The following is a 144,179-nucleotide window of genomic DNA, read 5'->3' as shown; positions in this document are numbered from 1 at the left end:
TTCTAGTCCGCTGGGCTCAATTTGCAGAAGAGTAAAACCTTAGAAAGCCTGGCGGTTTCCACTGGACTTCAGGCCCAGGACTCTCAGGCTCAGCAGCAGTGAAACAGGCCCATCCCTATCCCCGAGGTTCCAATCAGTTCCCGTGTGAGCCAGGGTCCTTGTCTTGTTTATTTGTGAGTCATAAACTCCTTTTGTCCTCTTCCCTAACTAACTTCTCCTTCAAAGCACTAGGTCAAAGGGGAACCGCCCACCCCCACCCGCAAGGGATATTGTGGATCAGCAGAGCACTGGTTCTTGGAGGATCCAAGGACTCCTGGTTGTTGTAAAGGAAAAAGAAAAGTTCCTGCTTGACTCTCATCTGCCCCACCATGAGCCTGGAATTCCTAAAATGCTGTATATGCTTGGAAGAAAGGAATATTTATGATTCTGCCTAGAACTTTCCACAGAAGCTTGGGCAATGCCTCGCTTTCTTCTTTATTGAGATTTGAAAACAAAACAAAACAATAGAATCTGTTGCTTCCAGGGGAAAAGTCAGAATGGACACAGGTCACCCAAATGGGAACAGATCAGTGTGGAGAGAGGTCACCTGTTGATCCAATGCCTGGGATAGATCTTTCCTTTTGACTTCCTTTCAATGGTCTGTGAACAAGTGGTATCTTGGATATTAGCTTTCCCAGATTAGAGAACTTCTCAGAAATTCTCTAATCCCATCCAGAACCTTGAGGCACACAAGGGTAAGGTAGACAGGGTACCTCAAAGCAGGCTAGTCTCACAGCCCTGTGCTGTCCCATGGGTTGGACCCTCAGGTTATTGAGAACATAACCCCTCCCCCCATTCCTGATGGTATCCTGAAAACTGGGGCTTCGGGGTTCTCACCTCACACTGAAGGCATGGAAGGAACACCTCCTAGCTGGCGAAAGAGCTCTGGGGTCCACCTGACACTGGGTGGCCCCTTTTTCTTCTCTATCAACATGAAACCACAGTCATTCTTTGCTTGAGCCACTGCCACGACCCCTAAGTGGGCTCCCTGCTCTTGCCTGGCCCTTTGCTTACAGCTTTGCCAGCCTAGTGTCTACATTCAGCCCACAGTGGCTTAAAGTAGCCCGTCCACGCATTGAAGTCCTCAGGGTAGCACGGCCAGTCAGGCCCAGTGTGGCGCATTGCCTCTTCTCATCCCTCACCTCTGCCCACCTCTTACTATCCAGCCACGCCACTTTCCTAGCAGGTCCCAAAGGGCGCTGCCTTGTCCTGAGGCTCCTGCAGAGTTTTATGTGCCCAACATGTGTCTTGGTGACATGGATTCAAAGTGCTTTCCCTGAATCTTATTGTTACAGACAAATATTAGGGTTCAGTCAACACTTAGTGAGACCTTCCAGGTTCTTGTGCCCCAAAACAAGTAAACAAAAACAGAAAAGGCTTTGTGCTAAGAACTCAAGAAGAAAATAATAAATAAATAAATAAATAAATAAATAAATAAATAAATAAGTAGACTTCTGAGGTTGAAGTCAGACGCTCAATGGCGCTATTCACCCCTCCCCACACATACATCCAGATCTTTGCTTGTGCATCCTCTGTTGCTTGTCCAGTCTTTCTGCCACTGATTTCTTTAGTATGCTAATTTTGACCTGATTCTCCACCCCTCCTCTCCTGCCTCACTCCCTGGCCTAACACTGACTCTGGTGACAAATAAGCGACTTCCTGCCTTGAGAACTTACAAGGAAGTAAGAAGATATGCAAGCAAATATGTTCAGAGGTGGACAAAAGAAAACGTACACATATGAAAGGATGGCCAGGCTTGAGTCAAGAGAAGCCTCACCGCATGGGAGAGATTAGCGGCAGTAATAAATCAGGTTGAGCAGTTTCTTGGCGCCATGCTGTGGTGCTGGCTGTCTTTTGGTTTTCATTTTTGTTTTTAAGGTAGAATAACACTATATAATCTTGACTGTCCTGCAATTCACACTATAGATCATGCTACCCAAAATTAGCACTTGCAGAATCTTGCCTCCCAAGTGCTAGCATTACAGAAATGTGCCAGCCATACCTACCCTTCAAATCCTTAAGCCTATGACATAGGGCAGCGATTCTCATCCTGTGGCTCAAGACCTCTTTGGAATTGAATATCAAATATCACATCTATCAGATATTTACATGTCGTTCATAACAGTAGAAAAACAGTAGTTGTTATGAAGGAGCAATGGAAGTAACCATATGGTTGGGATCACCACAACATGAGGAACTGTACCAAAGGGTCTCAGCGTGAGGAAGGCAGAGAACCAGAGGCCAGGAGAAGGGAAGGCAGTGTGGAACCCCGTGAGCTCCCTTCTAGCTCTGTCACTTCTGCTCACATGCTTCCCAGTCTTGAGCAGGTAGTTTAGCTCTAGAGGCAGACCCATCTTCTTCAAAGATGAGATTTTAAAAAGTATATTTCTAAATCAACATTTCTTTCTCTTGTGCTGTTTTGTGTTGAAAGAGAGTCTCTCCTGTATCCCATGCGGGCCTTGAAACTTGCTAGGGAGCTGAGAATGTCTTTCATCTCCAGATCCTCCGGCCTCTGCCCGCTGAGTGCTAGGATGGCTGGCATTTGCCTCCATGTCCAGCCTTAAAGCTCAGTGCTCATTAGGCTTTCTTTCTTTCTTAAAAAGGAAAATTATTATAAATACCTAGAATAGTGCCTATTGCTTAGGAAGCACCTATTACAAAATGGCCAAGTTTGTGAGTTCATTACAGTGAAGTGGTTTTTTAAAAACTGGCCACTACTAGTTTTCTTACTGGCTTACAGAAAGGTAGGTAATTTCACCAAGACCATATAGCTGGGAAACGCAAGAGCCTAAATTCAAACTCATGACCGTCCCACCTGAGAACCCAGGCTCTAAGTCAGGGTGCTCCTCCTGAGCCTGAACAATGAAGGAGACTTTGTGACAAGCTTTTGAAAGTATTTCTCAAAGTAGGAGTCAGAAATCAAAGACAGGGTCATGTGGCCACAGTGTAAGCGGAGAGCAGATAGATGGAACTGAAATCTGAGTACATCCTGCCCAGAGAAGAAAGTGTTGACACAGGTGGGCTGGTGGTCCTCACCTGGTGGGAAGCATCAGCAATGGACACTGTGGCCAGGGCTGACTGGAGGCAGCCAGTGCATCTCTAGGATGAGGGAGCTGCCTATCTTCCTTCCGTCTCCGGTCTGGCCCAGGCTGCTGCTGTGGAGACCCTCCATCTTGAATGCAAACCAGCTTGCTCCCTCCAAGGCAGCCTGGGCCTCCACCCTGCTCTTCTGGCCTCTAATAGAAGACAGAGTGCCACAGCGAAGTAAGAAGAGAACTGGGGATCCATCCTGCAAACATGAGTTGCTCCTAAGGAGCATAAAGGGTCTTAATTATCTGCTAGCCCAATAAAACAAGTTTCAAAGGACTTACAAAGACCTACTTACCAAGTGTGTAATCTGTAATTATATGTTATCTCTTGGGCAATTGATAGTTGTTTTAAAACCATAAGGTGAAAGTCTATGTGCTTCTAGGAGAGATTATTTTTTCTGAATTCTTTCATGTTTTTAAACGGAAACATCTGTGTTTGTTTGTGTGCATATATGTTGGTATATATATGTATATATATATATATATATAGTTGTGTGTGTTGTGTGTGTCATGTGCGTGTGTGTGCGCGCACGCACGCTATGAGCTTCTAGTTGTTGCAAAACTTACATTCAGGTGAAATACATAAACTATGTGAGTTGATTGACGTGGACCATGACATTGAGACACTGGTACCCAGGCTGTACCAAAGACAGTGGATTTGGCCCTTAAAACCCAAACTTGAGTCTGTTTATAAGCTGCTGCTCCTAATTCACTGATGGCCAGCTTCCCATGTATTCCTTGTAGGAAGGTGGAAAAGGCCATCTAGAAGAATGGGTTTCATGCACAGATCCATTGCTTAGCGAGGTAATATTTGACCTGTCATCCGACACAGGGAAGACGCTCTGATAAGCAGGAAGGACTGTAGTGCGCAGGCCTGCTCCTGTGGAGGTGAGCAAGATATCAGTAGGCTTATTCTTCCAGAGAGAGGGGGTCACTACTGAGAACTAAAAGCAGTAACAGCTACCACTAAACAGTGACTTTAGTCCAAATAATGCCTTTGGAGAGCCACTCATTTGGACAAATGGTCACAGAAGACTTCTCTGAGAATGTGATTTTTTTTTTTAAGTTGAAGCTGCACTTTCTCAGAAAGATCCCAGGAAGAAGGATTCTTTTCCCATTGGCAATGGCTTTACCAGGTTTGACAAACAGATGGGAGGGCAGCATGACGGAGCATGAGGAGGTACAAGATGATCAGAGAGAAGTGCATGGGACTGACTCACTTAGGGACTTTTAATATGTGAAGCATCCATGTTTCCTTTTAAGGGCAGCAGGAAATTTTTACAAGAATTTCAAGGAGATGAGAGACCCGACAAAGGACAAAGTGTAGACCTAAGGATGCGAGGGGGGAATTGTAGTCATTGAGATGGAAAAGACGTCATCACACCAATGGAGAGCGTCAGACGTGGTTGAATTTACAATCTGCCGTGTCCTCTGAGGCAACCAGCCTTCCTTCCTAGAGAAATGAGGGTGAGTGATACATGAGTGATGGCTCCTGGCATTTGAGCTGGGCAGGTCATTGGGGGACACTAGATGAAGTGGAGGTCGATGAGGAAGAGGAGGAGGTAACAACCGAGAACTCAGGTTGGCACGTTAGTTTACTGTGCCTGCTGAATATGAATGAATAAACATGATGCCGAAGGGAAGTCAGTTTCAGCATGGGGGAAATTTCCACCCCCTTGAAGAAAGTTCAAATTTAGAAATGTGAAGGGCTTTGCTGAAGTTCATACAGCCTACATGGAAGCCCTTAAGGCTCCCATCATATGATCTCTTTGTCCTCCCAGTCTCGTCCATCGCTCCTAGGCCTGCATTGGTCACCTTGCAATCATGCCCACCTTCTACTTCTCAGAGATTCAGAGTCTGCCTTATACGCAGTGTAGCCTCCACCCAGACGGTATCGTGGTTTTCCATATTTGATCTTTATGACATCTCTTGAAAGCTTATGCTAAACACCTGAGGTAGAATGTGTGTTAGCTGGTTTTCCATTGCTGCAACAAAATGCCTGAGATACTCATCCTAAAGTGAGATTTTTCTTCTGACTCTCAGTTGTGAAGACATTCCTTTTGACTACCACAGCTGGCCCATTGCCTTGGGAGCTGTGGCGAGGCGGCACTTCACATTGGCAGAAGATACCTTTTCAGTTCATGTTGGCCAGGAAGCAGAAAGGGAAGAAGGAACTGGGATTCCAATACCCCCTTCAAGGATGGGTCCTCAATAACTTCAGTAACTCCAACCAGGCCCACTCAGTCCAGTAAAATTCCACTAGCTCCCAACAGCTCCACGATCTTGCAGCTATAACTGCCACACACTGGTGGAGTCAGAGCTGCATGTGCCTCTGAAGCCTGTGTTCACAGTTCCCTCCTGTGTTACGTGTCACCATCAAGTTTGAAGCTATATGATGCATTGGTTCCTGCTTATCTGCCAACCATAGCCAAAGCTTCCCAAATGGTCTTTTGCTATTGTGTACGAGCCTAGTGCCTGGGCAATCAAGATATAAATCTTGCTACCAGTAACTGATTAATAGTGGAAACCAGTGAATATATATTTGTATTAATCAGGGTTCGCTAGTGCAGTAGCTCTCAACCTTCCTGAGGCTACAACCCTTTAACACAATTCCTCATACTGTGGTTATCCCCAACCATACAAAAAAAATTTTTTTGATGCTTCATAACTGTAATATTGCTACTGCTAGTATCATAATGTGAATATCAGATATGCAGGATATCTGATATGGGGCACCCTTAAAGGTGACCCACAGGTTGAGAACCACTGCTCTAGAGGAATGGACTTCATAGAATGAATATGTGTGTGTGTGTGTGTGTGTGTGTGTGTGTGTGTGTGTGTGTGTGTGTAATTATTATTAGAGTGGCTTAAAGTCAGTGGTCCAGCTTGTCCAACAATGACTGTCTACCAATGGAAAATCCAAGACTCTAGTGTTTGTTTAGTCTGTGAGGCTGGATGTCACAGCTGATCTTCAGTTTACACCAGAAACCCAAAGAAGTAGATCCTAATATCCTAATGCCAGTGAAGGAAGGAAAGGACTTGCCCATGAGAGTGAGGCAAGCAGGCAAAGAGAACAAGCTTTCTTCGTCCATGTACGTTATATGTAGTCTGCCAATAGAAGGTGAGGCCCACATTAAAGACTAATCTCTGGATTAGCCGGGCATGGTGGCACACTTCTTTAATCCCAGTACTCAGGAGGTAGAGGCAGACGAACAACTGTGAGTTCGAGGTCAGCCTGGTCTACAAAGAGAGTTCCAGGACAGTCAGGGCTATTACACAGGGAAGCCTTGTCTCAAAATACCAAAAACCAAAACAAAACAAAAGATCTGGATTAAAGCCTGCTCTTCTCACTTTAGGTGGTTTAATTAAAAAAAATAAGCAAGCAAACAGCAGCCCTCACATGCTCACATGTGTCCCTACTGCTTGGGTATTAGTTAATTTCAGATGTAGTCAAGTTGACAACTAAGAACAGCCTTCACAGTACTAGATGAATTAATGTCTTAAAAAAAAAAAAGCCTGGGCATGGTGTTGCACACCTTTAATCCCAGCACTAGGGAGGCAGAGGCAGGCGGATCACTGTGAGTTCGAGGCCAGCCTCGAAAAAACAACAACAAAAAAAAGACAAGTAGGCTGAAGGGATAGCTCATTGAGCTCCATGGTTGAGAGTACATACTGTCCTTATAGACTCACGCCTCTTTCCCAGCACCATATGAACCCCCTGTAACTCCAACTCTAGGAGGCCCAACACCCTCTGCTGGTCTCCATGGGCACCTGCAGTCATGTGCACATACCCACACAGAGACACATACATGTACACATAATGAAAGATATTTTTTTAAGAAGAAGAAGAAGAGCTAGGTGAACATTTATATAACCTGGATCATTTGAGGGAATCTTATTTATTAAATTATAAGAAAAATAATCTTCTCAATCTTTAGGGCATGCTAAGAAGCTTTGCCGGCTTTAGAGTAAAACATTAACACGTGACATTTTTAAATCCATAAGGAGAAGCAAAATAAAACACAAGCACCACGTAGTTGAAAGCCACAGTCATGCCTCCTAAGCTTTTCCTGGGGTTCCAAACAGATTCCCCCAAATGCACTCCCATTTGCTTCCCCTTTCACCTTTGCTCACTCACTCACTTTGGGACGTGACAAGACTACTGAAAATGTCTCCAGTATCAGCCACTTAGAAAGACTCAAGCAAAAAAAGAGGGGCAGGGGAGAAAAAAGAAAAAGAAAGAAAAGAAAAGAAAGAAAAAAGCCATATTCAAAAACACTGTAGAGGACATCTAGAGACTGGAAAGGCTGAGCCCCCTGTTCTTTGCCTGTTGCTTCCTTTATTGGTGACCAAGAGACACTGGACCCAATACAGCCTCACAGAGAACCAGCGGGGCCATGGGAAAGAAAGTGCCATTTGCACATGAACCAGTTGAAAGAAGTGTTGCCCCCCCATGGGAGGACCTTGTAGGAAGGAGGTGGCCCAGGACTGTATGTGGTGGGGGACAGTGGCCAAGTGTGCCAGCAGCCCAGCAGAGTCCAGTTCTTCTGCCACCCCTACCCAGGCGTGGGGCATGGGAGCAGCCAGCGCTGGAGACTTCACTCCTTCCGCCCCTGCTGGGACTCTAGACCCAGCTGACGCTGAATGTAAAGGGGGAAACACGCCAGGTCAGCCCGCAGAGTCAGGAGAAATAATCAATTGTTGGTTTTAAACCTCAAATTGGTGGAGTGATTTGCTATGCAGCAATGGACAATCAACGTAGCAATTGCTAAAATCAGTAGTTTTGGGAACCAAATGGCTGGTAGGGGGCGTCTATACGAGACTGTTTGAATAGCCAGCTGGAAGGATGCTAAGAAATCATTTGTTGGAATCTAAGGAAAAGGCCACTTGTGTCATGTAGTTGTGCAAAGTCTGTTAAGGTGTCACCTCTAGTTATAGGGACCATATAGGGATTATTTAATTAGTTACTAGTATGGCTGAGGAAATCCCCAGGAAGAATGTTGAGAGTGTCTAGTTTGTTCTGTGTAGTTTTCTGTGATGTAGGAAAAGAGAGATTTACTAAAGACATAACGATTCTGTTTTCAAGCAGAATTGAAAGGAAATACAGAGATGCCAAACAAAGGCTTTGGGCAGTGGCTCTGTCCGTAAAGTGCTTGCCTTGTAAGCATAAAGACTTGAGTTCTAGTCCCCAGAACTCACTTAAAAAGCCGGGTACAATGACCTAAGATCGTGATTTCAGTGCTGGGGAGATAAAGATTGGAGGCTCCCTGGAGCTCACTGGCGGGTCAGCCTAGATGAATCGATGAGCCCCCAGTTCAGTTAGAGACTTCAGAAGACACCTGACCTCGACACACCCCCATGCATACACACGAACATGTACAGACACACAGGGGTGGGGGTGCTTCAAAAAGTTTCTTAAGTTGAGCCATGTTCCTTAGGGATGGTCAAAGCCAGGACCCTCCCTGCTAGTTAAAAATAGTCATGGGGTTGAGAGACTAGCTAAAAAGCCTTCAGGAAAAGCTATGGTAGTGCTTTGTGCACACTCTCCATTGAACATAACAAGCAAAACAGAAACAAAACAAAACAAAACACTGTCCCACTCTTTAGAAACTAGGAAACAAAGACAAGAATTTGAATATGAGAAATGAGACCGAGAAATGCTTCATAGAAATCTGTCTGGTGACAGGACGGAATGAATCAGAAAGGACAGCCCTGAGAGACTAGAAGGCCAAATTAGCCACCCATCTTAAAGACACCGCACCGCATTCACTGCACTTAGCAGACTGCCCAAGGCTCACCACCAGTTCTAGTGACCAGCACACTTCAGACAGGTGAGGTACTGTCAAACAAACTAACATGTGAACAGCTTAAAATATTGCAGTAACACGGAGGACACCGTGATGGGGCCCCTGAGCCTAGCACAACTGACTGCATGGTGGAAGTGCCAGTCAGGCCGTGAAACTCAGCACGTCGACAGCACCACCTGCCAGGGTGGAAACAAAGATCCAATCCATCAAAATCTATAGTTCTGGGAAAGTCTCTAAGCGTACTAACTGTGCTTTTTGGCTTCTGTGGTTCCACATCGGGCTAACTGTTCTTGCTAACTGAAGTATGTTAACCCAGGACATGGCTGTTGTGCTTAAAAGCTCACCCTGGGAAAGGCTCTGGGCTACACTGCTAGCTAATAAACTCTTCCTATTGGCTTAACTTTATGTCTGCGTGGTCTTCTCTGCTGGGTACCCCACAACAGATACATGGGACTAGAGCAGTTCTCATGGAGAGTCAGCTTCAAATCAGCACATCAGAATGAGAGGATTCAATGCCACTCAAATGTTCAAATGTCCTGAGGAAGGAAAAGTAAACCCTCAATACAGTCAGAAAAAAAAAAAAAAAAGTATCCACCCACCTGAAAGAGGAAATAGAAGAAAATACAAATGCATAGGGTTTAACACATTTCTCTTAGTTTTGATATAACAACCAGACAAAAATATGACATTAAAAGATTTGAATATTACTACTAAGGGTGATAATTTAGAAATATAAATAGCTGCAAATAGTTAAATAAGTGTATACCAACTGACCTACTATTTATTTGTTGGTTGGTTGGTTGTGGTTACTATACCATTGCATACCGTTTTTTGTTGTTGTTGTTGTTTGTTTTTCCTTGAGACGGGGTTTTTCTGTGTAGCGTTAGCTGTCCTGAACTCACTTTGTGGACCAGATTGGCCTTGAACTCACAGTGATCCGACTGCCTCTGCCTTTTGAGTGCTGGGATTAAAGGCATGCACTACCACACCTGGCTAAAGCCATTACTTTCTATGCTAACTCAGGAAATTAAAAGGGCTCATGAGGGGTAGATAGAATGTTCCTATCATTGTAAATCTTACAGACATTGAAAATATAATGAAAAGATATCAGGCAGGGCATGGTGGCACACACCTTTAATCCCAGCACTGGGGAGGCAGAGGCAGGCGGATCACTGTGAGTTCAAGGCCAGCCTGGTCTACAGAGCAAGGCCAGGACAGCCAGGACTACAAGAGAAACCCTGTTAAAAAAAAAAAAAAAAGAATAGATACTAGAAAAATTGTCTTTTTCCAATTAAATGTTGCAGTTGGGAGAACAGAAGCCAGACATAGTGGCACGTGCTTGTAACACGTTCCTTGGGAGGTTATAGCGAGAAGGATTGCAAGTTCAAATCCAGTATTAGTTACACAGCGAGACCCCCACCAGAGAAAAGCCATTCCCTGAGTGGCCTGCAAGTCTCTGTGAAGAGAGAGTTGACAGTTGACCTTCAACTCACAGAGATTTACCTGCCTCTGCATTCTGAGTGCTGAGATTAAAGTGTGCACCACCACACCTGGTTCCCTTCTTTCTCCTTCCTTCTTCCTTCCTCTTTCTTTCTTTCTTTCTTTCTTTCTTTCTTTCTTTCTTTCTTTCTTTCTTGTAAATAAGTATGTAGAAAAGAAACCTACCGACAGTATCCATAGAGTAAACAGAGACTTTGAGCAGTCCTGTGTCTGCCACAGCATGTGAATCTGTCTGTTGTACCCTCCTGGCAGAGAAAACACACAAACGGCGCCATCGGGAACTTTCTTTCTTGCATATATAGGCTATTTAGGGATGAAACAATATCAGTTTTATGCAAATTCTTTCTGCAAATAGAAAGAAAAGAAAGAAAAAAAACAATTCTCAACTGTTTTATGGTGGTGGTGTTTTTGTTTGTTTGCTTGACCAACATATGAAACTAAATTCTAACATGCACATTACAATGCAGACCATAGTTCCACAGACATAGATACAAACATCTGAAAGAAGAATATTAGCCATCAAGCAGGCACAAACCCAGCTTTTTCCAGCCTTCAAGGTTGACTTACCTTTTGAAAATCAATAGATGTGATTTAGCATACTAACAGAATAAATGGGGGGGGGGGGGAAATCACAGAATCATCTTAATAAAGACAGGGGGAAAAGCACTTTGGGAAATTTAACATCCACACACTAAAACCTTTAGGGACCTTGAAGGAGACCGTTTCTTCATCTGGTAAGTGCTGGCGTAACCCTGTGGCACAGTGATCTTGTGAGCTGGCACAAGGTAATGAGGCTTCTCTCCCTCTTGCAGCCAAGGATGCACAGGCAGTCCTGGCCATCCAATCGGAGTGGTGCAATGAAGTTCTCGAAAGGAATAAAGAATGAAAGAACTGAAAAGCATGAAATGGAGTTGTCACTATTTACAGGGGGCATGATTCGTGTACCTACCCAAGGGACCTCCATATTGTATAAATAACAACCTAATTTAACAAGATAGCTAAATGAAAGTTGAACAGAGGCCGTTTGTATTTTTTTTCTGACTGCCATACAACTAGCAGGTGCATTTTAAAATAAAATAGAGCATTTACGGCAGCCCCAGTCAAATACTGAAAACTGCGTTTAACACAAGATCTTCAATAGCTACAGGCTGGAGAGTGTAAAATGCCAGCCTGAGAGAGTCCGGAAATCTTAAGTAAAGTCACAGGTAGGTCAGTTCTCATGGACCAGAGATGAATACGAAGAGATGTCAATCTTCACGTTGATCTGTAGGTTTAATGTAACGGTAGTTAAAATCCTAGCAGATATTTTGTTTTAAAACCCAACATGACGATTTTAGATTTTTATGTAAAATACAAAAAACAAAACAAAACAACAACAACAGTAGCTTCCTATCCCCAATAAATTAAACAGTCCAATTTATTGCCAGATAATGCTAGATATCCACTCCAGCAATAAAACACTATGTTTTCACAGGCGTGAACAGAAGCAAAGGAACATCACTGAAAAACCCAAAAAGGGATCTACATATATGTTTAGTGACAGGAAAAGACTTTATGATATCACACCTGTTGACGGGAGAAGTGGCAAAGCCAAGCCCTGCCAGGTGTGAAGAGGGAAGGGCTTGTCACCTACGCGGGACACCACAGACGGCATCTAACTTCAGGTGGATCACCAGCATCATGAAGTTTCCTTCCTAATCCTCAGATCCTAGGGTTGGCTCTTTTCTCTAATCCTCACATGAAGGAGCGACAGTGCTAGTTTCTTCCCCCTCTTCTTTTATTTGTTTCTTTATTTCCGGGAAGAAAGGATTTATTCTGGTTGCAGTCTGTTTATGTTCCACCATGGTAGGAAAGTCATGGGAGCAGAAGACCAACTGGTCACGTTACAATCATCAGCAACCAGGAAGCAGAAGGCGAACAGGAAGTGAGGACAGACCGTAGATCCCAAGGCTTACCCCCAAGTAAAGTGGCAAAACTCCATGTCCTAATGTATCTAATCTCAAGAAGCTCCACCATTACAACCATGTCCAAACCTATGTTGCAAAGCCCTCAATGTCTAATACCAGCCCACAAGGAGTCAAGGTTACAACATATGAACATGGGAGAATTATTATGTAGTCTAACATCAATTTTTATAAAATGAATAAGCTATGGTAATGCTTTAGAAAGAAAAAACAAAGAGAGAGAGAGAGAGAAAGACAGAGAGAGAGAGAGAGAGAGAGATTGAATGGCTTCTCATATGCCTGCAAATCCCTAGAATTGGGAGGTAGAGACAGTAAAGGAGTGGATTCTAAGATAGCATCAGCTATATAGTAAGATTTGGTCTCCCCCAGTACCACCACCACCACCACCATCACCACCACCACCACCACCACCACCACCACCACCATCACCACCACCACCACCACCACCACCACCACCACCCCCATCACCACCACCACCACCACCACCACCACCACCACCACCACCACCACCACCACCACCACCACCACCACCACCACCACCACCATCACCACCACCACCACCACCACCACCATCACCACCACCACCATCACCATCACCACCACCACCACCACCACCACCACCACACACCACCATCACCACCATCACCACCACCACCACCACCACCACCACCACCACCATCACCACCATCACCACCACCACCACCATCACCACCATCACCACCACCACCACCATCACCACCATCACCACCACAACCACCATCACCATCACCATCATCACCACCACCACCACCACCATCACCACCACCACCCATCATTCACCACCACCACCATCACAATCCACCACCACCATCACACCACCACCACCAGAACCACCACCACCATCACACCACCATCACCACCACCACCACCACCATCACCCCCACCATCATCCACCACCACAACCACCACCATCACCAACCACCACCATCACCACCACAACCCACCATCACCACCACCACCCCACCAATACCCACCACCACCCACACACCATCACCATCACCACCACCACCCCACCATCACCACACCACCACCACCCCATCACAACCACACCATCACCATCACCACCCACCATCACCACCACCACCATCACCACCACCACCATCACCACCACCACCATCACCACCACCACCATCACCACCACCATCACCACCACCACCATCACCACCATCACCACCACTTATTGTTGTTGTCGCTGTTGTTATAACAATAATAATTTTAGATCAAATGTCATATAGTAGTGAGGCTAAGTCATCTGTAAGCATTCATATCAGTGTCTCACAGAGAATCCAGCCACCATGACGTAAAGTTTTAAGGTAGACAGTATTGCCCCATGATGTTGGAGGTCAGACTACTGACACTTTGGGAGACAAGAGTCAAAAGCAGCAGCAAGGGGAGACTGTGGGCTCAGCTGGCGCTCTGTGCAGAGATGAGCTGGGAGAATTTGAGGACAAGTATTTTGTAGTAACCAACCCAGCTGCCCATGTGGTAGTTGTGCAATTTTACGCTTATACTATACTTTAGTGAAAATGGGTAACAAAAGCCACTGTGCCAGGGTAGGACAGAGAGCCGGTGTACCTGCTGGTGTGCAACCAGAAGGGAGCGCGCCATTGTTTATGGACAGCGCTCCTCCCAGAGCCCAGTGGAAACATCAAGCTGGATCATGAGGAAACATCTCTCAAACCTCAACAGAGGAACTAGCTACTAAAAACGCAAAAGAAAAAGCACATTCTTCCAGAATGGCAGTGTCTGATAGGCACGGGAGCCCACACTTGTAAACCCGGCGTGGAGGAGAAATGAGGGTTACAGAGTGAGACTCTGAAAAGAAAAGGAAAAAAAAATGCAAAACAAGTAAGAACAAAGAAAAGTGAAGCAAGAAAACCAAAGAGGAGTCGTGGAAGCATGGCTCAAAATAGTTCTCTGTCTAGTGTGGCTCAGAGAAGCTAAACACCTGGCTCTCCTCTTCTAGAAAGAAAGAAACAAACAAACAAGCAAACATGAAATACAAACAAGCACAGAAACCGAGGGGTGAGGATAGGATCCGTGGATGGCAGCGACTAGAACTTCTGGCTGTGGAAAGCCAGTCACCACCAGCAGATGCCAGGATCTAGGGAGAGGCAGGATGGGTCCCCGCTTTGACCCTTCAGTCTGATCCAGGCCTTGGGGAAACCTTGGTTTTGGCCTCCAAGACCTGGAAACCACAGAGAGTGGTGATGTACCCCTTTAATCCCAGCATTCTGGAGGCAGGAAGATCTCTATGAACTTGAGGCCAGCCTAGTCTACATAATTCTACCCCAGCCTGTCTCAACAAAACAAAACAAAAGCAGAAATCAGAAGGAGCTGAGGTCAAAGCAAAGCTGCCTGTTTCACAGCCCATCTCTAGTTTCTGTCTCCAACCCTGACCTTTCTTCTGAGTCACACCTGTAACTAAACATCTCCTTTATGTTGTTACGTGGATCAAGAGGCATTTCACGCCTCTTGAAATGCACATGTCAAAAACCAGACAGTCACATGTTCCCTCTTTCCCCTAGAGTCCCTGTCCCTTTCCTGTAACATATAATGCCACCCACCAAAAATTTTAATTGAAAAAGTTAGAATTCATTCTTAATTAACCTCGGTTCCCTAAACTACCTTAATTCATCAGCAAATCCCGTTAGTTTCACCTCCAAATCAATTCCGACCATCACTGCACTCGCTTTCTGTACCAGGTGCTTTTCCAGGTTGTTGGAATCTTGTTCAAAGAGCAGTAGGCACCAGCTAACAGCAAAGCAGCACATGGTGTTATGCAAAGGCAAAGTGCAAGTACAAAATGGAGAAACTGCAGGATGGCAGCGGGCTTCCAGGGAGATTTGCTCTCATGAGTCCTGGTAACTGCCTGGGGCTTCCTTGTGGAAGTGGGAGTAGGGTTGGTTGCTGGGGGCACGTTATGGGTGATTTTCTGTTTAGGCTGACAGGCTTGAATGATACACACCTTGCTGTGCATGCCCATCAAGCCATATATAGCTACACTGTGGAGCTTTTCCCTAAAATGTTTATTCATATGGCACAGTTTGCTTTGCTGCATGGGCATCTAAAACCAGTCCAGAATGGATGGACACACTGCCACTGTTCCCAGGATGTATGTGATCACAAAAGAGAGTCAGTAGGATTTGCAAGGGTTTGCTGGAAAGAAGGAATCAATTGCTTTGTTGGAAAAGAAGTGGATGTGTTGATTGATGCCAGTAGGTGTCCTGGATTTGTAAGCCATCTTTGCAAACTACCTGCCTTACAGTGGCTCTCACAGCCCCGGCTACAGCCATGGTGATCGCATGCACGTTCAGTCTCAGCATTGACCCAGGCAGTCGTCTCCTACTCTTGTTCCACTAGCAGTGAGCATAGCCTTTTGTTTTCTTAAGTCTATCATTATTATTGCGTGTGTATCATGTACCTGGGAAGGTGTACACATGCCACAGCCCACGTGTGGAGGTCAGAGAACAACTTTGAAGCATCAGTTTTCCTCTCTCACCTTTATGTGAGTTCCAGGAATCAGAAGCAAGTCGTCAAGTGTGTGCGGCATGCACTTTACCAGCTAAGCCATCTCTCCTGGGATGACCTTTGAAAACTATGAATTGGGGCCAGGGATATAGCTCAGTGGTACAGTGTTTGCTCAGCATGCTCGAGGCCCTAGGTTCAGTCCACAGCCCCACCACAAGTAAAGAAAACAATGAATTTGCTCATATCACTTCCTGTTCAAAGGTCTTCCGGGTCTTTCCATTGTACTTAAAAGGAAAGGGAGTGTTTGCTGAGACACAGTGGACATTTGCCATTTTCCTGGTTACCCAGAATCCTAATTCAGCTTCTACAAGCTCCTACTTGCCTTTGGGGCTCTGATGGGTGGTGGACTCTCCTTCCCACTCAAGAACACTTCATCTTCTCTCTTTTCTGAGCTTCCTCATCCCCTGGGAGATACCTGACCTCTCGGCTGATCAGCTGTACTCACCCACTGTGGTAGTTCATCCTATGTGATTTCCATTGTCTGTGAGCGTCTAGATATTTGGTTAAACATTATCTGAGGTGTGTTTTGGAATGAGCTTCAAGTGTTAACTCGAATAGACAGAATGAGTAGACTACCTCCCGATGTGGGTGGGCCTCAGCCAATCAGTTGAAGGCCTTGGTTAAAAACAAAAAGTCGTAGACTGAAACAATCCACTGTCTGCTTCTGTATCCTCAAGCCGGAGTGTCAGTTGTCTCCTGTCTTGAGACCTGGAGTTGTAAGGTTTGGGCTGGAATATATTATGTGTGTTCCTGGTGGCTGCCCAAAGGAAGACCTTGGAGATTCTTGGTCACTACAAACATAGAGCCAATTCCTCATAGCAAATCCCTGGACTCGCCTATCTAATGTACCGGCCATTGAATCAGGCTTTGACTTAGGGTCAGAGGAGACACCCATTCAAACGAAGCAGAAGTGGGAGCAGGGCTGGTGTCTGGTGGTCGGTGTTCGCAAGAGTGCCAGCAGGAGCATCAGCTACAGCTAGGGGCTAGGGCCAGCTGTGGCTACATGTTCTTGTTTCTGTCTCTGTCCCTCATCGTCCCATGGTACAGAGAGCCTCTGGATGAATTCCTTTACAGATAGAATCGTCCATTCCACCTCTGTCACTCCCAACACAGATCTACAGACATAGCTTCCGAGACCCTATATATCTCAGTCACTGTCACTTTTCTGACTCCATTACCCACCACCTTCCATCTGAGGTTGCTATAATTCATTCCTAGGAATTTGCTCCCTAGACCCACTTTGGATCTTTGCCCATGGTGTGCCCGGCCTCGGTATCTCTGTAGCTGCTGCTTCTCTTTATGGAGGACCCTGTTCAAAGGGCAGCCTCATAGGTGGACTTTGCTGACCATGTGATCTAAGGCTGACTGCCTCCCCACACAGATGCCTTTATTAATAACTATTCTATTTCCCTTACAGCAGTGACAACTATCTTAAAGCAACCTGTTTGCGTTCTCACTTGTTTATGGTCCACCTGCCCCCTTGGAAACTATCTCAGGTCATGCCCAGGCCCAGATAATTAATGCCATAGCTTTTCTACCTCCATTCTGAGAAAAGGGGACATCATCTGCAGAGTGGCAGAAACAAGGCCCCTCTTGAGAGATGCCAAGCTAGACTTCTCCCAGGCCCTCTTCTCTGGCTCCAGGCTTCTTCTTCTTCTTCATGTCAAAACAATATAAGGAGCTTGGGACTTGACCGTGGAGGTGGCTGAAACCCCAGCTCAGAAACTTTGTTTCAACTATTTCTCTCTGGTGTTGATGTAGTTTGCAAGCTCCCATCACAGCAAATTCCTTCAGTGTTTCTGGAAGTTTCCCCTTGCTTCTTAGGTGTATTCAAAGCACTGCCCCTCCTCTTCTCTACCCTGCGGCTTCTGTTTCACCACCCACAGTCCTCAGTGGTCCAAATGGCACTGTTTGTATATCATAGACACTGTGGTAAGCACTTCAGCTTTATTTATCAACCCTTAATCCTCACTTCTGAGGTAAGGTCAGGACAGGTAGCCCCATTTTTGGATAGAAAAACTGAGACAGAAGGTAAGCAACTTGCCCACAGTCATCCACTTCATAAGGTGGGGCAGGACTTAGTTGTCCAGAGCCTAGGCCTAAAGTCTCAACCACCACTTTATTGAGTAGCTTCTGTATCCCAGGTACTTTGAACACTCTTGAGATGAAAGCCTACTGGATCTCCCTGTATACTCCAAAGGCATTGCCTATACACCAGTTTCCATCAAAATAAGCTGTGTATTCATGATCCGTCTGTCCCATGAGCCCATATGCTGCTTAAGGACACTATCTATGTATGCCTTATTTGTCGCTGTGGCTGGCACCTAGTTGTGTGCCTCAAGCAGAGCAGGTGCTCTGAAAAGTGTTGGATGGAAGACTAGAGGAATTCAATGATTACCTCATACCATCTGCTTTGACTTCAGAGACAATGTCTTGGCTTCTAGCACCGTGGGCTTCGCTTGACTAATGCAGACAGTGCCGGGACCCAAGCAACAGTTAAGGCAGGCGGCAGGGAGAGCATAAGATTGCCTATTAGGACCCTGATTTATCTGCCTCAAGCTCGTGTAGCTCAAGGCACAATCAGGACAGGGGTGTGGGGTGGGGTGGGGGTTGCAGACATTTTTGAAAACAAAGGAGAAGGCTGAATGGTAGGATGCCTGGCACTCTCACCTCTGGTTTCCCAGTCTAGGGGGCTTCTTTCTGTTGCTACATCTCTGGGTTGTGGTATAATAGCCACAACCCCTCATGACCATCTTTTACTGGCTTCTGAGAGGAGAGCTCTGGAGGGGCAGGTAGCATGCAAGAAAGAAACACCATCCCTTCTTAGCAGATCCAGCTGCTCAGACCCTACAGACCTACCAGCCCAGAAGCTTTCAAACCCTTTGCTCTTCATTCAAGTAGCAGAGCTCTTTTCTTTTAACTAGTTACACAAACCACCTAAGGACAGGGAGTAATGGTTAAAACAAAACCGCAGACCTGGGGCCTCACCCTCTTCCATCCTCATGCTCACTGAGTGGCCTGGAAACCATCAGTGTGCTAGAGCCCAACTCCGCGGAGCTTCCATGCCCTGCACGGCCATGGGCTGCTTAGCTCAGCATAGTGATGGCATAAGACAGGTCTAAAGGAGGTTTGCCACCAGATACCCCTCTGCATCCTTTCCTGTAAACAGGCCTGCTAGCGACAACGATTGTCACAGTGCCTGCGGTTCTTCTCCAGTGTGTGTAACCTCAGGGCCATCCCGGGAGGCTCCAGCCCAAATGCTATGCGTGTAAGCATCGAACGGACACCTGCCTTGAGTTATGTCCTATGTACTTTTGCAAAATTGACCGATCCAAAAACTCTGTCACACGTGGCAGTAGATTTTGTTGATTTAGAAAAAAAAAAAAAAATAAAGGATGTATTATTAATACGTCTTTATAGTCCCCCAAATAATTTGGTCCTTGTAGGCAAGTTTGGTAAAGCAAAGCAAAAATATGTCGCACACATATCAGTAGAGCTTGCATGTAGGAGCTGAGGCAGGCTTTATTGTGTTGGTGGGAGAACTGAGCCTCGTGTGGTTTTAGCATCTGTGAGTGCTAATTTCTAAATTTGGGTCTTTTCCTCCAATTGTTTCTCCCAGAATTCAACTCAGAAAATGTTGGATATGGATATGAAATAATAGCATAATTTGTTACTTATTATTTTTGTGTCTGCATGCACATATATGTGGAAACCAGAGGACAACCTTGAATGCTGGTTGTCTCAGGAGCCATCATCTTTGGTTTGTTTGTTTTGAGACAAGGGCAGTCTTGGATGCCATTCCTCAGGAGGCATCTACTTTGTGTTTTTTTGTTTTGTTTTGTTTTGTTTTGTTTTGTTTTTTTTTTGGTTTTTCGAGACAGGGTTTCTCTGTGTAGCCTTGGCCATCCTGGACTCACTTTGTAGACCAGGCTGGCTTTGAACCCACAGCGATCCGCCTGCCTCTGCCTCCCGAGTGCTGGGATTAAAGGCGTGCGCCACCACGCCCGGCTGTACTTTGTGTTTTTTTTAAACAAGATCTTTCATTAGCCCAAGAACTTGCCATAGCAGGCTAGGCTGACTGGCCAGCAAAGCCCCTGTGATTGCCTCCCCAATGGCAGGATGGCAAGCCACCACACCCTCTCTTTTTCAGATGGGAGATTAAGCCCAAGTCCCTGGGCTAGTGACCTAAGAAGTTACTGACTGACTGACTGACTGACTGACTGACTGACTGTCACCCCAGAGCATTTGTATTGTGAAGGGTCATGGGGGGCAGTTATGATCAGACTCTTAAGGTCTTAGACAGGAAAGGATTTATGGCAGTTTGAGTGATGCTTGGTGCTCACTGCAGCCTTCTGCTTTGCGTGCAGCTCTGAGGCGCTCAACTGGGAAGTGTTCTCTGGGCTCTCTGAAAGCTACTAGCATCTTGCCGTGTATTCGAGTCCATGGATCAGGAGAACAGAACGTATATGATGCTCATGAGGGAAGCCATCTTCAGTTGCTATCCCCACCAGTGGATATGGGGGATTTGTGTGCCTGCACTGCAGTGGCAGCCATAGTTTCAAGGGAACAAAACAATAGTGACAGCAAATCCTTGGGACAGCGGCTTCCTCCTTTCAGGGTTCAGCCCTGAGGAGAGCTTTAGAAGTCAGCAGCTCTGTGGGTGCCTCTTGACCTTCACTTCTTGGTTGACCCCTCTCTCTTGGGACAAATTCTTGGGGCACCAGTCTAGAACCTGCCTGTAACGGATGATCGGTGTAGGTTGTTAGCTTGACTGGATTAGGAATAACCTAGGAGACCACATCTGTGAGAGTCTGGAAGGTGTTTGTAGAGAGATTTAGCTGAACAAGGAGCACTCACTCTGAATGTGAGCAACCACCTCACAGGCCCTCTGCCATGATGCCTGAGGCCAAAATAATCCCATTTATTCCTAAAGCTACTTTTGTCTCAGTGATGAGAGAGGCAGCCCACACTGGACCACCCAGCTCCTTCAACTATGCACACAAGTCCTGCGCTAGACTTTTCTTTCTCTGCCTGGAAGAGTCAGTAAGGTCACTGGCCTTTGCATGCAGCTTTCAGTGGATTTGAATGCTGCGTGGACTCACACAGAAGTAGCACAAACCTGAAACACCGACAACAGGAAATGAGCAGAAAACAAGCACAAGATTAGACAAAGTACACGTTTATCCATTTTTCTCCTTTTGCGAGGAGGAGATGGGAGTTTGTCTCCAAGCTTTCAAGGAGAGAAAAAGCAATTATTTGATTCACAAAATCTGAGGCAAAAACATTTCATTCATGGAAAAGTACCATTTGTTCTGGGGCCAGGAAAAGCTTCCCTTATGAATTTTGATGGTACTGCTTGTGCTAAGTCAGTGCAAGTGATCTGGGTGGTTACCTTTTGCTCTTAGTGAGCAATAAAGTGTTGGCTAAGGTGAGGGTACTTACAAACAGCATCCTGATACAGGCATACCCTAAAACGTCTACTTAAATTATTCCCATGCATATGTATTAACTCCCCCAATCTTTCTGAGCGTGGCAAAGCTTTCTTTCTCTGATTAAGAGTCCTTCTGATTTGAATTATAGTGCCATCTTTCCTATATAAATTATACGCACAATACATCATCTGTGATTTGGAGCTTCTGTGTGCTTAAATTGGGACACGGTATCTGACAACTCATGAGGAATTCTGAGAGCACGTTTTCTGGATTCTAAAAAAAGAAATAATCCTTTTCCAGTTGTAGTGGTTATAGGCACATCTGCACAACACATCTACAGTACAGCTGTTTTAGTCACATCTACTTCTACCATGTCCCTCATGTTCACCTTCATGAAGTGTTTCCAAACACTCCTCTTGAGTGTATTGAAATAAGAACGTCAATCACAGCTTTGAAGTATTTTAGCGTAAATATAACATTATGATAATAACAAGTTCAACTGGCATAAATCTGTTTGAGAACACACTAGGCTTTGGTAAGCATACAGCTTTGCTGGTGTGATCAAGTGTGTGGACAAACTAGAAACTAAGTGGACCCCGAACATCCCGAGAGCGGGAACATGAGTCTTTAGGATGGGCAGGAGAACTAGAAGACGATGATTAAGTCAATGGCAGCCCCGGGAAGGTGTCCTGGACCACACTGGCCATACTTAACATGGTATCTCAGTGAATTCTGCAGCCAGCCTCTGAGCAGGAAATAGCCTGGGATCAGAGACTATGGAAAACTCCCCCCCCCCCCCATCATACCGGTTATGCACAGCATAGCAGAAGGAAAACTCAAGGCCTCTTGTCCCCAAGTACTAAACATCGATAGCAATAACTCCTTTCTTATGTTTTCCTTTAGCTAGAGTGGAAGCACCATTTGTTCTGGGACCGGAAAAAGCTACGTTTAAGGTGCTCTTCCTTAATCTTGGGGTGATGGGCCACCCCAAACTATAATCTGGTGAAGCATTTCTACAATGACAGCATCATGCAGCCACTCATCGTGTTTATGGACAGAACTCAGACTTCAAAGGTGAGGTCAGATACATGATAGTTCCTCGGACAACTGTACATAAGCATTTTTTTTTTTTTTTTTTTTTTATCAAGGAGGCATTTGAAGGACTCCAAGTATTGGGGAGGGAGAAGATACGTGGCCTGACAATTGCATGGAGGGCAGCTATTTGTTTTGTTGGTCAAGAGTAGGCTAATGCTTTCCCAGGCAGCCCGACTAGGAGCAAGGTAGGGTTGACTGACGTGGGGGAGGGGGTTGCACTCACTGGACAGCAATTCCAAAGAAAAGCTATAGCCTATTGTTATCAGGAGGGTGAATACTTAATGCCACCCTGGTGTGGTCTGCCTGTATTTTAATCACAGGCAGCAGAACTGTAGAAGTATCCGTGTGATTGGAAAATGACTCCTTTTCTTCCAGTTTCCTTTAGATACCCCAGAAAGGCTAGTAATTTTCTTTAAAATGCACTCAATAAAAATCAACCCAGGCATATCAGAATCCCTGGTACTTCCTCAGGACTCTTTTACTTACTAAGGTCGATTATATTTTCAGGTTTAATTAACTTTTAATGAGCGCACACACTTCTCCCAGCACAGCACTAGGCTCTCTCATGTGGATTGTCTTTATTTAATAAACTGACTAAAGTCAAAATCTACTTACATCCCCTGATGTAACTAGCGCTTAACCCAGATACATCCTTGCCTCTGTACAGGGTAAATGTAGACTAAAAAACAAAAAACAACAACAAAAAAAAGACCTCAAAACAAACAAACAACAAAACCCCAAAAGCCAGACTTCAGATTTCCCAGAGCCAATTAGTAAGTTTGTACCTAAAAAATATGAGATTTTTCTGTGACAATAGCATGGAGAATTACAGTGATTTATGATGATATGGAGTAATTACTTATGGGCCAGGGTATATTAAAAGTGTAAGTTGATGATTTCATTTCTTTAAGTAATCACAGTAAAAGGAGAAAGGTATGGGAGAAACCATATCAAAGCTGTCATTGGTTGTCTACAGGCGAGAGTGAGTTGAACAACTATTGCAGGCCTCTAAGTATGAATTGAACCAACAAGGATAGAAAGAACTTTTAATTGTACACCTCAGTCTGGGAAGAAGGCTCAGGGCAGAGAGTGCTTGAGAAGGAAGCATGAGACACTCAGTTTGGATTCCTGGGTGGCATGACAGTTACAGGGAGGAGACCGGAAATTCCCAGAGATTGATGGACAGGCAGTCTAGCCAATCAGTAGGCGCTGAGCTCAGCGAGTGAGGTTGTTTCAAGAAGATAAGGTGCTACACACACACACACACACACACACACACACACACACAGACACACACACACAGACACACACACACGCACACACTGTTCCTGTAGTGAGTTTGAAAACACACACATACACACCCACACACTCTGTTTCTGTGGTGAGTTTCTACAGACTTTTCTCCTTGTCATTTCCTAAACAATACAGCATACCAATCACTTCCATAGCATTTGCATTGTACTAGGCATCATAAGTAATCTAGAAACGGTTTAAAGCATGTGGGGAGGGCGAGCATGTGTTATGTGCAAATAACCCATTTTATTTTATTTTATTTTATTTTATTTATTTATTTTTTTTACAACAAAAAAAAATTTTTTTTTAATCTAAAAGGAAATTAAACAGAGGTTAGGTTTTATATATGAGCCCACAATTTACTGAGTTAGCACAGATGTCAGTCGCTGGTCACTGTGTGGAGAAGGTTAACTCTGCCCCTGACCTTTCCTGGCCCACCTTTGGGCAGATGGGGCTCAGGGGAAATAACCCATTTTAAATAAGGGGTCTGAGCATCCTGAGATTCTCCTACTCCAGGGGGTCCTGGATTTAACTTCCTGCAGACATGAAGAAACAAGTGTATATTTAACAATTTAAAAGCTTAAAAGAAATGTGGGGATAAGAGCCTTGGTGCTAGAGATGTCTGAAAAGCCACTAGACACAGGTGTCACCTTCCTCATCTTCCTGTTTGAGTCAGTTCGGCAGCCTGCGTTTAAGAAGCTACAGACTATCCCCCAGAGGCTCCTAAGACAGGGAGTCCTATAGCGACAGAGGTCAGTCAGTCACAGTCAAACACACAGTGGGAGAATGGGCTATGAAACTGCTTAAGCTACAGGGGACTGCAGCATTTTCCCAAAGGTTATCTACATAAGGCCAGAGTCTGGAGTCATTGTGGGAAGAGTCAAGAACCTGGGACCCATCAGCCACAGAAACAACTTGAAGGTCACATTCTCTGAATTTACTGGAAGGGATTAGGAGGTCTGGTCAAATTCACTTAGGCCTAGTTACCTTATCTGGTAATGCACGTAACTCCTATCTCGAGGGCTGCTGTGAGGATTAAGACCAAAATGTGCATCAAATGCTTATAAAGAATCAAGGGCTCTGGGCTGGGTGGTGGTGGTGCACGCCTCCAATCCCAGCACTCAGAAGGCAGAGGCAGGCAGATCTTTCTGAGTTCGAGGGCAGCTCAGTCTGGAGCTCAAGTTCCACAACTCTTAGAGAAATGCTCTCAAAATGAGGGGCGGGGGAGGGTTGTCTGAAAAGGTGCCTTTCAAGGTAAGCAGTGACAAGAAGAGGGAAGACGGGTGGCCCTGGAAGTCCCTGGCAATACCGTTGTCTTTAAACTTCCTGCCGTGCATTTCAGAGACCTGAGGGGGTTTTATATTAATTTTGTTGTTGTTGAGAAAGTCATCAATGTATACAACGGAACATGACTATAATCATTCCTGTAACCCCCCCCTCCCCCAAGTACTACCACTATGGTCCCCTCCTAACTTCATGTCATCTCTTTCTGTTTGGTAACCTACTAAACCCACGTAGTACTTTTCATATATGTGTGACTGTAGCCATCCAGTGGAGCATGAGAAATCTAAAGAGTGAGCTCCAACCAGAAGCTATCAACTGCCATCAAGGGGGTGGGGGTTGGGGGGGAGGAGAGCCCCTCCTCCATCTATGCCAGGATTTTGACTAGATTGATCTTGTCCAGGTAACCACAGTTGGTGTAAGTTTATGAGTGTGGGGCCTGTGTCAAGTCCAGAACTTGGTATTTCATGGGACTCCCTCCCGATCCTCAGGCTCTTAAATTCTTTCCACCTCCTCCTCAATTGTGTTCTTCCCTGAGCCTTGGTGATGGTGGTAGGGGTTGAAAAAGATGTCTAATACTGGACTGAGCACTCAAACAAGAGACTGGTTATATTGCTATGTACTCAGAATGACCATTCATTCATTTATTCACTCACTCATCTTTCTCTTCTATTTCGTAAGATTAGGACTACATTCTTGTTGACACTGTAGGAAAGAAAGAAATAAACAGAGTTCCATGAAGCTCATGTCAGGTAAGCAGCTCAGGGGAGAAGCTTCTTTCTTGTATCTTAGGCAACGGATAAATGTGAGGCAAACTCTTCCGAGCCAGGCTAACATTATTTGTTCATATTGACTGGGATATGGGAATACTGGGGTGTCTTTGTGAGCAACAGAGTCTTTCTAGGCTCTTAGTTAGGCTTGGGAACTTAGGGTCCCAGAAACTAGAGGGTCACAAAAGCCACCCTTAGCCATTGGCTTTAGGGTTTTTTCTGTTACAAATTTGAACAATAAAATTCCCGGGCCACAGCAGGTGAGTTTTAGGAAGGAGTATTTTATTATGGAGAATGTCTTAGTTACAGTTCCATTGCTGTGAAGAGTCACCATGACCAAGGCAACTCTTCTAACAAACAAAAAGCCTTTAATTTGGGGCTTGCTCACAGTTTCAGAGCTTAGTCTACTAGCATCATGGTGGGAAGTTAACAGGCACTGTAGTTGTAGCTAACAGCTTTACATCCTGACCCACAGGGGCAGAGAAAGGGAGAGGAGGGAGGGAGGGAGAGAAAGAGAGAGAGAGAGAGAGAGAGAGAGGGAGAGAGGGAGGGAGAGGTAGAGAGACAGAAGACAGACAGACAGACTGGGCTTGGAGTAGACTTTTGAATCTGTAAAACCCACTCCCACAGACACACCTTCTTCAACAAAACCACGCCTTTTAATCCTTTCCAAACAGTTTGTCAACTGGGAACTAAGCATGCAAATATCTGAGCCATTTTAGGGTCATTCTCATTCAAACCACTCAGGAAGTTTAAGAAAAAGAAAGAAGTATTCCTGAGCAGCAGCGGGGCATCTAGAACAACAGGGAGTTACTGCCTTGGAGTGAGTAAAGCTTTACCAGATGGAGGAATACACAGAAGGTGAACTGGCTGGTCTGCTTCCATTCCAGGTGTCCAAGTGTCTTGTGATGTCAGTCTTCAGCATGCTTTTCAGCAAAGAGGTACTGCTGTAGGGGAAAAGAAATCAAGGAAAAACCAGACTCTCATTCTGACATCCCTGACCTATGATCATCACAAAACTCCAAGTCATTTTGGCTTCAATGTGTCTGGCATCTCTGGCTTACAATAAAGGTAAGGCTGCCATCAGGCCTAAGGACATTTTCAGATTTTGGCCAAGATTAAAAAAAACTGTTTATCCTGCCAGGTGGTGGTGGAGAATGCTTTTAATACCATCCGTTAGGAGGCAGAGGCAGATGGATCTCTGTGAGTTCAAGGACAGCCTTGCTCTACATGGTGAGTTACAGGACACCCAAGGCTATCCAGGGAAGCCCTGTCTTGAAAAAGCAAAACAAAACTATTTAATTTTTTTTTTTTTTTTTTTTTAATCCTGAAAGTACCTAGCCAGTTCCTATCCCCTGTTCTTATCATTGGACTGGGAAAATGCACAGAGACAATTTGGCATAATGGTTCAGAAACCATGTCCTGGAGCTTATCTCTGTGGACTCCTACCTTTGCCACATACTAGCTATGTGACATTTTGCAAGTTATCTGGGCCTTTCTGTATTAATCAGGGTTCTCTAGAGGAGCAGAACTGACAGAATGAAGCAGCTTCTGGTAGCAGTGAAGGAATGCATTTGCCTACAGGAGTGAGAACAGGCACACAAAAAGAGCAACTTCCTGTTTCCATGGCCTTTTATAGAGTCAGCCAGGAGAAGGTGTGTGGCCCAGGGTTAAAGGTGGGTCTTCCTCTTGCTGCCTGTCTGAGGCAGGAGAACTGGCCCTGCCTCTCACCTAGGCAGAGTGGGAGTGCTGGACCTGGTAGGGTGCAGGAGAACTGGCAGGCTGACAGTCTCAGTTTCCACCCAGGCCCATATCAGGCCTTTGAGTTAGCCTTCCCCCAATATCTACCCTATCTATGAATCATTAGAGTGCATAAAAGTCCAGTCCTACAGAACCAAAGCTGCGGGATCTCTGTAATACAGAGCAACAACAGGATATCTGAGAGGAGTCCTAGTGAGGATCCAGTGCAAATGTTGTTTTTGCTTCCTCACAGGGAGGGATAAGATGAGAGCCATACTCAAGCTTTATGAATACATGGCTTGGGCTGAGCCCAGAGCATTTCTAACTATCCCTAGGCCTAGGCTTGGTAGCTTTTAGCTCCACAACAATCTAATCTTCTGCAAGTCCAGACCTTGAAGGCTTCACCTTCCAGTCTCCATCTGCTAACTTAGGCCTAGACTATTTCCAGCCTCTGAGACTTAACTTCTGAATAAAGCTCACCCTTTCTAGCTCTTTCTGAACTGTGGCTGGCTAGTTGAACTCAGCTGTTCAGGATCAAAACTCCTCTCTGAGCTGACTGTCTCAAATGGGTGGCTTCTCTCTGCTTCTCACTAAATTACTCTGCTTAGGAAAACTGCCTCTGAGTTCCACTGAACTCAACCACACTCAACTGAACTGCACCAAACTGTGCTGTCTCCATAAACTCTTTTGCGCTCTCTCTCTCTCTCTCTCTTTCTCTCTCTCTCTCTCTCTCTCTCTCTCTCTCTCTCTCTCTCTCTCTCTCTCTCTCTCTTAAGTAGCTTCTCTTTCCTGTCTGTTCTTATGAGATTTGGGCATATCCTAACTCTGACTCGTTCTGTCAAATCTTTCTTTGATTTGCCACTTTGTCTGCCCTTCAATTAGCTACCACTGTTTGGTATTAAAGGTGTGTGCTACATTCCAGACAGAGGGATTAAAGGTGTGTATTCCAATCTGATCACATAGACCTTTGGGTGTGAGCTATTGCCAGAATAGCCATGTTGATGGATTAAAATTCCTCTACAATTCAGTATTGATAGCACAGCAGAAAACAGAGGCCTTGAACTAGACCAATGACCCATTGCAATGAACAATTGCAAGTAAAGCTGTTTGGGCAAAGGGTATACTGTGTGACACACTGCAGCTCCAATGACAAGATGGTTTTGTTCGGTTGTTTGGCTGTTTGTTTGATTGGTTGGTTGGTTTGGTTTTGGTTTATTTTGGGGGGAGGGCTGCAAGGATGGAGGTCAGATATGAAGGGGCAGGGAGACGTGTGGGATTAGGGTACATGATGTAAAAATCACAAAGAATCAATTAAAAGTGTTTTTTTTTTTTAAAGTGGGCCTTCCCACTTTAAATGATTTAAGAAAATAACCTCTCACAGGTGAACCCAGCTGCATGGGTTTTAGTTAACTTTAGATGTAGTGAAGTTGATGACCAAGAAGAGCCATCACACTCTCTACATTTGAGTCCCCTCATCTATGAAATAATATCTATTGTATTTGGTTGTTGAAGAGACTGGATCGATTGATGCATTTAAAGCACTTAGAATGCGAAAGGGGTGCTGGGTAAAAGTTAGCACCCATAAAGCAATTCCCCATTCCCAATTCTAGACAGACATAACCAATCAACTGCAGAATTCCTTACCCTGGAACCTGTTAGAAATCTGTACTCTTAACAAAGCTACTTTATGTAGTTACTAATTGATTGGCTCACCAAATGGAAACTATTTTTATATCACATTGGGCCCACTAAAAATCTGGCTGAAGCAACAGAGGAAGTAACTTCCTTCACACTAGTTTTCTATACCAAAGACTCTGTAGGAGTAACACATAGCTTGACTAGAAGCAAGTAATGCCTTAACTGCCTTAACTGGGACGTTTGGCACTCAGAGCAGGCAACCTGTTGTGCAGGCATAGGGTTTTCAGCTGCCCCAGGCGCCTATTCATACAGAAACAAGCAGCCATGGGGAAAGTCCTTTGCCTGGCCTTATTCTTCATCTGCTATAGAACAAGAGCGGCTGCTAAGCCACAGACCACAAAGAAAAAGGTCATTCTTTCATAAAACACACCGCGGTCCTGCTGAAGCGCTCAGAAGAGCACGCACTCTTCAAAGCTAGCCATGGAGGGGTACACACAGACGAGCCACCGCTCAAGAACACTCATTTTACCCAGGAGTATCTCCGCTGAAGCCCCAGCCCTTGAGGTCAAACCCTTCAGAGAAAAGCCCACATCATAAAGGCTGCATTCAGCCAACATAGGTATGATGAACAGTGGAGGAGAGCCGTTGCGGGGGGGGGGGCGTTCGGGGGCGGCGGGATGGCTGGGGGTTCGGGGGTCGGGGTCGGGGTGAGCTTGTTGATGTTTTACAACCGAGGCAGAGAACTGCTGCTTGGGGGAGGGGATTGATGATGCTTTCGCATCAAGCTTGGAAGCCATGATTCCTGCTCCGTCCTCTCTGTCAGTTCCACAGCCCTCTGTGACTCCAGCACATTTAATTTCTCGTGAGGCTCAGATGAACAAGACAGTTCTTTGAAACGCAGAGGCTCCTATAGGCCTTGGGACATTCGGGAGCCACAAAGGGAGTGAAAAGGTAGATGGTCCTGGGACTTCCCTCTCCTGGAACCTCCCTCCTGTGAACGGTCCAGTTCCACCGCGTTCTCCCCATTATCTTAGAGGAGTTAGCAGGAGAGAGCGAAGCAGCCATTCTGATTTCTTTACCATTTAAAAAAAATATGTTTAAAGGTGAATTGAAATGACAAATGGCTTACCCATAGCTGAGAAGAAAAAAACAAAAGAAAACAAAACAAACAAACAAACAAACAAAAAAAAACAATAGAGAGCTTGCTTATATGACAACTGGACTGATGTTGCCAAAAATCTTAGGATGAGATAGGAGGGTAGGTAGATCAGTGCTACAGTGCTTGCTTAGACTATGTGGATGCCTGGGTCTAACATGGCAGATAAATAGTTATAAAATAAATAAATAAAAAATTAAGATCTAAGAGTGAAACACTAGAATGTTATTTCCAACTACAAAGGTCTCAGAAACAAAGTCGTTTTCCCTTAGAGATGAGCAATGCTTCTCTTCCAGAGAGTGGGGCGACTGCATGCAAACACACAGATGACAGCGTGGTGCAGGCACTACAGAAATTGTCATCATTGCTGATACTTATATGAATAAGTCAACCTATCAATTGCCATTGTTATTTAAATGATCAAGAGATTCCAGAAAGAGCCCAAATCAGTGGCTGAGTCTGTGCAATGAGAACCAAAGGTGTGGCTTCATTTCAGAAGGCAAGAATAACTGAAAATAAACTGATTTAAGTCACCTCAATACTTCCTAACTGTTTCAGGGAAATTTTTTGCAATGACAGTAATTTAAAACTGGACCAGAGGATTAAATGCACAATAAAACCAGTAGCTATACACTTTCCAATGGTTAGATTTTATGGTTTATTAGTTATAGCTCAATGAAAGAACTACAGATATTTTCCAAAGGCCAGGAGCTGAAAGAGGATGGAGTAAACAGTAAGAATAGGAAGCACACTGCGTGCAACATGGGATGCCAAGAAGAAAGTAAATGTGAAAAGAAGAGCAGGAGTTCAGAGGTATGGCACAGGGTGAGAATAACTGAGAAGCAACGAAGTCCCAGAGAAGAAAGGCAGGATGGGGCACAGGCAATTTAAAGAAAACTGATCACTTTCTAGTACTGATTAAAAGCAAGCAAAGTCCACACAGATTCAAGAAATCCATTATATAAAAAGGAACTCAAGTTTAGATGTAGCAGAATAAAGTATTAAAATCCAAAGACAAAGAGAAATATAAAAATAAAAACGTAAGTATCCTCAGAACAGAGTGAGCTGACTTCTAAGCTTGCGTGTGTCTCTGTGTATGTGTGTGCGGTGTGTCTGTCTATGCATGTGTGTGTGTCTATGCACGTGTGTGTATACACACAGATGCCCATCATGTGTGCACACACGAGTGTAGAGGCCCAAGGTTGATGTCACTGTCTTTCTACCAATCTTTACCTTATATCATTATTTTTAATATAGCGTGTGTCACTGAGCCTGGAGCTCACCAATTCAGCCATATTGGCTAGCCCTTAAGCCCAAGAGGACTTCCTGTCTCTGCCTCCCTAGTGCTGAGATTACAGACATACAAGGGCTCCCCTGGCTTTTATGTGGGTGTCAGAGCTCAAACTCAAGTCCTCAAGCTACAAATGCTTCATTATTATTATTATTATTATTATTATTATGTTATTCAGATTACATCTCAATTGTTACAAATGCTTCTTATTTCAGAGTGATCTCCCAGCTGCATAAGCTGACTTCTCAATAGTAATGATAAAGCCTGTAAGAAGGTGAAAGCAAGTGTGCTACAAAGTATAGTTCCCACTCTTGAATCCAGTATCAATGTGAGACTGTCAAGACTGAAGGCGAAGCAGTTTAGACTAAGGAGCTTTGCTGCCTTCAGGCCTTCACTAAATAAAAATAAGATAAAATAAAGCAAAGTCGATCCTCTGTTTTTACTATAACTGAAGCTGTTTGTCCTGTGTGAGAATCCTAACTATTCAGTGGTTAGCTGGATACAGACCCAAAATCAAAATGTAGAGACTCAATACGCCGGCCAGGACTACCGGATTTAACACGCAAATTCAAGGACGCCGAGTTAATCAACAAATAAACAACCAAAAAAGATGATCTGAGATGGCATTGAAATAGTATCCTTATCTAAAGGGAGGATTTGGGAACACACACACACACACACACACATCTGGGAGGGGGGCGGGTGCAGAGATATATAAGCCAAGAAATACCAATAATCTGCCCGAAGATAAAGAGTAGAGCAGACCCTCTCAGCTCTTGCCCCACCCTAGCCCTGAACTTCCCCGCCTCCAGAATGCCACATTCCTCTCCTTTCTACCCCTCCCTCCTTCTCCGTGGGGCAGGTGACCAGGCCTCAGTGGGCAGTCCCAAGGAACTGTCAGCATTACCTCCTCCCTGCCTATTGTGCAATGGGGCCTCGCCTTGGGTTATGCTTTAGCCAGTTTTGTCTTGTTTTCCCTGGGACCGTTTCCTCCCAAGCGACTCTCCTTCATTCTCAAACTAATGAAATGTTCAATTATTTATTTGAGAATTACTAATTAACCACTCGTGAAGCATTGTACTTACACCTTTGGGGGCTGTAAATGGGGCACTTGTACTTCTGGAATATGTCTCAAGAACGTAGCAACTTGTTGACCGTTTGGGCGAGAGTGTGAATGTGCAGGGGGCGGGGGTGAGGGGCAAGGGGGAGGCAGGCCAGTCTCCCTTAGGACAAAGCAAGGGGTACCTAGGTAAGGCTGAAGCTCCCAAGACACCTTGGCTGGACCACAGAAGGACTGAGATAGGACACGGAAGTGGGAGATGTCAGCTTGGGGAAACTCAGTGTTTGCCACTACAAAATTCAGATCTGGATACAGATAACAGTTCAATAGCCTCCTAAGGGGGAAGTCTTCAAGAACTCCTAGTCTTTTGTGCTGGCTAGATTTATTTTATATTTTATTTCGTCAAGTAGACACAAGCTAGGGTCATCTAAGAAGAGGAAACCACAACTGAGAAAATGGCCCCATCAGATTGATCTGTAGGCAAGTCTTGGTAACATTTTCTTAGCTGATGATTGCCATGAAAGGACCAGCCTACTGTGAGCAGTCCCACTTCTGGACAGATGAGGCTGGGGTGGGGTGGGGTGGGGATAACAAGAAAGCAAATTGAGCAATCCAGGAGGAGCAAGACGCTAAGAAGCATTCCTCCATAGTCTAGGATTCAGTTCCTGCCTCAGGTTCCTGCCTAGATGCCCTTTCATGATGGACAACTGTAAGCTACAATAAACTTTCCTCCCTGAGTCGTTTTTTTGGTCACGGTATTTTACCACAGCAATAGAAAACCATGCTAGACCCATCTGCAAGTGACTGCATGACTCAATACAATACTAGGAGAGAACATACCAGTGAGCATATGAATATTGTTAATTGACCTCAAGACTAGATGCAGATGGGAGAGAGAAGAGGCAGGCTAACTCTAGTTCAAGGCAGAAGCGATGTTAAGAGCCTCCGGAAGCATGGAATGTGGTGGGGATCGAGAGGCAGCTTCCGGCTGAGTATGCCATTGCTGAGATGATTTTTGTTGCCCTTGAAAGATGGAGGGTTAGAAGACATGAGCCATGGGGCGTTAGACTGGCAGTAGAAAAGGACCAGGGCATTCCTACGGGCCAGTGGATGTGGCATGAAGCCCAGGTGAAACAGTCCCGAATCACTGGCTAAAATGTTGGAATTTTGACGGGAGCATAGAAATTAGTAGCTGCACAGCCACCTCACACCAGAACAGTGTTGCTTGCATTGAGGGCGGTGGTTCTCAACCTGTGGGTTGTAGCCCCTCTGGGAGGCCAAACTACCCTTTCACAAGGTTCACCTAAGCCCATCAGAAAACAGATATTTGCATTACCATTCATAACAGTGGTGAGATTACAGTTATGAAGTAGCAACAAAAATAATTTTGAGGTTGGAGGTCACCACAACAGGAGGAACTGTAGTAAAGGCTTGCAGCATCAGGAAGGGTGAGAACCACTGATTTAGGAGGAAGGTACTAATTGTGATCGCTCAGTCTCGATCATTTGTGTAATCACAGGAGCACAGTACTTCCTTCTACTCACAGAGCCGCATTTATCACGCTGAAATGTTGTATGTTTAGGCATTCAATGGAGGCGTCTTAAAGACTTCCTATTAGCGCATCGTGGTGCTTGTAGTGCCATGAAACCTACGTTTCAAGAGCCAATCAATTCAAATTCACACAGCAGTGCATGGGCCAGTGGGATAAATAACAGCAGGCTAACACCACCAGTTCCTCGACTGCTTCCAACTCAAGATTTCAAACAGGAAAAGGCTAGAGGACAGTGAAAGCATTTGGAAAGAGAAGGCCTCTTTGTTTTGTGGCCAATTAACATTCATTTCTCTTTGTAATAACATAGAGCCTGACTGAAACATGGCTTTGTAATAACATAGAGCCTGACTGAAACATGGCTCTGCCTTCCCCGTTACTGCCGCTGAAACCTTCCTAGTCACAAATCGCCTCGTGATTTGAAAGGACTCGTCTTCATCACAGCTCCCCTCCTGCCCTTTTCCTTCCCCCTCGGGGACACTTCAGTGGGTATCCATGACATGTCTATACAGGGAGCCAAGACTGAGGTTATTTGGGGATACAATCCATTCTAGTGTGTATATGTAGGTTCAAGTGTGTTGGATATGCAGGCACACGTATGTGGACAGAGGTTTCATTCCTTAGGCACTGCCCATTGGTTTTTATTTTCAACATCTCTCACTGGTTAGGGCTTGGCCACCAGGAGGCTAGACTGGTTGGCCAGTTAACCTCACAGCCCCTTCTCCACCTCCCCAGCACTGGGATTATAGGTGTGTATCAGATTTTTAAGTGTGTGCTACCAGACTAGGTCTCTCTCTCTCTTCTTAATAGGCTACATGGTACAGGGTTTCTCAGTTGGTTTCAGTGGTCTGGTTGGCGCCCTCTGGTACCACAAGATGACCCAGCCATAGGAGAGTATAGCACATACCACTGGTCTCCAAGGGAGGGTATTGTACTCTGTCCCAGAAGCCAGAAAGACCAGAACTCTGTCCCCATAAGCCTGATGGTAGGACAAGAGCATCTACCTGGCTTCATGGTGAGGTCAGCTTACCTCAACACTTAACACCAAGAACCTAAGCTGCTTTCTTCAGGCCCCTGGTGTAACCTTGTACACTAATACTGAAGTTATTTCCAGTCCATCTGTTTTAGGAGAAAACATGCTGTGTGCATCAGCTTGGACCAAATGAAATTGCTGTTATTTACTGGTATTTTACCAACAAATAGTCACTTCCCATGAGTCAACCTAATGTTAATCATAGCTGTGTGGAAAACTCTCAAAATGCTTTCTTCATTTCTCAATTTAAATACAGATAAAATAAAATAAAATAAAAATAGCACACACTAAAATTACTAATAAATGTCTATTGAATTTTCAAGGATATAAATCCTAGTGTGATCAGAGTACAGTATGTGTTTTATATAAATTATATACAAACATACCTTAAAAAAGAAAAACCTTATTTGCTTTATATATTTACATTTTTATTAGAATTCTTCAGAACTGTCAACAATTGGACAACATATCAGAAAAAAAAAGCCACATGAAACATAACATGTTTAAACTTGCACAGCTTATATATTTACACATAAAGTTACTGTATATATAAAAAATATTTTCAGGGACTCATAGGGCTTGGGAATATTCAAAAGACATTATTGCTACATTTCGATATTTACAAAAAAGCCACAGAATAATTCCAAACATCAAGCAACTGAAAGAAATATCTGACACCTGATGTAAAAAAAAAAATTATAAAAATATAAACTTTCAAGAATATCCAAGACAAAATTCTCAATGGTGTGCCCCTGAAGTACCTAGACATCCACAATTAACAGCTAGTTTGCTTACTACAATCGAAGTCAATAGGAATGCAGAGGAATGTTTTGGACGGAGCATGGCAAATGGTGACAGTCTCACACATGACGACACAACTTTCAAACCAATTAACTTTGGAAAGGTGCAAGAGTGTAGAACTCCAGTGCAAATGGTCACTTCCAGGTTAACGGCCACACATTTCTAAGTGTAGTCTGAAGGATAAAGGGCGGGAGGGCGGGGCATGGGGAACCGTGAAGGCAACATACCTGAATCCTGCGAGACAACACAGAACTCTTGCCATGTACACACTTAGCACTTATACTCGACAGTGATGGTGAGCAATGTGGGGGGAGGGGGAGGAGATGGCAACTACAAGGTAACATCCAGGCTCCAGTCTACAGGGTAGATTGTAAATGTTTTCCTGGAATAGCATCACAATCGGTCTAAGGAATGAGTACAGTATGTTGAGCACAGATGGGAGTGTCTGTCCTAAGCACAGGTGGCCTTCAACTCAATAGGTCCTGTGCCCACTGTGCTAAGCCTCTGTGGCGGCTCTGGGTAAACTCTTCTACAGAGCGAGTGATGTGCAGCCAAACAGGAGAGAGACAGGAGCAGTGGTGAAAGCTGTCACTTGTTGGGTACTGGAGGACCCTTTGGGATTCAGGGCAAGAAGGTCACCAAAATAACTCACTCACACGCATACTCACAAACATGCATGTACACACATACACACTTATATAGATACTGGCCCGATGTCCAGGATGTGCCTGTCAAAAAAAGGCTGACTCTAACTTTCACCTCCTGCTGTGTGAGAATCCAAACCAGGACCGCGCTGTTTTCTCACTCCTGTGGGAATTGTGGGGTAAAAACGGTAACCTTTTCAAACAGCGTCAGTTCCCTAGGCAGCAAAACCACTCTGAAGCTGGAAGCCTTGTTCCGAGAGTCTACAGAGCAAGTGCGTTGGCTAAGAGGTCTTATAAAGATTGTGCTTAGCAGTTACGTTTTTCCTTAAAAAAAAATAGACAAAAAACAAAACAAAACAAAAAAAAACAAAAGACCCCAAAAAACCCAAAACTATTAACTGTTTCCTTCAAATTTGTATGGCTCTTAATCTATTCTTACACACAGCAGAACCTAATGTCAGGGTTGTACACAGAAACCAAAGCGTGTGGGGTTCCCCCCTCCCAAGTATGAACGCATACAACAGACAGATGAGTATATATACAAATGCTGGCTAGGGAGCCAACTCCCCAGCAGCAAACTCTATTTAAAAACCAGGTCAGTTGTACAAAAGCCCATGCAGCGGGCCACAGCAGAGCGCCTTTGTTCAAGCTGCCAGGGTGCGGTCTTTCACAGCCTAGGTCTTCTTCTCAGCAGGAATAGATTTCGTGAGCCCAGATGTGTTCTCACGTGTCCTCTGGTCTACTTCCCACACAAAGGGCTTGAGTTTCCCCCTCTAGTCTTTCCTACAGCTCCCCATCATTACGGGAGGCTCTCTAGGCCAAACGGGACTACGTCTGTTCTTCATTCACATGAACTGCCAGCCATACTTCCCAAACGGACTCAGAGGAGCACTGTGAAGGACTCTGGGCAGCTGCTTTCACCCCACCCTCCCTCCTCTAAAGCAGGAGTTCTGTTTACAGTAGGAGCTACTTTGCTATTGGGAAAATATATACATACAGTTCGGACCTTCCCAGTGGGGACGGTGGCTGATGGCGGAAAAAGAAAGGTCATCAGCCACTAAAGTGTGCTCATAAAGGCAGGATCACAGTGGGGTTGGGGGAGGGGCAGGAACCCGCCACCCTGGAGTAGGATGCAAGTCACAGCAAAACAAAACGAACGTCACAGAAGCCAAGGGAACGGGGTTCGAGACAGCAGCGGAAGCCTGTCGGTCTGCATTTCCGCTCAGGCATCTTCGTGCACGAGCAGAGGCTGGGTGGAAGAGGCGCTGCTGCCCACGGAATTGACCCGCACAGAGTGGTCCACCACCACAGGGTTCTCCGGGTTGGGGTTGCAGTTTGCAAAGTTGGAGTAGATCTGTGGACAAACAGAGTCCGCAGTTAAATGCAGTGGTACCCGTAACAAGCCCAGCAAACAGGGACACTCACAGCAGCAGAATGCTGAAGACAAGGGTTCAAACCCCAGATCAGGCTTATGCCTCAGGTCCCCGCAAAGGAATCATTTCATGCAAGAAGTGTCTGATGCTTGCACTGTTTCTCTTCTGACGGGTTACGTCTGAAAGCAAGCACTTGCTAGTCTACGAGGAGGGCTTATGGATCCCAAGACCCAACTGCAACCCAACCGCTGGTGTAAATTGCAGCAACACCCATGACTGTCCCAGAGGTCATCTGTCGGGAATCAAAGCACTTGGGTGGAAAATGGTGTTTTACTTGAAATGTGCTTTGATGCCCCGCAGAGCGAGCATTAACTCAAAAGGACCAGTAGTGTGCTATTAGAAAAGATAGTTCCCAGCAGATGGCTCAGGGGAGGGGGAAGCAGGAAAGACAGCCAATTCCAACTTAAAAGCAAAAGAGGAAAATAGTGGATTTCATTCCACATTCCTTAAATCACTGGGAGGGATGCCCTAACTTCAAACAACCCTTCTACATGGCTGTGGCCATCACAGCCATTGGCTCTGGCTGGCTCTGGCTGTTTACAGCTCACTTTACTGTGGTAACAGGCTGTCTTCTCCCATGCTTTCCTTCTAGCTCACCCCCACACACCCAGGGTGAATGGCTCTGCCATGTGAGGAGGATACCAGACAGTCCCATGATCGACATTCCAGGCCTGGGAGGAAGCACAGCCCGGCCCTGTGATAACATCTAATTCCACACATCTGAACACAAGTCCCTCCTCGCCCATCCCACATCTCTCAGGCTTAGAACGGAGGTGGAAGTCGGGGGAGGGTGTGAGCAGGACGAACTGGGGCTTCCATTGTCTTATGTCCACCCTGGGAAGCCCATTCCTTGTCCTTGACGCTTGGGGACCACGGCCCTATAGAACAAGGAGGAAGAGGATCCCAGGCCTGGCCTGTCACTCACGTGCTTGGTGCTATCTGAGATCTGCTTTTCAATGAGCCGAACAACCTGCTTGAAGGTCGGCCTTTTCAGGGGATCAGCATCCCAGCAAGTCTTCATCACGTCGTACCTGAAGAAAAACAAGGCCACTGTCTGTCACTCCCCAATGCCCTGAACCTGCTTTCTGCACATCAATAACAAATCTGGGGCTGTGCACCAGGTTGTGTGAAGCGGCACACACACACGCACACACGATAAAAACCCTGTGTGCCTGTGAGACACTGTCAAGAGTTTCTGTACTATTGGTGACAAGAGATTATGAAAAGAACCTCAGCCGTGACATTTGAGTGGGGTGGCCACCAAAGGACTCAAGTGACATTTCAAACCGTGCTAGCAAAGATGGTCAGCATTTCTGTCTTTGGAAAGGAAGCTATCTGAAGAAAAGGCCAGTTGGGTCCTTACATTTCGGCGGGTGCGTGCTCTGGACTGAGCATCCGGAAACCTTCCTTGATCATCTTGTAAAACTTGGAATCGACCGGCATCCCTGGGTACGGGCTGCTTCCTGGGGCATAGAGAGGTGGCGAATCGGTGTCAGGCAGGAGTGGACAGGACACTAGGAAACTTCCAGAAGCTTTTGGACAACGAGGTAGTTTTTGACAAGGAACATCTTACCTAACGAGAATAGCTCCCAGAGGAAAATTCCATAGGACCAGACATCACTTTCAAATGTGTACACGCAGTTGAAAATGCTTTCTGGTGCCATCCACTTCACGGGGAGCCGGGCCTGCGAGGAAACACAGCAAATGTAGAAAGTTGATGAAAAGGCTCCAAAGACAAAACAAAAGCAGCCCTGCAGGTGGAGGTCTGGCTGCTTGGCAGGGAGGGATGCGTCCCACATAACAAGACCTTGAACCTTCATGCCCGCCAGCCCCTCGAGGATTCCCATATCTCCCATTCAAAACAGGGGTGTTGAGTCAGGATACCACAGGGAGCTAAGAACACAGAAGTCCACGGGTTCCAGCCTTCCCTCCTCTAATGGCTCTGACAACGAAGAGACTCAGTGTTTCACTCTTTTTCTTCACCAGCAAAATATATGGTCTAGTCTCCTGACTAGAACTACATTTCCCAGCCTTCTCTGCTGCTAGCTGTAGCAGGAACACTTAGATTTAGCTGCTAAGATCCAAGTCTTATGCAGAAAATTAGAACATTGTACGTTGATACACCTAGGTCCTTTTTCTTGTGACATCCCCTTCATGCATCTGCCTCATCCCACACTAGCTAGCTGTCTGTCTGGCCATCTCCGACCAGGATGAGGAGGGCTCTGCGCCAGAATGACGAGACATAGAAAGGTAGAAGGTAGACCGGTTCAGTGCTAATAAGTGCCGGGCCCTCGATCCTTTCATTTTTTACTCTTGGACTTCTGCCATCTGCAACCCATGTTACCCTTCACTCACCTGGTGGAGAAGTTACCTAAATCCAGATAAGCCAAGCCAGCCCTCATAGTCATCTTTTGCAAAACAAAAATAATTTCAAATACCACAGGAGTTGTTTCATGGGACAAATGAGGTGATGCGGGGGGGGGGGGGGGGGTAGTGCCTAACAGTGCCCAACCCACTAATGTCTACTCCGACTGCCTGTTCTGAGGTGGGAGGTGGCAGAATCTGTGATTACCACAGGAGACATCCAGGCCCCTTCTACTCAGCCATGCCTCTTACAGTCAGTCAGGATTTCTGGATATTAATCTGTTACATGAAGCTAAGTCAATCCTTTAAATCCGTTTAGGACTGAACACTAGGAAGCGGGGGGGGGGGGGGGGGCGGCGTGTGTGGCTTCTAGGGCTAAGGTTATTTTTGTGTGGGGGTGGGGCAGGGGTGATTCACGTACAAACTACTATCTGTCTCCAGATTTTATGCTGCAGTTCTGAGCAAGGCTGTTAAGCTGGGATCTATAGTGTCTTGAGTTCAAGGGGCCCAGCTATCTAGAAATTAACTTCTAAGGGAAGTCTAGCATCTTCTAAAAAGCAGTAAAAGTGGCTCTGTGACTTGTCCTCCACCGTTGTCACAGACACTTTACACTTGATCACAGCATTTACAGGACTCGCACACACACACACACAACCCTTCTATTCACTGTCCTCGAGACGACAGCAGCTCTTATAATGTAATCAGCAAGTGTGTGCCTTGTCTACCATAAATTAGCTTCTCACAATTTGATATAGCTGCCATTCAACAAACCTGTGCTTCTTGGTCAAATATATCCATGTATTCTGACAAGGGGCCCACAGGCTACCCTGGACTCAGAGCCCAGGGTGGAAAATGATTAGGGATTCACAGTTCTCAGAGAACAAAGAGACTTTACAATGACTACACTTAAAATTCCACACAGTGCCATGTCATGTACGTTTCCTTGTTTTAAACTTTCTCAAATAATTGGCTAGTTCAACTGCTTGACTTGTCAACTACAGAGTAAGCCAGGAAGATGCCAGGGCACAATCTCTGCCATGATAGTTTGGATTTCAAAAACGCAAAGCAGAACTCTGCCATATATTAACTCCTCCAAGTACTACGTACCTAACCCACTAAACCACACCAGGTCAGAACTCAGCCAGCCTGGGCCCAGACACGTCACTTCCTCTCTCTTGCTCCTTTAACAATATACAGAGGCTAGAATACTGAATCACTTCCTATCTTCCCTCAAGTATTAAGCCAGGAAGTTGATTTCACCAATTCTCCTGAAAATTTAAAAAAAAAAAAAAAAAAAAAGCCTGACCTTGACAGAGCCCTTCCAGAACCATCTGACTGAGAAGGACATAAAGCTGGCAAAGCCCTAACAAAGCCGAGGCGCGCATAGCCTACCAACAGAGATGCCATGGTGACGAACGAGAAGGGATCGCGTTATCATGACAGACACAAAAATTGGACCCCCAGAAATAAATATGGACTGTTCAAACAGGCCCAGGGAAAAAAAGGCACCTAAGACTATATATATATCTAGGAGGTTATGGCCTTCTATACCCACTGGCCCCTCCTGATAGCTCTGTCAGACATAAATCACTAAAATACGCAGGACCTTAGTTCCTCCCACTGTAGAAATTGGAAGACAATGTACTCTAGGGCACGGGCTTGTTCTGAGGTTACAGAAAAAGGCGAGCGATGAAATACAGCACTTTGAAAAATTCCCTGCGTCCCATAAACCAACCATTACTTACGAATCTACTTAATAACCCTACAAGCCCCAGCACTGCATACAGCTAACTCTAATACCATCTTAGACTGCAGTCACCTTCACACAGTATTTCAACCTCAAAAAAAAAAAATAAAATAAAATAAAATAAAATAAAATAAAATAAACAAAAATAAAAAGCCTCCTGTGACCTTCAGGTCCACATTGGTTATAGTTGAGCACAATCAAATTCATTGCTAGTCTCAGGCTATCATGAAAAATTAAGGCTATTTCTGTTTCCTTCATGTAGCCCCCTAATCACACAATTATAACTGGGAATTCTATTATCAAACGTTAGTGGTAGAAGTGCGCCATGCAAATTTTGCTAAAATGCACGACATTCTGATGAAAGGAACTGAGGGGCTGGAGCACAACCACCAGAAACAGCGATTTTGGGTGAAAACTGGATCCGAGGAAGAAGGAGGAGAAGTGCACTCACGTTTCCTTTCACCACATAATTTGAGTCATTCCTGATGTCTCTGGCCAGACCGAAATCACAAATCTTTGTGATGCGCCCGTGAGTGAGAAGGATATTCCTTGCTGCCAAGTCTCTGTGAATACACTGTTGGGGAAGAAAGAGAGACAGCGTTCACTGTGAATACACTGTTGGGGAAGAAAGAGAGACAGCGTTCACTGTGAATACACTGTTTTAATACTACAATGCTCTTTACATAAAAAGAAGAGAAAAAAATCCTTTTGTTTTAAAGTATTTTGTACACCAAAAATAAAAAGTATGCTGCAAATGATATTTTGTGTTTCATGTGATCGGGATGCTAATTACTATAATTGCTTTCCAACATAATTCTAATAAATGTCCCCCCCCACCCCCGGCTCCTTTCATTCACAGGAAAATGTATTATAAATAGTCAAATTGCAATTCTTAAACTCAAAGTTCATTTTGTATGTATCTCTTTGAATGGCTCCTCACAAAACCGCTTCTAGGCTTCATCATGACGCCTCCCAAGGACACAAGGAAGAGAGTCTTGACTTCAGCCTGTCTTTTAGTTTAGTAATGGTCAGGAATGTCACTAGAGTAGTTGCTGTGACCTCACTCTGGGTCACGTCTTTCTCCTAGGAACACTCCCATCCCTTCCAGCATCCTCTTCCTAACTGCTCATTGCTCTCTCTGACCTCCTGATACTCCATGAGTCACACACATGGGTACGTGGGTCTCATGGATGGAGCCCAGATATGTGTGTGCTCTACCAGGCACAGTGACAGTGAGACGCACTCCTGATGCTCCCCCCCCCATTTGCTGATAAGACCACTATCCTTCTATTTTCTAGAAGCAAATCCTAAATCCTAGAGCCAAAGTTTTAAATGAATTCACTGCATATAAAAGAATATTCATGGAAGCTCATTTAGACAGGTTTGCACTTTCGAGCTTATAAATTAGAGCAGGAATTCCAAAGAGACAGCAGCAGTTGGAACATGAAGAAACGAAATTTCCTCTGCTTTTGGTTACCACACTCCAAAATGACACTCTGCATTCTAACTAGGACTATGAAATGTTCAAGCCTTAAAAAAAAAAAAAAAAAAAAAAGACTCTGTGCCTCATGTGAGACTCACTGCCACTCACATTCTTGGAGGCGAGGAACGCCATGCCCTTGGCCACCTGGTAGGAGAAGCTCAGCAAGTCTTCCAGGTCCAGTGCCAGCTCATCATCTTCCATGATGGCGGGAGCCACATCTCTTTCTATATATGAGTCTATTAGGGAGACAGCAGTAGGAACCTTAGTGTTAAGGGGAGGAGAGAAGTGGTCACAGTGCCAGAGCTAGCAATGAATCAACGGAGGGAACACCTGGGCCAATCACCTCCTCAGGGAGGAACAAAGCTGGACATTGAATCAACAGGCCGGGTCCCAGAATCCTTAGGTGATGGTGGGTCTATCTTTAAAATCTCGTGTGCATAATAGTAGGATATTTTATATAAAAACATTTGCTTTTGCCCGAAACATCCACTTGTGAAACTAACTGCCACCGGCCATTTGCTTTGGCACAGCAGGCTTTTTGGGAGTGATGTACAGTCATTCCAGTTAGTTGGAAAGAGGCAAAAGCCTTGTCCCACATTTCTTCAAGCTCGGCACCTGACCCCTAGCCCCCTCTCCATGAGACAAGATTAAAAAAAAAAAAAAAATCAGGAACATGGTTTGATTACAACCCCCGCATGTGGGGTTGTCTTAGCAGCTTGATGGGGACCCACCTATTCTTGCAGATCGCCTTTTGTCTGTCTTGGTTGGTACAACATAGGAAACCCCAGGCTTCATGTCCATGTACTCGTTGGTACTGTCGCTGCAAGAGAGATGCAACACCCACGTCAGAGCTGAAGAGAACTGGAAAGGGGCCGGGACACAGCTCTGAAGGGCCAGGGCACAGCTCTCAGCCGCTGCTGTACAGCGGACTGACTTTAGGTCAAGAAAAAGAATGCAACCACTCAATGAAGAATTTCAAAATTGGGTTTTGTGAGATATGGGTGTTTGCTGTTCAATATTCAGGTCCAATTCTCAGGAATTAATTTTTGTTTTGTTTTGTTTTTTGCTTAGGGATCAGGTTAGAAGAGTCCCATCTCCAGCTGTAGTGGATTTAATGGGGGGAAAACAGGGCCAAAAAAAAAAAAAAAAAGTTACCTCACTTTACCTCAGACTCTAAATTAGCCCCTACTCAGACAAGTGGAAAGTCAACAGGCGCTTCCAAGAGATGTGAGGGGAAGAGATGTTTAGCATATAGCGACCAAGGGAAGGAGGTTTTAAAAATCCAAGTTTGGTTCAGATAAACACCAATAATTTGGATGATTTTCTAGACCATCTGGACCTCTTGAATCTGCAACATTTGGCTGGAGACTCTTCAAGATTTCTAGTACTTCCTGCCTCTGATTAGCATAGAAACGCCATGACAACAACCTCCTTCAGAGTGTGCTGGTGGCTCCGAACCCATATGGGATCCCAGAGCGCAAAGAACACCACACAGGACGGACCAACTCAGGGCATTATTTCAGAGAGTTAAAAACGCACGCAGGGCCCAGTCAGTCTCCAGGCTGGCGAAGCGACTCCTGCCTCCAGAAGAACTAACAAAAGGTGGGCTTTGTGCCATTGCTGCTTGAACTTCAGTGGTGGGAAAGGCCTCCCAAGGCGTTTACTGGGGTCTACCCGAGGGCCTGCAACGAAGACTCCAGAAGACAAAATCCTGCCATCTAAAAACAGACTACAGTTCCTATGGCGGCTCATGATTTTAGTTTCTGGCATCGGGATTTGAACCCAGGGGGGCTTAGAACAAGCAGGAAAAGAGGTTAAGACCCACTGCACAACTGAAGCCGTATGAAACGCAAGGGCCAGGGCGCGGTTAGGGTCTCCACTGAGCCTGCGGACCCCAACCACACTTGGGAAGAAAGCATTGACAAGCCACGGCAGAGACGTCTACCCTGGTTGCAACATCAAGCTGGTTTTCCTCCAAGGCAACCAAGCTGGTTTTCCTCCAAGGCACTTGGAGCGGCATCTGTTTCATCCTTTGCATCACTGCCCTTGAGAACAGTGTCGGTGAGGCCCAGAATTCAAAGATATTCTTTAATAGTGATGTCTAATACAATACAACGATGGGCATGCCAGGGGCACAAAAACGGTGCTGAGGACAAGACATGTACACATGGCACTGTGCTCTGTGTTCTTGGCCATTCAGCTGCCTCCGGGAGTTACTGTGACTCCTTTACCCTCTGCCCTGTAAATGGTCCCGTCCCACTGTGAAGATGCCTACGGACCCCAAGCTCAGCAACATAAACGGGAACACGGTAAGGGGACCACAGTAAGAGAAACACCCAAGAAAGCACGTCCGGTTCCACAGAACGAAGGCTCAGGGACGAACAGAAACACACGTTTAAAAGAAATCAGTAACAGTCTCCATTTGAATCGTCAAGGGCACTATCTGAACTTCCGAAACAGTTAATCACATTTACATAACTTAATAATTCTGATTTCACACCTCAGAGTACCTCTGTTCATTTTTTAAAGAATCAGCCTTGATTGCAAACCCTTCTGACCCCATGAACTGCCTGTCAACAACTGACTACTTATGCAAATCGGCCTTACCAGGAAGACTCCTTTGAATGCAGAAGGTTCTTATAGAGGCCCGCTTCTGCCTGATCTTCTTGCTTTGAGAAAATAAATGAGTCACGTTTTCTTCTCAAAAAATTCAAAAGATCACCATAGCAACAATATTCTGTAATGACCAGGGTGGGCCCTGTGTGGATATAAGAAAAAACGTTAGGAAGAGGCAAGATGCATGATAGATAATCCTGTCTCCCGAGGAAATACCCAAGGGTGACCATGGCTGTTAACATTCAGCGGCAGTGGCTAAGCCTTCTTAGTCCCAACATAATTCTATCTATTAACGTCTCTTATAAAAAAAAAAAAAAAAAAAGGGCAGCATTATGCTGAGAGAAATAAGACAAGTCAGCCCCTTTCTACTTGGATATCTAAGAGCCATGAACATTAGGGGCCAGGCGTGGCTGCTCTTTTGCAGCCCCAAGTGAGTGCTTCCAAAGCTGCTACTACGATCAAGCTTCCTGCAGCGATCCTTTGATGCGCTTCTGTGTGCGGCAGGGTCCTGTGTCCTTGCTGTAATGTTATTATGAAGATGAAGAAGCCAAGCTGCCGCCTGGTAGGGAAGGAGCCATATGGAACAGCCAGCTAAGCCCAGACCGAACCATGGGCGAAGAACCTGAGACGCCCCGTGTTTCTGAACATTACTAGTTGAAAAGAGAGCTGGTGGCCTGGGTGTTTAAAGGCAACGGACTCATGAACGGTCCACGGTGTGATGAGTAGCCGTTTACCAGGGCCGTTTTGAGGCACTGTCTATGTATCTATCTGCTGTCCGCGGCTCTCTCTAGACAGACAGCAACAGCTCACTCTACACACCTCTGCACCTTATGCCAAGGTCAGGCAGCCTTGATGGGAACACTGACTTAGGTTAGAATTAAAGCTTGTTTTTTTTTTTTGTTTTTTTTTAAATGGGAGTGAAAAGCTTCTCTGGTATGCCCTGGAGGAGCAGGAGGCTCACGGCTACTTTCACTATAGAAGGCAAACGAACATTAACACCCAAGTGACTCATTATGACCCAGCAGTATAGAAAGCTTGAAGTTAAGAAAAGCCTGCTGGGTGAGCCAAGCCAGGGAAGAGCCCAGGCTGATGGAGCATCCTTGAGAGTAAGTTTCACATATGCTGACTAATGCCCATACTCAGCATCTCTGCACCTGTGTGGGAGGGGGCACTGTAATTCAACACACGCATGCAACGTGTGATGAGCAAAGGACAGTGCTCCGCGCAAAGAGAAATCCTGTGCGCTCACATGTTTGTGGGAGTTAAAAATGTTGCCCTACTGGGAGCTGAACAGGGGTCCTTACGACTACTGAGGGGGAGGGGGAAAATGAGAGGCCGAGTAATCAGCCCCCAAACACAGTGCGGTGAGTGGTTCTAAAATTCTACAACACAGCATGACAACTCTGGCCCACATCTCAAACTTAACAAGAGGACAGGAGTCCAAAGCCTGTCCCAACACACAGAAATGATGAAAATCTACATTCTTAGGAACACTGTGCAAAACAAAACCTAGAAAAACAGAACAAAACACTGGGGGGGGGGGGGGTTAAAAAAAAAAAAAAAAACAAACCTCCCAAACAGCTTGTAATTACACACTGTCCAAATCATACTTTGATAGCCCGACAGACAGCAGCAGGTGCTATGGACGCAAGACTCACCTCCCACGGTACACGCTCCAAGGAGATTCACAATGTTCATGTGGTTGCCCAGGTAGCTTAGGACCTTCAGCTCTGACATGAGGGCCTCTCTTTCCGTTAAATGAGCACTTGCTAAAACGGAAAGCACTGTACTTTAGCAGAGAGAGAGAGAGAGAGAAACACCAAATTCATTAGGCTAACTGGTGGGGGGGGCAGGCAGTGAGCGCCCTGCAGACACTTACGTTTAAGCATCTTCACCGCCACCGTCATGGCAGCATCCGACTTAATTAAGCCATAAGCAGTGGCCTCGACCACCTTCCCGAAGGCACCAGCGCCCAGCGTCTTCCCTTTAGAAAGGAAGAGGGGCAGGGTCAGCAGGAAGAGCAACTGACAACAATGTGACAGGCCCAAATCAACAAGGCAACTAACTGAAGGCGCGAGTGCCTGCGGACACCTCTCTACTGTGCTTTTTGCTGACACCCTGACGACGTCTGTGCAGTGGGACAGAAAGCACTTCTTGTTTCAGGTGAAAGGAGACAAAGGAAGCCACTGCAGGTTCCTTAAAAATCATTGTTATGTGCACACCAAGGGCCGCATGGAAAGCCCCTGCTTCATACTGACCAAAACTCAGCCTGTTTCTGGGAAACTCCCATTTGTGGTCATAAGGAAGTTGTGTCGGGTCTATGTAAACATAATTGTTCCCATTTATCTCCTCGACGACCTTCCATTGTACTTCATACATGGGTTTCTGGAAGAGACAGGGAGAGACGGGTGTGTCACCCTTAACAATCAACAGCTTGGTCACCGTGGCACCCCAGGGGAAGAGCTACCCAATGGTCACCTGGAGATATTTGTAGGTGAGAACCAACACGATGATGCCCATTATGGCGGCCGTGATCACAAAGCCAATGAGCAGCGGCGTGAACAGCGTGTGGGGCTGGATTTGCTCTGCAGGGAAGAGAATTGTGCTTCTGAGCCACGGGCAGGACAGCGGCCTGGCTGCCACCAATCCCAGACTAAAACCCATTTCTCTCTCAGCACATGCAGGGAGCCCATCTTTGCTGTGAAATTCAAATCCATCCATCTTCCTTCCTTCCCTTCCTCCTTTCTTCCCTTCCCTCCCTCCCTTCCTTCCTTTATCCCTGGGTCAGCGCCCTGACCCTGCACCATACACCCACCCACCCCCAGCCTCGCTAGATGCACAGGCGTCTTTAAAGATGTCAGCTAAAATCAGACTACGGAGAAGATGAACTTTCCGAAGCGCACGCATAATGCTATTCTGTTTTTAATGAAAAACAACATCTGAATGGACTTCCGTTTTGGGTGGGTTGCATTTTCTTCTTTCTGCTCGCTTACGTTTTCTAAATTTCCTACATTAAACATAAATGTCTTTCACAGAGAAGAAAAACATTTTGGAATATCTTTTTCATTGTTCCATCTGGGAAAAATCAACAATGCAATGCACTGTTATGATTTTCTCTCTCCCCCCCCCCCCCCCCGCCCCCGGGGCCCTTATCCAAAAGCTGAGGACACACGGCTCTTTTGGCGTGAGTCCTGTGGCCACCACAGAAACTGGGCACTAAAAGAAACTCAACTACCCAGTTTCCTTGTCTCATGTGTCCTTTCATCAATGCCTTCAAGAGTCATTTGGCCTGCTCATCTCTCAGGAAGCACAAATTATAGAAAGAGCCGGCTGGACAAGAAGGTCATGGGAGGCCACCTCCACAGCATGCACAGGGCTCTGTAAAACCCTGAGGGTGCACATGGGCAACTACATACATACACACACAAATCAAATTGGGAAGAAAGTCATTTGCTGACAAGACCCTATAAAGGACACTGCTATCCTTTTGACACAGATGTTTATCAAAGTGTAACTCACTTTAAGTAACTAAAATTTTAAATTAGACGTGAAACCTCTGATGTGCCCTAATTATCCTGGCTGCATAAGGTTGGGAGGCTCCCCCACGCAACTATCACTGCGCCTATAGAACTCACTGCCGAGAAGCCCATACAAACACACAGAGACCAGGCAAAGTGAAATGGTTAAGACTACAATGGTGAACGCATCAACTTCGTCAGTAGACCAGTATGGCATGAGAGCTTGTGAGTTTGTGGACAGCATGGTTCGATGTAGCTATTACCAGAACTGATATGGCCGTACTGGGATGAACATAAGATCATGCTATGGTACACAGAGCCTAAACACCCCCTTAAATTGGATTAAAAGGAAATATACCTTTGTTGTTACCTTTAAATGCAAAGTTAAAGAAGGCGGAACTCTTGCCCACAGCATTGTAGGCCTTACACTCCACTGTGCCATTGTGCCGGAAGACACTGGAGTCTATGGAACTCTGAACAACCAGTTTCCCAAATGGTGACACAGACCCGTTCTGGGTCTGCACGTCTACTGGTGCGACGGGAACGGTACACCTACAACAAGAGACCGACAGTGTGGGCTCATGCAGGGAAACCAAATAAAAGCCTGTGACGTCTTGATCTTGTATGGTTGTTATGGCCAAGCTAGCAATAAAACCTCCCTTTCACAGCCATCTGAGAGGAAATGGACCCCTTGGGGCTCCACGAGTGAGGAAAGCACTACAAAGGAGTGATGAGTTAGGGGCTGGATGCCCACCCTGGCGACTCCTGCCAGGTTCCGTCAGCTCTCCAGCGTTAGGTTTCTGCGGCTGTACCATCTCAAGAGTGGCTGAGAGAAGGGGATGGATGCAAGTGGCTGCCAACATCAGACCCTGCTGCACCACAGAATCTCACAAATCTGGAACAGGCACATGATGGCTGAAGATAAAGAGCGCAGAAGGGGAAAGTGCAAGGATGAAGACAAGAAAGACTCAAAACGCTCAGCAGGGAGGAGCCTGAGGTCCAGAGTCTGAAGCAGGTCCCGTTGTGTGGCAATGACCACTCTGGCTTCAGGGGACAGTCTTTGAACACCTTCCACTGCCTTCTAGACATCTACACATGTCAGGTGTTCATACTGTCTGCTGTCTCTCTCCACCCACTGAGATATAGACACACCAAGGCAGACACGTGGGCACAGCCAAGCATGCTGTATGCTGGACTAGCGTTTGGCCCACTGCTAGCTTTCATATACACATGTGGCTGAACATGAGCTATCTACTCAGGCCATGTCACAGAGGGCACACGCAACCTTCTGTTTTCACATCCTCTTTATTGCTTCCCCAAACAAAACGTTCTGCTAGAATCCACACTAAAACAATAATCAAACATAATCAATCCTGACTATTGTTATAAAACATCTTCCATAAAAAACAAAATTTCCACGACCATTCTGACAATTCATGAGGCCAAACAAGGCTTTTTTAACGCTGGCGTATAACAGGGTTGCTTCACAGGGATAAGAGGGAGGCAACACTGACCCCATTTTCATCTTCAGGTAATGTGAAAGGACAACTGAAGCCTTAAGTGTGGACCACCAGGGAAAAGCCACACAATGGCAGATGCTCCTTGTTTCGGGGGCCGGGCACCTAATCAAGGAGAAACCCTTTTTTGTAAACCTGTCGCTCACAGGCGCCATATGCATGTTGTAATTATGAGATCATTACTTTTTGGTTACTTGGCAATTAACTTCTGAGGCAATTTTTTTTCATGATAACTGCAGCCACATTTCCCACACACATTACCTCCTGTGTATAGAATGGAAATCTAATTACTCTGTCCTGGGAAATCGCTTTATCTACCTGCAGGCTAGAAATTCCAACGAGAGCCCCTAAAAAGATAACCACCAAAACAGAGAAGTCATTCAGTAATCATTTTTCAGCAAACAAAATTAATGTTGGCCAGGAAAAATATAGCCCTTATCCCTTCTTAAAAAGCCACAGAGATATGGGAAGGAAAAAAAAATAAATAATCAAAACACAGCCTTTTATTCTAAAAAAAATAAATAAATAGTAAGTCTGAAAACACATTTGAAATGCAACTGAATTATAGCCCTTTCCTTCTGCATTTTAAGCAGTGCCAAAAATAATCCTCTCACCTTTGCTCTGTTCCCGTACAAAAATACCAATCTATTGTGGGCTCCGGGAATCCCGCTGCTACACACTGGAGAATGCCATTCACCAGCCTGTCAGATGTCAGGATTTCTGGTTTTGCTACAAGAAGAGAGATAGCCATATGTCAGTCTGCTAAACAACCACTGCATAATTTTTCCCCAATCTCTTTTTCATCCCATTCGTAGAACCTTCTGGAGGCAGCTGAGGAAACTAAGGGACTTGTTGCTAACCCAAACCATGGATGGGAGACACCCAGAGGTGGCATGAAGGTTCGGTGGGACTGCTGTCCAGCCCTGCATGGTCCCTCTTTATCCACCTGAAGGGCATAGAGATCGCGAGGAACTGTATAGGCCAGAGACTGCAAAAGACCAGCCCAGTGGTGTCTGCTTCAGATTGAAATCAGCATTCTTAACTTGGACTCCGTGCCGATAGGACGTCAAGCCACTCTACCTGCCCCAACACTTCATGTTATTACGGGGACTGGAATGGATGAAAGTAAGAGTTTCTGAAGGAAAATAGAAGCTATACTCTCCTTTTAGGGAGTGCAAGAGGTGGTGCTGATAAAAGACTTGGAATGCTCTACTCACAGAGAAGCTAAGACACACTACTGCGTGACAAGTGCAAGCATCTAAACCTTTATTCCACAAAAAACACAGACAGAAAATAGGAAGAGGAAACCAGCCCAAGAGTTTTGTTCATACATTTGTCTACAGTCTGGGTATAATCAGCAAAAACATAAATTGTACCAGCAGGAAGATTCTAACTTGGCAGTCCCGTGGAACTACAATAATCAATTGATATTCAACAGTTTCATATTCTTGAAATTATTTGTAAAGCGAAAGGAAGGTGGGCTGCCTCCTGCGTGGTCCGGATGGCACCATACTTGACGGCTCCTGGTCGGTTGAGGATAAAGGTGGTTAACAGTCGGCATCCTGTGGGCAGCAGTCGGCAGCGATGGCCACCTGGCCACCTGCACTGCTGGAGACGAGCCCAGCCCGTAAGAACCAGTGAGGCAGGTGTGTGTGCACGGTCCAAAGTGACGACGCGTCTGAATACCTCTCTGAATTCCGTTACTTCATTTGTAGAAAGGGAGTGGCGATGGCCACCTTGCAGGGTGGGGAGTTAAGTAAAGGTGAGGCAGGCAGGCAAAGGGCTCGAGGAGGAGCACTGTGGAGATGTCCTGGCAGGGAAGGAAGGTTGCAGCCTAGGCTGCCTCAGTTTGATCCCTGGGACCCGCGTGGTGGAAGGAGAGAAAACTGACTCCCACTAGCTGCCCTCTGACCTCCATGTGCACACTGCAGTGTACACTGCCCATCCCCCCCCCACACAAATAAGTAAATGTAATACAAATTATTTAAAAGAGCCAAGGATGACTGAAAGATGAATGATGACGCACTATTGTTGTTACTGATCTGGCTGTTTTCTATTGGAATGCCATGCTCCCCAGTTAAGTGAGTTAGCTACAGATTAAGATGACGACATTTGCCAGCCTTCGTTCTCCCTTGAATGCTCTGAAAAATGCTTCTTTAAGACAATGTAACTAGCCAGGCATGGTGGCACATGCCTGTAATCCCAGCACTGGGGAGGCAGAGGTAGGCGGATCTCTGTGAGTTCTAGTCCAGTCTGGTCTACAAAGTGAGTTATGACAGCCACGGCTACACAGAGAAACCCTGTCTCGGAAAACAAAAAACAGAAAAACAAAACAACAACAAAAAAGCCTAAACACAATATGTGTGTGTGTGTGTGTGTGTGTGTGTGTGTGTGTGTATGCACCTGAAACACTGGGATAACATCAATTATACACACCTAATAAGAGATGGAAAGACTGACAGGCTAGAGGCTTAAGGAGTTCATTTCCCCAAAGGAAGGTAATGATGACAAATGACATCTCTGCAGAACAACAAGCCCCGCTCAGCACTTCATCTCCTCCAAGGCAAGATAAGCTGGCAGGGACCAGTGACCACATGCATGACACACCCACCTGCCACTCAACCTGGCCCTGCTGATGGTGGGGCCGCTTGGCAAACACACACAATAGAGCCACCAACGCTCTCCAAAGCCATCTCAAGGTAGGAGCATCCTTGAGGACTTGGATCTAATGCCAGCTTTCACAAATAGAGCAAGAAGACAGCATCGTCTTGCGAAAGCATCCATCTGGCAAGTTTCATTTAATTATCATGGGCAACTGTGGGATCAGGCTGAAAAGTAGGACACAAAAGAACAGTGGACTCTTAGGAGCATACTAGTTTGCTGGAGACTGCAGGAGCCACACGGAGCCATGCGGCGGGTCTCTCTGGACTCAGCTCCAGAGTTGCCTCCCTTTCTAAGCAACCTGACCTCCCAAGCCTGCTCCTGGAAGCCTCAGATGCACTCGACTTTATTACTTCAGCTCATGCTTTGCCTCCTCCATCAGACTTTCCATGGCAGGAGCTGCATGTCAGACTGATGGTCTCGGTCTGGCGGCAGCAGGCACACAGTAGGAGCTGGTGGATAAATACAAGACCCTCCTCCCCCACCTCCAAGGGAACATGCTATCAATGTCACAAAGACAAACTGGGAGAAAAGCCTGATGGTGACTTTGCTGGGCAGGACACCTAGTTCCCTTAACCCCTGCAACAGAGAAGCAAGAGACAGGAAACCTACATATACGCCTAGGCATGTGGAACTCCATCATGTCCTACGGTGGGCTTTTCTTGAGTTAACATAACAGGAAAATAATTCCTACATGCTAAAAGGATGTCTTATGGCAGTGGTTCTCAGCCCGTGGGCCACAACCTCCTTGGGGGTTAATATAAGATAACCTGCACATCAGATATTTATATTATGACTCACTGCAGTTATGAAGTAGCAACAAGGTAACTTTATGGCTGGGAGTCACCACCACATGAGGAACCATGTTAAAGGGTCACAGCGATGGGAAGGCTGGGAACCACTGCCTTGTGGCATTAACAATGCTAACCTCTGGCTAGCTAGTAGGCCTTATGGCTAACGTCTGCCGCCTTCTTGTTCTTCTTCTTACTGTACAGTGAACATGGAGCCAAAGGTGAACGTGCAAAATATTTTTAATTAAAAAATTGCAACAGCTCACACTTGCACCATCAATTACACTTCGCTGTAGTGACAAGCACTCTCCGAGATCCAAGCCTTCCAGCGTTGACACCTGGTAGCAGTTACATAAAGGCCAGCCTAGGCCAGCGATGTTGTGCTCTAGCTGGCCTACTTGCTCCTGTGCGTTGGTAAATTTGGTGGGTAGGTTTGTTGTTTGTTTGTTTGTTTATTTGTTTAACCTACTATGGGGGGGGGAATCATAACCCGAGGAAGGCTGAATTGCTTGTCCTGTTGGACCTCAGAGGGTCCTAACACTCTGAGAAGTTAAATAAAGATTCTTGCCCCACCCTCCAGCTTCTATAAGCTAAAAATTGGGGTTTGGTTTGGTTTGGTTTTCAACAAAGCACCTTAAAGGACCAACAGAGGACAGGACTAGAGGCAGCCGGCCAGAGAAGCAGCCCATGGATGACAGTTCAGAGTCACCAACCCCTAAGGTGCAGGTGGGTACCTGTGATGGGGGCGCCTCCCACAATGCTGTTCTTCTCCTTAGTCTCCATCCCAGCCCTGCCCTCAATACTGGTGGTGTGATGCCTTATTCTGACGGGCTAAGCCACACCGGTCCAGCGTAGGCAGTCCATGGCAGGCTGTATTAGGAAAATGTTTAATGCATAAAGAATGAGCGAGGTAGGACTGATTCCTAAAATGAAAATCTGAGCTTATCTGCATTTTATAAGTGGCTCAATGCACCGTGTGTGGCATTAAATATGCATTTCACTGCTAAAGATATGTAACTCTGCAATTCTCCAGGTTAAGTCAGTGCTGTGGTTTCTCAGCCATCCTGAAATAAGTAGGATAGCAAATGACACATTCCCTAATTCCTCCCAAGTTGGGGTTTTTGATAAGCCTAAGAAATGTCCCAAGTTATGTTTCCTCTGTAGATTTTTTTTTTTAAAAAATAGCTCTTTCTATTTGAAAAGTATCCTGGACTCAAGCCATCCTGGTGCTCCCAACAACACTGACCGGCTTGTAGGCAGTGACTATGAGAATTTGTTGTCCGTGCAATTAAAGTCCTAAACACTGATTTACCCTCGCAGTTTGATGATTTTAAGAAATATTATTCTCACCACCATCAGGTCCATGTGGAAAGCAAGAGCAAAATCTATTTTAAGAACAAGAGCCTGCAGTGAACCCTGGCAGGCTCCAGGCTGCAGAAGCCAGCAGCAATGGCACCTTCCCTGAATCTCCTGCAGGGAAATGCTTCCGAGTAGAGTTCTTCTCTGGCCCCACCCACCCCAGCTAGCTCCCTGCTGAGTGTGACTTCTCTGGCCCCGCCCATCTCAGCCAGCTCCCGGTTGAATGTGACTTCTCTGGCTCCGCCCACCTCAGCCAGCTCCTCGTTGAAGGTGATTTGCCTTTACTCTAATCAACAGGAGAGGCAGACACAGACTTGGGTCTCCAAATAATAAAAGACCAAGTGGAGAGTGATCAAAAGGATGAATTTCTGTCATTATCGCTCTGCGTTTGCTGGGACCAAGTCGTCCGCAGCCCGCCTGCAGTGGGCATTTTTAACAAGTCATCACCATCCTGGTTGGGCAAGCAAGACTATAAAATGTTGCTGATTTTTTTTTTAAATTAAAATAATTATTACAGGCACGTTACAGAGATCCTCAGAACAGACAAGTTTGGTCTTAAGGATATCTGAAAGTGGCAAATGGGCTCTCCTGACAGTGTCATTAGCGCAGGCTCCCTCTCATTAGCAAACTCCCTCTGTAGTAGCCAAGGACGACCTTGAACTTTTAATCCCCCTGCTTCTACCTTCAGAGTGCTGAAACTACAGGTGTGCAGTACCAGGTTCCTTTATTTGGGGATCATCCACAGGGTACCTCCATGCACACTAAGCAAACTCTCCAAACTGATGCACATGCACCACCAACCCCAAAATTAGGCACTTTAAAACAGATACATGCCCAATAAACAAACAAAAGATAAAAACCTCAACAATATAATTTAAACACAGAAACCACTTTAAAAACAAAACGTCACATTAATGAGCTAACTATGTTACGAGCTTTATTCTTTTTTTCTCAAGAATCTTCTGACCTTTTTTAACCATTTAAATTTTTTTTCTTAATTCATTGGCTGCTCAAACCTAGCAGCCACAGGTATAGTTTTCTGAATGCTTGTTTTAAAAAGCCATCAACTAGAGCCCCTAGGGGATGGCCCCCCCACCCACAGCTCGGTGGTAAAATACTTGTCATGCAAATGCAAGGGTTGCCGCAGAGCTGGGGTCCCCAGCGCCCACTATGTAAACGTCAGGTGGAGTACACTGGCCCACCTATAATCTCAGTGCCTGGAAGCTGAGACACAGCACCCACCCCACAGCTGCTGGATCAGCAAGCTCAGGGGTCAAGGCTTTGCTTCAGGACAGTGGTTCTCAACCTTCCTAATGTTGCAGCCCTTTAAGGCGGTCCCCCATAAGTTACGGTGACCCCAACCATTGTTCCTTCATAACCGCAACTTTGCTACTGTTATGAGTCGTAATGTCAATATTTGCTGTGTGACCCCCCGTCCCCCAAAGGGGTCACACCCCACAGGTTGAGAGCCACTGCTTTAATACACAAAGCATAGTAGGATGCAGAAAGACGTAAACCATCAACCTCTGGCCTCCACATATACTTGTGCACCAGCATGCTCACGCGCACACACATGCAAACGTGCATGCCACATATATAATCTAGAAAACAAACAAACAAAACAAAACAAAACAAAACAACCTCTGAGTTTCAAGACGGAATCCCAAAATAGTGTCTCTCCTTGCAGAAAGCCTTCTTTTTTTCAGACTCATTAAGCTCAAGTCATAGGCTCCTCTGTGCTGTACAGCCCAGATGTGAGGGGGGGGACCTGAACGCCTGTCACTGAGCTGCCATGCAGGCTGCCAAGGCGCATATGCACAGGTGGAAATGTTATTTTTCTACTCTGTAAAGTGGGCAATTCATTTTGCCACCTAATTCAGAGGATATTGACATAATGCCCACAGAAAAATTATGCACCTATTCTTGGGTTAATTTAAATTCCCACTGAATTAGAGGCGACCCTGCATACATTTATAAATGGACAGGGATAATTTGATGTAAAAACACACCTGGCTCAAATGAAAAGGAGATTTCCACATAGCAGAAGGTCCACAGTATAAGATAGCTACGCATGTGTTTGTCAGGAAGAGTCAAGAGGCAACTTCATCAGAGTGTATAGGTACACATTGCACCCATGTCTTTGCTTTTTCTCCATTTAATTAAGCAGGAAAAAAAAAAAAATGGCTAGCCCACACAAGCCACATAGGCAGCAAAGGGCCCAGGGGACAAGGCAGGAGATGGAATTCTCTAAGAGGTCTCTAAGAGGTTTGGCATTCAACTACACAATCCAGGGCTGGAGAGATGGCTCAGGGGTTAAGAGCACTGGCTGCTCTTCCAGAGGACCCAGGTTCATTTCCCAGCATCCACAGGGCAGCTCACAACTGTCTATAATTCCTATTTCAGGGGATCTGACACCCTCCCCTCAAGACATACATGTAGTCAAAACACCAATGTATATTAAAAAAACAGTAAAATAATTTAAAACACACACCTTCTCTCTCTCTCTCTCTCTCTCTCTCTCTCTCTCTCTCTCTCTCTCTCTTCTCTCTCTCTCTCTCTCTCTCTCCCCCTCTCTCTCTTCCTCTCTCTCCAAACTAGTTCTCCCACGAAGGAGTAATGATGGTGGTTAACACTGCAGCAGAGAAAGATATTTAGAAGTAGATTTACTGCCGTCTTTTTTTGGAGTAAGAGATTCAAGTTCTATGGTAACAGTAGGTTTCCATATCTGTTTCCCTCCAATTTCAATGTCTGTAGCCATTCTAGTCTCTACAAATTCTCTCTCTATGAGGAGATAGAATGTCACATCAAGGGCTCAGTGCCCCCAAGCCTGACAGCACGAGTTCAATCCCCAGGACCCCACAAGGTGGAAGAAGAAAACTTACTCCCTTAAACTGTCCTCTGACCTTAACGTTCACACTGTGGCTTGGATGAATGTGTTTAAAAAAAAAAAAAGTTGCAACAAAACAATCCTCAGTCTGAGTTTAAGAGGCAATGAAACAGAGTCGGGGCCTACCAGATCTCAAATAAAGTGCAAAGTCTACAAAACAGTAACGTGAAAAGACGGGCCACTGTTTTTACATAGATTAACTACAATACTCACACAACCTGAGCGCTCTTCTCCCTTTAGAGAGAACTGACAGTGTGCGGAGGACCAGGAGCGTGAATCACAACGACAGATGGCGACTTCATAACTTCCAGGCACTTAGGCAAGGTCACTCATTCAAGATTAAACGCGATGATTATCAACTCCCGGCAGGTTTCTTGTAAAACTCAGCCACATCATTTTAGAGCCCTGTCTTACTCCATTATGTCTCAAAACTGTGTGAGATGTGGGCTGAAAGGGATTAGGAGAGATCTGCTCCACAAGATAGCGAAGGCAGGCTGTGGAAGAGAATCCTAGGACCCGGAAAGAGATTCTCAGTACGTCAGTACTCAACCGCGAAAGCCAGGATACGGAAAAACACCTCACTTTTCTTAAGATCCACTCACGGTATTTCATGTGATGACTGCTTTGTCTACATGTAAGTGTGTGTACCAAGTGTGTGCCTGTGCAGCTCAGAAGAAGAGGGCATTAGGTCCCCTGGAACTGGAGTAATGGATGGTTGTGAGGGCTGGGAAACAAACCTGGATGCTCTGTGGGAGAAGACACACACACACACACCACACACTCATACACACATACACTACACACACTCACACACACACACCACACACTCATACGCACACACACACAAAAAAAAAAAATCTGGAAAAAGATACAAAACGAGGGTTATTGGCAATGGGAAGCAATGAAATGTCCAAACAAAAACCTCTTAAACAGTAAACATAAAATTTGCTTTTCATTTGTGCTTCAGCACATTTATTTTCTCGGATTACCACCATGTCTAACTTGTAAGGTAAGAAAAACTTAAATTTAAAAACACATACAAGCTGTGCGTGGTGGCGCACGCCTTTAATCCAAGCACTCGGGAGGCAGAGGCAGGTGGATCGCTGTGAGTTAGAGGCCAGCCTGGTCTACAAAGTGAGTCCAGGACAGCCAGGGCTACACAGAGAAACCCTGTCTCGAAAAAACAGAAAACAAAACAAAACAAAAAAACTCAAACAAACAAAAACCCCACATACAAAGGATAGGTGGAACTACACTGCAGGACAGCCTGCCCGTGGCCCATTTGCCACCGGTGGAGGTGGACCTGTCAAGCCAGCCATGTAGATCACTTCAGATGCCTGCCAGCCACCTGGGTCGCCCACCTGGCTGGAGTCTCAGGCTCCTTTACCAGTGTGAAAACAAGACTGGCTCCCTGCCTTCAGGGACTGCTCAGCTGAGGGGCCTAGAGTCTGCCCTTGAAGAAGATCCTCATGGAACAAGACACAAAGTTACGAGCACAACCCCACTCCAGGCACCTTGGAAGCCTTACAGCTTCTGAGAGGTAAGTAAGAAACAGTAAGGACTTCCACAGTGGACTGCTCTATTGCTTCAGAGTACCATCTACTTCCTCCAGGACCACGCTTCCTGACGCACTAGAAGGCAAAGGCCTTCTAAGACAAAACCCCACCACAGAGAAATGCACTGGGGGCTTTTCAAACATGACGGTTTGGACACACACTTGTTTGGAAAATCTTACACCTCATCCTTCTTAATAGAGAACAGCAGTGCTGGGAGTGCAACTCAGAGACCCAGGAGCCCAACCCCAGCATCCAAAATCAATGAAGAGGGAGGGAAGAGTGCCCAGGAGAGGGAGAAAAGGTCCAGCTACGCAGAGTTCTCCTAGCTTCGCTGCCATTGTCCGGGAGGATCTTCAAGGGCAGACTCGTTCCAAGCTCCCAAACTGAGTAGTCCCCGAAGGCAGGCGGCCATTCTTGTTTTCACTCCGGTGAAGGACCCTGAGACTCCAGCCAGGTGGACAGCCCAGATGGCTGGCAGGCGGTCTGAAGCCGTCTACATGGCCGGCTTGACAGGTCCACCTTCACCGTTGGCAAACGGGCTACACATGCAGGCTGTCCTGCATATAGCGGCTTCCACCTAGAGAGGCTCTAGCCATCTGCAACCAGATTTACCTATCGACGACGACGACCCAAAATAAATCAAAAGCAGTCTGGACTTTGCAAATGTGGTCAGAGGGGAAACTTTCTCATCAAGAACCTTCAATCCGGGTGATTTATTACTTTAGGTGATTTTGGTACACTGCAGGGTCTATAAATAACCATGAGAGTGCCACGCAGGATGTTAAAATTATTGGATGCAGTGATTGAGAAATAATGCATTAGTGGGCATTTTCTTAAGTTGTTTCTGGTGCCCTGTTAGCACCCTTCCATAAGTGGAGCGGAGCTGGCGGCAATGACAGTTGGTGTGGTGTGGGTCTAGCCATCACTGCGGACTCCGGTCTAGCTCACACAAGCCAGCTAGCTCTCTGGATGCACTATGAGGAGGGTGAGCCCTTCCTGCCCCTTACCTGTGGCCCTCAGCAGCCCTCCTCAGTGGCTGAGGTCTGCCACTGAAGGTCATACCGTTAGGACTGGAGGAAGAGCTACTGATAACCCCTTCACACCACATATGTAAATCCCTAACGCTGACTTGTAGATGCTGTCTGAAGCTTTTCTTTTGCTTTGTTTTTAAAGATTTATTTACTTATTATTTATATAGTATTCTGCCCGCATGTCTGCCTGCACACTAGAAGAGGCCACCAGATCTCATTATAGATGGTTGCGAGCCACCATGTGGTTGCGAGCCACCATGTGGATGCTGGGATTGAACTCAGGACCTTTGGAAGAGCAGTCAGTGCTCTTAACTGCTGAGCCATCTCTCTCCAGCCCTCTGTCTGAAGTTTTAAGACAATTCAGAGGTTTAATGATAACTAACATTATAGGAAGCATTATCTCCTCCCATAATTATGTAAATAATTCAGAACTCACATGGATATTTGAGATTGAAAGTCAAAATAAATTCATAAAGAGATTTGCTTTGCTGATTGCCCTTTGAAATCCACTAGAAAGTCTGTCCTTTATATCCCGAAAAACAACAACAAAAACAAAAAAAACCCACCAGACTGGAATGAAAGGAAAAGCCCCAAAGCCAAGAAAGTTCAAGTTCAAGTATGCACCTGGCATTTGGGTTTGGATCCGACCAACAGGTAACTAAGTGCCTGGCCTGGGTGGTAAACACAAGCAGAGGCTCCCATAAGCAGCGCAGGCTACCCCGCCGCTGGCTGATGGGATTCTTTTTTAGACTATTGAGAGGATTCTGGGGAAGCACAGTGCCTAACTGAGAAAGCAAGTTGGACTACAGTTCAGAGATTCACAATTATGCGCTTTCCCCCCAATTTTCATTTGCATGGGAAATACATCACCATTTTTCCCAAAGGGCACCGAACTTCTCAGAACTAAGAGTTTGGCTTCTATGTACACCTTGGATAAGTACTCCCAAGAGGAATTACAGTAACAAAAATTCAATGGAGGGGCAAAGTGTGGCTTTGTTTTATTTCAATGAAAACACCAAGTCTCCTACATAAGCCCCTGCCCCACTCCCACACTAACTACACTGAAATCTCCATGAGATATTTTCAAAACAAATGGACTTTTCAAGCACTTGGGCCACTCCAAATCAAGGACTTGCATTAGCATTTCTTAGCACCAAATCCAACGAGCAATTATGCATCAGTGTCACTAAGCAGCCTCAATTTCTGTGCTAACCCAGTGCATTTATTATCTTGACTTTTATTAATTCTAATTTTTGCAATGCATAATTCCTTCCCCCCTGGAGGCTAAGCTTATTTACAGAATAAACTATGCATAGAATTACCCATAACTGTCACTGTTTCCCTATGATGTCAAAATGGACACACTGATGATTCCCAAGGCTTTGGTTTTAAAACAGTTTAGTTTGGTTGGTTGCTAGAGTCAGATTCAAACACAGCTCAGGCTGGCCTCAACTCACCACGTAGCTCAGGATGACCTTGAATTTCTTATCCTCCTGCCTGGCAATATGAGCCATGCTGAGGCTTGGTTTTATGCAATGTTGGGTCTAGAGTATCACAGGCAAGCATTTTACCAACCAAACCACACCCCAGCCCTTGATTTTACGTCCAATGCAAAAGAAAGAAAGAAAGAAAGAAAGAAAGAAAGAAAGAAAGAAAGAAAAAGAAAGAAAGAAAGAAAACCTAACCCATAATACTGTCAACTATAATAACAGTACAGAGCATTCGGGACAGGCTTCACAAGAGATGGACAGTTTGAACAAATACGCTCACTGTCGAAGCCATTTGTAAATCCAATGTGTCTGTGAGTGAAATGAATGGCTTTGTCAATTTAGAGCTTGTAAGAAACTGACATGAGTGAAAAGGCTTCCTGAAAGGTTAACCTCAGAGGATAGAGCCCGTTGCATCGTCGGTCCTCCAGCCCTCCCAGAGTGATGACGCAGGCTATCCATTGCAGGAAATGGAAATGATGCAGGCCATTTGCAAGGTGCGTGTTGGAGCTCAGAACCCTAGACCATAGAACAGGCCCCGCCAGGCAGGGGAGATCATTTTGGAAGTGAGTCGTGTTCCTGAGCAGACGTGACTGTGACCAACCCAGTCAGGGTGGCAAGGCAACCCCATAAATCCAACAGTAGCAATTGTGCCGAGAGATACTGGGTCAGTATCTCATGCCCATGTAGCAGGTGGCACGCTTGGAAAGGCGGGGAGAGAGACATATAAATGCCCTCTGGCCCAGAGGCCCAGGCAAGGAATAACATCATGAGCTTCTTGGCGGGTTCCACGGTGTGGATTTACCTATGATCTGCTGCCACTGGTCCACAGGGGAAAGGCTGGGAACACACAAGTGGCACTTAGAAAGAGAAATCTGGCAGACTGTTTCCTATACCTGTGAAACTTGACAAAGCCTTGTGTACTACCTACCTGTTTCTCTATTTTGCCTTCCTAGTAACTAGCTCTTTCTGTATTTTCTGGGAGTACAGATCTACAGTGGATTCGGGGTCTTGGAGTAGGTAGGTGAATCAAGTTTTGCATGAACAATTTGCACATTATGCTTGCAAAGATACTGATTTGCCTACGGTCGTCTCTTAAATTAGTTGAATATTAAGGTTTTCAGAAGTAGGTAATTTTGCCCATGTGTAATATATTAAGCTCCCTTGATTAACATCTGAATTAATCTAGAAATATTTGAATTGAGGGCCAATGAGATACCAAATAATCAAAACTGTTCTCAGGAACAGAAATATTAATTAACACTTTCCTTTGGAAGGGAGGAGCTCTGTGGTCCCGAGTTTGGGATCACTGGTTCCATCCTACACACACACACACACACACACACACACACACACACACACACACACACACACACCACCACCACCACCCTTAAGGCAGTATGCAGTACATCAGTAACACACACACACACACACACACACACCACCCTTAAGGCAGTATGCAGTACATCAGTAAGTCAGTAACACAAAAATAATTAAGGCATGTAACAGTTTCCCAGTTGAGACAGGGCCTCACTGACAAGACCAGGCTGGCCTTGAACTCACAGAGATCTACCTACCACCAGCTTCCAGAATGCTGGGGATCAAAGGCGTGCACATGACACGCAGCTCCAATGCATGCTGATGTCTGTGGTGGCTCAAGACCAGGGTTCTCCAGGGACCTTCCTGGCCCTCGGTGTCAGACATTCTACCTGGTGGACGGAATGGGACCGCCACTGCTGGACTGCAGTGAGGACATTCTGTAAGCCAATCTAATAATCTTGCGTGCATGCGTGCATACACGCGTGCGTGTTCTAGCGGGCCTCTGCCTTTAGAGAACCATGGCTGGGAAAATCAGCAATTCTAGACTGCAATTAAAAAAAAAAAAGGTCCAGAGTAATGCTTTACTAGCTGTTTTTCTTTTTCATTAGCAAATGGATCGGACCACGCCCAGCATTGCCACAGCAGGACAAATGGGATAAATACATATGAAACCACAACCAACCGGCACGCTGCTCCTGGGGAGGGAAGATGCTCCCGCTGCTGCCCCCACCCCCTTCAGTTGTCTACAGCCTGCTAATAGTAGTCCAGCATGCTGCCCAGCTCCTAAGTTGTTTTTTAGGGAATTATTCTGGTTTGATCTGAAATATCCCCACAAGCACATATACGCTGGATTCTATCTGGTGGGGAGGTTGGGGCGGGAGGCATGGCTAGCAGAAGAGGTCGCTGAGCCAGGTCACTGAGGGTTGTAGCCTGGCTGCCAGCTTCTTTACTTCCTGATTAGTCACGAGGTGATCAAGCTGTAAACGCCTACTGTCGCAGACGCAAACCCCAAAGCCATGCCCTCCCTGCCAAGATGGGCTATACTCCATAGCCAGGAACAAGTGTTCCACAAGCGAGAACCAAAATACCCATTGCCCAAGGCTGCTCATGAGTTCTCTCGTACCAGCAAGTAACCAACACAGGACCGTCCCCGTTTCCTCAGTCCCCCCACGCCCAGGTGGCTAATTCTTTACGGGGCCATCTTCAGGGACACTCTGACACACAGAATGGTGTGCACCTCTCCTCCTCAGTGCAGGCCGGACCCAGGACAGAGCCAAGGAGAAGCCCTGCCCTTGGCAGAAGCTGCAGCCATGAGCGACGCCTGCCTGCATGGCATACTCTGCACAGATAGTTTTCTGAGAGCCACAGCAGCGCAGGACTTTGGTATTGAGGTTTTGAGGTTCCCATGGCTACAGACAAGTGCTCCTCCCACCAAACCACCTGCTGCCTGCTCCCCCAGTGCTCCTAAAGTACTCAGGAGTGACCCACGGAGCTGGGTCAATATCGCATTGATCACAGTGGGAGAACAGTCTTAAACACAAATGGTAGATCACAGGCTGGCAAGAGAAAGCTCTGGCGAAAGAAAATTCTTGTCAGGGCTTAACAGTCTCTCTCTCTCTCTCCCAGCCAATGGCAAACGCCAGCTGCTATTCAACATCTGGCACTCGAGCCCAACGATCAATAATAATACACTTTCTCTTAAACAATTCCTAATCTTGGCCTCTTGGGCTCCTGTTTACTTCAAAGGCAGCCCTCAGAAATTCGCAGCACTTTACAAGGTCATGTGGCCAGCGAAATGTAGGCCAGGGAGGCGGTTTCTCTCCCAACCACCAAAACCACCAGGTCTTCGTTAAGGTCAAAATTATCATGAAACGTTATTTACATAGTACACAAGGAGCGCGGCTCTGCAGCTGTTATACACACGGCTACGGTGCGCAAGAACACACTAAAAAGATAAGGAGTCCTGCGATTTACTTACTGTTCACGAAAACATTAAATGTCACGGAAGCGCTGACATCCGAGTTGGACACCAGGAAGGTGTAAGTGCCTCCTTCTGTGTCCTTTAATCTGGTCAGATGAAGTTCGTTCACATATCTACAAAGGAAGGACAATAAATCAAGCCCCTGTGGAGAGTCTGTCCTGGAGTGCAAGTCTCGGTTGGCCACCCTTTCTACCTGGGAAGAGGTGCCTCTCTCGGGGGTGTGGGGAATATCAATGAATCATTTAATTTAGTGTTAACAAAACACGCATGTGTGCGTGTACACCAACACACTACAAACATGCAACCACACTCGTGCCACACAGATCCACATAGACAGACACACACACACACACACACCATAGTCACTCCATTTGAGACAAAGGTTTGCATGTGAAGACACAGAAATAGGCTAGCCAAGCCTTTGGGGCCACTGTCCCAGGCTACCCTCACGACCACTTCCCCCTGTGCCCACACTGGAGCAGTACCCTTAACTGTGTCCTAGGAAACCCTAGCTCAATAGCCTGCACACACCCCCGATTTTCATGTCGACTCTTGGGCCCTTGGGATCCACATGGCCAGGAAGTCCTCCACCCACTGTCACCCTACCTTGCTTCTGTCAACAATGTTATCTCTTGGCTTTCCTATTACCTCCCAGACTTCTTTTCCCAGAGTCCCCTGCAATATTTGTTATTCAAGTATCTGCTCCACTCAGGGACCTACACAGGAAGGCTGTGAAGAAAGAACACCACACAATCCTTAAGCTAGTGTGAGCTCTCGGTGGATAGACCCGCTCTGCAGGCCTTGGCCAACTCCTCAGGCTCAGTGGCCTTGCTCACTCTCCTCTCACTGCTCGGCAGACAGCCAGCTCAGATTCAACCACCTGCCGCTAGATCAGAGTTTCTCATCTCAGCCTCTTGTGCAGGTGCCTCTGTCCTGTGCCTCCTCTACAGGCCTATTCCGATGTCCCCACAGGGCCCTGTTATAGGTGCAGGTCAGGACACCTCATATCTGTAACCTTCACCCAAGGGTCACCTTGAATGGTCAGGCACAGAGACTCGGTGTAGAGTACCTTACTCAGCTGGCTTCCTGCCCCCTCATAGCTGTCTTTCTGCAGAACCCCGGGCCCCATCCCCACCAGATGCCCTTGAACTCCCCTTCCTGTCTAAGCCTTGAGCATGCAAGATCCCAACCTAAGAGCACCTCACCTCTGCCACTCCTCCCCTACCTGAATGCTCCGCAAACCCACCCTCTTCTGCCCAGCCCTCAACAATCCAGGCTAGCCTATCAGTTCACCCTCCTGTCCATCCTACAGTCAGCAGCTGCTGACAGGAACAGCATAAGCTCTACGCAGTTGCTGGTCCCTCCCCAGTCACTCCATCTAGGTCCCCTCATCTCACCCTTCTGTGCCGTGGTTTCCTCTTCCACAAAGATGGGGGGTATTAAGAGCGCTACGGGGCCAGTCAGCACAAGCACCTGAGTTTGGTCCCTGGAATCCCAGTAAAGGTGGGGGGAGACAAGTGACTCCCAGAGGCTGACCTCTGACTTTCACACGCACCCTGGGATGCACTGCGCCCGTGCGTATCAAATTAAAGTAAAGGTTAAGTGCTACATCTAAGGTTTATGCTGATATACAGAAGGAATGTGTGACAAAAAGAAATAGACGTACACAAGGTATTATTACGGCTACTATTGTAATTACAGCGTTCTGACGATCTTGTAAGAAGAGATCAGATTTAAAAAAAAAAAAATCAATCACCTGGCCCAAAGCTTAATGACTCACGGTTGCCCCCAGAGTTTTAATAAACAGTAACAATACTGACTCCGTTTTCTAAGGGGAATTATTGCGTCCTGAAGGTGTGCTAGTCATTGCTTTAGGTTACCCTTACAACTAGGAGAAAAGCAACCCCCACTTCCCAAGCGAGAAACAGAGTCGGCACATGCTCGCACGCGTGGTGTGAGCATTCTGAACCCACAGCAAAACGGAACTCTTGGCTGAGGGGACACGGAGACAGCCCCAGGTGCCTTCTTCCCCTGGCATCGCCCCACGCATTGCTGGGTCATCAAAACATGGCCTGGGGAAGCTGCTGGGAGCGAAGTGCACGAGGCCCTGTCTTACCTGATGCTGCTTTGGTTGTCGGGCTTGAGATACGCTCCGCCCTTGTTAGTGGCGGTCCTGTTCATGTAGATCCACTGCTGGCGCTCAGGCTTGGGGTAGGCTTCGTACTCAACAACCAGGTCTACGTTCTCTCCGTCGTTCACGAACACCGTGGTGTTCCTCACGGGGAAAATGCGAATGAATCCTTTATCTAATAACAACACAGTAAAGGCAGCGATCACCGTCCACACCTGACAGGAGCACACGCCGTCACTTTAGAGCCGCGAGAGTGACGGCTTCCCGGGGGGCGTGGCAACGGCTGAGAAGATGCGAGCGACCCACGCGCCATCATCATCCCCCCTTCGCTTGTCACCGCACCGTGGTTGAGGCAGGGCACACACTAAGTCCTGCCTCACGCGCAATCCCACTTGTCTCCACACTTGTGTGGCTGTAGCAAGAAAATACCGCTGAGTCAAGGTAAGAATGAGCTCTAATACCTGATAAACTGCAATATATATATATATATATATATATATATATATATATATATATATATATATATTTTTTTTTTTTTTTTAATATAAAATTTTGTATTTGAAGAAAATGACTGGTGGTTCATCCATATCACACGTTATCACGCCACAGGCCATCAGGCAGACAGCACTTTACTGTGAAAATCCAACTCTTACCTTTTATGGGGAGTAGGGATGGGTGCTTTTTTGGAAGCGACAAAAGTCAAATATTGTAAAGGGTCCATTTGAATGAAGGTAACGGGAAACACAACAGTAAACAAAGGGAGAAAGACTGTTTAGGTAAACCAGTAATTAAAATATGGGTAGCACTTTCCATTTATTAAAAATAGCAAAACTAATTTAAAATAAGCCCAAGAATCCCGAGTATGTTCAAAGTAGCACAGAGAGCCGCACACGACAAAACTGGCACACGCCTTCTCAGAACCAGTTAGCAATCGAGACTTTCTTTTTTTAAATTATCTATTTTTAAGTCTAAATCCTATAATTTCCACTTGAGAACTCTTCTCAAAATGGGTTAGAAATGCACAAAGTGCTATCTGTACAGGTTACAATAACTCTTGAAATGAAAGAACACTGGTGAAGTAAATAATATAGCCTTAGAAATGGCTACGTAGTAACCCAAGAGCGAGCTTGAAAGAGAGCAATAAGCTAATTGCCAATATTATTTTTATAGCCACCATTTAGGGGATGCTTACTACGTGCCAAGAACTGCCTTAGGCACTTTAGCCCCCATTTTATTTAATAATTATGAATATTTATGCTTACAATCATTCTGAAACATAGAGTTCTAGCCTCTAATATATAGATGAAAAACGGGTTATGGGGTTTTCCGTCTGTGTGCGTGTGTTGTATTGTGTTTGGTGTCTGTATATGGTACGTGTACATTAAGAGTGTAGAGACTAGTCTGGCAGTGGTGGCGCATACCTGTAATCCCAGCACTCTGGAGGCAGAGGCAGGCTCTGAGTTCCAGGCCAGTCTGGTCTACAGATCAAGTCCCAGGACAGCAAGGGCTACACTGAGAAACCAACCGTGTCTCAAAGGGGGGGGGGGGGAGAAAAAAGGAAAAAAGGAAGAGTGGAGAGACTCCTGTCAGAGCAGAGCAGGACTCCGGGGGTTGTTCACTGAGTCAGAAACTATTTCAGCGAGAGTGACCGGCCAGTGAGTTCTCAGGATCTCCCCTCTCTGTCCCCAGTATGGGGGTTCCAGTCACACACAGCGCCATGCTTTGGGTTTGTTTTGTTTTGTTTATCTAAGTGCTGAGAATTTGATCTCAGCTCCTCGGGCTTGCAGAACAAATGTTCTTACCCACCAAGCCATCTCCCGGCCCCACATTAGAGACTTAGTGATAACTTTACTTATAGGTAACACTTGTAATCTCTAATTTATTGATGAAATCAATGATTTATATTTGGATCCTAAGCCGTAGAGGCAAAGTCTAGCTTTGAACATGGGTCTAAGAGAAGCCAAGAATGGCCTCTTTTTTTAGAGTCTCTATACATTTTAAGTGAGAGAGAATAAGAAAATGAATAAAATTGTATATATAATGAAAACTCATATACAAAAATATAAGCAAAATATTCAAATCTTTAAAGAAAAATAGTTACGTCAAGTTAGAGTTTAAATTTTCTTCTATTTCGTTTTCAAATGTTTAAAATTAATTGTAAACTTTAACTTTGCAGTTATCTACATATACACAAGAGATTGCCGTTGGAGTTTTTAAAACACTCTGGTTCAAAGTAAACAAAACAAAACAAAACAAAACCCAAAAAAACATAACCCAGTGTAGTGTCCTCTATCTACTGAACCAGTAAGGGATTCTTTTCAGTGGGGAATTGAAAAAAAAAAAAAAAAAAAAATCCAAACTAAAAACTGGAGTTGTAACTGGCCCAATCCTAGCATACAAACAGCATAACCCCTGTCGCTCTTTGTGGTGAGGTCATATTTTCAGATACTGCACAATGGAAAAATGTCATGGTCATCATAGATAAAATATGTAGGCAGGCCTGAGTTTTCTGTAGTCTAACCTTGCTCAATATAGGTTTTATGAGTTAACTATAAAGAAGAGCCAAGTGTTACAGGCTTGGTTGCCAGTAAAAGGGCTTGTGGGATGAGGTAACTGAACTGTGAGGGTGCCAAGTTCATCAGTGGATATCCTTTGTGAGGTGGCTCTTTGAGGGAAATAGGTCAATTGGGGTATGCCTCTAAAGAGTCTATCTTGTGTCTGGCCTTTCCTGGCTTGCTCTCTGCTTCCTGGCTGCCGTAAGTGAGCACCTCTCTTCTGCCACCCGTTCCTACTCTGATGTCCCAGGCCTGCCTCAAGTCTACAGACTTGAAACTATGAGCCATCAAACCTTTCCTCCTTTAAACTGTTTGCATCAGGTTTTTTGTGATAGTAACAAAAGGCTGACAACACAATGGGAGCTACGTTACTTGGTAGAACAAAGCTTTAAATTTCTATAATGTTAAGAATTACTAAGATTATCTTAGGTACTATAACATTAAAAAAAAAAAAAAAAAAAAAAGGAACTCTAACCAAATTGTTATAACATAAAGTTTAATTTTTTTCAAGTGCTTCTGCATTAAGAAATTAGTGGTACATTAACTTTTAATTAGGTTCAAACTCTATGCCTAACACTCCCATAAAAATCTGCCTCTTTTTCATCTCCAACACTATGGGAGCTGTAGGCTGTTTCTTCTGAGAGGAATTGCAGAGAGAAAAGTGGACTACATTAGAAAGCTAAGTAACAGAGCCCCTAACCCCCAAGCCAGGGGGAGATGCTGGTTAGGTTTATTTACCTCACTACAGTAACGTTGTAATGTTTTTATGGTTTATATGCAGCCCTGACTACCATGCTGTGTGCCTTCACTATACATGACTCTTAAAGTAGTAAAAAAGGAAAAGTCATCACAGCCCCACAGACTTCTTCTCTCACCTACCCCATGTTGCATCTGAACCCCACTCCTAGTCCCAACAGAATCACCCTGACTTTGTCCCTGCCCGCTCCTGACTCACAACCCACTCTTGACCTGCACGACAAAACCAGGTTCAGATTTCACAGCCACACAGCTTTCCAGTCACACAGTTCTTATTCTTGGAAACCGATGAATGGATTTTTAAAATCCGATTACATACAACGCTATGCTCAAAACATCCTCACTAATTGCTTTCTGGAGCTGAAGAGGGTACGGCAACATGCTCCCTGATCAACTTAGCAAATTAGCGCTTATGCAGTCTAATATTTTAAAAGCATAGCCTTCTACTCAAATTAATAAATGGCTCACGACCACAGTTGGGGACAGAGGAGTATACTTTCTGTGTGATGACTCCAGAATGAAAAGGGAAGTGTCTTCTCTGTGTTCCTCTGCTGAGAGACTTCAACATGGGCAGGAACACCAAATTCTTATGTTACTACAGGAGAGAAAACAAAACAAAAACAAAAACAAAAACCTAAAACTGCAGATCTCTGTTCCATAAGTTACAGAAATCTTGGGTGGGGGAAGGAGAGAGATGACACAAACACTGCACGGCTTCATTACTCTTTAGAAAGGTAAGTGTCACCACTCTACACACGTGTTATCAAAAGCAAGAACCAAGAAAATGGTTGCATTAAAAGGCATGAAAATATTAATTTTATGTGTATACAATAAAAATGGAAAGGTATCTTTAATTAAAAAAAAAAATTAGGTGAATTCAAACAACATCCAGAAGACAAAAAAACACACATACACAAAACAAAAAACTATGAATAAAATAATTTTGAGATCATTATTATTGGTTCTGGATAAATCAAAAATAACAAGGGACCCTCTATGCACTGCTTCTCTTTAAGCAGCTGCCTGGAAAATAAACACTTGCGGAATCTCTAGCATCAGAGACCACCAAAGCCAAACCTGCTGCAGCAGGCAGATGTGGGGACCGTGGGAGCAGAGAGGCCCTGAGGAGCTGCTCTAACAGGGACAGCGTGGCCCTCCTAAAGGGGCAAGTGATGTTTTTTTTTTTTTTTACTTTTTTTATTAATTTATTCATATTACATCTTGATTGTTAGCCCTTCCCCTGTTTCCTCCCATTCTTCCCTCCCTCCCATTTCTCCCCTTCTCCCCTCCCCTATGTCTGTGATTGAGAGAGACCTCCTCCTCCTATATATGCTCTTAGAATATCGAGTCTCTTCTTGGTAACTTGCTATCCTTCCTCTGAGTGCCGCCAGGCCTCCCCATCCAGGGGAAGTGGTCAGAAAAGGGGCACCAGAGTTCGTGTGAGAGTCAGATCTCACTCTCCACTCAACGGTGGAGAATATCATGTTCGTCGGCTAGGTCTTGGTAGGGGTTCGAAGCTTACTGCCTATATTCTCCTTGGCTGGTGCCTTACTTTGAGGAGGACCCCAGGACCCAGGATCTGGCTGTCATAAAGATTTTCTTGTAGGTTTCCAGGACCCTGTGGGTCCTACTATTTTCTTATTCTTCCATGCTACTCTCACCTAAAGTCTCAATAGGATGTCCTCTCCTCTGACCCACTTTCTTGGTAAGTAAAGTTTTTCATGGTACATATCCCTTGGACTAGTGTTTTGATATAAGTGAGTATATACCATTTGTCTCTTTTTGCTTCTGGTTGAACTCACTCATTATGATAATTTCTAGATCAATCCATTTGTCCACAAATTTCAGGAATTCCTTGTTTTTAATAGCTGAGTAGTATTCCATAGTGTAAATGTACCACAGTTTCTTAGTCCATTCTTCTACTGAGGGACACTTAGGCTGTTTCCATGTTCTGGCTATTATGTATAAAGCAGCTATGAACATGGTTGAGCATATGTCCCTGTTATGTGGTAGGGCATTTTCTGGATATATTCCAAGGAGTGGGATAGCTGGGTCTTGAGGAAGCCCTATTCTCATTTTTCTGAGAAAGCACCAGATAGCTTTCCAAAGTGGTTGTACTAGTTTTCATTCCCACCAGCAATGAAGGAGTGTACAGATTGGGAAAAGATCTTCACCAACCCTTCATCTGACAAAGGTTTAATATCCAAAATATATAAAGAACTCAAGAAATTAAACACCACAAAACCAAACAACCCAATTGTGAAATGGGGCTTGGAACTTAACAGAGAATTCTCAACAGAGAAATATCAAATGGCCGAGAAACACTTAAAGAAATGCTCAACCTCCTTAGTCATCAGGGAAATGCAAATCAAAACAACTCTGAGATTCCATCTTACACCCATCAGAATAGCTAAGATCAAAAACTCAAATGACACCACATGTTGGCGAGGATGTGGAGAAAGCGGTGGGTTTTTAAAGCTACAGAACAGAGAGAGAATCCAAGAGGCTGGAGAAACCCAATTCAGCAGAGACCACAAAGGGACTAAAGCCAACAACTGACAAACATAACATCCCAGAAGACAGAGAAACACTCCGGTCTGCGCATCTCTGAAGCCTGACAAAGAACATCCACGGTCCTTTCCAAACTCGATCCACTGGGGGGAGGGGCGGGGGGGCCAGGAGGGGAAACTGAGCATATGCTTTGCTTATGGGGGAGGGGAAGATGGGAGCACAGAGTGACAGGTCTGAAGTTCAATGACAGCTCCCCACTGTCATTTGGGTAAACTGGTAGGATCTGGCTTTGTGTTCTGCTGGCAAGAAGCTCCTCCAGGGATAAAATTTGTATCATTCATTCATTCATTCATTCAGTGACAATACGTTCTAAGAATCGCTTCTTAGAATCCCATTTGCATAAAAGAAAGCTATCTAGTAATTTCTCCGTTCACTATTGCCGGTAATTTATACATTCCCGTAGAGATATTTACCTACTACTTTCAAGGTTGTTGTGACATTTGCTGATCCAAAAGTATTATTGGCATAGCACATGAACACTCCAGAATCATTAACTCTTGCTGAGCTGATAGTCAGTGTCTCCTGGCGTTCATAATCGAAGTCACCCTGGTGCCAGCTATTGCGCTTTACCTGTGCCTTGGTCTGAGGCTTTCAGAAGGGGAGGGAGAGAAAAAAAAAAAAAAAAAAAAAAACAAAGATTACCATATAATTTATATTCAGGATCTTTCCTAAATTAAAAATAGCAGCAATTAACTTCTCCGTATTAGCATTCATTATACACTGCTGAGGGGGAATTATAAAGCGTCGTGACAAGCCTGTCACTGGAACCCTTCATATCACAGGATTATATTGAAAGATAGTCATTATGAATGATTGGAAGAAAAAAAAAAAAAAAAAGGAAAATTCATTCCAAGCTCTCTGCAGTATTAGGTTTTGGTAGTCACCCCACAAGAAATATTACAGAATACTGATATTTCACAATGAGTCAGCACCCTTATGTCATATTAATACATCCTTTTTGTTTTGTTTTGTTTCTTTGGGATAGGATCTCTATGTAGACCGGGACAGCTTCTAAATCCCTACGGAGGCAGGCATGACCTTGAATTTCTGAGCCACCTGCCTCGCTCCAGCTGAATACAGGGCTCACAGGCATATGCCACCATCAAGCCTGGCTTGTGATGTGCTTGCTATGCATTGAACCCCAGGCTTTCATGCATGCCAGGCAAGCACCCTACCAACAGAGCTACATCCCAGCCACCACCACTACCCCACCAGTCCACTACCCTTCTTACGTGTGCGCCTAATGACTGAAAGGAAACACATAACCTTTTAAATTAACATTTAGTACCTTCAAAAATAAAATTAGAGTCAGAATATGTACAACTAACTTGGAAAGTTCATTCACCACCAGAGTTTTCAACCCAGCAGAATTTTCTTAACTACTCAAGGGAGGAGGCCCATGACACAACACACAGCATTTGAGCAGGCTGACAAGAAAGGACCGTGGCTCTGCCCTTGTGGTGTCATTTTGTGATCTGTCTGCAGACTAGACATGGAGAGATGCTTGCACAAGAAAAATCATAGGAGAACTTTAATACAGGCAGCGCCACTGAAGACATTCAAAGAGGTCCAATTCCGCACTCTGCATCTTCCAAATCGGCTGCCATGTGCACACATTCCCATTACAATGGGGAAAACAACATCAATTAAAGCAAGCAAGCAACTGGCAAAGACCAAGGGCACAGGCGATGCCCAGCCGATGGCCAGCTACACTGCCCCAGCCATGTTAGGCCAGCATCTGGTGCTGGTGATGGAAAAAGTACTGGAAAGGAGCTTGGCAGATCTTCTGTGCCTAAGGGACACTGCAAAAGAAGACAACAGTTCCATGATACTGTCTGCAGTGACGCTTGAAATGACATGACTATCCATGAGGTAAATGTTGCTATAAAGATTGTGACTGTATTAGGAGATAAGAGAAATGCTTATATTAGCATAGGAGGAGACGAGGTAGCACAGGTGTGAAATGCCTGCACTTGGGAGCCGAGACAGGCAGAAGGCTAAAGGCTTAGGGCAGCTTGGGCTACAACAGTGAGAATCGATTACAAACAAAGCATCAGTCTTAAAACTGCAAGCAAGTGGTAACGCATGCACACGGGGAAAACAAGAGAAACGTGGGAAACATGCAGGCTACCTGGCATTAAGAAAGGCCTGCCACCTGTGACTATGGAGTATGTCAAATCGGTAGCTGTGAGTCCACATAAAATATAACCTAGATGCTGGTCACTTAGAATTATAAGATACAGAATATGTTATTAATAACTTTTATGTTAATTTTAGTAGGAAATGGTAGTATTTCACACTACTGGGTCAAATATGACATTACAATAACTTATTTTTGGAATGTGCCTATCAGAAAAATTTAAATGACACATGGAGCTCACATTAGATTTCTAGTATATATAGCATTGCTAGCTACAAACATAGACAATGCCTTTCTTTCTTTCTTTCTTTCTTTCTTTCTTTCTTTCTTTCTTTCTTTCTTTCTTTCTTTCTTTCCTCCTTGTATAATTATAGTTTAGGAATTTTTCTTCAGGGCTGGGAACTGAAGGCCTCACACAAGCAAAGCAAGAGCTGTCACTGTGCTTATAACCAGCCCACAATGTTTGGAATCCTGTCGTGTTAAACTAAGCATACATAAAAGTTGATGGCCCAAGAGTCATTAACAGCAAGAGAATCTGTCTGGCCATTAACTGGCTGTGAGCTCTTGATCAAGTCGGAGACACACCTGGCCTCACACAAGGTGTGAACTAACAAATAGGCCTCTAAATGCCTTCCCAGTACTGTCTGCTGAAGATCCCAAGCCATCTCTTCTGGTAGAAATCTCCCAATTCGGTGCATAGGATCACTACCAACCCAAAATGACCCACCAGCCTTGCGCCAGCCTTATGGCACTGTTTCTGACTTCTCTCCAAAGCCACAATGATAAAGAACACACGGACCACCACTTCTTCTTCCTAGAGCCAGAGTCCCCAAAGGGCACTAAGCACAAACTCTGAGATGGTCAGCGCAGAACAAAATCGCTTGGCCAAAAGGTGTTCTAGCAACACCCAAAGTCAAAGATCATGATTTAGCATACCGCCAAGCTCAGCACTGAAAGCAGCAAATGGAAACATTAGCGTTTGGAAGCACTCGAAAAGCCTAGCCAAGATGAGCAAGCACTGTATAAACACCCAGACTTGCATGCTTCCAACAGATAATCGAGACAAATCTTAAGGTCGCAGTGCAGCCTCTGTTTCTCACGAGTGAAACTTCCTCTAAGTGGTCAAGATCAAACATCATGGATTTTAAAAAATAATCTGATAGTGCTAACAGCGTTCCAAATTATGCCAAAGGATCAATAAAAGATTCATGGTGAACCCTGGCGGAGAGCCAAGAGTCCCATCTGCAAGTCACACGTTGCATGCTGTCTGCACATGATTTGGTTTGCTTTAACCCTTGGAGGCACACACTGGGATCTCCCCAACGGGTTTCTAACACTAACGACTTCGCTACCATTGCCAGTGGGTTAATTGGGAATGGCAGGCAGGGCTCCTGGGAACCGTGGTTCACAACAGAACCGCCTGGGGCAATTGAATTTCTCATCTTAAAAGGGCTAATTCTCAAGTATACACAGGCTCAGATACACACACACAGTCCAAATTGTCCTCTCATCTGAAATCGAGGATTATAGAAAGCCAATTAATATGGGATTGTGTGCTGTAAGGTTAGCCCAAAATCCATACAGAAGCTATTATTTCTATTACATTAGATGGTCTGAAAACTAAAAGTTGTTCCTGTGAGCCAGTGGTTTGGAAGAACAAGTCTCCAGTACGATCCATCCCCTGGCCAGTAGCAGGCTTCATAGACGAAGCAAGCTATCATCCATCAAGGTCTGCACAAATGCCATTATTATGCGGATCACCATGGCTATGCGTTTAGCACAGAATTCTTTATGCAAGCATGAAATCGACAGTGTTGGATACTGTCCAAGAGGAGGAGGAAGAGGAGGAATAAAATCTATTCCTTTTTCCATTTCACATTCCACGTGTGAAATAAAGAGGAGCTACTGATGGTTAGGCAATCATCTCACTAACAGTACTGAAAAATAGAAAGAAAACTCAGCCAAATGCAAATATTAATGCAAAATATCCAGAAAATTAAGAGTTTTGAAACCTTGCCATTGAGTGTGTGTGTGTGTGTGTCCATCCAAATATAACTGTCTAAAATTGGTTAGACAGTGCCCTTGTCTCACAGGCATAACACCTTTGGGTTCAAGCCTTAGTACTGAAAGAAAAAGAGATAGGGCAGGGGAGCACCTGGAAAAATGTATTTAAGATATGCCCAGCACAGTATCTGACATATAGTGGGCATTCGATGTATATCGGTCAGCTGAACGAGAGTGTTTCACATTAAAGATAACCATTTTATCAATAGCAACCAAAACAAACGGAAAACCATCAGCAGCTTCATCTCAGGTGAACAGCCTCACAGGGGGAAATACAGCACACACAGCAGAGAACCCCATCTCCCAGATGAACCGGCCACTCTGGGGGGATCAGAAGAGCTTTGGGGGCCATACAGGACACCACTGAGAGGCGGAGGGGTGCTGACAACTCGTTGTCATCTCTGGCCTAAGCAGACAATAGTTTTACCTGAAGGTTATACAGCTATTCATTGGTTTTGTTTTGTCTTTCAATTTCCTTACCAAAGTCATTTCAAACAAACAAAACCAGCGCTAATAACCTGAGGCTGTTGCCCCTCTCTGTTCTCAAAATATAGTGGCAGCGTGGCAGTTGTTGGCCACTGATAGCAGATGCAGCTGTTGTGCTGTAAGCAGGCAGCCAGCATGTGAATGCACTCTCCGCCAGTTGCTAACAGCCACGCCAGCCAGCGCTGCCATGTAGAGAACTGCACAATCTTCCAGACAGAGACAGCAACGCACCGACACAGGAAATGACCAGGACTTGCTCACCTGAGGAGGGTTCAGCTTTATCCACATGGAGCCCACGGAAGAAGACACGTCTTTTATGGTGCACGTCACGGCAAACTTGTCCCCTTCCCTAAGGAGATGGCTTGTTTTGGCCACAGACACAGCTGGGATAGCCTTGATGGCTAGAAGTAAAAGCAGCATGGCCCTCGCGTCAGTCACCCCATTACAGCACGGATTTTCACTTGCCTTATTTTCAAGGTGCCTCTTTTTCCTCTTTACAGCCATTTTTTTGTTTTACTTATCTGTGTGTGTCTTTGTATATGTGTGCCATGTGCGAGGTGTCTGAGAGAGCCTAATGGAGGGTGTAGACTCTCCTGGAGCTGGAGGTGCAGGCAGATGGAGGCCACCGAGGGTGGGGGGCTCGGATCCACACTGATCTTCTACGAGAGCAGAGAGCACCCTTCACTTCTGAGCCCCTTCTCTAGACCCTGACTTGTTCTTTTCTTGAATGTGCACAGCTTACATTGGATCATTAAACAAAATGTAAAGCACAAGACTAACCAGTCTGTATTGTTTGCGTGCCTAAATACACTACCAATTCAGTCATTGATCCTGCAAGCCCATTTTATTCCCACTGAGTGAGAAAGGAAGGGTGCACAGTAGGAGGCACTTCTGGCTTTTCCATGGAGGGAGGAGAGGTTAGCATAGCGAAGCAGATTTACTCTTTATCCTTGATTTCTTAAGGACCTAGACTACAGCTAATATTCCTTTAGCCAAATGGGCACCTTTCCCGTACATTACACAATCACACCTTGCTTATTTCTGAGAACTCCAGGTTTCAAATAACTCCAATGTCCTTCATTTTAATGAGTACAGTTTTTCGAAAGCAGGTTAAAAATTCTCCTCATCAGTTGAATCCCAAAGTGATGCTCAATTACAGTCTTAACTATAAAGTCGAGTTTTATCTTCTGGTACTGAAAGTTTCAGTGTGATGCCACGGGGCACGGGTACTTTCTTTCCCAGAGCCTGAATGGCTTGGGAATGCATTAGAACCAACAACTAACAGGAAAAAAAAAATCAGGTCATGTATCCACAGCAAATTAAAGAACACATACATTCCTTGTAGACAAATTTCTTCAAATGTAATCTTCCCACCGAGCAGGAACACTTGTGGCAAGCATGTCACTTTGGGATTCCCCAAACCAGCAGGTTTAAATGCCCAACAGCCGTGGACCTATTACTCTGGAGGAATTCACAAATGTCCGTTACTAGGTCTATGTCCTAATGCCTTAGGTTAAGTGGAAAGAGAGAAGTCAGACCCATGAACAGGGTTCTCCATCTCCCATAAGATGTCAGAAAAGAGGCCTTACCTGCCCTCACTTTCAGGATGAATTTGTCAGACAGTACCCATCTGCCCTCTCGCAGGGCGGCACAGCGGAGACAGAGCCGGTGGTAGGTGCGCTTTACGTTTTTGATGGTGATGCCAGCCTTGGGGTTTGGGACAAATGTCAGGTCTTTGGGAAGAGATTTCCCATCACACTCCCTGAGGGAATAATTGGACACCTCTGGGTCTGTCAGAGGGCAGCGGACCAATGTGTCGTTGTCTTCTCTGCCATACAAGGGCAGGCCAACCAGGAAAAGGATGGCAGGATCTACGAAGCAGAGCAGAAGTCAGTGTGTCACGTGGCTGTGCAGGCACGATGCAAACACTGTTTGTTTGTTTGTTTGTTTGTTTGTTTGTTTGAGACAGGGTCTCACTATGCAGCCCTGGCCGGCCTGGAACCTGTAGACCAGGCTGGCCTTGAACTCACAGAGATCCACCTGCCTCAGCTGGATTAAAGGTGTACACCAACACATTCTACTCTCTGAAAACATTTTTAAAAGACAAGATATTTACAAGTTTTGTGTAACACAATAAATATCAATTTTTTAAAATTTTAACTTATGGGTGTGAGTACGTGCTACCTTGTCTGTTCATGGACTATGTGCCTGCAGATGGGAGACTGGAAGGGGCATCAGATCCCCTGGAGCTGGCATTCTAAGTGGTTGTGAACCGCCAACGTGGGTGCTGGGAAGCACCCAAACTGGGTCGTCTGTGAAAGCGCAAGTGTTCTTAAAGGCTGAGCTTCCTCGCAAGCCTCCAACACACTGGCTTTTTATGTGGGCGCTAAGGATCAAATGCAGGTCCTTGTGCTTGTAGGGCGTGCACTCACTTGACTCATCCCAGCCCCCCGAAATTCTGTTTGAAAACTATCCTTTCCACCTGAAAGTCAAATGCTATAACACATAAACAGAATTTGTTTCCAGTGAAGTATATTTGTTTTATCATTTATTTATTTATTTATTTTTTAAATCAAACCTTCATGACTAAAACCATGATCAGAAGCCATAGTTGGTTTTGTCTCTCTACTTTCTCAGTCACCAGGATGGAGACTCTCCAAAAGGGTGCGCCACTTTCCTTCCTCCCAGCGGCATGGACTAGTCAAGGGTCTAAATGTGACACAAGGGCGTGAGCTCTGACTAGTCCGGCTCACTCAGCTGGCTCCTCAGACACGGCAGTGTCTACGCAGCCCATCATTAAGCCAAATGGTACTTTCATTACCACCTGAAAATTACAAAAAAACGCCTTCCCCAACGTCGCCAGCCGCCTGGGGATGGGCTCAACAGTTCCGAAGCAGAACCCTGAAGCTCAGCTGTGGCTTATCAGTGAGCCTGTCCCCTCAGCTGCCCACTTAAGGAAGGACAACTGATAAAGGCGGCAGAGGCACAGTCCATTTCACGGCAATCTTCCAAGGCAGCTTTATTAACCCCTGTTTGAGCATGCTAGGATTTGTATAATTGTGTTTCCCTAACAATCCCCTGAGGGAGACTGCTCATCTTATCTAAAACCCACAGTGAGAAATGGAGGCGCTAGGCTGCACATCTCCCAGGCACTGGAAATACATGCACTGTACTCTTCAGAATCGTGAGCACATTAGAAGTGACAGGCCCAGTCCCATCACAAGCCGCACTACAAGCAGGACTTCCATTTCCTCCCAATTGTCTCTGAAACTGTCATTAGCTTGGTTTTTACATTTTCCAAAGGATGCAGCCCTGTGGGTTCCTGACATGATAGCAAAACTATGTGCGGGCCTGCACACACACACACACACACACACACACACACGTCCGCATATACACACACACAAATTGCAGACTTCATCTAGAAAATGAGATTTAGGAATTCAGCTGTCACAGCTCTTTGTCTCTTGTTTCCAAGAGGTTCTAACTATTGAAAAGAACCAACTCCCAGAGAACTTATGACTGACAAGGGATACGTAGCTGTCTGAGTAATTTTTCTGGAATTTACTCCCTTAAGAGTGGGCCAAGTCTTTTGAAGTGCTAAGCCTGTTCAGGCCTTTTGAGGCCTTGGGTTCCCTGAAGTGTTTTTACTAAGTGGGAATATTTAGTATCTCAAGGCATTAAAATGCAGTTTTCCCAAAGGGTCTAATTTATTCTTGGGGTTGACTCCAAGCACCAAGACAAATGGGCTAACCAGCCTGTAATCAAGTTATGGCCTTGCAGACCCCCAACTGGGGTCACACTCAAAGCCACTGTGGCTCTAACAGGGAAAGGCAGTGAAGGAAAACATTTACGCTAGGCCTTCTAGAACCAGCTGGCAACATTCTGCCTGTGGTTTGTTCGCCTGCATGTCACCTGGGAGTAAGGGCAGGGCACCGGACACTCTGCAGCACCGCGACACGGGGAGTCCAGCGTTTACCTCTGACAAACACGTAAATTGAGCTCCTGAGGCCACTGCGGTTGATGCAGGTATATTTGCCCGTGTGAGCGGCCTCAGCTTTTTCCTGAATCCATTCATTCTGTTGATTCTCGCTCATTCGATCAACGACGGTCTCGAAAGTCCATTTGAGGAAGGCAGGATCAACACATGTCAGCCTGATTGTGTCGCCAGCTTCGACTATTAACTCTGCCTGTGCTGGCTGGATGGACGGCGGAGAGAGCTCCCCTGGACTCACAGATGGCTGGCAAGTTCCTGCCAAGAAAAACAAGGACTGTGTTGAGTGTGAGCTGTCTTGGCGAAATAAAGCATTTCTTCTAATACTGAGTTCCATCTTCTGTGTACGCTACAACAAAAATAGCCCTGCTATTTGTGGCTGCAAAGGGAATTCTGTCTAAAGTTTAAATCCATCTATAAAGTTATTTTCTGCATCCTTCAGTCTGTCCTATGGGTCGTACTTGGTGTACACGTTGCTGAGACGGATGCATGGCTTTCTTTGCGTCCACGACTTTGCACAGGGCATGTTAATGATGATGGTCTATCCTCAAGGTGTGCTGCCACACGAATATCCACCTTAAAACACACAGCAACAGCCGGCCCTGATGGCGCCCACCTATAATCCTACCACTAGGGAGGCAGGGTCAGATGGATCAAGGACATACAGAGAGAGTTCCAGGATAGTCAGGGCTACAATAGAAACCCTGTCTTGGTAAAAACAACAGCCACCACCAAAACAACCCACAGCAACAACATCTTACACAATGGAAGCCAGATATAGATATATATTTATTACATATAAATCATACAGTGTATGAGAGAGAGAGAGAGAGAGAGAGAGAGAGAGAGAGAGAGAGAGAGAGTGTGTGTGTGTGTGTGTGTGTGTGTGTGTGTGTGTGTGTGTGTGTGTGTGTGTGTGTGTGTGACTGTATGTGACAGGACACCCTTTTCTTTTTCTTCAAGCTTTGGAAATTCACCCATTTTCATACAATACTCCTTACATGACAATGCTCACAGAAATAAATATCTACATGATCTAAATGTTGCTGTGAAAATGATGGCGGCACCTTCAGGATGAGACCTTCAGGCAGTTTACCAAATATGCTGGCTTCCAGTCTGATCTACCTAATGCGCAGAGAGTCCACACTGGTGTGATATATGTTCTTTCCATACATTTCAGAACTTAAAAAAAAAAAAAAAGAACTTTGCTCCGGGAACCAGGGTAAAAAGCACTCCTTAGGCAAACCTGTCATTGAACTAAAAGTGGGGGAAGAAAACCAGCTCCTAAATGTTGCCCTCCGACCTCTGAAGGCGGTGGTACACGCGTGTGTGTGCACATGCATGCAGTAATAATAAATAAAAATGCTTTGAATGGACTCGGCTCAAGTGCAAGAGTAAACGAAACACAGCTGTAAGTTTAGACTGATGAAAAAGAGGTGGACTGGACCTGGGCCCTATCAGCCGAGGGAGGCGGAGAACAGGACTGCAGAGGCTGGACTTCCAGGAAGCCTGTGTGGGAGGCGCTTGGCCGGAAAACAGTCCAATGAAGGCCTGACAGGTAAGGTTGAGTGAAGAGCATGGCTGACCACCAAGAGCTCCCACACCTCGGCATAAGATCCAACCTGCAGGATGATCACGGGACGACAATGATTTCAAGATGGAACCCTCCAAAAACAAGGATTCTATCAGCCGAAAGCAAGTAGAAAAGTCACGAAGAGGCTGATTTTGTTATTAAATCACCAAGGGAGAGAGGGAGAGAGGGAAGGGAGAAGGAGAAAGGAGGGAGGCCAAAGACCACACATTAGAAAGCGCCCTTTAGCCAGGCCGGCCTGGTGGCACACACCTTTAATCCCAGCACTCAGGAGGCAGAGGCAGGGAATTCCTGTGACTTTGAGGCCAGCCTGATCTACAAAGTGAGTTCAGGACAACCAAGGCTACATAGAGAAACCCTGTGTAAAAAAAAAAAAAAAAAAAAAAAAAAAAGACAAAAACAAAACAAAACAAAACCAAAAAAATAAAGTACCCTTTAACCTCAGCACTTGGGAGGCAAAGGCAGGTGGATCTCTGTAAATTTGAGGCCAGCTTCGACTACAGAGTGAGTTCCAGGACAGCTACAGAGAAACCCTCTTTTGAAAAACCAAAAAGAAAAAAAGAAAAAGTGCCAGAAAGAAGGAGGGATTGAGGCAGATACCACATAGCAAACCACAGGTTAAAAAAAACAAGTCCTCACTGGGCCTGGTGGTACTCACCTTTAATCCCAACACTTGGGAGGCAGAGGCAGGCAGATCACTGTGAGTTCAAGGCCAGCCTGGTCTATAAAGTGAGTCCAGGACAGCCAGGGCTACACAGAGAAAGCATGTCTTGAAAAAAAAGTACTCTAAGATGGTTACAAAAAGACCTCTGGGATCTGGCCAGACACGGTGGTACGCACCTTTAACAGTACAGTGGTACCATTGGTATGGGCGAAATGGTACAGCACTTCAGAGGTACGGGCAACCAGATGGCTGTGAATTTGAGGCTAGCCTGGTCTACAAAGTGGAAACCTGTCTCAAACAACAACAGTAACAATAAAAATAAATCACACACACACACACACACACACACACACACACACACACACACACGTCTCTTGGAATTCAAGGGCACACAATTTCAGGAGTGCCAATGTCTGCCTATTCCAGGGCAGGCAGCTTCAAGTGCGGGACTCTCCTGAGGGCAGGAAGATGGAGAAAAAAAACCAAATGTACAGGTAAAGAAGGCCACACAGTAAGGAACCCAGGAAAGCTGCGCACATGTGCAGACAGGAGAAGGAGCACCTAGAAACAGGGACAGACGGAAGGCACTGTAAAGAAAGGCTCAAATTGTCCTCTGCAGGCTTCCATATGCATGACCAGCTTCAATCCCCAGTTAGAGCAACAGACTGCCAAGGACAGCAGTGACAGGGTTTATAACCATCAAATGTCACTAAGCACCAGGAATCAGAGATGCTGTAAGGTGACGTTGCCTACCTGGGCCACCAGGCTCCACAGCTCCATGGCCCAGCCTGCTTACAGACGTAGAGCAGTGGGACTGTTTTCAGAAGCCTAAGAAGCATTCCAAAGTTTAAGTGGGGGGGTGGGGGGGTGGCACAAAGGGAGGCGCTACTGTTTCAGTTACTTATACCCCAATTATGTAGCCCCTTGTTGAAAAGAAAAGGGAGGGAGGGAGGGAGGGAGGGAGGGAGGGAGGAAGGGAGGGACTAATGGACAGACAAACTGACTAACTACTTCCAATGAATACAGAATACCCTCCGTACACTAACAGCAAACTTAATCCAAAAATTTAGTTGATGCCTTACACTGTCGTGTGAAATTTAAAAATAATTGCCACTAGAAGTATTCAGGGTTTTATTCTCAACAATGACTTATAAGCTCAATTTTTATATACACTATAAAATAAGAGTTGTACTAGGGTACAAGTGAAGGTAATGTTTATTGTCTTGTTTGCAAACTATCTTCAATGCTGTTATCATGGTAATAATAATAATAATAATAATAATAATAATAATAATAATAATAACAACAACAACAACAGAGATTCAGATTTAGAAAAACGGAGATTCACACCAAAGGAGCATTGCTTAGAAAGCTACTCCAGGGTTGCTGCGATGCTCAGGAGTAGGAGGGCTGGTGGAACACAACTGAGAGCCTAGCCTCAGTACCACCTAAAAAGCCAGGCATGAAAGCATGGCCCTGTAACTCCAGCCTGGCAAGCAGAGACAGGCAGATCCCAGGCGCTCACACACTGGCTCCCTGGCTAGCTGGCTCTGCCCAGGCAGCAGGCTCCAGGTCAGTCAGAGAGCAGGTCTCAGGGGAGTAGGGTGATAAGCAACCAAGGGAACACCTGAGTCCTCCTCTGGCCTCCCTGCAGAGGTGTGTGTGCCCATTTACTTACTTACTTACACACACACTGAAATATACATTTTGATGTGTATACTGGTTCTCACAAGCTTTCCACAATCTGTTCACTTGGCTGCCTTTTGTCTACACCAGGATTTTTGTGTCACTAAATGTACTTCCTTAATTATGTGTGGCCATTTTCTTGTCCCCGAGCATGTTAATTGATGAACCAAAAGAAAATGACATATGATGAGACTCACCACCCTAGAGACCAAATCTTATGATGAATGAGAGTCAGATGGGGAGCACAGCTGCTCTTCAGTGAGCACTCACGAGTCCTTGCTACTGCTGGCCCTTGCTCACCCAAACAAAACAAACACACACACACACACACATACACACACATGCACACACACAAACGATGGTCCCCTCGACAGAGGGGGAGCATAAACAGACAGCAGAGAAAAGCCTTAGCACCGGTGCAGAAGGAATGTCAACACATCCTCTGCTCAGAGCCTCTTCAATAGAGTGTCTTCCCTATTTTCTGTGTCAAATTTATCCAAAATCAGGTCAGCTGAAGGCAGGGGCTCAAGTCTACCCAGGACAGCATTTCATGACATTATGCACACACCTGTCTACAAACAGATGAAACAACATGTTTGGGTGTCAATGCAACGAAGTATTAGCAAGCTATAAAAAGAAGAAGAAAAGAATGAGGCGCTGACACATGCTACAACATGACACATGCCACAACATGAGAAGACACACATACATACACACACACACACACACACACACACACACACACACACACACACGTCCTTCCTTACATGAGGTACCTGGAGGAGGGCAACAGAGACAGGAAGCAGCGTGGAGGTTATTAAGGGGCTGGAGGTGGGTGAGGAACCTTCTGGGAGGAGGAAGAGGCCCTGGAAGTGAGGAGGAACGGTGACTGTCCCACACGGTGCACTTGTTCCCACCGCTAAACTGGACACTTTAAAACAGCACATTGTACGTTGTGTATATGGTTTTTTTTAAAACCCTAAGATTAAGCCAGGTGTGGTAGTGCACGCCTTTAATCTCAGCACTGGGGAGGAAGAAGCAGGGCAGATCTCTGAGTTTGAGGCTAGCCTGGTCTACAGAATGAGTTTCAGGGCAGCCAGGGCTACGCCGAGAAAGCCTGTCTTAAAGAACAAAAAAAAAAAAAAAAATTAAATTTGAAAAAGAGAGAGAGAGAGAAACTAACAAGTAAAAACCCTAAAATTATAATAAAACACCATCCAAGCCGGGACATGTATGAAGTATGTGCTGTGAAAACACACACACACACACACACACACACACACACACACACACACACGAGTGTGTAAGGGGGAAACAGCTGAAGGATCATGATTAGCAACAACTGTAGGGGTGCCTCACTGGGAGATCTACTGTTGGATTTAATGCGGTTGAACCGTTTAGATTAGAGGGGCCCCCAACTCACAGCCTGTACTCAGCCTGACGGAGGAGAACTCCTTAGGAGGAAACCAATGAGACTCCACAGAGCTTGCTTTTGGGGTATGGTGTATGTGCAGCAAGGATGGCTGCTCAGAATGCCTCCGAGAGCTCCCCTGAAACTCGAAAGCAACCAGATCTCAAAGAAATTGGTCCTAAATTCTTATATGGCAACTTCCATTAAAAAAAAAATTAAAAATAAAAATGTCTGAGGCATACCTGTGTTCGCTACAATTGTTAACTAACAAAACTGAGTGCTGACCAGGAGTCCTCCTCACGGAGGGGCTGCCTGAGCCTGCTGCTCTCGGACCCATGCAGGAATGCTTGGCTCCTGTGAACCTGGCCTCCCAGAGCCCCTTTCTTTCTAAAGGACCATGTCTGCAGAGGCTGGACTTCTTCTGGCTGTGGTTAAAAGTGCAGAAGTCATTTCGAAGTCTTTCCTCCTTTGGAGTAAATAAAAGGAAGCAGGTAAAGTGATGGTTGAGAAGAAAGCCCACGTAGTGGGGCCTAGTTTAGTTTTGGGGAAGTAGGCTTCCACCTTGTAGTTCAATTCTTCCTCGGTTTTTGTACTTTGTTATCGTCTATAACAAAAAGAAAAAAAAAAAACCTAACGATGTGTGTGCCATATTGTTTCTGACATACTTTTACAGCTCCATAAGAATATAATGGGTAAAAATCGAGGCAGAAGGACCCTGGTAATTACCCACAACATCCTAGAGACCTTACAAAGATGACACTGGAAAAGAATAAAGCCACGGCAGTGAGGAAGGGCTCCGTGAACGTCATTCGGGCTCCCAGACCACTCCCAGGGGTAGGGAGTCTCTGGGTCGTCCCCCACACTAAGGGAAGAAAGGCCACAGAGGGCCTAGGATGGTCCACACGCTGCTATGTGGAGGCCAACTCCTTCGGAACAAATCATTGCACAACTAAAACACAGTGCTGATGGGAAGCCCAGAGCCCTGTACAGAAGACAGACAAGATGAAGGAGATACAGAGTGGCCTGTTAGTGAACAAGGTGTTACAGATAGAAGGAAACAGCTATTGCGCTGCCCAGAAGAACCAAGAAAGGCTCCAGGGGGCAGGGCCATGATGCCGGAGTCTGGGGACAGAGCAATGTCTCAGAGTAGATGATAGTGCCAGGGATTGAGGGTAAGCTACTCCTGTGGGGACCTGAGCCTGCAGCAGCAGCAGCAGCACCCCTCAGCAGTGAGCTCTCAGCCTCAGGTACAGTCTGCACCTGTCTCGAGACTCACACAGGACTTTTTTTTTTAACACTTATTTATTATTATGTACACAGTGCTCTGCCTCCATGTACACCTGAAGGCCAGAAGCGGGTATCAGAACACATTACAGATGGTTGTGAGCCACTGTGTGGTTGCTGGGAATTGAACTCAGGACCTCTGGAACAGCAGACAGAGCTCTTAAATCTCTGAGCCATCTCTCCAGCCCCCCCAAAGGACTTTCTGAGTAATGCTTAATCAGGTAACACAAAGATAACAGTACTGGTAGAGGTCATCACTAAGGTCACATAAGTTTAGACAATAATGTAAATAAATTTTGACAACATCTCCTAGGCCCTGGGCCCTCAAAACGACCCCTTTGTTTAATGCACATTTCTGCTTAGCTCTTAGAGGCGGGATATCAGTCTGTACAAAGTCTGTTAGATTTATGAGCCAACTTTACATTTCAAGCAACAGAAATGCAGCCACTTGCAAGTCGGTTTAAAACTCACAAAACAAGGTCTATTTGCAGGGTTTTTTTTTCAAAGCCACTCCTTCAGCAGTGTGTGTCAAGGCTGGCCTAAAGATGAGCCTGTTTGCAGAACAGAGCCAATAGAAGGAGCGAGCAAACATAATACAGCGGCCATGCTGGTAATGAACACAACAGGTGTGAGCTGTGTCTCCGCAGTCCCTCCATTAACCTGCGGAGTGCTGAGGACTAAGAACACCGGCCCGCCCGCCTGCCCCCGAGCCAGCTGGAGATAGACTGCGCAGATCAGCGCCACACAACGAAGATAGTACCAGCAGAAGGGCTGCCCACAGAGGACTTTTCACCTCAGGAGCTTCAGAAGCAATCCTCAGTGGACACACACTGGGCTTGGGGCTTTAGGAGTGTACTTTCTTACAAGGCCTTGGCTTTGTGGTAGATTATTTTGCTGACTGTGGGCTAATACGTGTTCTGAGTCTCACATAAGCTAGGCTGAGCTATGATGTCTGACCGGTTGAGTATATTAATTAAATGCATTTATAACTCCTTGTGATTTTTATCAGCATTATTACTGGTGTAACTTGAGGACTATCTACAGAAAAGTGACTTCGTCTGAGGAATGAATGGAGTGTCAGCAGTGATCAGAAAGGGGTTCCTGGAAGGGTGGGATGTGGGATGAGAGGGCGATAGTGGGCTCAGGTACAAGCCTCTAAAAAAAAAAAACAGCAGTGAGGGTCAGCTGGAGGTTAGGACTGGGGTCACCCCTGGGCCTGCTTCTCCACAGGAGGGGTGGGGAGCCTGCCCGAAGAGGAAGAGGGCTGGAACAAAGAGCACTGAGGAACAAGGAAGGGCCTAGCCAACACCCAGTGAGACATGAGCGGTCTGCAGGAGGGCAGCCAGGTGAGATGGTGCTTAAGGGGACACTCCAGGTAGGCTGGCCCTGGCCACTGAAGGAACAAAAGACTCATGTTTTAGGTCTCTGTGATGGGCCTGCCAATGGGGACTGGACTGAAATGGTGGTAACTAGGGGTATCAGTGAAATCACTGGGGGTGGAGGGGGTAGGGTGGGGGTGGGGCTAAAAGACCAGAGACAAAAGACAGGGCCCAAGGTCACTGAAAGGGGTTGGAGACTGAAGAGCTAAGTCATTTCATGTGGATGGCGCAAATGGAGGTAACGACCCAGGGGCAGCTGGGAGAGAGGGGCTCCCAGAATGCTGCACGTGGCCCACTTATGCAAGAGCCCACACTGGCTCAAGGGCACCAAAGTCAAGGCGAGACACTACAGTAAGCCTCTCATACTCTGGACCTAGTCTTTTGAGGAAAATGTACCAATGGCACAAGGAGATGAGGCTCTCTGCTGGGCCCTTCAGAGGAGTCCAAGTGGAGAAATACCAGCTGAGAATGAGAGACCTGGCTGAGCTGCCCACATTTCATAAAAGCAGGGGCCCCGCAGGGAGCTGGGGGGCCTGGCACCCCAGCGGGGCAAGCTTTCGGTCCCATTGCTTAAGAGGCTGAGATGGGGGGATCTCGAGGGTTCGCTCTGGGAGGCAGGAGTGGGTGGGCTGCCCTCTCCATCCTCCATCCTCCCTGCTCAGCTGCGTGGGGCCTTCAGCCAAGTGGATTCACCTCAGCTTGGGCCCTTCCTGCCTCGGCTGCTAAGCGCAGGAACTCAGGGGTTCAGCCATTTCTCCCTTAACCACATGGTCAAGCACGGGGCTAATCAACCACCTCGACTGACCACACCTTTCCCATCATTCAAGTGTTTCTGCTTCTCTGGTCTGCGGGTTTGACGTTTGTTATTGTTTTCACCTCTTGAGCTAAACTCTTGCTATGTCGCTCAGGCATAAACTGAGGTGATCTCCTGTCTCTGTCGGTTGAGCAATAGCACTACAGAGGACACCGCTGCACCCAGCTCTGGCCTATTACATTCCTGATCCCTAGGCAGACCTGACCTCATGCCCCGCTGTGAAGGATTTCTCTACTTAGATCCCTCCGCAGGGTCCCGTGTAGGGGGGTGCGCCCTACCCCCACCTCCCACTTCCTAAACATGCTTTCTGGTGGCAAAGAAGATGCCCTCAGGCTGCCTGTGCCTTCTGGAAAGCATACCCAAGATCAAAGAGATGTCACGAGTTCTGCTGCTGCTAAGGGACCAAGAAGGACTCTGCGCACTTTTACAGTCCTGGCATTCAGCACAGCTTTGCACCGATTGAAGGACATGGGCAAAAAATGTGAAACATTTGGTTTGGCTGTGATTTAATAGTTGTACATGCTTAAAATAAAACACATAACTGCCTGTGTTTGCTTTCAAGCAACTACCAACGGGTTAAAGGGGCTATGAGCCAGGTGGAGACACACACAAGTCCTGACTACTGAGCCAAGTCTCCTCATCCAAGAATTAAAGTCCAAAACTCTCAAAGCTCTGAGGGTCCAGGGCCTGCTGGGGGCGTGGCTCAGTGGGTAGAGACCATTGGCCTCACACACCAAAGGCCCTGGGTTCAACTCCAGAGTGCCTCCTATACTGAGGTGGGCCACATGGACATGTAATCCTAGCAAGCCCTCCAAAAGCCTGACCAGGAGAGGCAGGAGTTCCAGATCATATCTGGCCTCCAACAACTCCTGGCCCACCTGGGCTAGTTAAGACCTTGCCTCAAAACTCCCACCGCGACAGGAAACTTAGATCATTGCTCTTAAGGCACCAGCAGAGAATTCCAGGGGCTGGCAAGACAGCTCAGCAGGTTGGGCACTTTGGGCTGTGCCTGATATCTGAATCCACTCCTGGGATCTGCAGGGGAAGGAACCGACTCTGAGAAGTTACCTTACGACCTCCACACATATGTTCCGTGGCACACGCGTGCTCTTACACGAACACACAAAGCAAACAGATAAATAAAACTAAAGATAAATATAAACACTCTTGAAAAATCCAGGACCTACAATCAAATACTTAGAACATAAGGAGTGAAGGTAAAGAGCTCTCCTTAAAGATTTAGAGGCACCAAAGGTCCTCAAATGTCCATCCATGGCATAACAGAATAATGCCACAAGGTCAGTGATTCCTGGTCCACCCACACTCCTACAAGGATTCTTCTTAGCTGTTTTTTTAGAATTTCTTCTAGATATATAATTACGAGAAAGTACAGGCTTCCCCAGGAAAACATTTTCCTTTAAAATAGTCCCTGCTCACTCACCCTCAGAAAAATCCGACTGAGTGTCTGAGGAAGCAGGGTTACCCTCTGGCCTCATCTCAAAGATCCCCAAAGCCAGGAAGCACTCCCCGGCCATTATAAACTTGGCCTTTGGAGATGCAGATAAGCCCTCAGTTTGACAAGGACAACATATGTGGCTACATCCCGGAGCTGGGAGGAGGAACTTTCTCATTTCCACTGGGTTTTCCCCCACCGTGCAGCAAAGCCCCTGCTGTAAATATGTAGGTTTCCGTGTTTTGATTTCTGGAAAGCACTTACTGAAACGTGAACCAGATAAGAGGAGCTAAGGAGTGGTCTCTAATAAACACCCAACTAGGGCCCCAGCCGCCATCTGTGCAGCCAGGGCTCGGGCTGGCGTCAGGGGCTGTGCACTTCTCTCAGCATTAACCTCCTGAACTTACGGAACAACCGAGAACAGAGGAGGAGACTGGTCAAGAAAAGAGGCAAGAGTCAGCCACACTCCAGAGGAGGACAGTTGGACTCCAAGCCACAGACAGCCCTGCTCCCAGCAGCCTCTCTGGCTGCACAGTGCACTAACATGCCTGAAGGGATCTGTGTGGGTGCTGGCCACAGGTCCAGGTCAGGAGTGCTCTGTCTTCACAGTCACAGACCCGGCCTGTGCACATGGATACACTAAACGTCCTCTGGCATGCTATGTTCTTCCGGGAGTCTTAGAATTCTGCTAAATGCCAAGTCTGCCGACGCAGGAGGCAAAGTAAAGGTGACAAACAAAAAAACTGCCGCAAATAAAGCCTGGGGACCCTAGGCTCTATTTCCAGTCCCTACAGCCTCAAGTTCTAATAGCGTCAAATGAGACCCTGGTAAGAAATGATTAACATTTTCACACATCCACGTGTATGTGTGTGCACACATACACATACACATGTACACACATATGGCAATTGGGGCATTTCAGAAATTTATTAGATAAACTATGCATAACGTTGTCTTACCACTTTGAGCATTTGTGGAGTATGCAGGTGAGTGGAATGAACTGCACTCGAGCTGCTGGACCGTTATAACCATTCATTACCATACAGTTCACATTTCCACGCAGAAACACTGCCCACTAGCCAGCAACTCTGCGCTCCTTTCTCCCCCAGACTCGTGTAACTTTGTGTCTCCATGAATAAGAGTACCCACACACTATTTGTCCTTGTGTGATTTACATGGTCCTTGTAGTGTCACGGAGACCCTTTAGGCTGTAGCATGTCAGAACGCAGTCCCTGTTCAAGGCTGAGTAACGTTCCACAGCACGTATTCACCACATTTGTTTTCTGCTCATCCTGACGTTTGGATGGCTTCCCTGAGGCGTTTTCAACTATGATCAACACTTTGGAAAGGCCTCCCTGATTTTCTAGCTTTGAAAGATGCTAGGAATTAATTATACTTAACTAGATGAATATGCTAATTTTCTTCATAATGGATAAGTCAATACATTTTAGTCATAAATATACTCTAAAACCTACTTTTAAGGGACCTGTCAAATAAGGAAGATTGCACCTTCCCTTTTCCTACACACTAGGAAACAGGAAATTTCTCTTCTATTTCTACTGTCAAGATGTCATCTTACAGACGTGGGGACCACAGCAGTCATGTTTTCAACAAGAAATTTTATCTGAGGCAGTTGCTGGAGGAAAAGGCAGTGCCAATGTTAACTGTTCTGCCACCAGACTTCTAGTCCAGGCCGACAGTGCTCTGCAGGCCTGGATAACAGGCTGGGGCGAATACCAGGGGAAGCACGGGGGTCACCACTCTATCACCTTCCCGTTATCTTGGCAAAGAGGAGAATCTGTTTTGTAGGGACTGGAGATTTCTAGGAAGCCAGCGAGCCTGTGTAGAACTTAGAGAACTTAAGGGCTCCCCTGAGGAACTTGAAGCACCCTTCTTGGTGGAAGGCCTTCACAGAAGGAAGGAGGCCAGCCTCTAGGCAAAGCCTGGGTGGCCTGCACATGCAGGTCTCAGGAAACAATCAAGCAGCAGGCGTTAACAGGTGTAGCCTGGCGTTCTCTGGGCTTACCTTGAAGCTTTTCTGCAACTTTGCAATTATCCCCAACACCATCTCAAAAAAAAAAAAAAAAAAAAAAAAAAAAAAAGAACTTGGGGTGCGAAGACTACAGGCCAGACCAGAGGGTGTAAGCGATAGATGCTGCCCTGAGCTTGGGTACGCAGGTGACACCACAGGAACATAGTGACACAGGAGCCAGTTACAGGCATCCCAAGCCAAGGCAAGGGAGCTTTAGGGAAGCCAACTGGCCTCTCCAGGCCTCAGCGGTGATGTCTGTAAGTCAGGATCCTTAAGGCATCAAAGCGCCCCGCCGTGATGCCGCTGCACTGCTGGTGTGACGACAGCAAGAGGCTCAGGACCAGACCACCCATGAGGTACCAGAGAAAGTACCAAGAAAACTGCTCCCTGAGCCTAGGGCAAGCAGGAAGGCGGTGGCGGGATGGGAGAGTGCTTCAGAGTTCCCTGAAGATGGAGGAAACCGGTACCTGAACACAGGAGACAAAAATCACAGCCCTGGGGCACCAACACCTGTCAGTCAGCCCCATACATTACAGAGAGTCTCACATATCTCTTCAAAACGCAGAGCTTCTGCTCCTAAATGTAGTTTTACTGGATTTATGCAACCAAGCAGGAGCTTACAATGGGTGTAAGGAAGTACAGTGAGGGGACTGCGATGCGTACCTCGGTGGCAGAGCGCTGGACGAGCACGCACAAGGCCCATGGCTCAGTCCTTATGCAGAGCCCTCTGTGTAAAACACACATCTATATACACACGCCCCAGTAATTTTCAAATAGTCAACAGACTACTAGTTTCTCTAGTAAAAGCAATTTTCCCAGAAGCATGTGAGCAGTTTTACTCTCCAGGTCTTGAAATACCATTTTCAAAAATAAAATTTTTTTTCCTTAAGGCTACGTGGTTTTTTAGTAACTGATGTATGAGGATGTCACTGCCAACTTTTCTCATAAAGACCGATGAGGCTGAGACTCTTATTTTAGACAAATGTCCCCATCTACGGCTGCAGCTGCAGCTGCTGGAATGCCGTTCCCAAGCTGTCACCCCTTCTAGAAATGGAACATGAAGCTTTAGCCAGGGCAAAAGAATTAACAGGGCAGTGGGTGCATCTTTCTTTTCATTTGTGTGTGTGTGTGTGTGTGTGTGTGTGTGTGTGTGTGTGTGTGTGTGTGTCTGTCTGTCTGTCTGTCTGTCTGCGTGTGTCTCTGTGTCTATGTCTGTGTGCAAGTGTCCTCAGAAGCCAGGGGAGGGCACTGGACGCCCCTAAAGCTAAGGTGGTAGTGAGCATCCCAGCTGGCTGCTGGAACCTAACCGGCTCCTCTGGAAAAGCAGAGCACGTTTAACCACTGAGCTGCCTCTCCAGCTACCTCATCTCTCTTCCGTTACTGTATAAGAAGAACAGGACACCCCAACACCCCACTTCTGTGCACAAAGGGGATAGCAGTGCCCTGCGCAAAGCCCTGGGAGAGACAGAAGAGCACTCCTTTGCACGAGAACTTTTCCTAGCACCCTTCCGGTGCTGACTGCTGGCCCCTGGCCCGGATCAGGACATCTCCAAGGGCAGCTTCTCCTCCTGTCACCTCCCTGCTCTCTCGGGTACCCCAGGGCCAGAACTGAGCTTAAAACCAAGCAAGAAGATGCTACTGCAATGGCGCCAGCTGCCGGAGAAGCTAGACCAGCCTTCCTAAAACTCAGCAGAGCTGGCTAACTACCGTGTAGCCTCAGGTTCAGGTGTCCTTGAAATAAGGGTGAAGAGTAGACATCACTCCACGCCCATCATTGATTCGTCTTGCTATGTGCTAGGTTGTGGAGCGCAGAAGACCTCCCCAGTCCCCACCCCCCACCTCCCACCAGCGCCACTTATATTTAGCTCCTGGGCTGGGCAATTGACCAATAATTAATTTCACATTTATGTAATTACTGTGTTGTAAGTATGAAGAACCAGGCAGCACAAGGGAGCTGACCTGACCCACCCTAGAGATGGGAGAGGATTGCCCAGGGAAGATGCAGGGCCAGGAAACTGGGGTGCACCAGGAGGCCAGGGAGAAGCACCGTGGCCTCTGTGCCCCAGGCCTTGAGCAGAGGGCAGGAAGGCACATACCTTCATGGGAAGGAGCCAAGGGAACTCTCGGTGCACAGCAGGAGGCAGGTGTGCATGTGCTTGTATAGAAGCAGGCCACCCCAGCGGATATCTGTAGACCCCCACATATGTGAGCAAGGCTGGACTCAAGGCAGGTGCCAACCCTGCTTATCTTTTGACAATAAAATCTCCAAAAGGCCTTGGTTTCTTCCTCCTCGCTCACCGCACAGGCAGGCACGCTTCTGAAAAGCTCTGCACAGCCCCTTAGTTGTGGGCTTTCCTGTCCAGACTAACTGAAACTCCTATCTATCTTTCTTAGGTTGACAGAAGGAGAACTGAGAATTGTGCCATGTCTGAACTTTAAGGGACTCGAGAGGCCCTTAACCCTGTGCGGAGACAAAGCCCAGTGATTCTGACCCTGTCAGCTGGGGATTCTCAACCTCCAGCCTGCAGCAGATCCCCCTGACAGCCTTGTTAAAGGGACTGGCGAGCCATGCAGCAGGTTTGGAGGAGAAGAGTGCTGGCATCTTTACCTGTCCAGGGGTGGCTGGTCTTGACCACGATTGAAGAATTGGTAGCCAGCCCCCTGCCCTACAAGGTTGTCAGTTGGCTAGCAGGGAAACAACAACCACCCCACACTCAGGATATTAAAGAAACAAGAAACTGTCCTAGGATCTCTAGCTTGGAACCCAAGGCAAACCTGCAGAAACAGATTTTCTCGAGTGAGCGAATCTGCCTGGCTTTTACACCTAGCAATCGGCCTCGCACTGGGTCCCCCCCAGAAGCCTTGGCAGCCAGTCGTGCACAGATTTCTCAAATCCCCAAGCTTTCAAGTGGGAAATGTTGCAGAATGCACCAGTCACAGCTACAGGACTCCAGCACAGTGACACTGGTGGCGAAGACAACACGTGTGCAGCTAGCTCATCAGACCTCAATCTGGCTGGGCGAACTGGAGGGCCAGGCACTGGGTCCTCCCGTGCTCCCCCACTGGGGGACTCTGAGCCCCTTCTGATGGTACGAGAAGGACGGGGGTCCCTTACATGGGCCGCAGTCTTGAACAGTACCCTGCTTGGGTAGAAATAAATGCTGCATGCTGGGAAAGCAGGGCCCTGGCTGCAGCTTTCCTCAGAGAACTCTAAGAAGGTGCACGCGCTGCCACATGGAACTTCAGAAATCCACCATGCTGTCTGTGACACTGGGGCCTGATCTCTCCTCAAAGCCCTCCCACATGCTCCTGTTTGTTATGTGGGTAGCATTAATAACCCTTCTAATAAATGTTTTGGTCCCCCCAATCTGTCTCATGTCCCCTTAGAACACCACACTGTGGGGACCTTTCCTCACCTACCAAGTTTTTCTTGGTGAGCAGTTTCGTGGCCTTTTCCCCCCCTCAACTGCTAATCAGATCATTGCCCTGCAGCAGTTAATACTGCAGCCAGTCTACACCCAAATACACAAAATAGAAAATAATTAGACCCAAACAATCACATCGGTTTAAAAGCACACTAATGGGCAAAATTGGTGTATTCAAATTTGATTCAACATTCATCAGCACGCTTGCTGGTCAATTTGCTTAATGAGTGTTCACTTTTCTCTTAATTTTTCTGGGGTGACACTCACTCGGAGTCAATGCATTAGGCCTGCATCCCCTGCAAGGAATTCTTCCTAAGTGGCCCCTTGTGTAAAATGATCTCACCGCCTGTAGGAAACAAGAGATGCTGCCTGAAACTGATCTGACTGTTTCTAGAACTGAGAAACGCTACAATCAACAACAAAGCCTTCCAGTATGCCCGCTGAGAAAGTTTCCGCTCTTCCTACACAGCCTTAGAGAGGGGCTGCCGGCCCTGAGGGTGGGGGCGAGGGGGGAGGGGCTGAGGGTGCGGGGGGGGGGGGGCCTGAGTGTGGGGAAGGGAGGCTAAGCCTAAACGTGTTTGTTTGAGACACAGTCCATTCAGTCTTGGCACTCCCTATCTAGACCACGGTGGCCACCAACTCAGAGATCCTCCTGCCTCTGTCTCTCAGTTCCAGGGAGTGCAAGGGGCACACCTCCCCGCCTGACTAGTAACCTTTTAATATGATGACTGAAATCAATGGCCAAGTGAAGAAAGTCAAGTTGGAGGAAGAAAATGTGATATTTCTGGAAATTTAAATTAATGTCAGTCCATGGCAACATTTTTTTCAAATGACTATAATTAGAAATATGCAAATTTTCCCACTGAAGGCAAAAAAAAAAAAGGTAAATGTACCAACAATTAAGTAGCAATAATACCTTTATTATATGGCATTAAAAGTATAGATGTGGCTTTAATGCTTTCAAAACTTAAAAAAAATAAAAATAAAAAAAGGCTCTGCCTCCTTCAGAACTGAATCTTTTACCAGACAAGAGACAATGGCAGAGTGTCAGCTTTTAGAAGTATTCCTCAAAGACAACAGCTCGGTAAGGAGCAGGAAGCTTGTGATTTCTACCATTAAGATTGTTGTAAACAATAGCTTAGACCGCTGATGGGGGTGGGGGGTGGGGGATGGGGAAGGAGAGGTGGGGGGTGGAGGGGTGGGGGGATGGGGGAGGAGGGGTGGGGGGTGGAGGAGGGCCAGGAAGTATTTGTTTCCACACTAATATGTTTACAGTTAGTTTACAAACACAACTTTTGTCTCCACCACAAATGTTTTTAAATTGTATTTTAAAAGAAGATTGTATTTTTAATTTTTATTTTATTTTGTTTTTGGTTTTTCTGAGAGTTTCTCTGTGTAGCCTAGTCTGTCTTGGACTCACTTTGTAGATCAGGCTGACCTCGAACTCACAGGGATGCTCCTGCCTCTGCCTTCCCAGTGCTGGGATTAAAGACCTGTGCCACCAACACCAGGCTGAAGGTTATATTTCCAAAGTCATTGGCCAGTTATTTAATGTTTTACTTTGGTCCAGGCTTTTAGCAAATCTATAAATTAATAAATTGTATGGTAAAAAGTGACTTTAGAGTTTGGGAGCTGTTTTGGCTTCAGGAGTAGTAACACAATTGATGAATCTCAATCGCAAAACAGCAGAACTCAAAATTTCAAGATGACGTCACAGCGCTGTGGGACTCTGCGCGTGCCAGACTCGGTGTGTGGGGCGCCCAAATGATGACATCACAGTCCGTGTGATCCAGTGTGTTGCGCCAAGAGTGTGCCAAATGGGGTCAGACTACCAGCGGCAAACGTAGCTTTTCATAAGCATCCACTGTGCTGGATGGAGTATTCTGGAGTGAGGGAGGTTGATCGACAAACTAACAGCCCCCGATGAAGTCCCGCGAGGGGAAACAGAGGCGGGCATAGGATTTAAGAACAGAACCGGGACAAGGAGAAGGGAGGAAAGAAGGACTGGACAGACAGACGGACTGGGGGACTGGGCAGAGGCCCGAAAGGCAGAGAGCGAGTACCACTTAGCTAAAACAAGAACTGATAGCTCGGGCCTGGAGTATTAGGAGACAGTATGGGCCTGCCCTCCCCCAAAAGTGGGAGAGAGCTGCTATTGAATTCCAAAGAGTTACCAAGAAAACACTGAAAAGCAGGATGGCATCTCTAGTGTAGAAAATACAATCTTCCAGCTGGTAACACAGCCCTGAAATTCCAGGACACAGGAGGCAACAAAAGGAGAATCGAGAGTTGGAAGCCAGCCGCAGCCAAATAGTGGGTTCGAGACTAGCCTGGGCTATATGAAACCCTGTCCCAATAACTAACTAACTAACTATCTAACTAACTAACTAAATAATAAACAGATAAACAAATGGAGAAATGAATGAATGGCTGGAGGACTGGAGCATGGTTTAACCCCAGCACTACTCAGGAGGTAGAGCCAGCCTTATCTCTGTGAGTTCAAGGCCAGCCTAGTCTACATAGTGAGTTCCAGGCCAGCCAGGGTTACATAGTGGGACCCTGTCTCAAAAACAAAAACCACCCTTAAAGGGATACTAAGAAGGCTTACTTGATAAAGACACACACAATGGCGGTGGGGGGGGGGGGGAACGACGACAGAGACCTCGACATGTGCGCTGGGTTGGACAAGCGCACAAAATAAATAACAAACTTTAGAAGGATATAAAGTTAAATTACAAAATAACATTTCAAAGTCACACAAAAAAATTAAGCATATAAAATAAGCCACACAGAGCAGTGTAATCGCATAATCACAACACTAAAAGCCCAGGAGCTGAGGAGACAGCTAAGTGGTTGGGGGCATTTGCTATGCAATCATGAGGACTGAAGTTCAGATCCGAGCACCCACGTAACAAGGGAGACTGTCCAGACTTGGGGCGCTTCCAAACGTGGAATTGTTCTTAGGATATGCTTTCCTGCTCCTCCCAGGTGTAGTTCGGATCACTCATTATTGCTTGCTGGTGTTATGCAATGAAATGATTAAACTATCTTTTCTATGTTTCTATGGCAAAACATATATTTGCCCCATGTGGCTTGTCCTCGCAATTGGATACAGCCTGAAAGCATGAGAGCTTTACCCGTGTGACTATTTTAACCCTCAGAGTATAAACTGTCTGATGCTCTGGATAAAGTCGGCCACTGCGTGAGACTTTAGTCAGCCTCGTTGGCGGGCTTCCTTCTCCCAGGTCCCGCTGCCTCTAAAGAGGTAACAGCAGCTGCCAACCTGCAGATACCTGTGAGCCCACACCAGAGCGGACATGGACATAGACAGGTCACGGGGACTTACTGGTTTCCAGTCTAGCTGAGAAAACCCAAGCTGTAGATTCAGGGAGAGACCCTGCCTTAAAGGAACAGGAGGAGAACACCACCGGACACCCAGTGTCCTATTCTGATCTCACTCACACTCACATATGAAAGCATGCATGTGCACAGACAGATGTGTGCGTATACTCACAGACACATACAAGTAAATAATTTTAAAACTTGAAAAGTGTATTAAAGGTGAGAACAATAAAGATTTTAAAAAGTGGATGTGGAAGGATGAAAAAACAATCAGAAATAAGATACAGAACACAAGGACAAATAAAAGTGTCTCAGAGTACAGCGGCCTTTCCTCTAATTCCAGAACTTGGACGGCTGAGGCAGAAGATCCAGAATTTGAGGCCAGCCTGGACTATACCGAAGAACTCTGGGGTTTTGATATTTTTGTTGATGTGTGTGAGTGTGTGTGTGCTTTAAAAGTTGGGGGAGCAGCAAGCAGAATGGGGGTGGTAGGGGACTTTAAACAAACTTGATGGTTTTAATCTAAACCAATTGATAAAGAAACTAAAAGGATTTCCAAGAAAATGGTAGGTCCCAAAGGCAGACAAAGATGACCCGACTTCTTACACTGCTGGTGACTGTGAAGCCAATGGGGACTAGAATTAACACCAACTTCTGATCTTCACCAACTCTTTAGTGAGAGAAAATGAAAGCGTGCTTGGAGTTGTGTATCAAGTCAGCAACCCCATCTGTGAAAAGGCCAATGAGAAGAGCCAACAACTTAACTACTGGGCTGCAAAGGGTACAGAAAGCACTCCTGTGGGTCTCTAGGTAAATGTGTGGCCCAATCAGAGGCAAGGAAAATCAGATGAGCATGTCTGACTTTGATGGCGCTTTATGGCAAAACACAACTCAGCAAAAATACTGAATATACCTGAGCAAAGACAGGACTGGCTGAGACTTCCCATCAGACATATGACATTTAGAATAGAGACTATCGAACAGCTTCCATGAGCACACTGTGGGGACGCCTCCCAGGACCTCCCCCTTCAGAAAGGGGGGCATGGCAGAGCACCTGCCCAGCACTGGATGCATGCTGACAGGGAAGTGATGGTGGGGAGTAGGCGAGTCCCTCTCACTGACAGGCTTGACTGGAAGACGGGCAAGAGCTAGTACTGCAAACAGATGTTAGCTGAGAGCAAACCGGGTGCTTACCTCTTCAAATCCTGGGCTCCTGGTACAAAGGGAGCAGAGAACAGACTAGTGGCTAATTTAAATGTCACTCATGGTAGGAAACCAATAGAAAACAGCTCTCAGAAAAAGCAGCCAGAGTGATTCTAAAGGTTATCTGTCTACAGGCACCTATTAGAGGAACACTGTTGTCATTGCAAATCCTCAGCCGTTTACTAGAGAGAACACAATGTCTACCCAGCCTTCTCCTTAAAAACAAGATCTGGTCTTGATCAAACCATTCCATCAACATTTTACAGGAAACACAGGGGCTGAAACATTCTAATCGTTGCAGGAAAGCAATCAGTGTTATTCACACTGAAGTGACAGGGCAAACACATCAGCTGTCTTCCACAGAGCGAAAGGCTGAAACCTACCAAGAAGCAAGCAACGGTGGAGAGAACCTGTGAGCCCAGGCTAGCTCTTAGCTTCAGTCAAACATTTACAAACTTGTTTATATTTTTTTCCTTTTTCCCCTCACTTGTTTATATTTTTATATTACTTCTTTTCTTTTGTTTCTTATTTGGCTTTTATTATTTTTTAATTATTTATTTATTATGGGTTTTGTTTTTTGTTTTTTGTTTTTTTTTATTTTTTTGCTGTCCTGGACTTGCTTTGTAGACCAGGCTGGCCTCAAACTCACAGTGATCCATCTGCCTCTGCCTCCCCCAAGTTGGGGGATTACAGGAGCATTCCACCACACCCGCCTTAATATTACTTATTTTCAACAGGGAAGGTGAGCACTGAAGGCTCCGCAGCAGGATAGAGATAAGATAAAAAAGTGTCCTTCCCCTTGTGTGCACTGGAGTTCTTTAGGGCAAAGTTGAAAGACTGGCCTCGTGGACCTGAGGGCTCACTCCTACGTTGTCCTTGAAATGGCACTTTGGTAAAAACATGTTAGCCAGGTGTGAGGACACACACCTGTAATCCCAGCACTGAAGAGGTGGGGGCAGGAAGATCAGCAGTTTGAGGCATTGTCAGGTACATACTGAGTTTGAAGCCAGCCTGGGCTATGTAAAACAACAACTTAAAACCACCAGCAACAGTGCAACCATAAAGTTCAAGTGAATGTCCCCTTCATATTGAAACAAAAATGGCTGCCAAAACGTTTTCAAACAAGCCAGGAAACAACAGAAATCAGAGGCTCCCAGGTGCTTTTTAAAAATGTGTTTACTCTTTCCTAGTCAGGTGACAATAAATTTAAAATGGTTATACTGACCACTTTTTATTATCAACTTGACACAACCTAGGGAGAGGGAACCCAGATGCAGGAGAGTTGTCACCATCTGATTTGCCTGTGGCCATGTCTGTGCGGCTTTTCTTTTCTTGTTTATTTGTTTGTTTGTTTTGTGTTTTGTTTGTTTTTTCGAGACATGGTTTCTCTGTGTAGCCTTGGCTGTCCTGGACTCTCTTTGTAGACCAGGCTGGCCTGGAACTCACAGTGGTTCGCCTGCCTCTGCCTCCTGAGTGCTGGGATTAAAGGCGTGTGCCACCAAACTGGTGGCCAGGCTCGCTCTTTCTTTTTTTTGCCCCCCACGGGTAACTGTTGCAGGAGGGCCCCACCCATTGTGAGTGTTCCTAGGCAGGTGGGGCTGAGCTGGATGAGCAGCCAGCTGAGCAAGCCAGGTGGGAGCAAGCCTAAGCAGCACTTTCCCAGGTCTTTGCTTCTGTGACTGCCTCCAGGCTCCCGCCTGGACCATGAGCTGTTAACCCTTTCCTCCCCAAGTTGCTTTGGTCATGGTGTTTATTGCCGCAAATAGAAAGCAAGAACGAAAGGTCTAGTTAAATACGGGCCCTGAAAAATGTCTTTCTCTACTTTTTTTTCCCTCCCTGCTTTTTCTGCGCTCTTGAGAGTAAAGAATTCACTACAGCATAAGCCCCAGTTCAACGATGTTCACTGCTACATCTCCACCCAACCCTTCAATAGCTACTCACATAGGTAGGCTCAGCTTGGGAACATTACAACCAATGACACTATGTGGTCAGCAGCTGACACTGCTCCTGCCCCATGTGTCCCTGTGTCAGGAGTTGCCCCTCATCCCTCACCCCTCCACCACTGGCACCTCACTCTCCCAGCCCCTTCAGAAAACAGAGGCTCTAAACTGGATGATAATTTGAAATAATGTCCCTTGAAAATGCTGGCATGTAAATTAGGCGACACGTTGAGATCTGGAGAAAAAACTCACAACCTCTTCTACATATGCTAGCTCATTTCAAAACTGGGGTGTGTGTGGGGGGGTGGGGTCCTCTTCTAGCAAAGTGATGCTTTCTAGTTCTGGTTCGGCTGCAAACATGCCTACTATTTCCCTGTGTTAAACATGTGTGTTATATGAAAATAAATACAAAAACGCTCAAGGACGAATTTGCTCCTAGCTATTCTAATGGCTTCACATTAAGACAAGTGAAGCTAGTTGTGTGGCACATGCCTAGGACCCCAGCTTTTAGGAGGATGAGGCAGAAAGATCAAGGGTTTGAGGTCCACCTGGGCTGCATAGCGAGTACCAGGCTTACCATCTACATACTGAGACCTTGTGGATTCAAAAACAAACCGGGGGGGGGGGGGGGGTAGGGGAGGGATACAGTCCACATGGTATTTACCCTTCAATCAAATATCACCCATTTCTTAAGTCGAAAACCTTTCCGGGATACACCACCACCAAAGAATGACATCTACACCGTGACAGTTCAGACAGAAGTACAAATGCATTTAAAATCGTCTACAACCTGATACTTACCTTTAAAGTAACTGTCTAGTTTCTCTGAGAAGACTCTAGGCTTTTAAAGTACAGTCCTATTCCCCTCCTTAAGCAGCCAATGCCACCCCTGAAAGTTTCTAATATCCCCAGTACACTCCATCTCCATGCACTGGAGTCCATCCTGTGCGTCGCCGGGGCCATCTCTCCTTTGTTTTCACACACAAGGCAATCAATTTCTCCACTTCAGAGTAGACTACTGTAGTCAAATTACAGGCAGCTTCAAAACACGTGGGAGTCCCTCTTCCTAATCCTTTGAAAGGCTCAAATCACCTGGATATTCTGCCCTACAATTTCAGGAAACAGGAGTTCCTCCTCTTTTTCTACTCATCTTTTTTCCCCACTAGGTCAATGGTGAGGTATTGTCCCCAGGCAAGTGTCAAGGACCTACACCTTCCCTTGGGTGACAGTATGCCCACTCTGAACAGCCACCAGCTCTTTGTCAGATCCAAAGGGAACTCTAATTTCCAGGGCTCCAAACACAAAGCAGTCGATATATCCAGAAATGAGTTTATCCGGAAACGAGTTCATCCCTGGATATATAGACTGCCTAAGACCTAACACTCTTTCCAAAATTGCTCTAGAGAGGGGCTCACCCAGCATGCCTGAGAGCCTTCTACTGCAGAAGTGGCCATGGCATCAGGTATGTGCCATGCCCCGTGTGCGCCAGCCCTGGCAGAGACCTTGCCAAGGTCCTGCTCATCCCTGGTTTTGCTAAAAAAAATTCACATAAAAGGGGACTGCTGAAGTCTGTTGAATAACCTATCTCTCATTTCAGTGAGGATTCTAATTTGCCAATAATCGAAGAATGAGAAGTCATCTCTTGCCTCTGTCAGATGATGTTCAGATATTTGTAATCAGGGCTGGGAGGGGTCGAAGCGGAGGAGTGATGTAATTAGCCTTGAACTTAAAAAAAAAGCTACTCGGTTCATACTGGCTCTGGATTTGCATGAGGCACACACAGACATCGGCACATGCAAGAATGAGATGCATACTTTTCCATTTTTTAAAGTTATTTCTCTGAATAGGCAATTACTTGACCAGATTTCATTTACAAAAAATCTCATCACATATGGCTTTGTGGGAAGTGCTTCAATTTCTGAAAGCTTCTGAAAAATCCAGGTGCCCTAAAGATTAGCCCATATCACCCCGCGCTCTGTTCTCCAGCGCCTCTGCCCATGGGAGCCTTGTGGCTCACTCGGCACTACTTTCGCTGTATACATGGACGGAGTCACAGCCCACTCTTCAAGATTTCAGGTCCCTGAAAAGCCTCTGAAGCCACCATGCTACTCAAGGAGTGGTGCCCTGTCCTCCAGCCCAACTGTAAGGCACATGACCAGACTGTCCAATAAATTTCATGACATGTGACTTTCCAATGGGTCTGCCCAGCATGGATCTCCCTACAGATCTCAGCTCCCTGGAGCCAGGAATCTCAGCTTAATTCGTACCTGGTGTTACCGACCAGGTGAAGCTAGTGAGCTGCACTATGGCTTCTACCACCTTACCCCAGATCCCCTGCTGATCAGCTGTGTGCCTTTGAACCACGACTGTGAAACATCCAAAGGGAAAGACCAGATGGGAAGAAGGGCAATCAAGGGAAAGGGGGGAGGGTCCTGCATCCTTCATCCCCGCTGAGCATCCTGCATCCTGGCTGAGCTGCTTGCCTAGCCAGGGTGCATGGTGATGAGGCTGGCTCTCGCTAGACCTCAGACTTGTTTCCTTCTCTTATCTTGACACCCCATTCACTGCACTGCACAATGTGCGCTGTGGTTAGGTGACCTACCCCAACAGATCAATAACCTATTTTTAGGCTGTGGCTTCCTCACTGGCTGTTTTCCATAGAGCCAAAACGTATGAGTCTGTCCAGTGCATATGAGAAATACCCAACAGCCAATGGACTGAGGAAACAAACTTGGCTGGTTATTTTCCCATTACATAACCAAGATTGCAGACCAAGGAAAGGACATCAAGCCAACTGAGTTAGGTGGGATAGGACCATATCAAAATGACTTGTGGCTTTCCTCCTGTCTCCTGTAGAGATCTATTAACCAGTTGTGGTAGTATTTTTCAGCCCACTGTTAAAGAATTAAAAATAAAAACATCCCAGTTTCCTCCTAGAGCGATGTATGCCACCGTCCTTGTCACAGATTACAAATACTTCAAGACTGACAGTCAGTAAACCTCCCTCACCTCATCATCTCCAGGTTTAATAAATCCAATTTCTTTAAGTTGCCTTCAAAGGCCTTGTTTCCCAACGCACTCATCAGCTGTGTCTCCGTCTACACCCAAAGCGCTCATCAGCTGTGTCTCTGTCTACACCCAAAGCACCCATTTTATTCACATGTCCGCTGAACAGTTCCTTCCGTGACATCTTTCTTTCCATCATATGACTTGTGCTCACTCGACACAGAGTTCTTTCTAATCCCCCAAATCCTTTCATAATAGCGTTGAGCCAGAGTTTGAGACTTTGGGGTTTCGTTTTATTTCTTACACAGACCTGACCTGAAGAGAGAATCTCATTGATATTGAGCTTTGTGTCTGAGAAATTGAGTCTGAGGTAAACGCAGCCCGCAGGTGAGGAATAAGGCCAGTGGAGCCTGGGAACATGCATGGTCCCACAAAGAGCCTATGCTGGTGAACCCCACAGCCACCATGACTGCCACACACCTATATCAGCTGAACCCCAGCTCTCCTTCCCAAGTCTAGGCGACTAGCCGGTGGTGGCAACTAGATGCCATCTTTATCCCCTCGGGTCTCATGGCTTTGTCGGACACCACTGCAGCGTGTAAATGAATCGTCTTTCCCTACTAACACATGGCTGTCATGCCAAGCTGCAACACCCTTTTACAAAGCCCTCGGACGTGTCCCTGTGAAGAGAGCCCATTCATAATTCCCAGTGCAAGCGCCCCTTGGCTGTGAATGGAGAAACAACACCCAGCACACACATACAATAGAATAGATACTATTCACCCTTAACAGAGGGAAACCCTGGCCAGGGAGGGTGGCACATGCACATGTTCCTGGCACTAGAGAGACAGAGGCAGGGTGACTAGGAGTTAAGACGCCAGTTTGGCCAACTTGGCAGGACCTGTCTCAAAAATACAAGCAAGCATGAAATTCTGGCCTTTGGCAACACAGAAGACCCCCCACCCACCCCCGAGGACCTTATGGTAATTAAATTAAGCCAACCAGAAGGCAGCAAGCACTGCAGAGTTTATGTATGCCAGACACATTTCTATGTCTCTATGTGTTCAGAGACAGTAGTAACGGGGGGGGGGGGGTGTCGGGGGGTGAGGAGGGGTTCTCTAATGGATACAGGGTTTCCATGTTACAAAATGAAGCCATAAGGCTGGTTTCCTAACAATGTGAGTGTGCTTAATACCCTCAACTCTGCATTCCAAAATGTTAGAGGGGGGTCAATTTTAAGATACACACATTTTCATTAAAAACAAGAAAACAAACAAACAAAAAACCACAAACAAAACTCTCTCTTTATCTTGACTGCCCATAATAAGGATACCCCAAGTTTGTGAGCAGGACGTGACACTGTTTCCCATGCTGTGCTTAAGTGAACAGAAGGCAAAGCAGGTGGCCCTGGACTGGTGACCTTGTTCCCAGTCATGTCCACCTTGGCCTGGCCTTCAAGGCCTTCCACACAATCTAGATCAAGCTCAATGCTAAATAGATTCCCTCCCCATCTCTCCTTCCCTCCCCTGTTCCTTGAGGCTGATCTAATCTGGGGCCCACACTTCTACTTTCTTGCCCTCCATTTCCTTACCTCAGCCATGTGACCAAAGGCTGGATGATCCTCCAGTAAGATCTCAGCATCCAGCTCCACGTGTCTCTGAATTGTTCCAACTGTCACAACGACAGCTATTCCGCTCCCCTCCTGTGTGGTGCGCGCAGTCTTATCGCAAAGTGAGATCTCCTGCGCGCATGTCCACTGTTCCCTGGTGCCTGCTAATACCTGCCCAGCCAGACATGAGCCTCCTCTCTTTGAAAGTGTTGCCCACCCGCCACGCGTCTGCCCACCCGCCACACGTCTGCACCCCCAGTCTAACTCTGAGCACGCCCCTCTCACTGGAGCTCCTATCTGCTGCCCTGTGAGGAGCCAGCAGGGGATTGATAAACCTCCTTAAACTGATGGACAGTGCTCACTAGCCTTGCGTGTGTTCAAAGCCTGTTACAGTGAGTGGCAGGGCCGTTAAAGCAGTGGTTTCCAGCCTGCTGTGGGTCACACCCCAGCCAAGGGCAAGTTCACAAGGTCCCTGTGAACTCCTGGGGAAGTAGAGCAGGAAAGCCCCTCCAGAAGGCTCCTGATTGTTTGCATAGTCACTTTAGGTAGAGTAAAGGCCTCCCGGGGACAGAGGAGGGCTTTATTCACCTGGATTCTCCCTCCCCAAACTTTTATAATACCTTTAGGTACAAAAGTCAAAGGAGGGGAGGTCAGCTACACAGAGCAGATTTTTGTAAAATCTAGTCATTTGATGCATAAACTTTAGCTTAATACTAACAAGGAAGAAAAAAAATCCAACCAGATAAAACAACCACTGCAGTCTGGTTTTACACTAGTTACATTTATTCCCCTAAGAGACTAAACTGAAAGGGGGGGTGGGGGTGGGGGGATTATAAACTCTAAGCACAGTGGAGACCACCGTTTCCTGTGAGAGGCACTCTACTCTAAGCACAAATCTCATGCAGAACCTCCAGCAAGCAGTCCCCAGCTTCTTGCACCATGACCCCATTACTCCTTTCCCCTTATACAGATGTGGAAAGCAAGCCTCAGGAGAGGCTTAAACATCTGATCCCTGATCACACAACAGGGTAAGTGGCAGCGTGGGATTCAAACTCACCCTGTCAATCCCAGAAGCCAGGCTCTTAACTCTGATTGCCATGTGCCCGAAATAACACTTGAACTTAAACACTCCATTCTGTAGACCTGCTGGAAACCCAGCAGGCAAGGTGTGTGTGGGAGCCAGGAGGGGTGGCACACGCCTTTAATCCCAGCACTCGGGGGGCAGAGAGAGGTGGATCTTGGTGAGTTCAAGGCTAGCCTGGTCTACAAAGCAAGTCTAGGACAGCCAAGACTACACAGAGACCCTGTCTTGAAAAACCAACCAACCAACCAAACAAACAACAAAAAATCCCAAGGTGTACATGGGAACACAAGCCATGACCAAAATGGAAGATGAAGCCTAAGACGGATGGGCAAGCAGTCAGTTTGGACCATTTTGCTGGGACCACCTCCCATGTTTTCTAGAAGCACACAGTCAGTCAAACAAGCACACTTGAGAACTGGCTACTGGCTTAAAACCACTCTTCATTTATCGGAGACTGAAGCCAGGACATGAATCACGCAGCCATGCCCCTGAAAAACGTTAGCAATGCGAGCTGAGCTGAGAAGCCAGTCTTGCTCCCCCTGGGTCTCCTCCCCTACTTTCGACAAGATCCTTGCTGGATCAGCCCTTCCTGGCGTTTCCCTTCCCCTGACTACTCCCTTCCAGGCTTGCTCGCCCTGCGAAAATATCGACTGCTGCTGCTGCCGAAGCTGCATATGACATTTTGCAGATTTGGATGTCTACAAATATGTCTCTTAATCCCACTTTTGGAAAAGTTACCACACATGACTACAGCACTTCCCACACCCCGGCCCGCCAACTCTTGAACTGAATTCATTCCAGAGAGAGGAGACTGTGGCCTCCACTTCTAAGAGGTGGCCCTACACCTAGATCCAGCCGAAAACTGCTCTGGACAGCACGGCTGATCTGGCTCATTTCCTCGCGCCCTTCTTTAATCAGCTAGAGGATTCTGGAGGAAATGAGTCAAGATCCTAAGAGTAACTTCTAAGGACCGTCAACAACAGTGGCACAACCCGTCACCAAAACAACATCTGCAACTCGAGTGTGTGACAAGGGAAGCCAAAGCCCACGAAATACTTGGCACGGTTCTGAGAAGAATTTCTTCTGGAAGTGCGGTAAACAGTCACTGTATTTCACCGCGCTGGGCCAGCCACTGAGATAGGCCAGTTATCAGGGACAAATATACAATGCTGTAATGATTTTTTTTTTTAATTTGAGGGGGGGCTGGGAATGGCTTTCAACTTCATTTAGAGATCACTTCCCCACCCCACTCCCACCCCACCCCCCACCAACCCTCACACTATAGGCTCAAATGCTCCCAAGCTGTACAGCTGGGAATCCTTGGCACAAATTAACCCATTCAGATTGAGAAGACCAGCCCAAATGTCTCAAGACCGGTAACCTGAAGCCCTCTTACCCAAATCAGCAGTCCTGGGCCCCAGAACACACAAGAGGGCTGGGCTTGTAGTAGCTACTCATTAAATATTTCTGCAATGTGTCTCCCTTTACAACAGACTCTGGCAAGCTGTATAAATGGATACACAGTTGGACATATGGAGCCAGGCTCCTTCACTAGTTATTTTTGGGCAAGTGACTTATTCTCCACTTGGAAAATAGTAGAAGAGTAGATAGGGGCTGGAGTGGTCCAATCTCCTGGGCCGCCCCCTGAGCACAGAGACAGCAGGGGAAGCCCTTGGGATGGGGCCTGGCAGACATTTGCTGATCACGACGCCCTGCGCATGCACGAAGCACAGCCGTGGTACGATATTTAAGGCATATTAGAAAGCGTGTTGCAAGAGCGCGGCGTGCATGATTTATAACGTCCTAGAGGAAAAAAAGAAGGTGTGGATGGGTGAGGAAAGGCCAGAGCAGGGAGAAGTGAAATTTCTGAGGCTCTCCTTACAGAACTAGCAGACTATTGCCAGTAGGATCATATGCCAGAATGCCAGGTGCAGGAATGACCAGGGCCTCGCACCTGCAGGAACAGGGGGGACGGTATGAATCACTGTTCTAGGACCATCCTGTTGAGCTGTGAAGGCTGCGAATGACCCGGAAGGAGGGGGTTACTACAGAGCAGGCATTTGCCAGCCCTCACAAAAACACAAACCTGCTTCCTGCTAAGCCAGGAGCAAAACAGTAACACACACACACACACACACACACACACACACACACACACACACACACACACACACACAGAGGCCCTTAGACATCAAAGCAGCCTTCTGAAATTCTGAACTCCCCTGATCCTTCGTGATGCAAATGCCTTTTCCAGGGAAACTGAAGACCCCCACCCACTCCGAATTTAACTGACCGCCCAAGGGCACAGAACCGGGGAGGCAGTGTGGCTGAAAAGGGGGCCTGAAACTGGAGGGGCAGGGCCAGGGAATGACAACACACTGCCTGCCAGGAAACGGACCTTCAGATTCCCTTTGCCAAAAAAAGTTACCGGCCAGAGGACGCTAATCAGGAGAAAAATGCAAACCATCGATTCGTTCCTGTTTTTAAAAGGGAACCATGATCTTTGTGGTGTTCCACCTTGCTGTAAAGCAGAACACGGTGGAAAACATAAAGATCACTGGGGGTCATTTTCAGCTCAGAGGTCAAAACCGCCTAGGAATCCGGACACTCGTTTGTGACCCCTGGCGACCACTCCTCCTGCACCGGGGTCCAGATGCAAGGCCTCCCAAACAAGAGAGCCCTCTCAGGGGCTTTCAAAAACATCGGGCGAGAGTGGGATCTGGCGAGAATCGACAGCGGTGGCCTCAAAACAGATCACAGCGATGCTGCTCGTCCGCTGCTTTATTCCAGCGCGCAGATTCTCTCAAGCCTATAGCATCAGGGTAGGAGTAAAAGATTTCTGGTTTTTGTTTTGAAAATGACCTGGGAGAGAAACAAGGCTTCAGAGACTAGCCGGGCGACGCGCAGGCACAGGCAGTTCACCAGCGACACCTGGCAAAAGGGGGCAGGGCTGAGGCGCTCCAGGAGACTGAAGATCCTCCGCCACCTTGAGACCCAAATTCCCGGGCAGAGGTAGCACGGTTTTCCTAACAGCTTAAAGGGTTTGCAAGAAGTTCACCCGTTCCCCGAATCCCACTAGGAATCCTCCCTAGGCGGCCCTGAGTATGGCTATCACGTGGGAGGGAGGTGTGTAGATCTCGGGATTCCCAAAGAAAATCGCCACCTGCGATCACAAGCCGGGAACACTAAGACCAGAGGTTTCCAAAGCTGGGGCGGGCTGACTCAGCCCCTCGTACTGCGTGCACGAGGTGGGCAAGAAACAGCTGCGTCCCCGCGCGCAGTCCCTGCTTCCCAGGAGCTGGCGGCCAACGTAGGCTGCAGCAGCTCCCCCCTGGCGCGTGGCAGCAACGAACACCGTGCGGCTGCAGAGAGGGGCGAGCCTCTAGCACGAGATTTACAAAAGGAAAAAGTCTGCAACCTAGCGGCTGCTCGCCACACGCCCGGCTCAAGTTGTCCCCAAAGCCGCCACCTACAGGCTCGCGGGGTCCCGCCCCAGAGCCTCAAGCCGCCGCGTGCTCCCCGTGCAAAGGGTGAAAAAAAAAAAAACCCGCACAAGCAAGCCCGAGATTCGTCTCCGCGGGTGGCGCCGCGCACGACGAGGGCGACTGCGACTGGGTCCCCAGCTCTGTGCACAAAGAACGCCCGAGGTGGGGAAGCCACGGCTGCAGAGCAAAGAAAAGGCTCTCCAACTTTACCCGCCGTGCGTCTCGGGGCCTGTGGGCAGGTCCTCACGGGCGCCGGTCACCCACTCGCAACTTTTAACAAAAGGAAGCTGCGGCCGCACCTCGCACGGGAAGAGGACGCTCTCGGAGCGGAGCCTGAGACCGCCCGCCACTGCCACCCGCACTCAGTCGGCACAAAAGCATCACCAAACTCGCCCGCAGCCTGCAGCCTGCAGACCGCTGTCCCAGTTCCCTGTAGACTCTCGGCTCCGCGTCTCCACAGCCCGGGTTACGGTCTCCCGGCGCAGGTGAGCGAGGCGGACCAGCGGAGACCCCCGGCCGCCAGCCACCTCCGCGGTGGCTGTAACGCACGGGCAAGGGGGAAAGCCAACAGTTACCACTCTGGACGCACCCGGGTGTCACCCCTCCCGAACCCGGGCTGCACCCACGGGTGGTGCAGTCCTCTTCTCCACCGCGCTTTCCCACCTGTCTGGCCACGGAGCAGGACCAACAGGACGCAGAGCAGATCCCAGGCGCCGCGAGCGCCTCTCATCGCGGTGGCTGCGCTAGACTCCGAGCTCCTCTCTCTGCTACAGCTCTCGCAGAAGTGCACGGAGCGCGGCAAAGCCGAGCCCCTAGAGCCACTAGCGGCGTGCGACAGCCCCTCCTCCAGCCCTCCCCCTCAGCGTGTGGCCACGCCCCTCCCTTCTCCCGCCCGGGTAGCACTCCCTCCCGCCGCCTGGTGCCCTGGACTCTCAGGATATGCTGAGCCCCGCGGCGCTGTGCTCTCTGAGACCTGGAACGCCCAGTTGGCCCTCTACCCTGGATCCCCTTCCTCCCCGCCCTCTCCCACTACCCGTAGTCCTTCAGCCTCAGGCGGCTCGCTGGCCACGCAGGTGCTGCCGCGCTTTGTGAAGCCTGGCGCCACGCGCGCGTTGGGCACGGGCCAGCCACCTGGCAGGTGCTCCCTAGACAATAAAGGACAACCGCGGGTCTCTCCAGCACGCTCCGGAGAGGGAAGGCTATGTGGTGGAGGTGTTTGTGGGGCGAAGGGATTAGGAATTCGGGTTTCCAACATTTGTCTTCGTTCCTGTTAGTGGAGAGGGACCGATCGTGGTGCCCCTCTCCTCAGTGAAAGGTTGAGCCCACGTTCAAGAAATTTTTCACGCTCAGTTTCTCCACCTGCTGCGAAACCTGTAAGAACACAGCTGATTTCTATTGGCCAGCGTAGTAGACCTCCGCCCAGCCAAGCTCCTGCTGAGACTTGTGGAAACTGGGCCAGTGGAGTAAGAAAGGTTCCCTGTGATGTAGTTAGCTTTGAAACACGATTTTTAAAGCCTATTTGCATTCGGGTGCCTTTTCTCTTGTGTTACTATTATTAATTAGTCTTATCTCACCCTACCCCTTCCCCCTACCTGTCTCCTGCTCTGGCCAGCCTTAGGAACAAGATAAAAGTCATGTGTGTGACTAGTGCCCAGGGAGGTCGGAAGAAGGCGTCAAATCCCCTGAAACTGGGAGTTACAGATGTTTGTGGGTCACCTTGTGGATACCTGGAGCTCAAATATTCTTAAGTCCTTTTGTTGACCCATCTCTCCAGCTCCGAAGTAATTCTCTTAGGACAGCTTCTACCTAGGAGCATTTTTTTACAGTCACCGAGGCTATCCGTGGATGGACAGTAACAATGCCCTCTGTAGATGGTTTTTACACCTTTGTAGTCCATTATCCAGGCTAGCAATTAACTTTATGAAGTAGGCAGAGTAAATGCTTATTATGTTAGTTCTTCAGGTGGTCCCAAATCGCACAGCTAACAGTGCCTGAGTCCCCCCTTCTAAGATTTCCTCTGGCTGTCATGACGTTTCCCTACATAGTCTTCATAACTTCTATTTGCTTACTGACTTGTTTGTTGAAGGTGCCACATGTGTATCAGAGAATAGTTTTCAAGAGTGTGCTCTTTCTTTCCACTATGTAGGTCCTGGGAGGCGAGCTCAAGTCATCCAGCTCAGTGGAAAATGCCCTGAGTAGTCTCCCTGAGCGCTCTCACTGGTGTTCTGACAAACGAATGAAATATGTGTACAGTGAGCTTAAGAGTAACGCGTGCACGCGCGCATACGCGCGCGCGAACACACACACACAACAGATAGATAGTAGATAGATAATATGTTTTAAAATTTTCAAGACAGGGTTTCTCTGTGTAGCCTTGGCTGTCCTGGACTCTGGACTCACTTTGTAGACCAGGCTAGCCTCAAACTCACAGCTATCGGCCTGTCTCCGACTCCCGAGTGCTGGGATCACAGGCATACACCACTGTGACTGGCTGTAAAAATATTTTTTTTTTCGAGATAGGGTTTCTCTGTGTAGCCTTGGCCATCCTGGACTCACTTTGTAGACCAGGCTGGCCTCGAACTCACAGTGATCCCCCTGCCTCTGCCTCCTGAGTGCTGGGATTAAAGGCGTGTGCCACCACGCCCGGCTAAAAATATTTTTTAAGAACGAAAAATAAAAGGGAGGTAATCACTAGAAAAAAAACCAATTTAAATACACAGGGCCTCTTTGAGAATCATCAAAATAATATATCACCTCCCAGCTTTCTGCCTTCATCTAATATTGAAGCTGTTCTGTCCTTTTGGATATTGATATGCTGGCTTAAGAAAATTCATTTTTAGTGCCGGGTGTGGTGGAGCATGCCTGTGATCCCAACCCTCAAGAGGCAGAGGCAGGGAGATCTCTATGAGTTCAAAGCCAACCTGGTCTACTAGGTGAGTGCAGGACAGCCAAGGCTACACAGGGAAACCCTGTCTCAGAAAACAAAAACAAAACAAAAAATAACAACAACAACAAAAGAAAATTCAAAACTAATCAGTACTAGAAAAAAATGATTAAATGATCCAGGTATATAACTGCCTCTCTGAAACCACTTTATATCTCCCTTTGTTCCAAGCATGTTTTGAAGTACCTGCTGGGCAGCATGGAGGGGCTGGACACTGTTCGGAGGAGCAGCCTCGTTCTCTGATCTGAGATGGGGGTCTCATGCCCAGTGTCCTAGCATGTACTTCAGGTCCTACAATGGCAGAGAGGCCTCAAGCTACACTTTATTCTTAGGATGGCAGAGGTAAGCGATACAACCCAAAAAAATCCTGATTTTTTTTTTCTGGGATCTTGATTTATTTCTAAAATCCATCTTTATGTTAAGGGGGGGGGGAAGCCACTATGACTTAAAAGATCAACATTATGCCTGAGAGAGAAAAATTACATTTTTTTCCCTTGAATCAACAGACATTGGAGAGGATAACATCTTCAGAAGTGTGTGAAAAGAAAAAGAAATCACAATTTAATTCCAGGGAAGAAATTTCTGTGAGGAAAAAAAAAAGCAGAATGGTGAATCATACCATTCTAAATTGTCGTTTGTATTTATCACTCAACGGGCATTACTGAATGCCCAGGACTTGCCAGTAGGCACCAAGACCTGTATACAAATTATTAAGACAAAATCCCTGCCTATAAGAATTTACAGTGTAACAGGGAAAACAGCCACTCAAACAAGAAACAGAAGTAAGTATGTGAGAGCAGAGGCCATGTTGAGCCAGTACACTGCACAGGGCCATATTGGCTGCCTGGTAGAACATTGAAATCTTACTGTACCGATTTTTTAAAAAGCCATCCCCCTAAACACACACTAAGTGCCCGCTGTTCCAACCCACCCCCGAGACACCTCACATCTCCTTAGATGCAGCAATTATAGGTTGAATGCTGATCACAGCAGAGTGCCTCCAATACCTGCGCTTTTCAGGTTGTTAGCTGTTTTCAGTAGTGCCCCCTGCCTGCTTTGTACTGCAAGAAGGCATGGGCGAGGTGCTGTTAGTGCAGGGCGGTGGGATTGAGCCACGTCAGAGATGAGCACCGGGCACCTGAACATTTTCAAAGATGGGACTGTTTTATTTCTCAGGGAGGATAGATGGGTCAGTTCTGGACTGTGTTTTATGATAGCCCTAGACACTATCATGATTGTGTCTTATATATATCTTTGTGATTATTTTAGCGAGAGGGACTATTGACTGCCGCTTGTGGGAGTACGTTTCAAACTGACCTAAACAAGCAAACAAAGAAATGGAATTTATTGCTGCTTACGACTCAGGGAATGCTTGCATTTCAGATTCTCTTACACACAAGGCTTCAGTGGTGGTGGAGATAGTGGTGTGTGTGTGTGTGTGTGTGTGTGTGTGTGTGTGTGTGTGTGTGTCTCTGTGTCTGTGTGTCTGTGTGTGTCTGTATCTCTGTGTCTGTCTGTGTGTGGGGGTCTGTGTTTGTGTGTGTGTGCCTGTGTGTCTGTGTGTGGGGGGCTCTGTGTGTGTGTGTGTCTGTGTGTCTATGTGTGTGTCTGTGTGTCTATGTGTGTGTGTCTGTGTCTGTGTGTGTGTGTATGCGTGCCTGTCGGGGGGGGGCTCTGTGTCTGTGTGTGTGTGTCTGTGTGTCTATGTGTGTGTGTGTGTGTGTGTGTGTGTGTGTGTGTGTTGCATGTGGATGTTTTTCCCCTCCATCTCCAGCCTTCACAAATACTTTCCTGTGTTGCTCTGTTGGTGTTGTGTGTACACAGGCAGCTAGGCTTACAGCTTCCTATAGCCAATAAAGGCACAGCTTTTCTGCCACTGTAGGCCTCTATAAAAGTAGTGACTGACCCTCACTAGCTGGTCTTTTGTTGTTTTGTTTTGTTTTTTCAAGACAAGGTTTCTCTGTGTAGCCTTGGCTGTCCTAGACTTGCTTTGTAGACCAGGCTGGCCTCGAACTTACAGTGATCCACCTGCCTCTGCCTCCTGAGTGCACTAGCTGGTCTTAAGTCACTTGCTCATCCCTGAAGCCAGAGGGATAGAAGATGACTGTAGCCAGGTATGGTGGCAGCACTGGGGAGGCAGAAGCTGGCGGATCTCTGTGAGTTCGAGGCCATCCTGGTCTACATAGTGAGTTTCAGGAAAGCCACTGTCTCAAAAAAGAAAACAATGTTTGGGTAGGCATGTTTCATATGCTTATCCCCCAAAGGAGCTGGTGTTAGAGGTCTATTTCCCCCATTTTCTGTAGTCTAAAATAGTGAAGGATACGTGTCCAAAGACAAATGCAGACTTTTCACTGGGAGAACAACTAATGCTGCGCAGATAAATCAAAAGACACTCGGGCACAGTATGTTAGTACGGTAGGCCTTTAATCCCAGAACACAGAAGGCAAAGGCAGGCCAACCTATGAGTTCACAAGCCAGCCCGGTCTACACAGGAGTTACAGGCCAGCCACGGCTACACAGTAAGAGGGCTACACAGTAAGAAGCTATTTCTATAGATTTTTGCTACAGTTGTACACAACCAAAATTTCTAAATTGACTTCACTACATAGCTGAGGACAGCTTTCATTCCTGATCCTTCCGCTTCTGTCTCACAAGTGCTGGCATTGTAGGCATGTGCCGTGGTCAGCGTTTTTGTTTTTGTTTTGTTGTTCTTGTTTTTCAAGACAGGGTTTCTTTGTGTAGCCCTGGATGTCCTGGAACTCTCTTTGTAGACCAGGCTGGCCTCAAACTCACAGAGATCTGCCTGCCTTTGCCTCCCGAGTGCTGGGATTAAAGGCGTGTGCCGCCACGCCCAGCTCAGCCTTTTTTATTTTAATAGTTTAGATTATAAAAGTAAAGACACTTATCATAGATGATTTAGGAAATACCAACAATCAGAAAGAACAAAATAAAACTAAATCAGGGTGTCAACATCAAACAACAGTTCATTTTAATGTTTCCCCCTAACCTTTTCTCTGAAAATATGTGAGTTTTTTTCCTTTGTATAATGTAAGATCTTACTACATTTATTTGTTTTCAATTGTGTTTCCAGTAAGCAATATAAACATTGTTCCATATCACTTAGGACCTACAATGGCAGTACAATGTACACTTATATGGCTGTACTACAATTCTGAATACTTAACTATTTATGTATTTTTTAAAATAAATTTTATTTTATGTGTGTGGTTGCTTTGCCTGTTTCGATGTCTGTGTATTGTTTGTGCCTGGTGCAGGTGGAGGGCAGAGGAGGGCACTGGATCCTCTGGAAATGAAGTTACAGACTGGTGGGAGCTGCCATGTGGGTGCTGGGAATTTAACCCTGGGCTCTCTGGAAGAGCAGCCAGTGCTCTACTGAGCCATCTTTCCAGCCCTCATTTCTGTATTTTTTTTTCAGTGTTTTTAACTGCCATGAATTACTTGCTCATGAACATCCCAGCAGTTTGCTTGCCCCTGAGTATGATTCCTAGAAGTAAAGGGCTTATGCTAGCAGAAACTTTGGGAGATTCCCTTTGTGTCACCAGATGATACCAGGGAAATTGAGATTCCTTCTAGGGGTTCTTAGTTTCATTGCTGCGGTGGTGGCACACACCTTCAATCCTCAGGAGGCAGAGGCAGGCGAATCTCTGAGAGTTCCAGGCCAGCCTGGCCTACACAGAGAAACCCTGTCTTGAAAAAAATAAAAGAAGAAGAAAACGAGGGTGGGGACGCATGCCTGTAAACCCAGCACTCTGGGAGGCAGAGGCTGGCAGATTTCTGTGAGATGGAGGCCAGCCTCATCAAAAAAGTGAGTCCAAGACAGCCAAGGCTACACAGAAAAACCCTGCCTTGAAAAACAAAAGCAAAACAGAACAAAGAATAAGAACTTCCCTCAAAGGGAAGTTTAAGGGCACTTTTATTAGAGCATAAAAGAACCCCACTGCTACCCCATACCCTCACTCCTTAACCCCTACCCCTTCCCACCCTCAGGGAGGCAGTTGGTAAATCTTAGCAGCTGTCAGGGGGATGAGACTGAAAAAAAAAAAAGCGGTGTGTGTGTGTGTGTGTGTGTGTGTGTGTGTGTGTGTGTGTGTGTGTGTGTGTGTGTGTGTGTGTGTGTGTGTGTATGCGCTGCTTGAGCTAAGTCAGTGTGAAGAGACCAGCACATGTCCACAGGGTAGGGATAAGGAAAGCATTCACAGGACAGAAGTAGAAAGAAAAAAAGAAAAAAAATGACGCTTTTCTGGCCAACTGCAAGTATGTGGTTCCCATACAGACTGAGCCAGAGGGTGAGAATTCTGGGAAGGAAAGGCACTTTACCTTACTGAAGGGATAATTATTCCACCTATCGCTTTAGCATGGCTTAAGGCAATCCGCCTTCCTAGGGTGGTCCCTCCTTCCTAGGGGTGGTCCCGCCTTCCTAAGGACGGTCCCGCCTTCCTAGGGGTGGTCCCGCCTTCCCGCCTTTCTAGGGGTGGTCCCTTCCTAGGGGCGGTCCCAAGCCTAGCCGGAACCTTAACTCTGCCCAACTGTAATGTGAGATCTCCACCCAGGCCAGAGATTTCATCTTCTGGACCGGAAGTTTACCCTAATGGACCTTTAAAGCTGCTGAGCCACCTAACACCACTGCTTTTCAACTTTGTTCCTAATTGTCCTTGTTTTGTCAATAGTCTTCTGTCTATGAAGCCAAAGACCGCCCCCACACACACATGACTCCCCCCTCCCCACTGTGAGACACGCTCATAGTTTGTGAGGATACCCTCTACTTCAGCTTTCACTCAGTATGTATTGAACAACTTGGGTGTGCCGGATGTACTGTATCGAGTACATAGAATACACGGATGCTGCCTTCACGGAACTCCATCCAGGGGAAGAAGAAAAGCACACGGGGTGGTAAGGACTACATTGACATGTTTTTGAAGCCAAGGGAGCCCCTAAACCATACATGCAGTGACCTCAAGAGACCTCCTCAAAGAGGTGGCCATTAGATTCTGCCCGACCAGGAAGAGGACAATGAGAAAGACAATGGGACCACTCCCCCCACCCTCACCCTGGGGCTCGCCAAAGGGCTTGATACAAGAAACAGCTTGAGGACTGTGGAGAACAAGAAGGACAGCACAGGCAGGGAAATGGAGCTTGCAGGTGAGGGTCTGGACCACATATAGACAAAACTCTTTATAAATCAAGAAATATGACCCTCATCCTCTGGAGGACAAAGAGCTGTTAGCGGACTCTGGAGTAGCCAGATGAAGAATCTCAAGGAAGGCTGAGGTAAAAGATGGAAAAATCCAGTAGGAAAGAAAGTGGTGAGAAGTGTAACGCTCCCAGCCAGACATGCAGGCCCGGGGCTCAGCAGGGAACAGCCACAGACAAGCAGATGCAGCCTGGATCTGGCTGAGCTCACTCCACTGAGATTATATGACAAGGAAAGCAGAGGGCAGATGTTGTCTCCTTAGGGAATTATATACAAGGAAAGGACAGGCATATCAAATGAAAATTACAGGAAGCCATTGTTTTGGACCAGATCCGACAGACAAGACTTAAAAAATCAATATGGAGTCACTCATGCTAAAATTCAACATTACCTGACTGAAGCTAGCTTGTGCATGGCTCTCCTCAGACAAAGCTTAGAGCTTAGATTTCCAATACCAGTTGTTCCAGCCACGATAGCCAAGTCCCCTCTACTTCGACCATACAAGAGTAACCTGCAGCAACCTACTGTCCCCCCACCCACCCCCCGTTTTCTCCTGGTCTGACTTCCTGCCCTTACCTTGCAAGGATAGTAGCACTGGAATGACAAACCTGACTTTTATTTTTAAACTTTCTTCAGCCCTTTTCTGTCTATTAGAAACCTTGGTGCTGGGTGGTGGTGGTGCATCCCTTTAATCCCAGCATTTGGGAGGCAGAGGCAGGTGGATCTCCGTGAGTTTGAAGCCAGCCTGGACTACAAAGCGAGTTCCAGGACATCCCTGTCTCAGAAGAAAGAAAGAAAGAAAGAAAGAAAGAAAGAAAGAAAGAAAGAAAGAAAGAAAAGAAATCTCCTTGGCTTTTGGAACACTATTTGATTTTATGGACTTCTGGGTTGCTCCCATTCCATCATCAGAAGTAAAGCCAATCAAAATCTCTATGCCTTCATGGAACCTGTATTCAATCCCCAGCCACAATCAAATTAAAATAGGGCCAGCAAGATGCCTTAGAGGGCAAATCATTTTCACACCAGCCTGATGACAAGAGTTCAGTCCCCAGAACTCACATAAAAAGGCTGGAGGAAGTAGCATGCATCTGTAATCTCAGGATTCCTAAAGTGAGAAGAAAAGTATAGGCAGGAGAATGCCCCAGAAGCCCATGGACCAGCTATTCTGGAAGAAGAACCACAGCAGAAACAAAGAGATGTTGCCTCAAAATGGCAGCTAGGACTGGCGTACTGCATATTCTTCCCCTCCTACACACACACACACACACACCACACACCACACAACACACACATACACACCATACACACACAATACACACACATACACCACACCACACACACACATACCACAACCACACACACACACCATATACCACAACCACACACACACACACACCACACACACACACACACACACACCACACACACACACACACATCATGCACTCTCACACATGCAAGTATACTAAAATAAAAATAACTTTTAAGTAAATTGTTGTAATTCTGTCCTTTGACACGTGGAAAAGGAGAACCATGAGAATAACTGGGTAAGCAAGAGAGGATCAGAAAGACAAAGGAGCTGGAGCAAAAGGAGGGCTCCCCAAGAAGTATAGGGGTGCCCACTGCATCACTCAAGTTAGAGAGGTCAAACAAGACAAAACAGAAGACTCGGCAGGCTTTAGCAATCGCTGAAGTGCATATACTCACGCTCTACACTGAGTTTGTGGACACAGAATTTCTACCACAAAGGATTGAGCAATAGGGCAAACATGAAAAGGGAGGCCCAAGGATCTAATGTGAGCAAGACCCTAACTTCCATCCTTAGCACTGTCTCCCCTTCAGGTGTCTGACATCAGAAAGCCTAGACTACCCCATGTCCAGGCTAACAGATCCGTGTCTCTAACACCCATACTCGACATGGTTGAGGCAAGAGGATTGTGAATTCTCATTACTTAGACCTCCATCTCTGGAAAATACAACTCTGTAGCCACACCCCCACACTAAGAGAGTATTGTCATGAAAGGGCTCAGTTGGTCATTCCTGAGAGCTTCTAATATTTATTTTTTCTTATTTATTAATTTATTTATTGAGATGAGGCTTTACTATGTGACCCTGGCTGATGTGAAATTTCCTATGTAGACTACACTAACCTTGAACTAACAGAGCTCTGCCTGCTTCTGCCTCACCTAGTTGCTGAGATCAAAGGTGCATAGCACCACATCCCACTTCCTGCTCAAAGAGTTGTTGTTGTTTTTTTTAAAAGCTAGACCTGGTTTGAGGCTAGCCTGATCTACTAAGTGAGTGTAGGACAGCTAGGACTACACAGAGAAACCCTGTCTTAAAACCTGCCCCCACCCCACCCCCCGCAAAACAAAACAAAACAAACAAACAAAACTAGACCTGGTAGTCCAGGCCCATGATCCCAGCTACTTAGGAAGCTGAGACAGAAAGACCACAAAAGTAAGGCTGATCTGTGCTACAGCCTAGACAATTTAGTGAAATGCTATCTTTTTTAACAAGCCAGGCGTGGTGGCCCACGACTTTAATCCCAGCACTGGAGAGGCAGAGGCAGGCGGATCTCTGTGAGTTTGAGACCAGCCTGGTCTACAAAGTGAGTCCAGGGAAGCCAAGGCTACACAGAGAAACCTTGTCTAAAAAAACATATATATATATATATATATATATATATATATTAAGGTTAAAAAGAAGGCTGGGGATTTATTTCACTGGTAGAGCTCTTGCTTGCCATGTGCAGTGGCCTGGATTTGACATCCAGCACTGGAGAAAAGTAAATAAACAATAGTAGGGCTTCTTATGTAAGTCCATGTTGCCTCCTGTAAACAGGAGAGACTCTGAGAGGTCATAAATTCCCTGAGACCAAGTTGAGATGCCTCTTAAGCCATACAGCTCTCTTTGCCTTGCATGACAATCATCTGTAACTTTGTCATAGTCTCTCCACTAAATAATACTTTTTTGAGGAAATTGCATTGTAATTCAACCGTGGGTCTCACAAGAAGGCTTGCTCAAAGAAAACCCATGTGCCTAATAGACACCCCATGTTTGCAAAACTGAATTATCGACAGTGCATCTTGGTGCATTTTCTGTGAGTTTTACATTTTTCATAAGGATTTGCTTTGTACTCAAGAAATCCAATGTCATCACCATCATTATTGTGATAAATGTACGCAAGCTAAATCTATGTTAATTGCACAATAAATATCATAACCTCTTCATCATTTTGTACTTTCCTTCTCATCCAATAAAGAAGTCATACTGTTGCTACATGAGTTGGAAACGCCTTAAGTCTACAAGTCTGAAATGGCTGAGTAAATACAAGGAGTAAATATGTATTTAACTAAGAAAGAGTTCACATCAACCAGGCTTACTGATTGGTGGGAGACAGGGAGGCACGTTTGCAGCTCCTAAACCCGGCAAGTGAAAAGCTCACATGAGGGTCTACCTTTTATTTATTTATTTATATTTATATTTATATTTTATTTTATTGAGGGTCTACGTCTTATTCTTAATAGGTAGACACTATGCCTAGCAAGGAAATAAACCGTATGCTATAGCAGATGCAGATGCTCAGCTCATGGCCCGTCTCCAGGCTTCTGAGGTTAAAGTGACTGGGGATCGGGTTATTTATGGCCCTGGGGAAGGGAAGCAAGAGAATGGAGATAAATGGGGGAAAGATGAATAAACTCTGTGCTCTTTAAAACCAGGCCTGATGTTTTGCATCGGTGATGCGTGGGGTGGGTGCGAAATTGACCCCCCATCCTGGGACACTTGTGGGGGGGTTCCCACTGCCTCCACTGCGACCCATTGCTACGAAGACTGTTTCTCTAGTTTCTTCTTATCTTGAGACAGGGTCTTATTATATATTTGTGAACTCACTCTGCAGCCCAGGCTGGTTCACAACTCAAGATACCCCTGCCTCAGCCTCCATACTACCGGCATTATAGGCAGATACAACCTGGAGTTGCCTGTCAATCACTGGCTCTCTTCAGGCGATCTGAGCCCCTGTGGGCATAAACACCTCGGAACTATGACTAAACAGGCTGAATGTTTCTGACCTCTGCCTCAAGGAGGAGGCTGAGGAAGGAGAGTGTCGCAGAGCCCCCTCCAACCTCGGCACAGACACCAACAGTATTGGCTTGGGCAGAACCTGGGGGAGGACACAGCAGCCAAAGGCATTTGCCCCCCAAAACCTGGGCAACCTGAGTTTGATCCTTGGAATTTGTGTAAAGGGGGGGAGGAGAAAAACAACTCCATAGAGTTGTCCCCTGACCTCCAGACCAACCCACCACCACCATATGTCACTCAGAAACACATGCCCACAGCTTAAAAAAGGTGTGATGAGGGCAGTTCCATCTTGGTCGGCATGGTGCCTGACTGCAGCATGTTTAAACACTCGGTTTGATGCCCATTGTGGCAGAAACCTGGCATGGGACATGGGCATGTGGACACAGAGCGGCAATTTTAAGCCCCGGAGAGATGGCCAAAAGAAAAGAAGAGCCGGGCGTGGTGGCACATACCTTTAATTCCAGCACTTGGGAGACAGAGGCAGGCGAGTTTGAGGCTGGCCTGGTCTACAATGCGAGTCCAGGACAGCCAAGGCTCATACAGAGAGACCCTGTCTTGAAACACCCTCCCGCACAAAAAAAAAAAAAAAAAAAAAAAAAAAAAAAAAAAAAAAAAAAAAGAAAAAAAAAGAAAAAAAAAAAAGAAAAAGAAAAGAAAAGAAGACTCAGAAGTCCAAGGTCATGCTCTGCTAATAAGTTCAAGGCCATCTGGGGATACGTGAAGCTCTGTCCAAAAGGAAACAGAAAGAAGAGGAAATTCCTAGCAAGCCTCTGTAGAGAGCGGCTGTAATCCCAGCACTGGAGCAGAGTCACGGAGGAAATCAGGGTTCCCTCTTGGGTTCTTAGTCTTCTTAATAAAAGAATTTAAGGATTAGCCAGGCGTGATGGTAGACGCCTTTAATCCCAGCACTCAGGGAGGCAGAGGCAGGCGGATCGTGGTGAGTTCGAAGCCAGCATAGTCTACAAAGTGAGTCCAGGACAGCCAAGGATACACAGGAAAATCCTATCTTGAACCCACACTGCCCCCCCCCCCCCGCAAAAAGAAAAGAATTTAAGGATGAACTCAAGAGGAAGGTCAAGGATAATCTTTTTTGAGCTTAGAAGAAGAAAACAACAACAACAACAAAAACAAAAAACCAACCACCCAGAGTATGCAAGCTGTAATCTCAGCAGTAACCCAGAAGAAGAGAAGAAAAGGGCAGGCCCTTTGTTTGAGGGGCAGGTGAGGAAATCAGGCACACAGCAGAAAAGCCTCTGTAATGTAGGGAGAGGAGCTCGGGAGAAAGATTCAAATCCAAAGTGTTCGAGAAAACATGTTCAGAAAAGAGAGAGAAAGGAAAGAAAAAGTCACAGCACACTTACAAAGTAGTGGCTGCTGTTCACAGCGAATTCTGGGAAGGGAAAAAACACTGTCTGTCTGTTCAACGGGGTAATTATTTCTCGAATAGCCTTAGCTTGGCTTGAGATGAGCCCCTTCTTAAGGGCAGCCCTGCTCTCCTGAGGGACAGTCCTCTAGGCAGAACCTGCCCACCCGGAATGCAGGGTCTCTGCCCAGGGCACAGATCACATTCTCTAGTCCAGAAGGAAGCAGTTTCCCCTTCACGGGCCGTTACTGCTGCTGTGTCAGCCGAATTGTTGGATGTTCAAAGCCAGCCTGGGATACATAGCAATACTTAGGCCTGCCTGGGCTTCATAGACAGACTCTGTTTCCGAAGATTGATAACAATAAAGCAATTCCTAGATCCAAATCACCATCATTATAATGATAACACATAATAACGGTTATGTTATTCTTCGTGACATACTCACCGGAGAGGCCCACTTTCTATTACAATCACCTGCAGGACTTATTAACAGGTCATAACATGAAATGTCAGCATATAACCCTGCTGTTCCCTGAGTAATTACGAAGTTCCATGTATGGATCCAACTGCCTGTACTATGAGAGTTCTCCTTCACACGGCCCTTCGGGGCAGCTCTGTTATTAGCCCCATGGTCAACGAGGAAGGGAAGAGACTCATTTGCTGGCCGCTGGTGAGGAAGTGACAGAGCAGGCTTGGGGCCCTGGCAGCCTAAATAACCTCTATGTGGGCTGCCCAGCTCTTTACCATAGTCCACTATGGTTTTATCCAGCAGACACTAACTTTCCAGCTACGTGTAAGTGCATGGAGCCAAAGGGCAGGACTATTTCAAACTATTATGCCCGTATCTTGCACACTGTTGTATGCTGGAGGAGAAAAAATTCCATATTCACTTACTACGAAACGACTAATTTTTAAAAACCTGTGACAAATGAAATGACTTGAATCTTTTTTTTTTTTTTTTAATGTATACAGTGCTCTGCCTGCATGTACACTTGTAAGCCAGAAGAGGGCATCAGATCACATTACAGATGGTTGTGAGCCACCATGTGGTTGCTGGGAATTGAACTCAGGACCTCTGGAAGAGCAGCCAGTGCTGTTAACCTCTAAGCCATCTCTCCAGGCCACGACTTGAATCTTAAAAGCATATTTAATGATATTTGATGATTAGTTTTTGTTTTTGTTTTGAGACAGGGTTTCTCTGTGTAGCCTTGACTGTCCTGGATTCCCTTTGTATACCAGGCTGGCCTTGAACTCACAGTGACCCGCCTGCCTCTGCCTCCCGAGTGCTGGGATTAAAGGTGTGCGCCACCACGCTCGGTGATATTTGATGATTTTAAGCAAAGGGTGTTGGTTGGTTTTGAGACAAGGTCTCAGGAAGTAGTTATGACTGGCCTGGAGCTCACTATGCTGGCCTCAAAGACATAGATTCACCTACGTCTACCTCCCAGTTCTGAGGTTAAAGGCATGGGCTACCACACCTCTAGCTATTTATTTATTTAGGGTTTTATATTATTTCATTTTATGTGCATGAGTGTTTTGCCTGCATGTATGTCTGTACACGACATGTGTGTCCCATGACTGAGGAGATAATGGCATGGTGTCAGAGCCCCTGGAATTGAAGATTCAGATGACTTATGACCCTCCCATGTGTGGACTGGGAATCGAATCAGTGTCCTCTCCAAGAGCATCTAGTGCTCTTACCCCAAAGCCACCTCTCCAGCCACCAGTCCTGTTACATTTTTAAAGGTGTTGCATTATGGACAAAACCAGCATAAGAGAGAAAGGGTTAGCGCTGGCTCACAGTTTGAAGGTGCGGTCCCTCATGGCTCACAGTTTGAAGGTGCGGTCCCTCATGGCTCACAGTTTGAAGGTGCGGTCCCTCATGGCTCACAGTTTGAAGGTGCGGTCCCTCATGGCTCACAGTTTGAAGGTGCGGTCCCTCATGGCTCACAGTTTGAAGGTGCGGTCCCTTATGGCTCACAGTTTGAAGGTGCGGTCCCTCATGGCTCACAGTTTGAAGGTGCGGTCCCTCATGGCTCACAGTTTGAAGGTGCGGTCCCTCATGGCTCACAGTTTGAAGGTGCGGTCCCTCATGGCTCACAGTTTGAAGGTGCGGTCCCTCATGGCTCACAGTTTGAAGGTGCGGTCCCTTATGGCTCACAGTTTGAAGGTGCGGTCCCTCATGGCTCACAGTTTGAAGGTGCGGTTCCCTCATGGCTCACAGTTTGAAGGTGCGGTCCCTCATGGCTCACAGTTTGAAGGTGCGGTCCCTCATGGCTCACAGTTTGAAGGTGCGGTCCCTCATGGCTCACAGTTTGAAGGTGCGGTCCCTCATGGCTCACAGTTTGAAGGTGCGGTCCCTCATGGCTCACAGTTTGAAGGTGCGGTCCCTTATGGCTCACAGTTTGAAGGTGCGGTTCCCTCATGGCTCACAGTTTGAAGGTGCGGTCCCTCATGGCTCACAGTTTGAAGGTGCGGTCCCTTATGGCTCACAGTTTGAAGGTGCGGTCCCTCATGGCTCACAGTTTGAAGGTGCGGTCCCTCATAGCGGGGGAGTCAAGGAAGAAGGACTTGAGGTTGGTCATTTTAAATCACCAGTCAAGAAGCCGAGGGTGATGGAGGCTGCTGTTTGGTTTACTTTAAATGCTTTATTCAGTCCAGGACCCCAGCCCACATCCCCGGAATTACCCTGATATACCTGCCCAGGGACTTGTCTCCTAGGTGATTTTTAAATCCTGTCAAGTTTAAAATCAAGACTTGCTATCCTGGTGTCACAGTAGCACGGTACTAGTATTGACATTAGAGGCCTAAAGATGTATCCTGTGTTTGTGACAAAGTGTGTAGATGCCCAAGAATCCCTTCAAATTTTTCCAGTGGGAGGGAGAGAGGAGGTGGAAAATGGGAGGAACGTGGATGAAGCAAGATTGGACAGGTAGTCATTGGCGCCGTGTGGGAGGCCTTGGGGGACACTATATTACTGTGGATAAATGGTTTGTGGGTTTTCTTTAAATTGTGGTTTTTGACCAAACAGAAAAAAACATGGGAACAACCAGATGTGGGCAGCTAAATCTATGCTTGGCACTCAAGACTCCTGGATGCTCTCGGTCCAGACTCGTTCTGCCTGAAATTGAGACGTTTGCCCTCAACACACACACTGAGGTTACATCCAACTCTAAAATCATTATTAGTCTTTGTCTAGGGGAAAATAGTTAAAGAGGGGAAGTGTTGACCAACTTTCAGCTGTCTTAAGAGGAGCTGCAGGCTTACCCATACACAAAGGAAGAAGGGAGGGAGGGAGGGAGGGAAGGAGGGGGGAAGGGAGGGAGGAAGGGAGGGGGGAAAAGAGGAAGGGAGGGGGGAACGGAGGGAGGAGGGAGGGAGGGAGGGAGGGAGGAAGGCAGGGAGGGAGGAAGGGCTGGAGAAAGGGAGGAGGGAGGAGGGAGGAGGGAGGAAGGGAGGGAGGGAGGAAGGGCTGAAGAAAGGGAGGAGGGAGGAGGGAGGAGGGAGGAAGGGTGGGAGGGAGGGAGGAGGGGGAGAGGGACGGAGGGGGAGGGAGTGGAGGAGGGAGGGAGGAATATAACTGTGTTTGCTTCAGCAGCATATATAGTAAATTGGAACAATACAGAGAAAATTAGCCTTGTCCCTGAGCAAGCATGGCATGCAAATTTATTATGTTCTATATTTTTAAAGTACCTCTCTCATGTCTGTACTTAGTGGCCTCGGTAATAGGTCACATGGACCAGTCATTAAAATAAAATAAGCCTTTGTCTGCTAAGAAAAGAAAAGAAAAATTATGACAGAGTTGAAAATAGAAAAACAATTTTATATCCTCCTTCATGACTCACATATCTGCTTGTGCCGTGTGCTCCCTCATCATCGAATATCACCCCTTCGTGGTCTCTAATATCCCACATTTTCAGCTTGTTAATGTCTAAGCCTGTTATAGTGGAGGCTCCACAATGAGGAAATACATTTTTTTTTTTCCTTCTGAGTTTCTGGGTAACCTCACATTCTCAATCTATCCATTTTCCTTCAGATTTTCATTTTTCTTTACAGCCGAGTAATATCCCTTTCTGTACAACTACCATGTTTTCATTATTCATTCATCTGCTGATAGACAGCTAGGCTGATTCCTTCCTTGCTCTCATAAACGTAGAGCAGAAACAAACATGGGTGTGCAAATATCTCTATGGTCAGATATGGTCTTCTCTGGATATATGCCTAGGAGTAAAGTAGTTGGGTTCATGTGGTGGTTTTTCTTCTTCTTCTTCTTCTTTCTTTTTTTCTTTTCTTTTCTTTTTTCTTTTTTTGTTGTTGTTGCTATTGTTTGTTTTGTTTTAAGAAAAGGTTTCTGAGCTGGGTATGGTGGCGCACACCTTTAATCCCAGTACTCAGGAGGCAGAGGCAGGCGAATTGCTGTGAGTTCGAGGCCAGCCTGGTCTACAAAGGGAGTCCAGGACAGCCAAGGCTACACAGAGAAACCCTGTCTAGAGAAAAAAAAGACAAGGTTTCTGTGTGTAGCCTTGGCTGTCCTGGACTCATCAGGCTGGCCTCGAATTCACAGAGAACTGCCTGCCTCTGCCTCACAGAGTCTGTCTTTCTTTTTCTTTCTTTCTTTCTTTCCTTCTGTACATGTTGAATGACTCCATAGAAGTGTAATTGACAGTGAACACGTGATGCCCTGGGAAAGCTCCCGTGCCTTCAGAATGCCCGTTGTAACTACTCAGAAGTTTGCTGAGATGCAGAGCTTGAGATTGGGTATGTGTCTGAGTGGCTTTTTTTTTTTTTTTTTTTTTTTTTAATATTTATTATTATGTATACAGTGCTCTGCTTGCATGTACTCCTGCAAACCAGAAGAGGGCACCAGATCACATTACAGATGGTTGTGAGCCACCATGTGGTTGCTGGGAATTGACTCAGGACCTTTGGGGGAGCAGGCAGCGCTCTTAACCACTGAGCCATCTCTCCAGCCCTGAGTGGCTCCTTTTGTCTAGCTGTGTGGTATTTTTATTTGTGAGTTTGTTACAAAAAAAAATGATCTTTCTAAAGAAGAAGAGCTGTGGAAGCCACACCTGCCCGGTCTATGCCTCCTTGTGCCTGGACCACTGGCTTTCATCTCTTCTCTCTTGTATCAACATAACATTTAGCCTCTCTGCTACCCATCAGTTTTCTCCTCTGTAAAGTGGGGTGAGGATGCTAACCAGCTCCTAAGGCTATGATGGAAGTCACATGAGCAAATAATTCCTACAGAGTGCAGAAGCTAGCTGTGTATGGCGCACACTAAGCACCCAGCCCACGGCAGATACATCTTTTCCTAACTCCATTAGTAGCCTATGAAAACTAATTGTGGCTCAGAGGGGTAAGTGGCTTGGCCAAAACCTATCTGTTTTAATAAACAGCTGTGCAGACAGACATTTAAACGCAAGTTTCTGACCATAAATCCAGCCTTGTTTCCACCCCAATCGTCCTCTGAGGGCATTGTTATGAAAGGCAGTAAAGGTTGACAGATAGTGCTAGGCAGTGATGGAGGAGGGTCTGGTAGCACCCGAAGAGACCAACAACACCAAAATCTAAGCTAATGTTTGTGATTAACACAAAAACTCAGTGTGCATAGCAGAGTGCAGTCCCAGGGTCACGGAGCCAGCCAGCCTTTCTCCCAGACAGCGTGGAGCCCAGCACAGAGCCGTTGGAGAGCAGTGGGTGACTGAGAGGTAAATTACACCAGCCAGCAAAAGCCAGCCCAGCTCCAAGGGGCAGGAACTAGGGTGTTTCTTTTGTTTGCACACTGAGAAGCTTTGTAACTGAGGACACTGGCTCCTTGCAACAATCTCTCCTTTCTGAGTATAGTGACCTCAGGTGACCAGGTTTTTTTTTTTGTTTTTTTGTTTTTTTGTTTTTTTAATGTAGCTTGTGGTGAGCAATTTCTCCATATCTCCATCATGGTCACATTCCTCTTATCTCTGTAGCCTTCATCCGATCTCTCAAGAGTCATTTTATTAATATGTTTAGAGATTGTTTATGCCTGGTGGGTAAGAATGACGTTAGTCTACATTGGCAGTTCTCAACCTGTGGGTCACAAACTCTGGAAGGGTCTCATATGAGATATTTACACTATGATTCATAAAAATAGCAAGCTTACAGTTATGAAGTATCAAACAAGATAGTTTTATGGTGGGGTGGGGGCGGGTCACCACAACATAAGGACTTGTATTAAAGGGCCGCAGCGTTAGAAAGGTTGAGAGCCACTGGTCTTCGAAAAAATGTTTTGTTAAAGGCAAAAAGGAGCCCACACATAAGTATGTGTGGGGTGATTTAAACGGGGTCAGATGCTAAGTTGGATGCTACAGAGATGTGGGTGCTTCAACAGGCTTTGAGGAACCCCACAATTTTACGTGGGTCCCGAAAGGACATGCACCAAATCATCGGTGATCCTCTTCGGCTGAGGGGGGAGAGGTCAGGGAATGGGAGAGTTCATTTCTAGCATGCACTTCGCCTCAGGTTTACCATGCACACTGCCAGGATGGACCACAGCTCTCTGTCTTCCTGTCTCAGCCTCCCAAGGGCTAGGTGTATAGGTTGTGCCTCACCACATGCCTCTGTCATTCGATTTTCAAATGCAGGGAACTGTCTCTGTTAGGGTTTCTATTGCTGTGGTAAACACCATGATCATAAGCAACCCGGGGAGGAAAGAGCTCATTCTACCTCAGAAATCACAGCCTATGTTCAAGCAAAGTCAGGACAGAAACTCAAGGCAGAACCCGGAGGCAGGACCGGAAGCAGATGCCATAAAGGAACACTGCTTGTTATGGCTTGTTCAGCCTGCTTGCTTCTTCCTCCCTCCCTCCCTCCCTCCCTCCCTCCCTCCCTCCCTCCCTTCCTTCCTTCCTTCCTTCCTTTCTTTTTTTGGGATGTTGTGTGGGATTTCAAGACAGGGTTTCTCTGTGTGCCTTGGCTGTCTTGGACTCACTATGTAGACCAACCTGGCCTCGAACTCACAGAGATCTGCCTGCCTTTGCCTCCCGAGTGCTGCGATTAAAGGCGTGCACCACCACTGCAGGCTCTCAGCCTGCTTTAGTATATACCACCCAGAACTACAAGTCTAGTGGTGGCACCACCGACAGTGAGCTGGGCCCTCCCACATCTGTCATTAATAAACAAACAAACAAACAAGCGTGGTGGCACACGCCTTTAATACCCACACTCGGGAGGCAGAGGCAGGCAGATCTCTGTGAGTTCGAGGCCAGCCTGGTCTACAAAGAGAGTTCCAGGACAGCCAGGGCTGTTATACAGAGAAACCCTGTCTCGAAAAACCAAAAGAAAAGAAAGGGGGAGGGGAAGGCCCCACAGACTTGCCTACATGTCAGTCTAATGGAAGCAGTTCCTTAACTGAAATTTCTTCTTCCCAGATATGGCTAGGTTTGTCAAGTTGACACACAAAAAAACCAACCAGCACAAAATTACTGCTGAGCCCTGACGACAGGGTTAGGGCTCCCAGGAGCTGTCTGAGTGGCTATGCCTCTGACTCGTTTGCTCTCTCAATCTCCTGCCTTCCCCCACTACCAGCAACAGAAGAGAACATTCTGTTCTGCGTTGTGAGTCTGCACTGTGACCTCCTTTCTGTAGCGCGGCCATTACAATAGGAGTTCATCAGAGCTAGTGACTATCTCGTAAATGAACGGATGCTTGCATGGGTGGGGGGAGGGCCTGACTCTTTTTCATAATATATGCCCTGGTTTAGAGCCACAACAGGGCAGAGCTTTACACTACTCATGTAATGGTTCAAGGGCAGCGAGCTGAAAGCAAATCAGAAACTTCTTCATGTTTGTTCAAAGCCCACTAACACTTTGACATGTATTAAATGTTAATAAGCAGCTATCTGGGTCAGTGGGTTAAGTAATAACTGTGGAGGAAGGTGAGAGGTGAAGAAATACACGGAAATTACATTCGAGGATGGCTTGGCTCGCCAGAGCGAAACTCTGTATAATAGCATGCTAGTGATTTAGCCAGGCTGTCTTTCCCCTTCCTCACACAGCAAGCTCAGGACACTGATAGCATTCTCTTTGCTCGGGCAGCTGCCGGCCCTGGTGAAATTTGGAGTACTGGGAAGGACTCAAGAGCTTGCATACAGGTCACTGTCCTCTTGTTACAGAAGAAAATCACTTTTTTTTTTTTAGAGAAAACATTTGGGAGCTGATTACACTTTGGGGGCCATTCTTCCTCTCCCTTTTGTATTTTGCCCTCCCCTCCCCCATTTTTCTGAAGTTCAACAAAAGGAATACAGGTTTTTGTGAGCACAAAATTGCTGCTCCTGAAAGCTGCATCAATGATGATGATGGTGATGATAGTAACAACTATTCTTCTTTTTTTTTTTTTTTATTTTTTTATGCACCAGATCGATTCTTAAAGTCAGAGGTTTGGGCGGGGGTGGGGGGTGGGAATAGGGTGGGTTGGGGTGGGGAATAGGGGTGGGTTGGGGTGGGGTTTCCCACCAGGGAACATTTGGCAAATACATCTGTGCCACTTTGAATTGTCAGGACTAGGAGAGAAGGAGCTGGAACTGATACAGGCAGTGAGTGAGGAGCGAGGAACACTGCTCAACTCTCTCCAAAGCACAGGGCAGCCACCTAGAGCAAGGGGTTGTCTGCCCCAACACTGTCAGTTTCAAAGGTGATGAAGCCTACTGTTGACAAACTGACTCTCTCTCTCTCTCTCTCACACACACACACACACACACTCACACACACACACATCACATCATATATACACATATGCACACTTATACACACCTCAAAGACTATTGTTTTCATTTGCAGAGGTAGATACCAGAGCGTATAAGGTCAGTAGGCCACTCGGAAGCTCCCAGTGGCAGAGTAGTTTCCAGTCTAACCCTGTCTGACCCCTGTCTGCCTCACCCGAGGGATGGACTTATGAGCAGGTGGTCTCTGACCAAGCCTTTGCTTTTCACGTTAAATAACAGGCCCACGCACAAACAGTCCTCATGTCCACCAGTGTCCTCTTCCAGAAACTTAAAAGCAGATGACTCCAGCCCTGCCTCCTTTAGCTCAAAATATAGTTTCTCTCACCTGTGCAAATAAATAAATAAATAGATAAAATGGAAATGAAACTTTAAAATGAAAATGTCGACTCTGTGTCACTTTTCCCAATGGAAAACCTTCTGATGCCGGATTACTTTTATTAAGGTAATATTGGTCTATAATTAGGAATAGTAATATTTAATAAAATATTCATAAAGGAGTTTGTGAGTAGTTCTCCAACATAATAAAAGTATTAACAAGATAGTGAAATATCAAGTTCAGCCTTTCCTTTGCTGTGGGTGACTGCCCTGTGTTTTAGGGAAAGTTGAGTAGTACCCATGGGCCCTGGCCCATTCGCTAGATACCTGCATCGCTTTCTCATGCGGCTTCTCTCTGAGCCCTGACAGTTCAAAATGTCCCAGGGCATTGCTAAGTGTTGCTGCCTTTTCTTCAGCCATGCACACTGGTGGCAGAAGGTCCCACGCTATGTGAAATTCATGAAATAGTCCCATATCTCCTTTCAGCTGTCACTTTCCATAGTCAGGAAGTGGAAGGCTAAGTAACATCTGTAATAGAGCCATGTACCGACCCCAAACGCAGCAAAAAGACACTTCACACAGCTGTAATTGTGTTTTCTACTGAGGAGCTCTCTTTTCCCCAAAGGACTGTCATTGCTAGATATTACCCCAAATCATCTGTTTTCTGTCAGGCAGAAACAGGTTCCCTACACAATGAACCAAAGTGAGCAGGATGTGAGCGCACCCAGTAGTTATCTCAGAGGCCATGCCTCCTTTACCTCCCCATAGCCTGTCGTAATTAGATGCCCTGCTTAGTGTGACATCTCACTTCATGGTTTCCATTCTGCACTCAGGAGACAGAAGCAAGTGGATCTCTGTGAGTTCAAGGCTAGCCTGGTCTAGACAGAAGTTTCCAGGACAGCCAGGGCTAACCCAAAAAGCAAAAATGAAAAGAAAGAAAGAAAGAAAGAAAAAGTAGTTTCTGTGCAGCCCCAGTCACTTCCGGAAGCCCCATATCTGTCCATTGTGTGGTTGAAAGCTAACAAGTGATGCAGGATTTGTTAACAGGCAGCGAAAGCAAAAGACAAAATATAGAAGGCCCCAGGAAATTCATATATTCAAGGAAAGGGCCTATACATTCACAATATCAGGGTGATCCTTGAACAAATGTGGCTAGTTTTTCTTAATCTATGCCTTTGTGATGAAGTATACGTGAGTGAAATAATACCTGTTTTCTTTTTCTTCTCTCTCTTTCTGAGGCAGCATCAATGCTACGCAGGTGACCTTGAACTCCTTAGGTAACTGAGAAGGCCCTTGGCCAGCCTTTTCTGTCCTTGGTTTTGTTTTTGAGACAATCACACTATGTAGGTCTGGATGGCCTCAAACTCACAGCGATCCATCAGTCTCTGCCTCCTAAGTGCTGAGATTAAAGGCTTGAGCCCCAGTGTCCCAGCACTCTTAAACCTCTCTCTCTCTCTCTCTCTCTCTTTTTTTTTTTTTTTTTTTTTGGTTTTTCAAGACAAGGTTTCTTTGTGTAGCCTTGACCATCCTGGACTCACTTTGTAGACCAGGCTGGCCTTGAACTCACAGCGATCCGCCTGCCTCTGCCTCCTGAGTGCTGGGATTAAAGGCGTGTGCCACCATGCCCGGCTCTAAACCTCTCATCTTCCTGCATTCACTCCCCACTGCTAGTGGTACAGATGTGCACCACCACATCTCCGGGGCTTCCTGCATAAAGAAGAGGCAAGTCTACAACTGAGCTACTTCCCAGCCTTCGAAATTCTAGTGGAAAATAGTAATAACTTGAGGATTAGGATTAGAGCAGGGCGCCTAAACACTACCTAGCGTGACTGGGGCCCCAAGTTCAATTCCTAGTGCATGTACACACAGTCACACACACATACCCACACACAGACACACAGACTATCTGCCCCTCAATAAAAGAAGAAAGAAAGAAAAATCACTTTACTGGGAGGCTTGTTATTAAAACCTACCCTTAAATTAACATTCAAGAATATGCTGTTAGACAAATGAACATTAGTCAATATTTTACATTTTGTAAGATCAAAGATACTGACAAACACAGGTCAGAAACCTCAAAATAACTGATCCTTCCCTCTCTCCATGCCCCAATCACACACTCACCGATCTAGTGAACATTGGACACTGTGGTGACAGTTATCTAACTAAAATAAAAATGTGATAATTCCTCCGATGGCTCACGCAAACGCCTTAAGCCGTTCCCTCTTATCTAAAGATAATGTCTGACTGCCTCGGGCCCTTGGCACTTGGGACCTTTAGGATTTGGCTACAGCACAGCTTTCTAGAATCATTTCTTGCCAACTCTTGCTTCTTTTAATGTCTCTCATTTCCTATGAAGCTCTGACTCTAGTCCCAGGAGAGCCAGATCACGTGTGGCTAATTGACAGACTCTTTTGGATAAATATCCTTACTCTTTCACTCCAATTAGTCAACTTTCCACTTCCAATTGCAATGATGGCACACCCCATTTCCACAGCACATTGCTTGTCTCTCAACAATAGTCACTTTAAAACACCCAGATGTGGTCCAGGAGATGGCTCGGTGGGTGAATGTGCTAATATGTCAAGCCGGACTACCTGGGTTTGATCCCTGGAACCTATGGAAAAAGCTGGACACAGTGGTGCACATCTGTAATCCCATCACTTCTACAGAGAGATGGGAAGTGCTGTGGGGAGAGTCACCTGTAAGCTCCTGGGCCAGCTGGGCACACAGCTGGGCACACAGCTGGGCTAGAATCCACTGCACAGCAGCAGAAACAAGACAAACTCTGCTTCATCATGGAAGTGAAAACCATCCAGAAAGTTGTCTTCTGACTTCACACACATGTGGTATGCTTACATCTATGGCTACACACACACACCACACACACACCACACCACACACACCACACACACACTCACACAAACATACACCATTTAAAAATATAGTGACCAGCTGGGCACGGTGGCACACACCTGTAATCCCAGCACTCAGGAGGCAGAGGCAGGTGCATCACTGTGGGTTCGAGGCCAGCCTGGTCTACAATGCGAGTCCAGGACAGCCAAGGCTACACAGAAAAACCCTGCTTCGAGAAAAAAAACAATAACATAAAAATAAGGGGATGTTTTCCCTCACACAGATATTTAAATATCCTTTGCTGTTTCATAGGCTCAAAGTTTTATCTCTTTTTAAACACAGAATTATGGGGTGGGAGAGATGGATCAGCAGTTCAGAACACTTGCTCTTCTCTCAGAGGACCAGAGTTTGGTTCCCAGCTCCCATGTTAGGCAGCTCATAACTTATGACTCCAGCTCCAGGGGATCCAATGCCCTTTTCAGGCCTCTATGGGGACCTATATATACACATGCTATACACAGATACACAAAAACACATATACACATAGTTATAGATGATTTTTAAAAATAGAAGCTGGAGATGGGTTGGTGGTTAAGCATATAAACTGCTTTCCCAGAAGACGTGGGTTCAATTCCCAGCACCCACATGGCGTCTGCAACTTCAGTTCCAGGGGATCCAATGTCTACTTCTGGCCTTCAGGAGCACTACGTGCACAGGCATATATGCAGGCAAATACTCCCACACATAAATAAAATAAGAATTAAAAATATATAACATCATACCCTTAATGTAGATCTGCAAGCACTTTGGGTTGACTTGGTGACCATAGGGAGTACGCTTTTGACACTCTGGCCTTGGGAAGCTCAGAACACTGTCTGTACTGGCTACTCTTGCCTTGTTGAGTATTTGAAAGAAGTCAGGGTACAGTGGCCTGATGAGTCCATTCTGACTTGGCCAGAGTTCTGGTTAGTCTTAATTGTTAGTTCAACACAGCCTAGAGTCATCTGAGAAAAGTTTCAATTGAGCAACTGTCTAGATCGGGTTAGTCTGTGGTTGTATCTATAAGGGACTGACTATCTTGATTATTAATTATTATAAAGGCTTTCACCTCGGTGAGCATTACCATTTCATGAGCAGGTAGCTCAAGGCATAGAAGCACGCGCCAGGGATGAAATGAACCAGCAAGCACGCCAGTGAGCAGCATCCTCCTACGTTTCCTGCCTCCATGTTCCTGCTTTGATTTTCTACCCTGACTTTCTTCAGTGATAGGTTGTAACCTGGAGGTAGAAGCCAAATAAACCCTTTCATCTCCAGATTGCTTTAAGTCACAGTGTTTTATCACAGAACGCAACTTGGGTGATCCTTCTGATGGTTGCGAGGATGGATTCTTCCACAAACGCTTTCTCAGTTCCAACGCATCGAGAACTCAACTCGCTCATCCCTAGCCACACACTCCACCTCAGGCTGATGAAGCTTCTGAAAATGTCCTTACTTTTTGTTTTACCTGGAAATGCACTTATTTTCAGTAACCCTAGTCACACAGTAATTATTACATTGTTACAAAGATATGGGCTTGGTGCTATATAATTTCCATTATAAATTGCGCAAACCTAGCAATTTAGTCATGTTGTGACTCTTGCTGTAACTGTGCATAACCAGCTGTACAAAAATGCATGGTGACCCACTATTGTATTAGGGACTTGTAAACACTGAGATTTTAGGGCTTTGGGCCCTTTTTTTTTTTTTTTTTTTTTTAGAAGCAGCAGACACCACGTTCCTTCAGCTGTCCACTCCAGCCGAACTGGCTTTCCTGATCAAAGAGTAAGTAGGCACGGATGCCACAGAGGACGCTCAGATGGTACACAGAGGACGCTCAGATGGTGCACAGAGGATGCTCAGATGGTACACAGAGGATGCTCAGATGGTACTCGCTTGGTTACAAAGATCTCAGCTCTCTACACACCCCATGGAGATGCTAGCTCCGAAAATGATAAGTCTTGGGACAAGAGTCAAAAACCTCAACAACTGCACACACCAAGCAGGAAACACGGATTTATGAGCAGGCTTGTGGGCACTGGGATATAAGAACCCCACTCACGGTCAGTTTTAAAGAAGTCAATGCTTCTCTACTCAACAACAGTCACTGCTAAGAATAGGAGGCCAAATGCTGGCAAGAATATACAACATTCCAAGAGAAGAGGAAACAGCTGGATTTAAAAAACAAAACAAAACAAAACAAAACCCAAAACGTCCCTATTTTGAGCCTAATCGGCATTTGTGTTCAACCATTATACCAATGCAGGTAAAGTCAATCAGCAGGTTGGGTGGCCCTTGGGGTCACCACTTTGTAATCCTTGATTTATGGGTCATTTTATTTTTCTTCTCTCTATCATTTTACAGATGTAGCACCATGATGAAATTGATTTCACTCAGGCAGTTTACAAGAAGGTCCCCAGAACCTTAGCTTTCTGACTGCCGGTCCCTCCCAAGTCCACATACCCTATATCAGCCACAGAGTCAGAAACAATCTGCATAGAAGGATCAAATAAATCATCCCGGAGATGCGGGGGGGGGGGGGGAATCGCGTCAGGGTGCTCACAGATTCTAGTCTCACCTGAGTGTGAAAACAAGACGACAGGTCCATTACGGGTGGAGACATCACGTGTGTAAAATTCTCAGGAACTAGACGATGAGTTCTGTGATTTTACTGATCATCAGGTTTAACCAGGAAGCCTTATAAAATCTGCATGCCTGGGATCCAAAGGACAGCCAAGAGATCAGAAGTACCGAAGACGTCAGTAGTGTTAGTGCACGCTGGTCAGCCCGGTTTGGTGATAATACCTGGAGTTCCAGCTCCCTCCCTGAGAGGCATCAGACCAACAGTTCAGGGCCAGTTTAGTAAACATAAGATGATCCTGTGTCAAAATAAATAAACATATAAGAGAATTCCTACAAGCCACCCTGAAGCTTGGCTGCTCCAGGCTGGGGAGAAAATGTGGACTGGAAACACCAGATTGACCCTCACTCAACTGCGCACCTGTCCCACTCGTTAGTTGTCCATCCCTTAAAGCGATCCTCTTCCACGCTCTGGGGATGTAGTTCAGTTGGCAGAGGGCTTGCTTAGCACACAGGAAGCCCTGACTTTGATCCATAACGCCATGTAAACCTGGTAGTGAAGTATGCCTGTAATCCTAGCACTTGGGAGGTGGAAGCGGGGAAACTTAACAATTCAAACTCGTCCTGGGGGCTGGAGAGATGGCTCAGAGGTTAAGAGCACTGATTGTTCTTCCAGAGGTCCCGAGTTCAATTCCCAGCAACGATATGGTGGCTCACAACCATCTATAATGTGATCTAATGCCCTCTTCTGCCATGCAGGCAGAGCACTGTATACATAATAAATAAATAAATAAATATTAACAAAACAAAACAAAGCAAACTCATCCTGGGATACACAACAAATTTAAGGCCAACCTGGGATACATGAGACGCACATGTGTTGGCCCGCACCTTTAGTCTCAGCACTTGGAAGGCAGAAAGTTGCAGCTCTGTGAGTTTGAAATCGGCCTGGTCTACATATTAAATTTCAGGCCAGCCACCTAGAGCTGGCTTAACCTACCTTTAAAACAACAATAACAAACAACAACAAAAGAAAACAGTTTTAAAGAAGAAAGGAAAAGGCTGGGCATGGTGGAGCGTGCCTTTAATGCCAGCACTTGGGAGGCAGAGAGGTGGATCTTTGTGAGTTCCAGTTTGAGGCCAGCCTGGTCTACAAAGTGAGTCCAGGGCAACCAGGGCTGCACAGAGAAAACCTTGCCTCAAAAAAACAAAAACCAAAACCAAAAAACAAAACAAAAAACAAAAGAAAGAAAAAGAAAGAAAGAAAAAGGAAAAAGGAACCATATTCTTGTTTTCTCATACTTTTAAAGGAAAAAAATGGGCCTGCGAGCTGGCTCGGTGGGGGAAGGTTCCTGGGCCAAGCCTGGCCACCTGAGTTCAATGTCCAGGGCCCACAACGTGAAAGGAAGAACTGACTTCTGCAGG

The 144,179-nt window shown here is 46.3% G+C and overlaps 1 protein-coding gene and 1 pseudogene across 2 annotated transcripts; one reads left to right on the top strand and one right to left on the bottom strand.

Moving 5' to 3' along the window:
- Window positions 1-37,800: 37,800 nt before the first annotated feature.
- Window positions 37,801-115,419, bottom strand: Kit (KIT proto-oncogene, receptor tyrosine kinase). Of its 2 annotated transcripts, none has more exons than XM_051170243.1 (21): window positions 115,272-115,419; window positions 83,186-83,458; window positions 80,796-81,077; window positions 79,468-79,607; window positions 74,930-75,104; window positions 68,620-68,809; window positions 66,501-66,616; window positions 52,045-52,159; window positions 50,272-50,465; window positions 48,874-48,980; window positions 48,654-48,780; window positions 48,275-48,379; window positions 48,054-48,164; window positions 46,387-46,537; window positions 44,511-44,599; window positions 43,888-44,015; window positions 42,748-42,870; window positions 39,759-39,870; window positions 39,549-39,648; window positions 39,111-39,216; window positions 37,801-38,106 (listed from the first exon to the last, which is right to left on the bottom strand). In XM_051170243.1, the coding sequence occupies exons 1-21, from the start codon at window positions 115,336-115,338 to the stop codon at window positions 37,975-37,977; spliced, it is 2,943 nt and encodes a 980-aa protein (XP_051026200.1). In that variant the 5' UTR covers window positions 115,339-115,419; the 3' UTR covers window positions 37,801-37,974. The 2 variants fall into 2 exon arrangements, with proteins under 2 accessions (XP_051026200.1, XP_051026202.1); XM_051170245.1 differs by having other exon boundaries at window positions 50,284-50,465.
- A 16,376-nt stretch (window positions 115,420-131,795) lies between these two features.
- LOC127211104 (uncharacterized) lies at window positions 131,796-131,895 on the top strand (annotated as a pseudogene).
- The last annotated feature ends 12,284 nt before the right edge of the window (window positions 131,896-144,179 follow it).

The sequence above is a fragment of the Acomys russatus genome, chromosome 28 (genome assembly GCF_903995435.1).
Source record: "Acomys russatus chromosome 28, mAcoRus1.1, whole genome shotgun sequence".
In the NCBI taxonomy this organism is placed as follows: Eukaryota; Metazoa; Chordata; class Mammalia; order Rodentia; family Muridae; genus Acomys; species Acomys russatus.
This window is presented reverse-complemented; position numbering and strand designations above follow the sequence as displayed.

Bases quoted from the DNA above. Each gene is read 5' to 3' on its own strand.
- Kit (XM_051170243.1), bottom strand. From the start codon at position 115,338: ATGAGAGGCGCTCGCGGCGCCTGGGATCTGCTCTGCGTCCTGTTGGTC. The intron at 48,981-50,271 runs GTATATTTCCTT...TCTTCCCTGCAG, and splicing joins ATTTAAAGGTAACAACAAAG to AGCAAATCCAGCCCCACACG. The intron at 46,538-48,053 runs GTGAGTCTTGCG...ATATCCACACAG, and splicing joins TGGAGCGTGTACCGTGGGAG to GGCCCACCCTGGTCATTACA.